Source organism: Schistocerca nitens, chromosome 4, assembly GCF_023898315.1.
Source record: "Schistocerca nitens isolate TAMUIC-IGC-003100 chromosome 4, iqSchNite1.1, whole genome shotgun sequence".
Classification (NCBI taxonomy): domain Eukaryota; kingdom Metazoa; phylum Arthropoda; class Insecta; order Orthoptera; family Acrididae; genus Schistocerca; species Schistocerca nitens.
The window spans coordinates 106,758,314-106,902,492 of record NC_064617.1 but is presented as its reverse complement, the minus strand read 5'-3'; the positions used below and the strand labels follow the sequence as shown (position 1 = coordinate 106,902,492).

The following is a 144,179-nucleotide window of genomic DNA, read 5'->3' as shown; positions in this document are numbered from 1 at the left end:
AGTCATACCCATCAAAACATTACTAAGCAACTCGAAAAACTCTGTTGCTACAACACAGATAATAAGTAGTATAGAAATTTTCATTTCAGCGGTTCCAGTGACGCAGTTGAAGGCAGAAGAACTCTTCTTTCAGCGCGCGCCACCACCTGGAGGACGGAATATTAAAATAAAATTTATGTTTACGTAGCAGTGAATGATATATTAATTTTTCACGAAGCATTTGTTACTGTAGGTACCACTGACTTGGTATGACACCTGACGAACCGACAGACGTCATCTGTGAAGCGATCTTTTACTTCGAAAAATAGATTAGACGCACATCTCTCAACACGAAAAGCATCTATCAGTAGTCAAGGCCACACAGACACTATACACACACGCACAAAACGCGAGGAATCGAACAGTTTTCCGTCTCTTATTATTTTGAATATTTATTGAGTAGTGAAAATGCCTGGTCTTGCCTACTGATGTAATGAATGTTGTGTCTAACCAATCTTAATTTCAGATGACATCATAAAATAAACATCGATAAAATTCCAGCAAAACCGATCAAGAGGACGTCAATATCTGCAATTCATGTAATCAAATGTGACACAATGTAATAACCCATAGCTATGTAATGATGATGTAAACATGTTTATGTGCAACTGAATTATGTTTATGCTAAGAAAATATGTGACGTGTATATATACGATTACTCATGTTTATTTTTCTTTCAATGATGTATAATGTAACTGTTACTATGTAAAAAATTGGAACAAAACGAGTGCCAAAAAGACATTGCATAGTGAACCACCGTTCACGGACATTAACGAACATTACTAACTCTGCAACCACGCAGAAACCTATGTGAAAGAAACGGTTAATGCCATTCATCATGCATCGTACCTTTGTAAACGCGATGAACGATTTCTTTAAAACTGAAAATGTGAAGTGCATAATTCGTGCATCGTCTAGTGACATTACTACAGTACCTAACTTCAAGATGTTAACTGGATTAAATGGACACAAAGTGCCTGTCCAGAAAACAACACGACGGGTGGAAGAATTTTGGTTGGAACTTCAGGGAATGAAATGTTCTCGAAAGGTGACGGACACTCTTACCTGGACTGTCCATGGATCGACGCCAGCTATGTGCCGTCTGAGGTTCTGCAACCAAGCTTCCACGGAATGTAAAAAACGAACTGCACGTGGACCAATTACTCGACGGGTCACGTCAGATCTGTAATAAACAATGCTTTTTGTCACAACGAACTGTAGCACAACGATTATAATGGAAATGGGAAATGGACACGCTTATGTATTAATCACGTTGTTATACAACGATGTTACTGTGATCAAAAAAACTTTACCACGACGACACTAACCTGTAAAAAATTATTGTGCAGCAGGTGAATATGAACTGAAATAACGTCACGATGTGTATAGGTCAACGCACCTGAAACACTGACATTTTTCTTTGAAGTATTTCAAAACAATACTATGTAACTAAGAAACATTCAACAATCTAAGTTGTATTGTGTTATAACAAATATTGTAAATTTAAAACTAAGTTACCTGTCATAGAATGTAGTCTTCATATGAAATCTTGCTTGAATATTTTCTTTGTGCAACGATTTAGAAACGCGCGCACACGAACAATATGAACTGCAATACTGTGCCGCGTGATCTAACTGTACAATATAACGGTAGTGCCGGAGTCACAGAGACACTTCTGCGCATGCGCGCACTCTATCTGCCAACATAAGAACTTTTACGGCGCACCCGCGTCATTCAAATTTTGTACATAATGTGTGTAATGTAAGTCATGTAAATAGTTGTAGATAACTTAGATTTTCTTGTGCCTTTAGGTGAATTGCTCGCCTGCAGGTGTGTCCTTTCGCCTCGCAATACAGGGGGCAATATAAAGGCACATTTGCATGCCGAGCGTGAGTTTCCTCGGAAACGCGAAATCTTAATTAAATAAAGCCTATGGCACAGAACTGCAGTGCTATGTCGCTGATAAAACAAAAAAGGAATTACGATACTCTTATGTTTGATTAAGAAGGTAGAGCTCTGGTAGAAGTGGTGCGAGAAGCACGTATTTTATTTTATTGTCTGGCACACCGCCATATTTTCATGCTATAGAAGAATACTGCGAGTTGCAACCACACTAGGCACTCGATTCTGAAAAGAATTTGTATTTGTAAAAGTAAGTAGGATTATGAACTGTAGGCAATTTCATTGAATATATCTGATTTAACTAACTATGTAACTTTTTTATGTTCAGTAGACAATCACCTCTGTACGACGTATTGGCATGGCTGGCAAATCATTGTAATATTGAGATTAGATTATGAGTCCGTACCTACCGCAGCAGTCTTTGGAAACGATTTAATTACGAAGTCCGATTATTTCAGTTTTATTACACGGTCAACTACGAGTAACATTGCCTTTACTAAATAGCCATTGTCAAGCGTCTGATTCCGAATAATTAAACGTCCACGCTCCAGATAAGGAAATATCAATTACAAACAATCACAATCATATACATCACAAATAGTGAATAATTGAAATATTTTATTTATTATATTTTATTTTATTTATTTTATATAATGTTTTTTTACATGATCAAGAACTTTTAACATCCAATAAAAGCAGAGGAATGACTATTACATGACTGACTAAGCTAAACACAAACATAAGTACACAGATCTGTGCCAGTGAGCAGAAGCTAGGTGTGGTGTAGTGTTTGCATATACAATTTGTGACTATTTGACAGAAAAGGACGTGGGTTCGATTGTGTACCATTCTTATATTTTTACTGACTCAGTTACAATTCTGTTAAGTTTTAGGTATACTGTTTACACTGCATCACTAGGTATATTTGTAATGTCTTGCCAAAGAACTTGATCTTCACACCAATCCCAGTATATCGCACACATTTAATTCCTAATAAATTACAATGAACCATGAAATTTTAGAGATATTTGATTGCTAATGTAATTCATCAGCAGTCATTGCCCAGGCCAAGTGTTTCAATTACTCTAAATAGTTTGTAAAAGTAAAGCTTACAAAATTTTTGAAAAGAAAGTCTTACATTTTGTGTAATGAACTGACTAAAAGCATGAAATAAAAAAAAAAAATATTGGGGAAACGTTTGGTGCTCCTCATTTTCTGTTCATCATTTCGAGCATCATTCAAAGGCATGTAGAACATTTCTCTGATCTACTTATTTCTTTTGCACACATCATTTCATAAAATATTTGACTGATTTCTTTCATGTTTTAATTTCAAGTTTTCTTCAAAAAGCATGATCTTACTGACTCCTCATTTGCCTTCCTAACGTACTTGATTCAAAGGAAGCCTTTTTGACATTTATATACAGCACAAATGTATCATTTTATGTGCAAAGTAGCTAAGTCTTGAACAGATGAAATTTTTGACACTTCATTTACAGCAGCTTTTTGTGAGATATTTCAATTTTTCCTCAGCTTATTTATTAAGTTTTCGTTAATTACCCTGATTACTTTTAAGCAGTTAAATATTTTCATGCCGAACTAGACCTCATGCTGGTCACTTTGTAACCCCATTTACCTGTTTCTCTCCCTTTGGCTATGAAAATTTGGACGAAACATCATGATGTAAAATATAGGGAGTCTTTATTTCGATATGCTCACGCATTTATAAAATCATCTTGAGTGTTAATCATATGATAAAATAGTCCTTTCTGCATTCTGTCATTTCCAAAATTTGCCTTTTCGATATAGATAATCGTAGATACTACGATTCTTACGACCACTTGATACTCAAAGCGCAGGAAGGGTTCGGACACGCTGCGAGGGACCCATCTCAAGAATGAAAGATATCATTCCGGTCTCAACTTTAAATACAATTTGGATATATTGGTTATATTTCATAGGCAATAATGTATGGCCTTAAATGAACTATACGGAAAGTCTACACAATGTGATTGTACCTCTGCAAATTCTAAAAATTTCGTGCAGCCATGTACTCAATTTCATGCAACAAAGTAACTATGATGAATAACAAAAATAAATTCAGACCTTTATCGTTGAAAGATATCAAGCTATAGGTTGTGGAAGAATCAAATTTTTTCACCAAATAGTTTTCCATTGGACTTAGTTAAACCGTTAGACAAGTGCATAACCTTGTATTTAATAATGGATTTTATGTTTTAACTTTACGTTTTAATAATTCTTGCTAAGTTGGGATACAGTGTGTGTTTTATGAAGGGAAATAATCTTCCAGTATACTCTGGTTAGTACAGAAATGTATGTGTGCAGGTCATAAACAACAAGCGCATATGTGGCTGGACAGCTGAGTACCGTACCACATCAGACCGATGGCTGCTGCTTGGCACTAGAAGTGGTGGGGGAGCCAGCACGTATTCGAACCTCAGGACGCAGGTGACAATGTGGCATTGCTGGCCTTAGTGGCTAAGCTTTTCCAATTGTAATTTCATTAATATTTCCTATCAGGAGGATGGAAAGGCAGTTGGTAAATGATCCTACGCTGCAGAAATCATTTGAGGATTTTTTTTTGTGCATTTAGCATCTATTTCACTTATAGAGGATGATGTTTGGTTTGTGGGGTGCTCAACTGCACGGTCATCACTGCCTTTACAATGTCCCAATCTTTACACAGTCCAATTTTAGCCACATTCACAAATGATGACGACGATGAAATGATGGGGACAACACAAACACCTAGTCCCTGGGCAGAGAAAATCCCCAGCCCGGCCTGGAATCGAACCCGAGACCCTGTGATCCGGAGGCAGCAATGCTACCCACTAGACCATGAGCTGCTGACTATTTCATTTATGCATTATGCAAACTGAGTTGGTTTCCTATACACCTCATGGAGGACTTTCGTCTCCCTGGACATGCATTAATTAAAGTTAAGCAGTGGTTTACTGTGGATTTGTAACAACTTATTCCCTTTAGGCTTTTTGTTCATAACCAAGTGTAACTGGTAGGCAATATGTATCTTATGTACCTCGTAGCTGCTGTGTCACAAACTTACTTGTACTTTCACATTTTCCTGTTACTGGCAGAAATTTGCCAAAACTGAAAAAGTGTTAACTAATTAGCTCACTTATCAATTAGTTCTCATGACTTGAATCCTATAATTTTCCTCTGCTCTAGCTGATGGTGCTTAAAACTAAGACTGATATTATAACATGGCACATCTAGAAACATAAAAGAACACAAGCAATCCTTGCAAATATTTTTTTTTTGTTTTGTTTTAGTGGAACAGCTTGCATCTATGTTGCACTTAGTTCTGTCCGGCTGGTACATTCTATAGATACAAACAAATAAGTAAATGATTCTTATCTTTCTTATCCTGTTGTGACATTCTTATCACTATGTCCTTCTCATTTAGTCCCTGGACCTCAGGGCATAGGGATGCTTCTTTCTTAATGCATAACAAGGACATGCTGGTAACACCCTATATCTTTCTTCTTTTATTGCTTTGTTGTGGTGACTCATTTATCTGTCGGTGTGACTTTAGGGGTAGAAGTAGGTGGTGCTGCTTGAGGTTGCACAGCTGGGCCATGATATGGCTTTAGCCTATCAAAGTGTACTATTGTAGTACAATCAGGTAACTGAATTTCACGGGAGAGGAAAGGGTCCCTCGTACCAAGGAGTGAACTACTTTGTTCTTCCCTTTTTTACCACAGGATTTTGGAGCAGTACTAAATCACTGGGTTTATATTGAGGGAGGGTAGTGCCTTTGTTGCTGTGTTCTAGCTGTTTTTGTGTGGCTTTGAAATTACTGTGTTTAACTTGGTTCCATATGGCTTTGAGATGGTGGGGTAGTGTTTTCACTTTGTCTATATTGATGACGGGGCAATTTGTGAATCTCAAAGTGTGAATTCATGGGTCTCCCATAGACTGCTTCATATGGGGAGTATCCCATTGCCTCATGGACATGACTATTGTACACAACGGTGACAAATTCTACATATCTGTCCCAATCTACCTGCATCTTCCCTACATAATACAGTAGTATCTGCACAATAATTTTGTCCACCTGCTCTAGACACCCATTGGCTTTAGGGTGAAGGGAATTAGTTTGCCAGTTTTTTGATTCGTAACACTTTGCAAATTTGTGCAAACAGTGCTGACATAAAATGTGAGTCTTGGTTGGTGAGTATGGCGTTGGGATTTCCGAGGACTCCTGAAAGGTAGTACCAAGTGATTGACAAAGGCGCAAGCAACAGTTTCAGTGGTCATACCTGCAAGTGGTATCAAAATTAAGTACCTTGTAAAATGATCAATAATAGACAGTATATGTTTATTATTCCTCGTGCTTTGTGGAAATGGGCCACAGATATCCAGGGCCATAATTTGAAATGGTTCCGATGCTTCAGGTAATGTTTGTAAAGGAACTTTAGTCCTTGGTGGAGGCACTCTTTGCGCACAAGGCAGACAATGTCAGTTTGTTGACCTCTCCGCCAGTAATTTGAGGCTGCTCTTGCCTTTGTGGCTTGTTGCCCATTTTGGCAGGCCTGTAAACTGTCATGACACTGTGCTATTATTTGTTGTTGCAGTTCTTTAGGTATTACTACTGTTTTACCCAACGGGGTCTTGTGATATAGTATACTGTCTTCTGTAATGAAATCAGAGCATAATACATACCGGCGGTATTCTACATCTCTTTCTTGTGATTCTTTCAATTCTTCTATGGAAACATCATCTGCTTAGGCCATTGGCATTGCTGTGCAGGCGGCCAGTCTTATGCCAAACTGTGTAATCATATTCTTACAATTTTAATGCACATCTAGTCAAGTGGTTACTTGGATCTTTTAAATTTAAAATCCATTCTAAAGCAGTGTGGTCCATGACCACAGTGAACTGGCATCCACACAAGTAATGTAATTTACTCCAAACATGAGACCTAGCAACTCCTTCTCGGTAGTACTGTAATTAATTTCAACTGAGTTCATTTGTCTGAGGCATAACTAATTGGTCTTTCCTCACCATCATATTCCTGACTTAAAACAGCTTTGACAGCATAATCTGGTGACAGAATAATCTGATGCATATGTCGAAAGAAGGAAAAATTTTTCAAAATCTGGATATATTAGTAAAGGTGGACTAGTCAAAATTTCTTTAATTTTCCTCATTACTACTTTGCATTCATCTGTCCATTCAAATACTGCATCTTTCTTTAGTAATTTTGTTAAAGGCTTTGCTATTGTAGCATAACCCTGCACAAAATGTCTATAATAGCTGGCTAAACCTAGGAAAGATTGTAATTCTTAAACATTTCTTGAGTTTAGAAAATTATCCACTGCTTCAGTTAGCCTTGGATCTGGCTGAACTCCATCTAAACTAATGATGTGACCCAGGTACTGAACCTGTTACTATGCAAAAGAACATTTTTCTAGTTTTAAACTCAAGTGTGCACTCTGCAGTCTGCACAATACCTTTATTAATATTTTAGTAAGCTCTTCCATAGTTTTTGCAAAAATTATGATGTCATTGAGATACACAAGATGCTTAGTAGGCTTTACACTCTCAGTAACAAGTTGGAAAATCTTTGAAAAGTGGCAGGCACATTTCTTAGATCAAAGGCATGCGTAAGAACTCACACAGTCTAGATGGGACCACAAAAGCAGTTTTAGGTCTATCTTGTGGTGGGTGCAATTGGAATCTGATGATATCCAGAATGCATGTTCAGGGTAGTAAAGTATTTGCAATTTCCTAACCTGTCTAAGGTCTTGTCAATACATGGCTGAGTGTAAGTATCCAGTGTGGTAGCCTTGTTTACCGTTCTCACATCGACACAGAGGTGATAGGTTCTCCCCCCCCCATTGATTGATTTTTTTGGCACGATTATAATTAGACTGTCCCAAGGACTTGCAGAGGGTTGAATTATCCCTGCAGTCAGTTGCTGTTGAATTGTATCTTCAACAACAGACTGATAGCCTTTCTTCAAATAACCATGCACATTCCTCTAAAATTGGATACAAAAGATTTTGCTCGGACTCCAGTAAATGTGCCAACTTCTCTTTCAACTGATTTCTTATCAGAAGTGCTACTGTGCAAACCTTCCTCATAGGCAACTGCTTACATCTTTTCTCTTGACTCTGTTTGTGGTTGGAAACTTCTATTTGCACAGCTTCTTCACCACTGGCTATATTGTGCCATGTGGGATTTCTATGCCCCTTTGACCAAACTTTTCAACACATGCAGGTATTTGAAACAGTTCCCTTTTACTTTGGGTCTTCTTAGACCTATCTTAACTTGGATTTGCAGCCTGTTGAGAAAGTAATTCCGGGCGAGCAGGTCGACCAAAAAGTCCAATCTCGGTGGTACCCTATCTTTGACCTCAGTCCAGAGGACGTTTCCTGTTCCACCACTAATTGTTACAGATGTGGTAGTTTTCAATGCCCATTTACACAGTTCAGTTGGAGCCTGTGAGGTAGGCCTCCCTTCACAGGTTCCTTGTGAATGAAATGCATACTCGCTGTCTGGACAGTGATGTGTATCACTGAACTATCAGTGCCCATCCTGTAATCTATCACAGCCTGGTAGCATGTTAGGAAATTGTTCCCCAGGTTGACATCAAAATCCCATCTGGGTTTCCTCACTACTTCCATATCAAATACATACTTTTTCCCTTCAATGTGCAGGTCTGTTGTACAGATGCCTGCAGGAATGATCATCTCATCTCCAAGTCCACTTATATTGTAGCATGGCAGTTTTAGCACACACTTGTCATTATTAGAAACAAAAAGAACACTAATCCGAGCTCCAGTATCTACAAGAATTTTGTCTGTCTTCCCTCTGAGCTTTGCCTCTAAAACTAAATTTGCGACCTCAGTGGGTTCTCCCATTTTTATTGGGTTCATGTATTTTATTGGGGGCGAGGGTGGATGGCAGAAACTGTCCCACGCTCATTTCCCCATAGAATAGTACTCCTGTTTGATTGATTACTTTTTTGTTGCCTACTAGCATGTTCCTCTTGGTGAAATTCTGTCACTAATTTTGAGAACAATGATCCTGTTCATGTCCAACAGTATGGCATATCTTACAACAGGAAGCCCAGCAGTGCTTAGCCATGTGGTTGGGCTTCCCACATCTCTGGCAATTCGTGCCATTAATGAACATGTCACACTTCGCTGGCATGCACATGGGTTGGTACAAATCTTCCCCCTTCCTCATGTAATTGAGCTAGTCTGACCACTTAATGCAGGAAGGTGGGGGAGGCTACCTTTACCTCACTCCCTGTGTGTGGGTTAATTTCATGTATGAATACATTGATTGCCCTTGCTTCAGCTTCTCCAATTAACACTTCATTATGTGTATTATTCCTTCCTGGGATGTATATGTGACAAGATACTGCCCTAAATGCTTCAAAGTCCTCCTTGCTTTTCTTTCTAAGCGTGGACAACCAATCATGGTAATAGCTAATCTCGTGCTTGTTGGAGTAGTGCTCTGCTAACCTTTTAGCCAAGAATTCAAAAAGTGTGTGCTTCCCGTAATGTGTTTACTGATTCAACGTAAGTTCGTGCATCACCTGAAAGCTTGAGCTTGGTGACATTTAACAAAGAATGGTCCGGCCATGTGTATGTACATCCCATGTTCCTGATGTTTTGCAAAAATGTTGTTACATTTTCGCCTGACTTTCCAGCAAAAGAAGGTACAAAAGTTATGACTGAAGGACGTTGGCTATATCTGGTACTAAACTTCCTGTTTCAGCTTTAGGGGCTCTTGAATGACCCACAGTTGCCACATTTTTGGCAGCTCTTGCTCAACATTCTCGAGTTATCACGTTAAACCATTCTGTAGCTCTATTTTTTCAAGTGACAGGGTACCTACCTACTGTTGCGATAAAGTAATGCGATCAGGCTTGTTTGTGGTTGCAGTTGCAGCATACAGAGCCGATTCCGTCCTCTCTGCTGGTTGGTGAGGACATAAATCAGGCATGGTTACAAAACTGGGACTGAGACTGAACAGATGTACAAAAAAAGAAGGTCTCACTCTATTCTAGGTGATGGAAAGATCCCTCAGCAGAAGTTCTCTGGAGATGTTAACTAGCAGAATTCATTGCAGCACCACTTACATCACATGGTGGCGAAGGCAGCAGCAGGGTACACGAAGGGACTTGTGGCGAGGGCATCTGCATCGGGGGCGGCAAAAGTGGCGGTGTCCAGGGTGGCAGAAGCAACTTTCCCATTACATTACACAGTGATGGTGCAGGATGCAGTGTGGCCTGCAGTGACCCTACTAATGCTGGCAGCTTGCCCCGGCGTGGAATGTGATGTAGTGGCGCATGGCCATTTAATGTGCTCGAATCATTAATTGGACTGTCATGGCTTAACACATTGTGGTGCATGCCCGAAGGCGCGTCTAGCGCAAACAGCTAAGCAGCCCGTGGCGGCAAACCAATAGGCATCGCTATGGTTGCCGACATGTAGGATTGGAATGAAAATATTGATTTGGATTGAATGGTAAGAAAGAACCCATTCTCGGACACAAGTTTGTACCATGCACAGTCATAGCTTTCTATGTAGTGGTGCTCATGTGAAAAATAACATACTTGATGTTTGCATCAGAAATTGAAAAAATGATGGAAACACTTTAATATTTTCATAAATGCATAATCTAAATTAGTTACCTCAATAATATCTGGGCTAGAAGAGACATAATTACCAAAAATAGTTGTACCAATTGTATCGGTGGATAACAATAGGGTAAGATTGTAACTAATAAAAACTTTAATAGCTGCAGGAAAGTACACAATTCTTCTATAAATAAAAGATGATTTCTATAGTAACAAATAACATTTTATATTCTCAAAATGATTTACATCAATTAACAATTATTATTCTTATTACAGACTTCTTAATATGGAACATAGGAAGAGTGTATCTTTCTAGGTCGGTGGTACTACACTCTTTTATCAGACAAATGAAAATTAACAGAATCTATATTGTCTTTTTTAATCATTGTCTACAATAATAAATCATGCTTATTTTCTTTGTCCTCTTTACTCAATGCAATTCACATGAAAAAATATCAATGTTTTTTTAAATATTACAGACGAATATTAAGTCTTTTTTTTTCTCCCAAGTATTTTGACAGGGAAAAAACATACCAGGCAACGGCACAGTTACTTTCTTTGACATCCAATATCAAATCTGTAGGAGTGTGTTATGCGTCACAAATAGGAAGATGGCATACTACCTGCTCAAACAAATCAAGATACTGCACCCAATGTGTATTTTGATTATAGATAGAAGTATGTATTAACCTTATGGGTTAAAGTGTGATATTTAAATTGTATGTATCTTGCAAAAATTGTCTTCACTTACAGCCATTGAAGTAAGACGCGTTCTCTGTGAGCACTGACTTGCATTTTTCTACTATGGAAATATAATCATTTGCAATTCTTTTGACTGTTACTGTAGCCATAGCAGACTAAGCAGCATATAGCTTTACAAACTTGGAAAAATGTCATACATTGTAACAATATATTGAATACCTCGATGGGATGTCGGGTGTGGGCCAACAATATCAAGAGCTATGATTTCAAGTGGTTTATTAGACAAAATAGAGTACATTTCGGTCTTACTAGTTTTCTTGATGGGATTTACTTTCTGACAAATGTCACAAGTGCATAGTAATCAATGTACTTTTCGTCGGATATAGGGAAAGTAGCAAAACAGGTTAAGTTTCTGTACACATTTTGAAGTACCATAATGTCCTTAGGCATGATGTGTATACCATATAATTTTATCTACTATCAGACACAATGCATATACACCAAATATTAGGATGTCTCCTGTGGAGCTACATCCCATTGTGTAAGATGTAATTGCTCCAAACTATCTGTGTTGTCCTATTTTAACCGTGTTCTCACCTTGTGCAAATGTGGACATGTTTCTTGTAATTCTTTCATGTTGCTTCACATGTCAGTGTAGTATTGTTTGTACTCTTTGTCTTTCAAGAGTAATGTGTGATAGTCTGTTACTTGTTTTAACATTTCTGCATTTTTGGTAAGACCTAGTGGCAGTTTAGCCAGTGGATCAGCTACAATGTTTTGTTGTCCTGCTATGTGAATTACTTAAAATGAATATTTTTATGAAAACAATGCCCAACATGCTAAGCATGGGTGTAATAGTTTACATGACATCAGAAAACTCAATGCTTGGTCATCAGTACATACCTTTACGTTTTTACCATAAATATAGTAATTGAACTTTTTGAATACCTACACAGTAGCTAGTGTTTCTAATTCTGCCGCTGAATAAAAAGGCTTGCATTCTGTGAGTGCTCTACTTGCAAAATTAATCACTTTTACTTCATACTTACCCTGGTCTCAATCAATTTGAAACAGACATGAGCCCAAATATGTGTTTGAAACACCTGTAGTGACACAAAAATCCTTGCTCATTACAGAATGATGTAAAATATCTGAATTAAGTAATTCTTCTTTAACTTTGAAATTATTGGTGCATTTCTGTACCCAAAGCCATAGAGGATTCTTTTTAAGTAAACTTAGAAACGCTGTTCCATATAATAATTGGTTTGGAACAAAATGTTGGGAAGAATGAGCAGAGTCTAAAGAATTCCTTTACCTACTTCTTGGTGTTTGGATATGGGAAATTCTTGATTGTGCTAATGTTATCAGGGTCTGGTCATATTCCTTGTATCCCAAAAATTGGATCTCCTCTCTTGCAAACTTAGATTTTTGTAAATTTGTCATTACTCCTGCTTGAAAAAAAACTTCTCTGTGTTTCTTCTAGAATGTGGAAGTGTATGGTATTTGACACGGAATTCTTGTAACTGCTCATCAAGGTTTTCAGGTCTTGTGCACACAGGTACAATTACTTAATTTCTACATCTACATAAAAAAAAACAAAATGATTGTATGGCATTTATTGACTGGGATATCTTTTTGGGGTTCAGCTGCCATATTGCAAGTCTTTTTAGTTGACACCACTTCAGTGACTTGGGTAACAATTGTAATAAAAATGATGATGGGCACACAACACCTAGTCCCCTGCTGGAAATCAAACCCGGGCCCCCTTGTGTGGTAGCCGGTAACGCTACCACTGCACTATGGAGGTGGACTCTAAATCTACATAGATACTCTGCAAGCCTCTGTATGGTGCATTGTGAAGTGTACCCTGTACCCCTACTTGTCGTTTCCTTTCCTGTTCCACTCACGAACAGAGCGAGGGAAAAATGACTATCTATATGACTCTATACGAGCCCTAATTTCTTGTTTCTTATCTCTGTGGTCCTTATTTGCAGTGTATGTTGGGGACAGTACACTCATTTAGCAGTCAGCTTGAAATGCTAGTTCTCTAAATTTTTTTAGTGTTTCTTGAACAGAATGTTGCCTTCCCTTCAGAGATTCCCATTTGAGTTCCTGAACACTTACATGTTGTTTGTACCTACCAGTAACAAATCTAGCAGCCCACCTCTGAATTGCTTCCATGTCATCCTTCAATCCAGTCTGGTACGGATCCTAAACACTTGAGCAGTACTCAAGAATAGGTTGCTCCAGTGTCCTATATGCTGTCTCCTTTACAGGTGAACCACTCTTTCCTAAAATCTCCCAATAAACCAAAGTCGACCATTCACCTTTCCTACCACAGTTCTCACTTGCTCGTTGCACCTCATATCACTTTGCAAAGTTATGCCCAGATATTTAAAAGACTTGACTGTGTCAAGCAAGGCATTAGTAACAATGTATCTGAACATTACAGGTTTGTTCTTCCCATTAACTTACATTTTTCCACATTTAGGGCTAGCTGCCATTCATCACACCAACTGGAAATTTTGTCTAACTCATCTTGCATCTTCCTACAGTCACTCAACCTCGACACCTTACCATATTGCTTGTGCATCCAAAACAAGACAAGTACTTCCATTAGGCTTGGTTATTGCTAACAGTGAACTACAGTATGGTGATATATACTGAAGGGCCAAAGAAACTGGTACACCTGCCTAATATTGTGTAGGGCCTCACGGGAGCACACAGAAGTGCCGCAACACAATGTGGCATGAACTCAACTAATGTCTGAAGTAGTGCTGGAGCGACTTGACACCACAAATCCTGCAGGGCTGTCCGTAAAACTGTAAGAGTGTAAGTGGAGGTCTCTTCTGAACAGCACATTGCAAGGCATTTCAGGTATGCTCAATAATGTTCACATCTGGGAAGTTTGGTGGCCAGCGGAAGTGTTTAAAGTCAGAAGAGTGTTACTGGAATCATTCTGTAGCAATTCTGTACATGTGGGGTGTCCCATTATCCTGCTGGAGCTGCCCAAGTCTATCAGAATGCACAATGGACATGAATGGATGCAGGTGATCAGACAGGATGCTTACCTGTGTGTCACCTGTCAGAGTCATATCTAGATGTATCAGGAGTCCCATATCACTCCAACTGCACACACCGCACACCATTACAGAGCCTCCACCAGCTTGAACAGCCTCTGCTGACATGCAGGGTCCATGGATTTATGAAGCTCTCTCCATACACGTTCATGTCCATCTGCTCGATGCAATTTGATATTAGACTTGTCTGACCAAGCAATATGTTTCCAGTCATCAACAGTCCAATGTCAGTGTTGATGGGACCAGGCAAAGCATAAAGCTTGGTGTCATGCAGTCATCAAGGGTACACGAGTGGGCCCTCTGGTCCGAAAGCCCATATTGATAATGTTTCATTGAATTGTTTGCACCCTGACACTTGTCAATTGTTGATGGACCATCACTTAAACCTGCAGCAATTTGTGGAAGGATTGCACTTCTGTCATGAGAATGATTCTCTTCAGTTGTCATTGGTCCCGTTCGTGCAAGATCTTTTTCCGGTCACTGCGATATTGGAGATTTGATGTTTTACTGGATTCCTGATATTCACAGTACACTTGTGAAGTGGTTGTATGGGAAAACCCCACTTCATCGCTAACTCAGAGATGCTGTGTCCCATTGCTCATGCACCGACTGTAACACCACGTTCAAACTCACTTAAATCTTGATAACTTGCCATTCTAGCAGCAGTAACCAATCTAACAGTTGTGCCAGACAGTTGTTGTCTTACACAGATGTTGCTGTCTGCAGTGCCATATTTTGCCTGTTTAGATATCTCTGTATTTGAATATGCATGCCTATACCAGTTTCTCTGCTGCTTCACTGTAGATAGTTCGATTATGTTAAAAGCAGTGATTCATGAACTCAAGCAGTCTGATATCATACATACCATTTGAGAAGATAACTGTTAATATTATTCAAGCAATCATTATTCCTTGTGGGGCTGTGGTCTGTACAATGTAAATTCAGTGATCTTAAGACAGTAAACAATGTTCTTGTGACATCAAAATATCCACGGGTGTACTGCCGGTCTACAGTGTCCAACAGGCACAATATTTCGGCGATCATACATGTCGCCATCATCAGGTGAACTGACGGACTGAGCTCCTGTGAACGTGCCGGCACGGAGATCCGTACACTATGGCTGCTCAGGGGGAACTGGGTTCGGTCGCGGCGGCGGCCGATTTAAATACCCTCCGCCCGCGGCGCGCTCACTCCGCCGTCCGCGCCCCGCGCCACGGTCGCGCGGTGGAACAGATTGCGACGGCGTCTGAGATGACGTCGGTGTGATGGCTCTGTCCGCCGTGGTCGTCACAACTATACATTTGCTCGATTTACTCTTGATTAACCCAATCGCTGGTTCCCAAGCCTTGCTAAGATTATAGCCACAGTCACGATTTATGAGGTCGTCATTGGTGCGAATTTCGATGGCCTCTCTAACAATGCTGTCCCAGTATCTTGACGTCTGTACCAGCATCCTCGTGCGTTCATACTCCATAGCGTGATTTTCCGACAAACAATGTTCAGCGACCGCCGACTTGCTCGGATACATCAGTCGAGTGTGCCTCTGGTGTTCACGGCATCGATCCTCGATGGTACGCATCGTCTGACCAATGTATGACTTGCCACATTGACACGGAATCTGGTACACGCCGGCCTTCCTCAAACCTAGGTCATCTTTGGCGCTCCCCACCAGTGCATGAGTTTTATTCGGAGGACAAAACACCGTTCCCACCCGGTGTTTCTTCAAAATGCGAGCGATCTTCCCCGAGAGTGCGCCTGTATATGGGATAAATGCAGTGCCTACCTCCTCCCTCGTGATTTCATCCATATCCACAGGTTGTGCTGTAGTGGTTGGGCGGAGAGCACGTTGAATCTGCCACTCTGAGTACCCATTTTTTCGAAATACAGTTCTCAGATGTTCCAATTCCTGGGGTAGACTCTCTGCATCAGAGATAGTGCGCGCCCTATGTACTAGAGTTTTGAGTACCCCATTCCTCTGTGAAGGGTGGTGGCAGCTGTCTGCGTGCAAATACAGATCAGTGTGCGTTGTCTTCCGATACACCCCATGACCTAGTGTGCCGTCATGCCTTCTCTTGACCAAGACGTCAAGGAAAGGTAGTTTACCCTCCGTTTCAGTCTCCATAGTGAATTTGATGTTGGGGTGTATGGAGTTTAGATGTGCAAGGAAGTCAAGGAGTTTATCCATACCATGTGGCCAGATGACGAAAGTGTTGTCCACGTAACGGAAAAAGCAAGTAGGTTTCCATTCAGATGACGACAGGGCTTCCTCCTCGAAGTTCTCCATGTACAAATTCGCTACCACCGGTGAGAGTGGGCTACCCATGGCGACTCCCTCCGTCCGTTCGTAGTATTCTCCATTAAAAAGAAAATACGTGGAAGTCAAGACATGCCTAAAAAGTTCAGTGGTCTTCTCGTCAAACTTCTGACTAATCAATTCTAGTGACTCTCGCAGGGGTACCCTCGTGAACAAGGAAACGACGTCAAAACTCACCATGATATCTGACTCACCCAACGTGAAGCTATCAAGGCGTTTAACAAAATCCACGGAGTTACGGATGTGATGAGGGCATTTACCCACGTAAGGACTTAATATTCCCGTCAGGTATTTGGCCAACAAATATGTAGGTGCCCTGATGTTGCTGACAATGGGGCGTAATGGTACCCCCTCTTTGTGAACCTTCGGGAGTCCATATAGTCTAGGCGGTACCGGACCTTGGGGTAACAATTTCTTAGCGTCACCCTCCGGTAAATCTGCGTCCTTGAGAAGTGACCTCGTCTTGTTGTCCACCTTCTTTGTAGGGTCAACGCTGATCTTCCGGTAGGAATCGTCATTTAGCAGGCTCTACATCTTATCAGTGTAGTCCTTATGGGAGACAACAACTGTAGCATTGCCTTTGTCAGCCGGTAAGACAACAATTTCAGAGCGCTCCCTCAGATCGCGAATGGCCGCCCTCTCTTTACTAGTGATATTTGACCTCATCGGCTTGGATTTCGCCAACGCACGACAAGTTTCACGACGTATTTCCTCAGATGATTCAGGCGGAAGTCGAGCTGCAACCTGTTCAACAGCACTAACAATTTCTGCGACCGGAGTGAACTTGGGGGTGGGAGCGAAGTTGAGACCTTTCTGCAAAACCGAGACCGCATCATCACTCAACACCATGCCACTCAAATTGATGACAGTCTTGCCCGGAACCTGCAGAGATGGTTTGTCAAGGAGACGTGAGAACTTAGCTGTTTGACGTCCCGTTGCCTTCTTATGGGCGGAATCAGCTGCAACCCAGGTGACACCATCAATCCAATCCCAGGAAAAAGAAGTGAAATTACTAGCCAGTTGCAAATGCAGTTTGAGTAATTCCTGTGAGATAAACTCAAGGCTCCGGCGGGTGAATTGCACTCTCTCATGTACCAATGCGAGGCTGGCTCGTTTCTTGATTCTCTTAGCTGCTGCAGAATCGATGTGATGCATAACCTTAGCAAAATTTGGAACAACGTTCTCGGAACGACATCTCTTTAGAAAGGCAAGAGTACTTAGCAAACGACATCTACGGTGGCGCAACTTTTCAAATTTCTTCATGCTGCGATACATCTCCTCCCCGTAAAGGTGTATGATGTGATTCTTGAGTTTCTCCCGGCGTATTTGATAATCAAAATATCCACGGGTGTACTGCCGGTCTACAGTGTCCAACGGGCACAATATTTCGGCGATCATACATGTCGCCATCATCAGGTGAACTGACGGACTGAGCTCCTGTGAACGTGCCGGCACGGAGATCCGTACACTATGGCTGCTCAGGGGGAACTGGGTTCGGTCGCGGCGGCGGCCGATTTAAATACCCTCCGCCCGCGGCGCGCTCACTCCGCCGTCCGCGCCCCGCGCCATGGTTGCATTTGTGTGTGTGTGTGTGTGTGTGTGTGTGTGTGTGTGTGTGTGTGTGTGTGTGTGTGTGCGCATGGTTGTGTGTGTTAGTTGTCTAATTCAGATTATTCAGATGAAGACCTTCCTGGCTCAAAACGTACTGGTTTGACTGTCTTTTTGTTGTGCATATCTGAGATTCAAGATCTCAACCATATGGCGAGTAGCTATCAATCCTTTTCATAATTCCACCCTGTATTTTCCAGTGTTTGAGTTCCTCAGTGTTTTTTATTTCTTCGCTGATATCTCCATGGATAATGACTTCTGTTTCAGTTTTTAGTATCTTTGTCATAAGTAGCTCAAATGCATCATCTGGAGATCTGTACAAGCTAACAGTCATGAAAGCAGAGGCTTTCAGTTTTATACAGCTAAATTCTCTGTCCAGTTCTGCACAGTAAAAATAACATCTATACTTTTATCTTAGAAAATATGACAGCATTTCTAGCAAATATTACAGAACCTCCATTCTTCTGTGCATTTATACACATGTTTTTTCCATCAGAATGATTTTGAGGAACAAAAAATTCTACCAGATCTTCTGACAGCCAGTGTTGTACATATTTTTGACCTGCTGTTTGTTGGAACAGCAATATGATCAGAAAGTTTTTTTAGCTCTAGTCTGTATTGACACATTTAGTTTGTATACTGACTCTCAGTTTTGGTACCAGATACCAACATAAGGCCATCCTCTGGCATGCAGTCATCAAGGCTGCTTACCCAAGTAGGTGTGTCACATACACACATCTCTAAATGAGTGAGCCAGCTTGATGGCTGCATGCCAGGGAATGGCCTGATGACAGTACTTGGTCCAAAACCAATAGTCAGCAGGTAAAATAAAAATTTGATTACAGACTACATCAAATAATTTTTTCTGTTTTTTCAGAAAATATACTAATTCTAATATCTTGTTCGTAAAGTAGTGAATGTTCATTTTCATTATAATAAGGATTTTATTTTTATTGTTTATTGTCTGTTAACTGACTTCTATTATAAACATATTTAAATTCTTGTTAATACTCTGATTACTGTTGTGATAGATAGTTAATTTTGTTCAAGTCTTTCTTTGATTACTTTGTTGAGACAATCAAGCATAAACTTCTTTCATAATTTGAGTGGACCCATATTTGACGTGCGGATTATGAGGCAGTTTACTTTCATCCAATACAGCAGAATTTATGTACTCAGAACAAATTTTCTTTATTTTAGTATTAGCTGTTCAAATTTATTTATTCAAAAATGGTTCAAATGGCTCGAAGCACTATGCGACTTAACATCTGGGGTCATCAGTCCCCATTTATTTATTGCCATGAATTATATATTAGAATATGTGTATGAAGCACTCTACCAACTACTGTATTTCTTAATTTGTTCTCTTCTATCAAATTCAGCTTCAGGTTTTGGAACTTCATTCAAGCACAAAGTAAATGATTTTCCGGCAGTAAATTATTTGTTTTATTTTCAGTTGAAAGTCAGCATCTACAATGTTTGTAGTTCCTACTCCTTGTTTTCTGACACTATTCACTGCAGTGTCTTTATTTATCTCTCAGAACATGCTAGATAGTTTTCTGCTGTGGTTGTCTTTTAGAAAAACACACTGCTCTTTCTACTTGATGGTCCCACACCTTTTTCAAAATGACCGCTCATACTCCTCTAATTAATTTTTGTAGGTTTCCAGTCTTTTGCACAATCATTATCACAGTCATCTGGATGCAAAATGTCATATATATTTTTGTTCATAGATGTACCTGCTTTTACAAATTTTGGTGTAATTTATGCTGCTTGTAGAAAAACTTGATACAAATAAATCCAGTAAGAATAAAGTGACCTTACTGTTAAGAAATACACTACAATCTCATTTTTAGCTGACATTTCATATCGCATAACTAATTTGTTTTAAAATTTGACATCACTGTTCCTGTACCACCAATAATGTACTGGTAGCCAAGTTGCTCTTATATATAGTGAGAAGCCTCCATCAGACAAATTTCTCAAATCTAGGTTATCTGTAATATGTGCCCAAGTTTTTATGTAGGACAGACAGGGAGGCCATTTAAGACCACTTTCATGAGCACCTGCTCAACAAAGATGGTGAAAATTCATATGTCAACTTTTGAAGAACATTTCAAAATCAAGAAGCATAGTCTTCCCCCTCCATTCTTGCTTAACATGCAAATTTTCCATATACTTGGCAAGGGCTGCAAAATGAACCTTTTAAATGAGTTTGAAGCATACAAATGCTCCTACCTAAATTAAAAAGAGTTGTTGAAGAATCAGCTTAAATTGAAAAAATAAGCACTGTTTTGACTGTGTAGCATCTCTTGTAAAATATTAATGTTGGCAATAGCTTTTGTGAAACTATGTGCCATGTTTTGCAAATGTATTATACACTCTAAGACAAAAAAGAACACACCATTAACGAATTATCTGAATGAGACAGAAATCAATAGATGTGATATGCTTCTATAGACAAAGAAATGGTTACAATTAGTAAAATTGGATGATTTATTCAAAAGAGCTTCACAAATTGAGCAAGTCAATAATATGTTGGTCCATCTCTGGCACTCATGCAACCAGTTATTTACTTGTCATTGATTGATATAGTTGTTGGATGTCTTCCTGAGGAATATCTACATCTACATCTATTCTCTGAAAACCACTATGGGAGAAGGTATGTCCCATTCTATCATTTATTAGGGTTTCTTCCTGAGTGCAGGAAGAACGATTGTTTGAATGCCTTTGTGCATGCAGTAATTATTCTAATCTTATCCTCACGATTACTATGTAAGCAACACGTAGAGGGGTTGTAGTATATTCCTGGAGTAATCATTTAAAGCCAGTTCTTGAAACTCTTTTAATAGACTTTCTTGGGATAGTTTATATCTATCTTCAAGAGTCTTCCAGTTCAGTTCGTTCATTATCTCTGTGACACTCTTCCACAGATTAAACAACCCTGTGATCAATTAATCAACCCTGTGACCATTTGAGCTATTCTTGTCTGTATATGTTCAATATCTACTGTTAGTCCTGTCTGGTATGCGTCCCACACACTTAAGAAATATTCTAAAACTGGTCACAAGACTGATCTGTAAGCAAGAATCTTTATGCAGCTTCTTTCAGACAGTACTTCATTACAGATAACAGCATCATCTGCAAAAAGCCTGATTTTACTATTAATATTGTCTGCAATGCAAGAGGATGTAGATGAAGATGAAATGGGAAATATGATACTGCGTGAAGAGTTTGACAGAGCACTGAAAGACCTGAGTTGAAACAAGGCCCCGGGAGTAGAAAAAATTCCATTAGAACTACTGACGGCCTTGGGAGAGCCAGTCCTGACAAAACTCTATTATCTGGTGAGCAAGATGTATGAGGCAGGCAAAATACCCTCAGACTCCAAGAAGAATATAATAATTCCAATCCCAAAGAAAGCTGGTGTTGACAGATGTGACAATTACCGAACAATCAGTTTAATAAGTCACAACTGCAAAATACTAAGGTGAATTCTTTACAGACGAATGGAAAAGCTAGTAGAAGCCGACCTTGGGGAAGATCAGTTTGGATTCCCTAGAAATATTGGAACACATGAGGCAATACTAACCCTACGACTTATCTTAGAAGCTAGATTAAGGAAAGGCAAGCCTACGTTTCTAGCATTTGTAGACTTAGAGAAAGCTTTTGACAATGTTGACTGGAATACTCTCTTTCAAATTCTGAAGGTGGCAGGGGTAAAATATAGGGAGCGAAAGGCATTTACAATTTGTATAGAAACCAAATGGCAGTTATAAGAGTTGAGGGGCGTGAAAGGGAAGCAGTGGTTGGGAAGGGACTGAGATAGGGTTGTAGCCTCTCCCCGATGTTATTCAATCTGTATATTGAGCAAGCAGTGAAGGAAACAAAAGAAACATTTGGAGTAGGTATTGAAATCCATGGAGAAGAAATAAAAACTTTGAGGTTCGCCGATGACATTGTAATTCTGTCAGAGACAGCAAAGGACTTGGAAGAGCAGTTGAATGGAATGGATAGTGTCTTGAAAGGAGGATATAAGATGAACATCAACAAAAGCAAAACAAGGATAATGGAATGTAGCCGATTTAAGTTGGGTGATGCTGAGAGAATTAGATTAGGAAATGAGACACTTAAAGTAGTAAAGGAGTTTTGCTATTTGGGAAGCAAAATAACTGACAATGGTCGAAGTAGAGAGGACATAAAATGTAGACTGTCAATGGGAAGGAAAGCGTTTCTGAAGAAGAGAAATTTGTTAACATCGAGTATAGATTTAAGTGTCAGGATGTCGTTTCTGAAAGTATTTGCGTGGAGTGTAGCCATGTATGGAAGTGAAACATGGATGATAAATAGTTTAGACTAGAAGAGAATATAAGCTTTTGAAATGTGGTGCTACAGAAGAATACTGAATATTAGATGGGTAGATCACATAACTAATGATGAGGTGTTCAATAGGACTGGGAAGAAGAGAAGTTTGTGGCACAACTTGACTAGAAGAAGGGATCGGTTGGTAGGACATGTTCTGAGACATCGAGGGATCACCAATTTAGTATTGGAAGGCAGCGTGGAGGGTAAAAATCATAGAGGGAGACCAAGAGATGAATACACCAAGCAGATTCAGAAGGATGTAGGTTGGAGTAGGTACTGGGAGATGAAGAAGTTTGCACAGGATAGAGTAGCATGGAGAGCTGTATCAAACCAGTCTCAGGACTGAAGACCACAACAACAACAACAACAACAACATTGACTGCAAGATCATTAATATGCAACATCAACAGGAAGGGTCCCAACACACTTCCCTGGAATACACGTGATGTTATTTCTATGTCTGATGATGATTCTCCATCCAAGATAACATGCTGCATCCTCCCTAACAAAAAGTCCTCAGCCCAGTCACAAATTTGCTTAGTATCCCATGTGATCATACTTTTAACAATAAGCATAGGTGTGGTACTGATTCAAATGCTTTTTGGAAATCAAGAAATACTGCACATACCTGACTGCCTTGATCCAAAGCTTTCAGTATGTCATATGAGTAAAGTGCGAGTTTGGTTTCACATGATCAATGTTTTTGAAATTCATGCTGGTTGGCATTGAAGAGGTCATTCTGTTCAAGATACCTCATTTTGTTTCAGCTCAGAATATGTTCTAAAATTCTACAACAAACCCAAGTCAAGGATATTGGATGGCAGTTTTGTGGATCACTTTTACTACCCTTCTTGTAGATGGGTGTGACTGTGCCTTTTTCCACGCCAATTTCTGTCCAACTGGCGAGTTAATCATCAAAATCCTGAGATGGTTGGAGGGCCCTACCCATAATGCTTTAGTATTAGACTACAATGACATTCTTTATATTTATTTGTTTTTATTTACTGGATCTGTAGGCAAAATACATTGTATGGATCAGGTACAGTTGGGCCTATATTATGTTCACTGATAAATATGGATTGTTTATGGAGCAATCAGCAAGTTATGATTTTTTACAATAATATTCTACATCTATTTCATGGAAAACTATGATTTTTGTTTACAACATCTGTGCTACTTGTACATATAATTGACATTTCTTTTTGATACAGTATTTGTATGGCAGTTTGTCTTACAGTTTAACTGTGGTGCACATAAAATCATTATGCTACAATAACAGATAAGTTTTGAGAGATTTTTTAAAAATGTTTTTATTGTTTATTTCTCTCAAGTTTAAAGGTAGTTTTTCTAGGGGTTTCAGTCCTGCATATTTTACATTTCATGGTGTTGTGTATGGATTCATGGAAGAAGTCCTATTTCCTTGTGTCATGGTTGTTTTCTGTCTTGTTATCTTAAGCGTCGGGAGCATATGTGAATCTTGTCCAATACATGAGCCTGTGTAGGTATGTGTTTGGTAGTGTTAGGATCTTAATAGCTTTAAATGCTGGCCTACATGATAATCTCCATTTAAGGTTGGCAATCATTATTATTCAGGGTGTATACATGGAGAAGAAAAAAACAATTCTTGGATTTTTCCCGATTAAAAAATACACTTTTTCCTGGGTGAAAATACACTTCCTCCATGTTAAGTGACAATATACTTTCCCATGGAAATGTAAAAAAATTTATCAGTCCTTGGAATGGTTAACATTTTGTACACTGGCATAGAACTTCCTGGCACTTTAGAAAACAAAACCCAGCAAAAAAGTCTGGGAAAGATCTTTGATGTGCAGCAACATATGTTACATATTTTTGTATTATGATTCACTACATATTTTTGTAATTATAAAAGTATAAATTCGATTTCCACCAAACACAGAATGTTAGTTTTCAAAGCATTGAAATCAAGATTGCAATGCCCTTTTGTAAGCCAATCATAGCTCACATCACATGATCTCGCCAGCTGATGACAGCATACATCAGAGCATAGGACACGTGATGTAGTCAACCAGTAGCAACATCATTGTTAAGTAGAACAAACACATGAATAAGAAAAGTTAATTGTTTAAATTAATATACATAGTGTAGCTACAAGAAAAGCTAAGCTTTCTCATATAGTGTAGATATTGAAGTTTAATAAACTACAAGAGAAGCTAAGCTTTCACATGTAATATCGATCTTTTTTGCATGTGTTACTCTTTAATATACATCATGCCAGTAAAATTTAAATCAATGACATAAATGTCTGGTCTTCTGGACTCGAAATCTTCTAACAAGGGAAACTCCCCATCGCATCACCCCCCGCTCCCCTCAGATTTAGTGGTAAGGTGGCCCAATAGACAACCCATCAAAAACTGAATACAGATCAAGCATGAAAACAGGAAGGAGGAGTACTTAATTCAGGAAAAAAGCAAAACAGAAAGAGTGAACGGTTCAAGCTTAACGAGTACAATATTAAGCGCAGATAAACAGGTGCACGTCATGGTAAAGTGGTCACGGTGTTGGACTGTGAAGTAGATGAGCTGTTTTCAAAACTCTCTCATGCCATTTGTTCTTATTTTATTTTTCACAACTTTATGAACTGTCCGCTCGGCCATTGAAATGTTTATTCTCTTTCTGTAGTTTTGGCAGGTGTCATACTATTCATGTGGTAAGAATACATAACTTTCGTAAGTAAATGTGATGAATAGTGAGAGCAGGTGAGATACCACACAGGTGTCTCACAGAAATGAAAACAACAAATAAATGGGTGTGAATTATGTTACAACAAAGAAATTCAAGAGTCAAAACTTCCAAACTGGAAAGCAACTACAGAAACATTAAAAACCTATGTTCTGATAGTGCACAGAGGAACTGTGTAGTTGTGAAACTGTTGCAGTCATTTGTTTCAGCTTATGTGATAAACTATTATGTTTTCATCATGTCTTTGGGAGTGATCACATTCACATTCATACGAACACCTAAACTGGGCAAGGAGGCATATCTCACCCACCAACTATGAGTACAAATTAGGTGTGTCAGTGTGTCACAAAGAGATTCCTATCATATGATACATGAACTGTCACTAATGCCATGTATGACACACCAGATATGCTTACCAGTGGAGGATTTGGTTGACTTGTCACCTTGTCATAAAAACTTTGTGGTCCCCATTCAAAAGCCAATACAGACACAAATTTGAATACAGTGAACAGTAGGAAAAATAAATAAATAAATCGGATTGCGAGAAGTTTGAACACGGCTCGCCTGTTTGATAGTCCATCACCGTGACCACTTAACCATGACATGTTTAAAGTCATCTATATTGCATTTCTTTTCCTTGGACTGTTCACCCTATTTTGCTTTTTTTCACAGTTCAGTACACCTTCTTCCTGTCTTCATGTTTCATCTGTATTCCAGTTTTGACAGGCTGTCAGCTGGGCCACATTACCACAAAATCAGAGGGGGTGCGATGGGGAGTAAGTGGCCGATCCCCAATGTGTTACATTTTAAATGAGAGTCAAACATTCTTGGGTAAAAGGAAATTTACTTTGAAAGTAACAGTTTTGAAACCACCATGTGCAATATTTTTCCAAGATCTGCAGAAATAGGTTGGTTTCAACAGTTGCCAGAGAGCAACCAAAAGCAGGCATTACAGTGTGTGCGCAGCTATGATGGCATAGGAAGCCTGTATGTTCATACATATAATGCAGTAAGAGATGTTACATTAAGTCATAAGAGAAACAGGACATCAGAGGATGCTCCAAGAGTACTGGAATTTCATAAACCATACTAAAATGTATAATTTGGCTTGAAGTGCACATTTGTATGTCCAGATTCACAATTAAGTTGGTCCCAACCTGATATTAAGCTTTTCAGTGTGGTTTTAGGGATGTAAATTTTCTTGGAGTACCAGTACTGTACTATCTCATGTTTGGTTCTTTATTATGGCATAATGCCACACCTGTCAGAAGATGAAATATGCACTTGAAATTCAGGGAACAGTTGGAACTAGGCTATACCATGGAATGAAATGCTTCATTTCAAATCAATTGACTGCCTCAGTGGAGAAGATTAATAAAAGCCAAATTTATTTAGCAAACTGACAAAAAGAAGTTCATTGTTCCACAAGGCAAGTATTGCTTGACTGCCAAAAATGTGAAAATAAAATAAAATCAGAAAACTGAAACTAATAACGTATTTCAGCCTTTCATAATTATGTGAATGTATTTTAATTCGCTTGATAGCACCCAGCTACAGAAATCCGTTTTGTTTTCATGTGACATGGGAGTTGTGAGCAAAGAGACAAAATCGCTAAACGTAAACATGGATCACACGGAGACTACCCCTCTCCCCACTACACCTTGGACTGCTCTGTGCACGCGTGAATCTGACAGCTTGGGTTAGCATCTGGTTTCAAGTAGCCAGAAGCGTGAAGCTCATATGTGACTGAATTGTGCATGCACATGAGACTGCTGGCAACTGCTCGAACAAACAAGTACAAACAGTCATGATGTCACACTCATCAGAAGTAGTTTGTTGTTACTATGTATTGCATAGCCTTCATCCTAAGGCCTTTAACACATTTTGGTGTTGGCAGATGCTAACGTGTGCGTGGTGTTATGTTGTTGTAAATGGCACAATTACAGAAATGTAACTGAAAACTAATGCAATGAAAAATTCCCAGAATTCTAAAAAATTCCTTGTTTTTTCTGGTTTCCTCTCAGATGAAAAAATTCCCTGGTTTTCCCGAATTTCTCTGTTGTCCTGTGGCACCTACACCCTGTTATTGTCCTTTTTTGTGGTATAAATGTTCTGTTAATGTTTGTTTTGGAGGTGCCTCCCCATAAAACTATACCATAACTTAATGTTGAAGGGATTAGTGCGTAGTATATTATTTTCATAATATTTGTGTCTTTTGGTAGCTGTGTTCGTATGATACATGCGAGTTTGAGCTGATTTTACCACTTATATATTCAATGTGTTTATCCCAATTTACATTTTCATCAGTTAATATTCCAAGGAATTTAGTGTATTTGATGATTCCTGCTAAGAACTCTGCCCTGTCTACATTCTTTATTGACGACATTTACGTACACAAAATTATGCTGGCTGATAACTTCATGCCAGATAATGACAAGGTTAGAGAAACATTAACAACTATTAACTGTCCAAGTATAGAGTCCTATCACTGACAATTACATGGACATTGGCAAGGAGGCAGTCTGACTCAAGAACTTTTGCATAGGGGGGAGAAAATGTAAGTGGCCGAGGCCACACTGGCAGTTGCCTGACACTTTTGCATTTTCGAGTTGGGATGCTGGCTGGGGGCAACAGGGTGTGCTTGCTTTGTCCAGCCGCTGCTGACATCAGATACAAATACTGTGGTGACAGATTGCACGGGTGTGCAACCACATTCCACCTGTCTTCCGTGGAGCTGGCCCCATAGGCATCAGCATGTGAAAAAGCAGGACCATGCAGGCTGGATTGATTGCTGGTGGAAGGTCAGCAGGGATGAGGAAGCCACCAAATCTGCCCAGGTGACCTGACAAAAATGGCAGCAGTAATGAAGGTGTCGCAACGGCACCTACACAGCAATGCCAGTGGCTTCCATTGGCTCATCAGTATCCAAAGTCATGTTGCCTCCGCAGGGATTGGCTGTCATTTGTCTCCAGCCCTGGCAGGGTGTACAGGCAGAAGTGGCCGAGGTTATGTTGCATTAGCTGTGGTCACACATCTGCACATGGGGGCTCTGTGGAGATGGAGGTAGCTACAACAGGAGAATGTTGCCCAGGGCTGTGATGCATGGCAGAGCAGGTGTAGCAATGTCCGGGGATGTTGGCCATGCAGAAACTCCGTTGGGATGCGGCCATTCAACGGGATGGTCCTGTAAGTGCTTAGGAACAGAGGCATCACTGTATTGACACACAACTTCACCAAGCACTTTTCCAATTGCATCTTAAATGTACACACCATACATTCTGCCTCACCATTCAGCTGGGTGTGAAATGGTGCAGGTGGGGGGTGGGTAATAAAGATCCAGATGCAGAAATTATGGAACAATGCCGTGGCAAACTGTGGGCCATTATTATCAGAGGTGATCATCTGTGGCAATCCTTGGATTGCAAAAATTTGCATTAGAGCCTGCACAGTAGTGTCTGCCAAGGTGGAGACCATGTGCATGACACATGGATAATTTGACAGTGTATCCAACACTATTAACCACATGGAATGGCAGAAAGGATCTGTAAAATAGATGTGGATGCAGTCACATGGCTTGGAGTGGGACTCAGAGTGAAAGTGGGCCTGGCTGCATGGGAAGCTATGAAAGACTGTATCCGCATGGCCATATTTACTGCAAGCAGCACAGATGTATACCTATGTGGACTGCAGCGCTAGCATGTACATGGAAGCAGGCATGACACAACAGGAAACCACGTCAGAAAACAGCAACATCCGATTGCCACATGGCTGAATTAGAGGAACAAATTGAAAGCATCAGGGAATGCTGCCAATGTTGTGGCAACAAGCACAACAGACCTCACTGTCCCCTGCAGAACAAACAACAATTTCATGAATCAGAGAAGTGGCATTGGAGTGTTGGCAGTGGGCACACACAAATTTACATTTCCTACTTAGCCCACAGAGGTTGGCTGCCCATGCTTCATAGGACTGGTGTCGTTTCTGTTGCTGCTGGTGAAGCTCCATACAGGAAACACCACATTTGTTTGCTTAAGATAATAAACATAACCAAATAATACATTTCAGAAAAATAACAATGCTGATGGGTTTTCAAGGGGGCAAGTTTTTGAATCAAGTGAAACATTTCAATCACAGTCCATGAAAAGAAAAAAAAGCTTTTTCTCACAATGGATCCTCTACCTGAAATGCTGCTACAGATGTCACACGTGTGTGTGTTCCAATATTCATCTGTTTATTGGAATGGTGGAAAAGCTTGGATGGGGGAGAGGGAGCAGTGAAGGGGAGGGACAGCAGATGGGTGTATAGGCTGCAGTGGCTTGGGGGCCATTGCTCCCAACGAATTTGTGAATGATTAACAAAAAAAGTGTAATTGCTGCTGTTGTTGTGCAAACTATTACTGTAGCAATTGAACCAACACCAGATCCATTTCACTCATGAATGACACACAATATGTGAACTACATCATCACCAAAACTACATTGTTTATTGACAGCCACTACATCCATGAAATCATGTCAGCTGATAACTGCCCACCAAATAATAACAAGGTTAGAGAAACATTAACACAACTATTAACAGTCCAAGTACATAGCCCTGTCACTGACAACTGAATGCACACTGGCATGGAGCTAGTCTGATGTGTGAACATTTGCATGTGGCAGAGAAAATGCAAGTGACCAAGACCCTGCTGGCAACAGCCTTAGGTGTTCACATTTGCTGGCCAGGGCACTGGCTGTGGGCGATGATGGTGCACTTGTTTTTCCCAATCGCCACTGGCATGAGATACAAATGCTGATGTGGCGGATTGCGCAAACACTCATCTATGTAATGTTGCTATGCAAATTTAATTCAGTAAATCTTTGGCCTTTATTTCTATAATTTCTTTGTTTTTACCCATAAACAGTAGAGTTGGGTTATCTGCTTAACTAACTGGATACCCTGGTTCTTTTGTTGTTGTTTTTCTATGTTCTGTTTCATTGGTTCTGTTAATTGTACACATCAGGTTTACTAGTCTTTCAAGCCCCCTCCCCCTCCTGCCCCGCCTTCATGCCATGTTAGTTTCCCTTATTTCTGATGATTTTTCATACATCTGTGAACATTCTAATGAATGTTAAAGGTCCAAATCTACTTAAATGTATGCCATCCTTTCCCAGGCAGTTTTTACATAGAAATTTGTTTGGGCCTATGTAGGTAACCCCAAGATGATCACATTGCTCTTTGATAGCAAAGTTTATTTTGAGATATATTTATCATTTGCTGACCTTCTTTTCACAGTTTTGCCTGGATCCCTCATAGACATTTCTTGCTGCATGAATCATGTTTATTCTTTCATTTCTCAATTCTTCTTCGCTGCTGCTTCTAAATGAATTTGTTTCAACAGGTACAAAAACACCTTTGTAATTCCATGTTGTTCAGGATGCCGGTATTTAGACATTTGTTTTGAATTTTCAATATTTTTAAAATGTTTGCCGAGATGTTGCATTATGATTCCATAGTTCTAAGTTTTATATGCTTTTATATATATGTCCCTCACTACTAGCACAACAATGTGACTATGTAGATAAATGTGATTCATATGCTGTAAATTATGAGTTTCTGTCAATCTGCATTTATAATTATCACTTACAATGTGTACATTTTTGGACTTCTCATGGCATTATGCTTCTGTGAAGATAATATTGACGTCTATTAGACCAATATGGTGCTAAGTATAAGTTTTTATGATATACTTCTTAAACTTCACAGAAAGGTAAGGCCAATCTCTAATGATTTATAATGTCCCACATTTTTTAGGCTTCTGAAGGTGATAGATTAATCTGCTGAGACCAGTAAATTGAAATAAAAAAATTGTGCAACTGATGAGTGAATTTTATTCTGAAATGTGTACTATAATTGTTGGGAAAATAACATTTATGAATAAAATCATAAATCACTGTGTCTGCAGTTTTTCTGAAATGTCATTTTTCCATCAATAAAATATCTTTTGTACTCTGTGACTGATGCTCTCTGAAATTGCTGTCACCACATTTTCAGATTTTTTCTTTAAAGCAAGTATGGATATATAGGGACATGTTCTATGATCACAAGTCAAACACAAGAATCCATCAAAATAAAAGTAAATGAATCACTAATGCAATTAAACATAATAATGTTCTCACTTTCAATTAAAAGACTTTCTTTTTAAAAATTGCTATTCATTAAATGTATTTTGTCACTAAGTGTTTATTTAGTAAAAAAAGAAAGAAAAACCATGAGATGAATATGAATTCAACAGTGATTAGATCACAGGCTTCCAGAAAATTTCACAAGAGGCATATCTTTTTCTAGTGAAGGATTCTCCAACAGCAGTTCAGAATTCTTGATTCTTGATATCTTACATGAGGTATACAAGGAAATCCCTCATGACAATAAGTTGTGCAACTTGTGCTGTTGACAGCCTCATTATCTAAACCTAAGGGGTGACCCCGACACAGTCCACAGGAATGACCCTGACACAGTCCACACCAAATGAATCATTTTTTTAAATGTGTGAGTACCTCTTATAAAGACTGAAACCATTGTAGCCAAAGGGACACACACAACACATATGCTCAAACAGATTGTCAGTTTAAGGTTTATAGGAACAAAAGTTGAGTTAATGTCAGTGTGAATCTAAAGCTCGTTCATTTCTTTTGAGACTGATGCTTCTGAATGTATGTAATATAATAATGTTAATCAATGAATTTGTTAATGGAGTTGTCGGGTACAGCTAAACTGGTGGCTGTCCGACTTTTGCTTGACGTGATTCGGAAGAATGAAGACCTTCAGTTGAGTAATAATAACTTTATTGCGGCGCGTATCTGACGACGCCCGGCATGCGTGGACAGTTCGGGGCTATAAAATTTTGCTTCCGATCTATACAGAGGATCCTCAATCCTCGGGAACTTCTGTAGTTAGGAGAGAAAATAGTATCCGTCCACACAAGTCAGGAGACAAGGAACTACTCACTAACTCTAAAAAACAAGGAATAATAATCATAAGAAACAGAACGTATATAAAAGTTATAAAACACAGCGCCTCTAGAGGCTGGGCGCGGAACTACACAGCGACGCTACATCACTGTACTGACACACGCGCACAGCACACACACACACACTGGCGAGCTTGAATTAGCGCGCGGCAGCGTCGCTACAGAGTTATATTTATCCCTATTTCTACTTATAGGTGTGAATATGGATTTAAACATAAAGTAGGAAATACAGTTTATTTACCAAAATGAAAACATGATGTGTCTTGTCTTTAAAGAGCTGTCTACTGATACATTGGAGGTTAAATCATAATTATATAAGAGAAGCAACAACTCACCTTTTTATTACTAGCATGTGTCTATATTGTAGCATAAATGGTAACTCATTATATGCCAGAAAAGAATGTTTCAAATGACAGTAACTATTGTTAATAAAAATAAAATGTCAAAATTACACAGAGGCAGAGCGACTGGGAAACACTTTTCTTCAAGAAGTGAAATTCTTAGTATTACCTACTTACAGTATAGCAACACCAACGTGTGAAGCTACTGCACCTTCAGAAAGGAAAGAGGGCTCTGTCAAGGAAAGTTAGAAAGAGTGAATGGTTAAGCTATTTAGAACTTGGTGTGATGACTCTCAAAAGCAAAAATTAAGGAGAAAGTGTGGGCTGTCAAAGTTAATACACTAATAAGTAATATGCCAGATTCAGTTATGAGATGACAGAAGGCTGAGATAGAGAAGTATAGGTGTATTAAAAGAGGAAAAGTGTGAAAAGAATGATGCAGTTAAGAAATAGGAAGAAATGGAGAGAGGAAACTAGGCAAAATTAAAAAGGGAGGTAGAAAGTTTTTTCCCAATTTTTTTGGTGGGGAGGAGGGGGGTGGGGAGGGTGGAAGTTCATTGTTAGAGAGCAAGTTTCCATTTCCAAAGTTCCTCCTTAGTCATTATGTCTTGTAATTTTAATGGTGTTCTCAACTGAAATTTGTCTTTTAAACTGAATAACAATGCCTCATTTTAGGACATTATATATTTCAAACAACGTACAAGCTTTTTTTAAAATGTCGTATTTTTTCTTAATACATATTTTTTGTTCCATAAACATAATTTTTTGGAACAGAAATTTTTCCACAGAAGTGCATTGATTTAGATGATTATTCATGTGTGATAATATTTTATGCACTAAACTGCATCTCCAGCATCAATGTCTACCAGTCTTGTGGTCCTGTATTGCAGCAACCAATTCCTGTTCTTTGCATATGTTGTGCTCATCCTAATAAACCAAGACCATATGGTGATGAACTGGCAGTTTTCATGAAGTATACCCCTTTGGTATTGCTGTAACAAAGTATGTTTCCAACTAGTAGTACAGCACTGAGATAGGGACTTACAAGTTAGTTAGTTATTTACTTGTTCTACAGATGATGTGGAACATGTCATCAGAACAAACATAGAATACATACACTGTTGATACATAAAGGAAGGTCCAAGATAAAATAACAACAATATGGAAAGGATAGATTGCTACTCTCCCCATAGATGAGGCACTGTGTCCCAGAGAGGCACAATGTATAAGTCTGCTAAAATATTAAAGATTTTGGACAAAATCTTACTTCTGCAGTAGAAAACACACATACTAGCTCTGACCTTATGACCTGATGACAGAGGCTTCACTGCTGTCATTATGAACTGAAGTGATATCAGGTGTTCCCCAGGGAAGCGTCCTGGGACCTCTGCTGTTCCTGATCTATATAAATGACCTGGGTGACAATCTGAGCAGTTCTCTTAGGTTGTTCGCAGATGATGCTCTAATTTACATCTAGTAAGGTCAACCGAAGACCAGTATCAGTTGCAAAGCGATTTAGAAAAGATTGCTGTATGGTGTGGCAGGTGGCAGTTGATGCTAAATAATGAAAAGTGTGAGGTGATCCACATGAGTTCCAAAAGAAATCCGTTGGAATTCGATTACTTGATAAATAGTACAATTCTCAAGGCTGTCAATTCAACTAAGTACCTGGGTGTTAAAATTGCAAACAACTTCAATTGGGGGAAGGTGAGCCAAAGGTTGCGTTTCATTGGCAGGACACTTAGAAGATGCAACAAGTCCACTAAAGAGACAGCTTACACTACACTTGTTCGTCCTCTGTTAGAATATTGCTGCGCGGTGTGGGATCCTTACCAGGTGGGATTGATGGAGGACATCGAAAGGGTGCAAAAAAGGGCACTTCATTTTGTATTATCACGTAATAGGGGAGAGAGTGTGGCAGATATGATACACGAGTTGGGATGGAAGTCATTAAAGCAAAGACGTTTTTCGTCGCGGCGAGATCTATTTACGAAATTTCAGTCACCAACTTTCTCTTCCAAATGCGAAAATATTTTGTTGAGCCCAACCTACATAGGTAGGAATGATCATCAAAATAAAATAAGAGAAATCAGAGCTCGAACAGAAAGGTTTAGATGTTTGTATTTCCTGCGCGCTGTTCGGGAGTGGACTGGTAGAGAGATAGTACGATTGTGGTTCGACGAACCCTCTGCCAAGCACTTAAATGTGAATTGCAGAGTAGTCATGTAGATGTAGATGTAGAATTACCTGGTGGAGGGCTCCTGTTACAGTGACTCCATTCCAGAAATCCAACATGATCTCCAGCCCCACCTCCAATCCTTAGGCCTAACCCAAAACTTCTCCTTGAGTCTGTTCTCTCCTCACTTCCACCACTCCCTGCAGTCCTACCTTCTACATGCTTCCTAAATTCCATAAGCCCAGTCACCCAAGATGCCCCACTGAGGCTGACTACTGTACTCCCACGGAGGGAACCTCTGCTCTCATGGATCAACAGCTTCAGCCTATTATCCATAATCTACCCTCTTATATAAAAGACACCAATCATTTGGTGACTCTTCACAGTTCCTGTTTCTTTACCACCTGGTGCCTTGCTCATGACTATTGATGTCACCTCCCCCTTCACTAACTTCTCCAGCATCCCTGGTCTAATGGCTATTGAATACTACATTTTCAAATGCCTGACTGACTCTAAACATACTATCTTATTCCTGATCACTATGACCAACTATATCCTCACCCACAATTACTTCTCCTTGCAGGCGTTATCTACAAACAAAACCGTGGGAAAGCAATGGATGGCCACATGGCACCATCCTATACCAACCTATTCATAAAGCATCTAGAGGAATTCTTCCTGTCTGCCCAGAATCCCAAACCAGTCACCTGGTTCGGATCCCTTGATGATATCTTCGTGATCGTATGAGGACAACCTATCTGCATTACTGCAGAACCACAACACCCACTCCAGCATTCACACCACTTGACCCTGTTCGATCCAAGAAGCCACATTCCTTGATGCAGACTTCAGCTTCAAGGGTGTCTACATAAGTACCTCCATCCACATAAAACCTACCAACCACACACAATACTTCCACTTTGATATAGCCTCACCACTTGTCATCATCTCATCTGTAATGATGAAAAGTCCACCAAATATGACATGGGTCTCATGGAGGTCTTCACAGACCAAAATTACTCTCCCAAGCTTGTCCAAAAACAGACCTTCTGTGTCTCTCCAGTCACATCTATCTTATCAATGCACTACAAGTCCTTTCCCCTTCTCTACCTCTCATCCCCCCCTCTCCCTCCCCTCAAAGCCTTCCGATACTGTAACTAACAGCCCTATCCTGTCCTTTCCCCGTATCTTCCAACAGGCAGCACTAGAATCTTCCTCCACCCCTATCCTGCTATCACTGCCACTTCCCATCTCATACCTCCTCCTTAGCCTCACTAAAGATCCTAACAGGTCGCTACTTCATCAGACATAGTCACAGTCAGCCTTCAGTGCCCGAAAGAAGGACTTTGTCTAAAAGCTTTGGTAGGACAGCAGTCTTTTTCATTGTGCCTGTCTGCGACTCAACACCACCTCTATATGGTGAGTAGTAGTCTACCCTTTCCAGGCACAAAGGGTGGTCAGAAAAAGTCTGCAAAGCCTGTATGTATGTTGCAGGTAGGTTGTGCAGAGAAATAATGTTTCAGAAAAAAAACAACAAAATGTTGCACTGTTACTGAGTTAATTATCATTGAAGTTAGCCAGTCAGGTAATTGCACATGCAAATTCAAGTGGCCAGCCAGAGATTGTGTCACCAAATGTGTTCTTCAAGAGAGCAATACGAAAACTGGATATGGGACAGTAGTAAGAATTCACAGGTTAAGCAGTCTCATGCAGTATCATCACTGCTTTGAGAACAACTAACACTAGCTTTATCTGGTGGGATACTTGACCTTTTTAGTGCAGTGGCCTGATTGGCTAACTTCAATGCCAACAAACTCAGAAAAGCACAATGTATCAAATTTTTTCTTAAATTATTTCTCAGGACAACCTAACCTGCAACACCCTTACAATGTTTTCAGACTGTTTCTAACCACCCTGTATTGTAAGATGGAAAAATATTTATGGGGCTACATGCTGACCATTTACTGTTTTTTTCTGTACAAGTTATTTATATTCATTATTTATATTCAAGAATTCCTCTAAGGTACAGGAGGAGGTGGTAAGACAAAGCAATTTTAATCAAGATTTTAAAAACATCTACTATCTGTCAGACATTTTATTTCTATGGGTAGATTGTCAAAGAATCTTATAGCTGCATATGTTCTTGCTTTCTGTGCCAAAGTTACACTCCTGGAAATTGAAATAAGAACACTGTGAATTAATTGTCCCAGGAAGGGAAAACTTTATTGACACATTCCTGGGGTCAGATACATCACATGATCACACTGACAGAACCACAGGCACATAGACACAGGCAACAGAGCCTGCACAATGTCGGCACTAGTACAGTGTATATCCACCTTTCGCAGCAATGCAGGCTGCTATTCTCCCATGGAGACGATCGTAGAGATGCTGGATGTAGTCCTGTGGAACGACTTGCCATGCCATTTCCACCTTGCGCCTCAGTTGGACCAGCGTTCGTGCTGGACGTGCAGACCGCGTGAGACGACGCTTCATCCAGTCCCAAACATGCTCAATGGGGGACAGATCCGGAGATCTTGCTGGCCAGGGTAGTTGACTTACACCTTCTAGAGCACGTTGGGTGGCACGGGATACATGCGGACGTGCATTGTCCTGTTGGAACAGCACGTTACCTTGCCGGTCTAGGAATGGTAGAACGATGGGTTCGATGACGGTTTGGATGTACCGTGCACTATTCAGTGTCCCCTCGACGATCACCAGTGGTGTACGGCCAGTGTAGGAGATCGCTCCCCACACCATGATGCCGGGTGTTGGCCCTGTGTGCCTCGGTCGTATGCAGTCCTGATTGTGGCGTTCACCTGCACGGCGCCAAACACGCATACGACCATCATTGGCACCAAGGCAGAAGCGACTCTCATTGCTGAAGACGACACGTCTCCATTCGTCCCTCCATTCACACCTGTCGCGACACTACTGGATGCGGGCTGCACGATGTTTGGGCGTGAGCTGAAGACGGCCTAACGGTGTGCGGGACCATAGCCCAGCTTCATGGAGACGGTTGCGAATGGTCCTCGCCGATACCCCAGGAGCAACAGTGTCCCTAATTTGCTGGGAAGTGGCGGTGCGGTCCCCTACGGCACTGCGTAAGATCCTACGGTCTTGGCGTGCATCCGTGCGTCGCTGCGGTCCGGTCCCAGGTCGACGGGCACGTGCACCTTCCGCCGACCACTGGCGACAACATCGATGTACTGTGGAGACCTCACGCCCCACGTGTTGAGCAATTCGGCGGTACGTCCACCCGGCCTCCTGCATGCCCACTATACGCCCTCGCTCAAAGTCCGTCAACTGCACATACGGTTCACGTCCACGCTGTCGCGGGATGCTACCAGTGTTAAAGACTGCGATGGAGCTCCGTATGCCACGGCAAACTGGCTGATACTAATGGCGGCGGTGCACAAATGCTGCGCAGCTAGCGCCATTCGACGGCCAACACCGCAGTTCCTGGTGTGTCCGCTGTGCCGTGCGTGTGATCATTGCTTGTACAGCCCTCTCGCAGTGTCCGGAGCAAGTATGGTGGGTCTGACACACCGGTGTCAATGTGTTCTTTTTTCCATTTCCAGGAGTGTAGATATATTAAAGGGCAATAGAGATCATTTTTCTGTTGTACTGTTGCACATGTGAATATCTCTTAGTCTCAAACTCAGATCAGTTGTTCATAAGAAGTGTCATAATTTAACAAATGTACTATGAAGCTCAGGTTTATATTGTGAACTGCTCAAAGAGATACCTGCAAGATGTATTTGTGTGAATCCCACACATAGTTCTAATCACTTTTGTTTTTGCAAAAAATACTTTTTGTGTAAGTGAGGAGTACCCCAGACTATTATCCCATAAGATATCAGTGAATGAAAATACACAAAATACATTAGCTTATTTACTTCTGTATCCACAAAGTTGGTAGTTATTCTAAAATAAAAGTAACCAAATCTAAACATGTTAGTGGGTCTACCACATAGTTTTTCCAGTTTAAGTTTTCATCAATGTCCACACCTAAGAAGTCAGAACTTTCTAGACTATTTACCATTACTATTGGTATGCTAGGTTAATAGGAAAGGGAATGTCTCTGAGAGTACAGAACTGGAGAAACTATGATTTTTCAAAGTTTAAAGCCAGCCTGTTTGTGCAGAATCAATCAGTATCTTTCAGAAAAAAATATTTACTACATGCAAACCATTCAACACTGATCACATCATCTTAAGTTACCAGTCAAGTGGCAGCATCATCATGAATCAATGTTTCAATGAGTTGACTAATTCTCATCTTCAAGCAAAGAGTGCGGTTTCAGTCGGACATAATCTTTCATAACTACTGTTCTGCAGCCTCCAGTGCCAATAAAGCATTGAGTGGGCCACCTGTGTGCCACCAGAAGATGGTGTCCAGCCCTGTGCTGGTGAGGGGGGATTCCAGCCAACACACGGAAAATTATAGAGGAGATCTTTATCTAGCAGTAGATGTCAAATAACTGAAGATGACAATGAGAGAAGAGCAGAGTATACATTAGTATGAGGAAGCATACAAAAACAGATGGGCATCCATCTTCCCCAAAGAGAAAACCTTGAGTGCACATGTAGATACAAATGATAAAAATAATCTTGTTCTCTCTCTCTCTGTGTGTGTGCGTGCGTGCGTGCGTGCGTGTGTGTGTGTGTGTGTGTGTGTCAGTGTGGGGGCATGTGTGTGCATATGCACAAAAGTGATATTTTACCTGGGGTCAACATGTGCTCCCATGGCAGCCCATGGTCGTCCATAGCAGCTGTTATATGTGTCCCAGTCATCGCATTGGTACCCGAGAAAGGCTGAAGGAGATGTTATAGATTCAGCAAAATATTGTGTAGATCTCATATGTGAACAGTCTCCTGTAAGAAAATGGATAATTCAGTAACAATGCATACCAAACACCTAACACTGTAGAAATAATCTAAAGCATGTATCATCATTTTTCTCATTGTTTAATACATGAATAGAACAGGAGAGGGAGCGATTAATTCTGCTTCACAATATTTCGCACCATGCACTGCACAATGAATTTCCTGAAAAGGGAGAGGGGGTTGCATTAATAACCATAATTTTCTTTCTGAGGTGACAAGGAAGAATATGGAATAAAAGAGAAAGGACACACATGAATAAATAAAAATAGTTTACTCAGAAACAAAAATCTCACAAAAGCATTATGCACTGGGCAAATATTATTGTTATGCCGTGGGTTGTGTGATGTAGACTGTTGTAGCTGGTTTTATCTTCTCATGTGCATTGTGCCTGATCTGTTAGGTCAGCACTATGGTAATTACAGAAGTTTCTCCAGGGATCTCAAGATACACTTGTTTTTCTTCATATTCAGGAGATGGAATCAGCTCCAACTTGAAAAAGCCCTGTTGTATTTGTTCTGTCCACTTATGTACTGAATGATACAATAGTTCAAGCATTTTGAATGTTACAGCATCCCACAGATCTGAATAAAATGTTTCAAGAACAACTGATCAGAAAGTAGTTGGCAAATATATACAGATAATTGTTCTGTAGTTTTTTACTGCTCTGCTGTAATGGTTGTAAATTTGAATCACTTACTGAATGCAATTCTAAAGATAGATTAGGCCTATAATTACATTTTCCAAAATCTGTATTTACTTTTTTTCCTAATGTTAATCTTTTCCATTTTCTTATAACCATTCTTGCGCTGTTTGCAAAACCTAGTAAAATCTTGGAATTTTTTTCTTTCCACAAAGTCTGACACATTTTATTAACAAGTATTAATATTAATGACATACCTATACAAGACTTTCCTATTTTTAAGACAAAGAGAGAAAACAGTCATTACATTTCACAAGATCTTTAAAATCTTTTCCCAGATTACATTTTGTTACTAACAATGGAAACTTCAGGTAGGAACATCAACAATATGAGGAAAAGGATATATTGCTACTGACCATAAAGATGGCATGTTGAATTGCAGATAGGCACAATGAAAAGACTGTTACACATTTAGCATTGGCCAAAAGCTAAATGTGTGACAGCCTTTTCATTGTGCCTGTCTGTAGCTGAATGAATTATGTTTTTGGTGAGTAGCAATCTATCCTTTTCCTTATACCATTGTACTTAGTTACAGTCAATATTGCACAAAATTATCATTGTGCAATATACACATTTAGTCAAGGTTACATAATTGGTTGCATCTTAGCAAGGCGAAAGTTATCTGTTATTGCACACAGAGAAGAAGTAGTTATGATTTTTTTTTTTTAGTAAATAAAGCTATACTAAACATTATGTTCAGAACTGACATTTCGCCTGACCGCACAACAGGTTGTGGATTGTTATATTCATACTTCCTGCCTGTTTCCTTTCCCTCCTTTCTCCATTTGAAATTAAAATTGTTTCAGATGCCCTGTGTGACCATCAGCCCTCTTTAAAATAGCTCACTTAAATCAGAAGGCAGCCTACTCATTTAACTATAATGTTATATCTAAAAACAAAGATGATGTGACTTACCAAACGAAAGTGCTGGCACGTCGATAGACACACAAACAAACACAAACATACACACAAAATTCAAGCTTTCGCAACAAACTGTTGCCTCATCAGGAAAGAGGGAAGGAGAGGGAAAGACGAAAGGATGTGGGTTTTGAGGGAGAGGGTAAGGAGTCATTCCAATCCCGGGAGCGGAAAGACTTACCTTAGGGGGAAAAAAGGACGGGTATACACTCGCACACACACACATATCCATCCACACATATACAGACACAAGCAGACTGCTTGTAGATTTTGTAGGTTCCCCAAACTGCACAATTATGAATGATAAAAGTAGATACTGCTATGTATTATGTAACCTGTGAGTGTTCTTGGTGGAGCACTGCAATAGGCCAGAAAAGGGAGTAGGACAGGTATTCTTTTCAGCAAAGCAGAAAGCTTATTGAAATGGATTGCTCTTCAGCGTAAGTCACAAATGAGGAATTTCAACAAAGCCAGTCTTGGTGGGAGAAGAGGGGAGGGGAGGGGGGGAGACAATGAGGGATGGAGAAAGGTAACAGGCAAAGAGTAAAAAGGGGTGATTAGCAGAACACTCTATTTACTAAACTGAAAACGTATGTGACCTATTACCTAAGATAAGCAAGGAAAATCTTCATCCAGCAGGCAACAATAGATAGTATAAATATTTGAGACACATTTTGTTGGAAACAAGATTTTTCTATTACTTGCATCTCAGAGTAGACTATATAATGTGCTGTAGTAGAGCACTCTTATTATTTTATTTTCTCTTTGGTTTTCTGTATTGTTAATGTGCCTTGCTGTGCTGGTACTGCGAACGGCTGAAAGCAAGGGCAAACTACAGCCGTAATTTTTCCCGAGGGCATGCAGCTTTACTGTATGGTTAAATAATGATGGCATCTTCTTGGGTAAAATATTCCGGAGGTAAAATAGTCCCCCATTCGGATCTCCGTGCGGGGACTACTCAAGAGGACGTTGTTATCAGGAGAGAGTCGAGGGACATGAAAGGGAAGCAGCAGTTGGGAAGGGAGTGAGACAGTACTGTAGCCTCTCCCTGATGTTTTTCAATCTGTATATTGAGCAAGCAGTAAAGGAAAATTCGGAGTAGGTATTAAAATCTATGGAGAAGAAATAAAAACTTTGAGGTTCACTGATGACGTTGTAATTCTGTCAGAGACAGCAAAGGACTTGGAAGAGCAGTTGAACAGAATGGACAGTGTCTTGAAAGGAGGATATAAGATGAACATCAACAAAAGCAAAATGAGGATAATGGAATGTAGTCGAATTAAGTCGGGTGATGCTGAGGGAATTAGATTAGGAAATGAGACACTTAAAGTAGTAAAGGAGTTTTGCTATTTGGGGAGCAAAATAACTGATGATGGTTGAAGTAGAGAGGATATAAAATGTAGACTGGCAATGGCAAGGAAAGCGTTTCTGAAGAAGAGAAATTTGTTAACATCGAGTACAGATTTAAGTATCAGGAAGTCGTTTCTGAGAGTATTTGTATGGAGTGTAGCCATGTATGGAAGTGAAACATGGACGATAAATAGTTTGGACAAGAAGAGAATAGAAGCTTTTGAAATGTGGTGCTACAGAAGAATGCTGAAGATTAGATGGGTAGATCACATAACTAATGAGGATGTATTGAATAGAATTGGGGAGAAGAGGAGTTTGTGGCACAATTGACAATAAGAAGGGACTGGTTGGTAGGACTTGTTCTGAGGCATTAAGGGATCACAAATTTAGCATTGGAGGGCAGTGTGGAGGGTAAAAATTGTAGAGGAAGACAAGGCATGAATACACTGAACAGATTCAGAAGGATGTAGGTTGCAGTAAGTACTGGGAGATGAAGTAGCTTGCACAGGATAGAGTAGCATGGAGAGCTGCATCAAACCAGTCTCAGGACTGAAGACCACAACAACAATGTGTCTGTTGAAAGTGTAACTTTGAAAATGTCAGTGCTTGTTCATGTTGTTCTCCTATGTGAATAAATATTGAAGACAAATTATCTTTGCCGTTTAACAATCAACTTACAACCAGAAAACTGTTCATCATGTTATGGGCAAAGATACAAAAAGTTAAAAGTGTCCTCATTCTGCAAGAATGTGTTTCCCAGTTTAAAAGACTGAAACAAAAATATGTTGGAAATGTGAAAGTTTTTTACCTGGAAGAATTTCAGAAACCAGAAATTTTATATGGAAGCTTTGCTGGGTGAATTAGATTTGTTTCATCTCATCACAGTTCAGTACATGGAACAAGGGAAATTTCTGGAAATTAATATGGTCAGGTAGTGGGTTAAAAAAGAATAACAATGTAACAACAACTGTTTTTTACTATGCTTAACAACATATTAATTTGTAAACTACTATGAGGATGCATTAAAAAGGCTCAAGAGTAGCTCTATTTATAAGATTTACATACCTAGGTTTGATTTAATTTGATTGTTCAGGGAGAAAAAACCATTGCTCCCACCAAAACTGAGTTTATTGTGTTGTTTTACTCACTGTGATTCTAGAAAGCCAACCAGTTCCCTTAAAGAGTTGTAGGGGACCCTTCACTGGCTACTTATTAGACATGATGACATAATTTCTTCAGGACTTAAAAAGCCAAATTCTGTGACTTTTGACATCAAATGCTTTTCACTGGAAGATTAGATGTCGTGTGGTTTCATCCCCCTTACCACATAGTCTACACTTAGCAGCTTCTTTCTCTATACCCATTATGTGTAGATGTTGCTTGACTTTCACAGTGACAATTATTAGTCCTGCAAATAATGTAATCTGCCTCCTGTTCAAGTCTAAGATTACAGAATGTCTCTTGAAACACAGCTTTTGTATGATTAGAGAAGGAGTGGTACCTCCCATAGTATGTGAAAACATTTTCAATGGAGACACTTGGTATGCATTTATTGAGCCATGGAGGCATGCACCTGATAGCAAAAGAGCACAGAAGAAGAATTCTTGCAGTTTACTGCCTGAAGCAAGGGATGGTCTGCAAGCAGCACTGGATAGAAAGTTCAAAAATGTTTATTGACATGGAGGGTGCCACCTCAGTATGTACCATTTCTGTGCTGTCATCATGATGTACTCTGGCTAATCAGATGCTGTCCTCTGGATAAGTGAGAGCCTCACCTGTTTTATGACATTCAGACTTAGCCCCTGGTGGCAAGGATGGAGGCATTCTTCAAAAGCTTAGGATTGCTCCTGAATTTGATGCATCAATTATGCTGAAAACTTTTTATGCATTTGTAGACTGATTACATTTTCCTAGTGCCTTATTAGTGAACCAAAGTCTTCACTATAGATAACTGCATAATCTGCAAAAGGTATGAGAAAAACTGTTAATATTGTCTGCCTTATAATTAATTTACAACTTGAATAGCAAGAGTCCCAATACATTTTCCTGACCTATACCTGAATTTACTTCTACCTCTGTTGATGACTTTCCATTCAAAATATCTTGCTGTATCCTCCCTGCCAAGAAATCTACAGTGCAGTCACAAATTTTGTTTGATGACGAACGTCGTGTGAGAAAAAAGTGGGTTTCACACAACCAATGTTTTCAGGGTGTGGATGTATGGATCATTTCTGATACCCTTCTAGTAAATGGTTTTGACTTGTGCATCCTAATTACTGAGCACAGCTTCTTCTTCTTCTTCTTCAATTTTTTTTTTTTTTTTAAATGGGAGCTAATTCAGCAACAAATTCTGTATACAATCTAACAGGGATTTTATATCTCTATTAATATTTTCAATAGTGTAAGAATTAAGCTGTAACAGCACCCCTGTATCTTATTTTGTAAAGGAGCATTTGGAAACTGAGTTCAGTATTTCTATTTTTGCTTTGCTACTCTCAATTAATGTTCCTCTCTTATCTACAAATATCTGGACACTAACTTTGGCACCATTGGCAGTCTTTACACATGACCAGAAGTTGTCTGGTTTTTGTAAGAGATCTTTTGACAAGATTCTGCTATAATAGCCATTGTAGGCCTCATACATTACCTTTTAGACAGCCAAAAGTATTTCATTCACAATGTTTATAATTATACCTCTACACATGTTTTTACACTTGTTATGCAGTAGTTGCTGTTTCTTTATTTTCTTTATAAGTTGCCTTGAATGACAGCAGTAGGCAGCAATCTGAAGTCTGTATTTACAAGTCACAAACTGTATACAACAAGTCGTATATTAGGAATCAGCATTATCGATCACCAATATAAACGTCTTGACCACATCAATTTCCAACATCGTCACCACCCTGGTTAACCTCCATGGGATGATCAGCTGAACTGAGCATGCTATCTGCTGTCCTGCTGATGTGCACAGTATTATTTTCCTTATTTTATTGTCTCTTCCTGTACACAACTTTTTATTTTCCCTTTCCTCCAGACATGTCCTGTGCATTTGTCCTCTTGAACCAAAGCCAGATCATCAGGTCAGAAGTCAATACATCTTGCACATGTGCCTCTGACTTGCACAAAAGCTCATAAACTCTATGAGATATTCCATGGTCCATCTTTCCTCAGAGGCATCTGCTAGTTACTGCTGTAGCTAAATTATTTGGTCAAACACTGTGTGACTGCAGTTTCTGGTCCAGTGGGAACATTTAACTGTCCTTTGGATGTCATTAACAGAGATCGTGCATCATCTCTTGGAGAGGTAGCCCTTGAGTTCACTGCAGCTTCAGTATTGACCAAGGTGGTAGGAGCTGTTCTGCAGTTACTCTTGATTGTCTCAGCCTTTCTGTAAGCATCACTTGATGATGTCCACCATCTTCTTCCACCATCTTCTCTGGAAAGATGCCCATGTTACAATAAACTTCCATGTGATTTTGTTTTTGGTGAGGAATGATAGGTCTCTGAGGTGGTCAGTGTGTTGCATAGCTCCAAAAATTCTTTGTTGTCAGCATGAAAAGTCTTTGCATTGGCAGTGTAGGATGTGTGTGGCAATCCACCTCTATTAGTTATGCTCTGTAAAGCCATAAAAAAGTGTCAATATTCATGTTGGAGCAAAGTTCTAAATGTAAGTGAAGAGTGTTAAATAGGCCTTTTCCATGGTCATGCCTATACTCATGTAGAGAGGACCTGAAAAGTCTATGCCAGTGACAGTAAAAGGCTTCAACAATGTATTTGTTCTGTAAGTGGGGATCTTGGCTCTTTCCTCCGAACATGCACAGATTAGATTTGATTGCAAAGAAGTCCCCATGTTTGATGATCTGTTGGGATATCACGCCCAGGAGAATGTCTCTAGTGATTAGGATATATATATATATATATATATATATATATATATATATATATATATATATATATATATATATATATATATATATATGAATTTCTGTTACCCTGTTACAGATGAAAGTCTTCTGTCAATCAGAATCACAGTGTATCCAGCCTAGGGTGACTGTAATGTCTATCCACAACAATACCGTAAGCGAATCATTGCGTTGCTGTGTAAAACACTGTGGATGTACTGAGCTGCAACATATGCTCATCCTGGAGTATCACAAAATATGGAAATCTGAAAATTGTGATTTTTTCTAGTTGATATCCATCCATCACAGGATACAAATGCAAGACAATGAAGGTAAAGTGGACACCCAAGTATTCCATCATGTTGCCAGATAGTTGGGTAGCAGTTCATTTCAGTCAGTTCCCCTACACCATGTTTTGCCATGGTTGACACAGGAGAGAGCAGTCCTCTCTGCCTCAAAACGCCCAACAATACTGACTGAGTGCCACCTCATACTCTCAACAGGCACCACCAGATGTGGACATCGAGGGCATGTGGCCGGCCGGATTGGCCGTGCGGTTCTAGGTGCTACAGTATGGAGCCGAGCGACCGCTACGGTCGCAGGTTCGAATCCTGCCTCGGGCATGGATGTGTGTGATGTCCTTAGGTTAGTTAGGTTTAATTAGTTCTAAGTTCTAGGCGACTGATGACCTTAGAAGTTAAGTCGCATAGTGCTCAGAGCCATTTGAACCATTTTTTGAGGGCATGTGGTCAGCACACCACTCTCCCGGCCATTGTCGCTTCTTGTGATCGGAGCTGCTATTTCTCACTTAAGTGGCTCCTCAATAGATAACAGTGCTAGTGGATCATAAAATTTAGCATTAATTTTCTGTGACACCAATCATGTTAATGTAGAAGCTAGTCATTGTCATGTTGCAGTATATGCCTGAAACTTGAGTATCTCTATTAACATCTCACCCTTTGGTTCTCCACATGTCTGGCAACTGATTTGAAGTAGTGGTCCATTTTGTTAATCGGAAGTTCAATAATTTTAAGAAAACTGTTAGTTCATAATACATAGCAATAGCTTCATTGTTGTTTTTTGAACCAAATGTGAAGTTGTCCATTAAAACATTGAGAGTTAGTACCTGTGTGGCAATGGAAAATGCAGTCTCATGTCTCGAAACATGTTCTTGTAGCATTGTCAAAGGTGAGAATGAACTGCTGTCAGGTCAAATGGAAGTCTAGTGAAATACTAAGATGTGTAAGATGTTAGTTTGTTGATGGTATGGTAGTTTCCATGACTATCTCGAAAAACATTATGCCACAGAAATCTTGTCAGATCCCTGACATCTTAATGCAAGACATGTTGCAGAAATGCTTACAGAAATTGCTAATTGTAGCCATAGGATATAAACAGAACTGTAACTAAACAGCAAGTATTTCTGGCAGAAGATTTTGCCCCATCTCTTTAAAGTGATGTTGGAGTGGTGCATTGATCTAGTGAGAAGATGCATCGAAAATGATCCTCCACTTTATTTTACCAAGTTTCCTTCTTAACTGCCTTGTGTTACTTGGGTCTTCAGGAGGTGCAAGTCCTACCTGATACTTCGTAATGTAAAAAAAGGTAAGGTTCTGCTTTCTGGCCCTAGTAGGGCCAATTGGGTCCAAGCAACCACTGTGCCATCCTCTGTCGGTGGTGTCATCAGATGAAAGTATGGAGGAGTATGTAGTAGGCACACCTCTCTCCTGGCTGTTGTCTGGTTTCTTGATCTTAGAAGCACTACCATACAGTTGAGTAGCTTCTCAGTTGACTTCTCAAGGCTGAGCAGTACCAGGATCAAACCTGAATCCCCCAGATGGCATTCAGCTGTGCTGACCTCTCAGCTATTGGGGCAGCTGTTTTATAATGTAGTTAAACATAAAATAGTGTTAAATGTCCTTTAAGGAATCATTGCTAAGAAGTATTTTAAGCAAACTAAATAAATCTACTTTCTGCATTCAGTTTGTTCATAGAACACAGAATAATATTTTGTTTCTTAGACAAACAAACAGCTCTATGATGGACACCCACAAGATAAGATGCCTGAAATTCTTGAGGGAGGACAGAATCTTTATTGGTCTTTACTGTATCACAATATGTAGTTACGCAAGTTGTTTGTAGATCCATGAATGCTCTCAAATGGTCATCTGTTAACTATAGATGTGGATCAATGACAATCTTCCAGTAATAATCACTAACAATTAAAAGCTCAATGGTCACATCTTCTTCAGTATCTGTCTCTGGATCAGCTAACTGCAGTGTGTGGACATGTGCCATAGTCTTAATATCTTGTGTAGCTCTGGGCTGAGACATGAAGCAGTGGTCACTTTCATATGTACAGATTTAAGTCATAAAATTAGTCCACACTCCTCTAATTTCTAAACTGACAAGGTTATGCTATTGCTAGGATCTAGTCTGAATTTGAATGTGCAAATACTAAGCTTTCATTGGTCCAAGGCAGGCAGTTTCAAGTCTTGTGTTATGGCTTTGCTAAGAAGGATGCTTGGTTTCCATTGGCCAGAACACATTGAGTACATTTACTTGTCCTTTCTGTCCTATGTTGTGTGCCCAAGATATTTGCAAGAATGTGAAGTTTGGTGTAATTGTGTTTATTTTACTGACAGATGTGACATTGCTCTGTGCTGCTGAGATCTTACTCAATCAATAAGTTAAGTGATTCCGGATTCAAAAAGCATGCAGGTTAAATAAATTCCAAATAATCCAGAAGAACTTGTACAATTCTATTTTTATCATCATAGTGTCCTTTGAGGATTCTCTTAGTTTCTTCTTACATGTCATAGATCACAGTGATATCATTAGCTAAATACTTTGGCTAGAAACCACACAAAAATATGTGTTTATGAACAGTGGATATTGTGGGATCCTGATCAATGTACTGCTGAAACTGTTCCCAAAAATGAGCCCAGATCACAACATCTCAAGAAAATATCTCACGTTTTGTAGTGGACAGTCTGATATGATGGTTGTGGCAGGTTATTCATCACTGATGGTTTTTTGGGTCATGGAATTCATCAGCTTCCCTTCTATTCCCCATGGTGTGCTTAAGATATTGCACTTGGCTGGGTATATATATTCATCAGATTTGGACACATCAGGGCTGTAATCAGTGTCGTTGAGAAGGTTGTATATTTTGTTATCAATGTATGTAAGTGTACACAATAGTTCCTGTAATCGATCCTTAGAAAATTCACAATATTCAGTAGGGGTTGTCTCATTAAAGTTGTGTACTTAATTCAAAATACATTTCTGTGCCAGACATCGTGAGATGATTGCAATTGTCTTAGCAGGCCTAGGTAAAAGGTGGATTGATAAACAACTAACAGATGGCAGCATTACCCATTAACAATCTATGGGCATTGTGCAAGATCTGAAAATCTGTTAAAAGTAGCAACTGAGCAACTACAATACACTGCAAAATGTGTAGCACAGTAATTCAGTTAAACTTAGCTTTGTATGCAGACAGTCATCATTGGAAGGGTCTGTTACCTGGCATGACAAATAACTGCAGTGAGCCCTCATATTGTTGTCACATGAAATGCGTTCAAAAATCATCTACATCTATCTACATCTACACCTTGCAAACCACTGTGGGGTGCATGGCAGAAGGTACATTCCATTGTACTAGTTATTAGAGTTTCTTCCTGTTCCATTCACTTATGGAGGGTGGGAAGAATGATAGTTTGAATGGCTCTGTACATGCAGATTATTACTCTAATCCCATGATCTCTGTGTGAGCAATATGTAGGGGGTTGTAGTATCACCCTAGAGTAATCATTTAAAGCTGGTCCTTGAAATTTTGTAAATAGAGTTTCTCAGGATAGTTTATGTCTGTCTTCAAGAGTGTGCAGGTCCAGTTCCATCAGTATCTCTGTGACACTATCCCATGGACTAAACAAACCTGTGGCCATTCATGCTACCCTTCTCTGTATATGTTCAAGATTCCCTGTTAGTCCTATCTGGTATTAATCCCACACATTTGACAGTATTCTAGGATGGGTTGCATGAGTGACTTTTAAACAATGTCTTCTACCAAGAAATGAAAGTCTACTTGCTTTACCTATGACTGAACCTATGTGATCATTCCATTTCATATCCCTGCAAAGTGTTGTTGTTGTAGTCTTCACTCCTGAGACTGGTTTGATGCAGCTCTCCATGCTACTCTATCCTGTGCAAGCTTCTTCATCTCCCAGTACTTACTGCAACCTACATCGTTTCTGAATCTGCTTAGTGTATTTATCTCTTGGTCTCCCTCTACGATTTTTACCCTCCACACTGCTCTCCAATGCTAAATTTGTGATCCCTTGATGCCTCAGAACAAGTCCTACCAACCGGTCCCTTATTCTTGTCAAGTTGTGCCACAAACTCCTCTTCTCTCCAATTCTATTCACTACCTCCTCATTAGTTATGTGATCTACCCATCTAATCTTCAGCATTCTTCTGTAGCACCACATTTCAAGAGCTTCTATTCTCTTCTTGTCCAAACTATTTATCGTCCATGTTTCACTTCCATACATGGTTACACTCAATACAAATACTTTCAGAAATGACTTCCTGACACTTAAATCTCTACTCGATGTTAACAAATTTCTCTACTTCAGAAACGCTTTCCTTGCCATTGCCAGTCTACATTTTATATCTTCTCTACTTTGACCATCATCAGTTATTTTGCTCCCCAAATAGCAAAACTCCTTTACTACTTTAAGTGTCTCATTTCCTAATCTAATTCCCTCAGCATCACCCGACTTAATTCGACTACATTCCATTATCCCCATTTTGCTTTTGTTGATGTTCATCTTATACCTTCCTTTCAAGACACTGTCCATTCTGTTCAACTGCTCTTCCAAGTCCTTTGCTGTCTCTGACAGAATTACAATGTCATCGGCGAACCTCAAAGTTTTTATTTCTTCTCTATGGATTTTAATACCTACTCCAAATTTTTCTTTTGTTTCCTTTACTGCTTGCTCAATATACAGATTGAATAACATTGGGGAGAGGCTACAACTCTGTCTCACTCCCTTCCCAACCACTGCTTCCCTTTCATGACCCTCGACTCTTATAACTGCTATCTGGTTTCTCTACAAATTGTAAATAGCCTTTCGCTCCCTGTATTTTAACCCAGCCACCTTTAGAATTTGAAAGAAAATATTCCAGTCAACATTGTCAAAAGCTTTCTCTAAGTCTACAAATTCTAGAAATGTAGGTTTGCCTTTCATTAATCTATTTTCTAAGATAAGTCGTAGGGTCAGTATCGCCTCATGTGTCCCAACATTTCTATGGAATCCAAACTGATCTTCCCCGAGGTCTGCTTCTACCAGTTTTTCCATTCATCTGTAAAGAATTTGCGTTAGTATTTTACAGCTGTGACTTATTAAACTGATAGTTTGGTAATTTTCACATCTGTCAACACCTGCTTTCTTTGGGATTGGAATTATTATATTCTTCTTGAAGTCTGAGGGTATTTCGCCTGTCTCATACATCTTGCTCACCAGATGGTAGAGTTTTGTCAGGAATGGCTCTCCCAAGGCCGTAGGTAGTTCCAATGGAATGTTGTCTACTCCCGGGGCCTTGTTTCGACTCAGGTCTTTCAGTGCTCTGTCAAACTCTTCATGCACTATTGTATCTCCCATTTCATCTTCATCTACATCCTCTTCCATTTCCATATTATTGTCCTCAAGTACATCACCGTTGTATAGACCCTCTATGTACTTCTTCCACCTTTGTGCTTTCCCTTCTTTGCTTAGAACTGGGTTTCCATCTGAGCTCTTGATATTCATACCAGTGGCTCTCTTTTCTCCAACGGTCTCTTTAATTTTAATGTAGGCAGTATCTATCTTACCCCTAGTGAGATGAGCCTCTACATCCTTAAATTTGTGCTCTAGCCATCCCTGCTTAGCCATTTTGCACTTCCTGTCGATCTCATTTTTTAGACGTTTGTATTCCTTTTTTCCTGCTTCATTTACTGTGTTTTTATATTTTCTCCTTTCATCAATTAAATTCAATATTTCTTCTGTTAACCAAGGATTTCTACTAGCCCTCGTCTTTTTACCTACTTGATCCTCTGCTGCCTTCACTACTTCATCCCTCAGAGCTATCCATTCTTCTTCTACTGTATTTCTTTCCCCCATTCCTGTCAATTGTTCCCTTATGCTCTTCATGAAACTCTGTACAACCTCTGGTTTAGCCAGTTTATCCAGGTCCGATCTCCTTAAATTCCCACCTTTTTGCAGTTTCTTCAGTTTTAATCTACAGTTCATAACCAATAGATTGTGGTCAGAGTCCACATCTGCCCCTGGAAATGTCTTACAATTTAAAACCTGGTTCCTAAATCTCTGTCTTACCATTATATAATCTATTTGATACCTTCTAGTATTTCTAGGATTCTTCCATGTATACAACCTTCTTTTATGATTCTTGAACCAAGTGTTAACTATGATTAAGTTATGCTCTGTGCAAAATTCTACAAGATGGCTTCCTATTTCGTTTCTCACCCTCAATCCATATTCACCCGCTATGTTTCCTTCTCTCCCTTTTCCTACTCTCGAATTCCAGTCACCCATGACTATTAAATTTTCATCTCCCTTGACTACCTGAATAATTTCTTTTATCTCATCATACATTTCATCAATTTCTTCATCATCTGCAGAGCTAGTTGGCATATAAACTTGTACTACTGTAGTAGGCATGGGCTTCATGTCCATCTTGGCCACAATAATGTGTTCACTATGCTGTTTGTAGTAGCTTACCCGCTCTCCTATTTTTTTATTCGGTATTAAACCTACTCCTGCATTACCCCTATTTGATTTTGTATTTATAATCCTGTGTTCACCTGACCAAAAGTCTTGTTCCTCCTGCCACCAAACTTCACTAATTCCCACTATATCTAACTTCAGCCTATCCATTTCCCTTTTTAAATTTTCTAACTTACCTGCCCGATTAAGGGCTCTGACATTCCACGCTCCAATCTGTAGAATGCCAATTTTCTTTCTCCTGATGAAGACGTCTTCTTGGGTAGTCCCCACCCAGAGATCCAAATGGGGGACTACTTTACCTCCAGAATATTTTACGCAAGAGGACGCCATCATCATTTAACCATACAGTAAAGCTGCATGCCCTCGGGAAAAATTACGACTGTAGTTTCCCCTTGCTTTCAGTCGTTTGCAGTACCAGCACAGCAAGGCTGTTTTGGTTAGTGTTACAAGGCCAGATCAGTCAATCATCCAGTCTTTTGCCCCTGCAACCACTGAAAAGGCTGCTGCCCCTCTTCAGGAACCACACGTTTGTCTGGCCTCTTAACAGATACCCCTCTGTTGTGGTTGCACCTACGGTATGGCCATCTGTATCGCTGAGGCATACAAGCCTCCCCACCAACGGCAAGGTCCATGGTTCCTTGGGGGGTATAAAGTGTTACACACAGGTGTTTGTATGAGTTTGCTGATTCCAACAGTGACTCATTGATATTATAGTCATAAATACTATGTGTTATTGTTTTGTGAAGTGCAAAATTTTACATTTGTGAGCATTTACAGCAAGTTTCCAGTTTCTGCACCATGCTGGATATTTATGCAGCTCCTCTTGGATAGTACTTCATTATAGATAACTGCATCATCTGCAAAAAACCTAATTTTAGTATTAATGATGTCTGAAAGGTCATTAATATACACCATGAACAACAAGTGCCCCAACATACTTCCTTGGGGCACACCTGAAGTTACTTTTACATCTGACAATGACTCTCCATGCAAGATAAAATGCTGTGTCCTCCCTACCAAAAATTCCTCAAGCCAATCACAACTTTCACTTGATATCTTACATAATCATACTTTTGATAATAAGCATAGGTGCTAACTGAGCCAAATGCCCTTTGTAAATCAAGAAACACTGCATCTATGTGACTGCCTTGATCCAAAGCTTGCAGAATGTCATGTGGAAAAAGTGCGAGTTGGGTTCCACATGATTGATGTTTTCTAAATCCATGCTGGTTGGCAATGAGGATGTCATTCTGTTCAAGATACCTCATTATGTTTGAGCTCAGAATATGTTCTAACATTCTACAACAAATCCATGTTAAGGATATTGGACGGTTGTTTTATGGATCACTTCCACTATCCTTCTTGTACACAGACATGACCTGCACCCTTTTCCAAGAAATGGGCATGGTTTTTTGTTTGAGGGATCTATGAAAGATCTTAGTTAAAAGAGGAGCTAACTCAGCTTCAAATTCAGTTTAGAATCTGACAGGGATTTCATTGGGGCCTGGAGCTTCATTCAGTTTTAAAGATTTCAGGTGCTTCTCAACACCACTGACATAAATACTTATTTCACTCATCTTTTCAGTGGTACAATGATTAAATTGTTACAATTCTCCTGGTTTTCCTTGGTAAACGAAATTTTGAAATTGGTGTTAACCCTTTCAGATTTAGCTTTGTTACCCTCAATTTCAGTTCCTGTCCCATTAGCTAGGGACTGGACACTAACTTTGGCGCCACTTACAGCCTTTACATACAACCTGAATTTCTTTGGATTTTGTGAAATGTCATTTGACAATATTCTGTTACAGCAGTCATTGAAGGGATCACGTATTGCTCTCTTGACAACCAAATGCATTTCATTCAGCACCTCTCTGTCTATAGCCCTATGCTTTGTTTTACACCTATTATGTGATAATCTCTTTTTTTTTCAGAACTTTCTTTACAGTGAGTGTATAATTTGAAGGTTCCCTCCAATTATGAACTGTTCTACTGGGTACATATCTACCCAGTGAGTGGTCAACTATTTTTTTAAACTTGAGTCAAAGTTCCTCTACATGCTCCTGACCTGTGGTGAAAGTTTCAAATTTCTCGCTGGGATATGACACTACTGATTTTTTATCTAGTTTACTGAACATATATATCTTTCTGCTTGCTTTAGTTGTCCTTTGTACTTTGCTGATCATTGTTACCACAACCATGTCATGGTCACTGATACCAGTTTCAATGTTGCATCCTCAAAGAGGTCAGGTCTATTTGTTGCCATTAGATACAATATATTTTCATTATGAGTGGGGTTCCTAACTATCTGTTCTAGATAGTTTTCAGAGACAGCATTTTGCAAAGTTTCAAAGGATGTCTTATCAGGCACACCACTAACAAAAATGTAAATTTCCTAATTAATTTTTGGATGATTAAAGTCACCACCAATGATTATTGCATGATTGCGGAACTTACATACAAGTGAACTGAGGTTTTCTCTAAAGTTTTAGGTTACATCAGGAGATGAGTCTGGTGGGTGATAGAAGGATCCAGTTATCATTTTATGGCCACCCCTGATACTGAGTCTTGCCCAAACAGTCTCACATGCAGCTTCAATTTCTATCTCACCGGATTTGAGTTTCTTGTCTGCAGCAACAAATACACCACCTCCATTCCCCATTTGCCTATTCATTTGACTTATGCTAAATTTTTGCCCAAAAATCTCACTGCTATCAATTTCAGGTTTCAAACAGCTTTCTGTACCTAATATTATATGAGCTTCACTCCTTCTCATGAGCACTTCAAGCTCTGGTGCCTCATTGTGAATGCTTCAGCAGTTTACCATTAGGATTTTAATACTCTCACCTGTGGGAGGCATTTCTTTCAGCCTTACACTGATACTTCTGGGTTTCCTACAGCTGTCATTATCTGGATTAGATGGAGAGTTGCCTAATCTAAAAAAAAAACCTTGTGTGCATCCCACACACAGTCAGCTACCTATTTACAGGGACCCTACAGTTCTCAACTTTATGGCACAACTCTAGGAAGTTGCAGCCTAGCTTGTCACTGATCCTTCGAAGTGTCTAGGTTAGTCCTTCCGCTAGACTCAGAACCAAAGGGCAACAATGAGTTCTGGGGGTGATGCTGCAAAATTGTGGGCTTTGTTGAAACTCTGTGCCCAAGGTTGGTCTTCTCAACCTTCTCTGCCATTTGCTAGAATGACCCAAGAATGACTTCAGAACCCAGAGAACAGGTGTCATTTGTTCCAATGTGCACCACAGTCTGCAACTGGTTGCACTCTGTTCCCTCAATAGCTCCCAGAATAGCCTCTTCAACATGTTGAATGAGGCCCCCAGGCGTAGACACTGAGTGCATTTTGTGTCCTTTCCTGTCCCTTGCTGCCATTTCCCTAAGGGGTACCATTATTCGCCACACGCTTGAACTGCCAGTCATTAATAGATACCTATCCTTTTGCGTTTTCCACCTCCTGACACTGGACAAAACGGTTTCCCTAAGTAGGTGTAGTGAGTCCCACTGGCTCAGTTTCAGTTTCAGTGAAAGACAGGACCTCAAACTTGTCAGTTAGGGGGATCGATACAACACCCTGCATCCTCCAAGATCCCTGTCCAACCTGTGCAGGATGCCTAGATTTGCCACTGACATGCCACTCACAGTCAAGTGGATGGGTAATGACAGATCCTGTACTTTCTGCAGAGGAGACAGGATCCACAGGAGACGATAGTACTCGAGGTACTGGTACCTCTGATACAGGTATCACAGGTACATGACTCTTGGAAGCTCTTCCAACAAACTGATTCACAGCAACTGACAGTAGTCAGGGCGATTTCTAGCTGCTTACAAACATCAACCAACTCATCCCGTGTTTGAGGACAGCATTCACAGTGGGGCTTCACTTTGGTTATTGTAATATATTACAAGGCAGTGAACAAATAACTTTAAATTAAACCTGCTGATTATCTTTTAATCTGTTGAGCTAAAAAGTTGCTAATTTCATATAAAAATTGAAGCAGATACACACTATAAGATTTTTGTTAAGGCAACACAAAAACCTGCAGTAAAACTTACTAGTTTCCTAAAACATTCTGATTTTAATTATAGTTGCTAGCAAACTCAAAAACAGAGTTAATTTATGATAAATGCAGATAATATATAGGGCTACTCCACTTTAAGGGAAACACAATGTAACACAATATGTTACGTAGAAAATCTGCTGCAGTAACTAAATCACAAATGGCGAATTGTTATAACTTGCTCGTAGATTATGCAAAGGCCAATGGTGACGTCCTAAAATTCTCAAAAATGCTCATTTATTTACATTGATATACAATTAAATTCAGGGGTGATGTATACTTTGGGTGAACTGTGAACCACAAACACTGATTTGTTATGAATTAAATTACGTATCCAAAACACTCGTACTGCTAACTTACGAAAATATAGTTTTGCAAGTGTCTGAAAATTCTGAAATTAACCTATTTCTCACATAATTGTATAATGAAATTAGAGCAAGATTGTTTTTGGACAAGGGTAGGCCTACTGTCCTCAAAAATTTTATAACTACACTATTTAGTTTAACACTGCAATTGATGATAAGAGTACTAGTTTATCGTGGCACTAGCATATGTTTGAAATTTCACAGTATATCACAATACAACTGGGTATTGATACAATCAATGAAAGATTATGCAGAAGAAGTGATTCAAACAGTAAAATATGTGAATGTGGAACTCCAAATTGACACATGATCTTGTACAAGCAGTCTCACACAAGGGAAAATTCCTGTGTCAGCTTTTATACATAAATAAATGTGAATATTGCACGGATTTTTCACTTATCTGATTCTGTGCACACTGGCACACTTTGAGTATGACGAGAAGGTGATTCCTATAGTGAAGCACTGGCTCTGTCACCAGGACAAGGATTGGTACTGATAGGGCACATACACCCTTGTTTTGCACTGGAGGAAGGTCATAGAATGGGATGGAGATTACATGGAAAAATAGGGTATGCAGGTAAAACACTGTTCTTTTGTGTGTGTAATTCTCATTATATTCAGTAAAGAATTGCTGAAGAAAAAAAAGTGGTGCATTACTTTCTGGGCAACCCTTGTACATAGCTGTTACATGCTTGGACAAGCAATCTTTCAAACTTGAGAAACAGATTTCTTTTTCTTATTATGTTATTATTTTTATCAACCATCAAGACATATGAGTACTAAAAAACAAAGTATGAATAATAACACCTTCAGTCACAATTTGTTTGTGTTCACAAAATCACACAATGTCTTTCAGACTGTATAGATCCACTGTTAGATGCAAATCGTTTTAATCTGTTATCTTGAGTGAGGCAATGTGAAATGTATGTCTCCATTGTGAAAAAGTTTTATGTTAAATTTTGTAATTTGTGAATCAAATTATGGAAAATATGATGAGAAACAGTGGAGAACTTGGCAAAAAATCCAAAATGTTTATTTTTAACATATTAATGTCAGCGGACTTTAGTTTTTCCCATTCTGTAATCACACATCATGTCATTCAAGGTACATACATGTTTATACTTTTCAAAACACTTCATGGATGCTCTTTATACTGACATGACTGCAGATGATCTTCATTATGTAGTGTCAGAGATCAGGGTTTTAAATAAATTGACAGATGCAAGGAAATAAATTGAAAATAAGGCTTTAAAATTGCTAAAATAACTATGGCTAGTGAAATCATCACTTCATTTAACATGGACTCAGGCTTTTTGATTTTATAGCGATATATTTCCAGTTTTCCTAAGAGAGATACAGTCTTACCATGGACTTTACTGTGTAGTGCCACCAAATTGTTTTCTAACCTGTTGATAATGTGTTTAGTTTCCAGCATATGTTGTGCAATGACTGATTTTTCAAAGTGGTTAAGACTGGAAGCATTCAAGTTTTCTGGGTGACAAGTTTTGAAATTTCTAGCTGCTTTTCCTACATAGTAGGAAGGACAAATGGGGTGTGCACTTTATATACTCCACTGCTGCATTGAAATGGTTCTCCTCTAACAAACTTCTTTATAATCCAGATAAGACCCATCATCTTCTGTTAGCACTATATTATGACTTCGAAAAAAGGTCAGCTAAATTTTTAGGACTTCATGATGACTCCAAGTTGACCTTGGGAGAACACATCAGACATATTTATAAAAGAATATCAAGGGTAACATATCTAACATAAAAATGAGACATGTATCTACTTCTGAATATCTGAGACTGACATAGTTTGGTATGTTCCAATCCCACATTTCTTATGGGCTGCTGGCACTGGGGGACTCTTCACTGATATACTGGGAAATAAATCCACACAAGAAATGTGTAGGGCTAGCCCAAGAGATCAGTATTGACTTCTGGTTAGAAAACATTAAAAGCTCAAGACTGTAAACTTGTACAAATATGTCTGATCACTATACATTAAACTGAATGTAAAAGAATTTTACAAAAGAGGAGATATTCATTGGCACAACATTAGAGCCAAAATGAAAATTGATATTCCATGATATAGACTGGTGAAAGCACCCACTCACCCAGGAGTCAGCTCCCTAAAAATCTTTAATAAATTACCACCCTCAGTATGGTCCATGTCCCACAAACTATTTAAAAAATTATATTGCTGCTGAGTTTAAATGCCATTTTATAATATAATAGACTTTTTTGAAGTACAGAATGTGAACATGACTAAATATCTGCAATTATGTACATTTGTGTTTTAGTACACTGGTATGTCTGTAATTACGTATAAGAGATGAAGTGTCCTATTCCAGTATGTATATGTTAAAGATGAATAGACATTGACTGATTCATTTTACATGCTCCTTTCCAGTCATAAATGTTTTTAATTTGTCTTTGAGATATGACATAACTATCTCTTATCTCGCATACACAACAAGTAATTTAGGAGTAAAAGTAACAACTCGTATAATAGTAGATGTGTTGAGTTGTCAACAGACACATACACAAGACTGAAAACTTTGCTAACTTTTGGATGAACCATTTTTTCAGCTAAAGTAAACACACACACACACACACACACACACACACACACACACACACACACACACACACCAGAAGTGTGACTACAATGTCCTGACTGAACACACTAACACTTTGCCAGGACTGTAGTTCTGCAGCTTGACTGGGATGAGGGACTGTTTCCCATGGATCATGTGAGGGGAGAAAGGAGTTGGGGAGAAGTGGGGAGGTTTGGGGAAGGGTGGTTGATGACTGGGACATGTGTGAGGGAGGCAGCAAGTAGATGAAATGCAGGAGGTAGAGCCAGCAGGTGCATTGGATAGGAATGCAACAGGGCCTATATATATCACTTTTCCCCTTCCCAACTCTGATTCACACTTTCTTCCATCATTAATTATTCCAGTTTTACCACAAATATTTTCTTCGTAGTGTTTAGCAAACACTCACGGACATAATTTACAATCTTTCCCTCCTCCCTAGCAACATTTAATCCCAAATGGACTCCTGATCCATCTATCTCCATCAGTTCAAAAACATATACCACTCCCTAGCTATAACTGAGTTCTATTCCTTAAATTCTGCCGCAATGTTATTCCATTTTTTTGGGTACCCCCTCATACTACAAAATTGAAGTACATGAGACAGTACGATTGTTATGGAAGTCTAAATTACATACAGGCTCTCTGTGAATTTCTGGTGGTATATGGATGAGACACAATGTTGCATGCACTCGTAGTGGAATAATGCCAACAGTTTGACCAAGGCTGCACAGATATGGGTAATGCTGATCAGAAAGGAAAGCCACTGACATCAACCACAGATGACAATCTCCCGGCAGATTTTCAGATGATGAGGACATTCACACAGCAGTTCTCAAATGGCTCTATCATAGAGGAATTGAATGATTGGTAGAAGGTTCTGACCATTGTTTCCAGAAACTTGGTGACTTTGTTAAAAACATTGTCATGCATCTGTGTCACCTGACTCTCAATCATCCCCATTCCAGTACCACATGGGTCACTACTTGCCACTGTTGCACTACCTCCCTATACATCAACATCCCCCGAACACACGGCCTTTCACTATCGAACACTACCTTCCCAACATCCATCCAATTCCAAAACCTATTCCTTGTACATCTAAGTAATTGCGTCCTCTCAAAACTACTTCTTCTTCAAGATGAAGATAAACAAACAAATGTATGGCATAGATATGAACACCCACATGACACGCTCTTGTGCCAACCTGTTTATAGGCCAAATAGAAAAAACCTTCCTAGTTTTCCGAAACCCCAAATCCCCTGGTGTGGTTCAGGTTCATTGAAGATACTTACAGGGTCTGCAGCTAGAGCTGAGATGCTCTTAATATCCACTAATATTTTGGTTATTACAATAACGAACTATACTACACTTATTGCTAGTTGTCACAAAACTATCTTTTCTTCAGTTTACAGCAATTTTATGGCTATTTGACTTTGTTTTAGTTACTGTATTTAGTCAGATTCAATATTCTGACAGCTTCATGTTCAAAGAAAAAGATATTGACAGCAGAAAAGCTAGCTCTAAGTAGACAACTGGCTTTTACCGCTGCACTGAGGGTTGCACACACCGTAGCGAAAACTCTTTGATCCTGATAATAGGCCAGGCCACAGTGTTCTTCACTTTCACTTTCTGCAGCCTTCCCCCCCTCTTCCACACATTCAGTCATAGCACATTCATTGCAAAGTAAAGATACCACTACTCCAGATCAAATGGTTCAAATGGCTCTGAGCACTATGGGACTCAACATCTTAGGTCATAAGTCCCCTAGAACTTAGAACTACTTAAACCTAACTAACCTAAGGACATCACACACACCCATGCCCGAGGCAGGATTCGAACCTGCGACTGTAGCAGTCCCGCGGTTCCGGACTGCAGCGCCGGAACCGCTAGACCACCGCGGCCGGCTACTCCAGATCAACATGAGGTCTGAACATAATACACTGGCGAACAATGCTGGAACACTACTCTTTACTTCATGGAAGAAGCCAAGACCACTTATCAGTGATGAAATGACAAATAACAGTTCTTAATAATTTTACTGTTGAAATACTACTGAAATAAATTAGCATTTAAGGCTCCAGGAACTAGTCACAACAGCAACATTAGACAATTAAGTCTGTTTGCAATTACTATGGTCATAATTCTAGGTAGACAGAAAGTTCATTTACTTGTGATGTCTTCACAACATTGATTTTGGTATGATGACATCAGGTGTCTTCCTATCTATTCTGATATCATTCCTCACATAATGTTTCGGAAGAATGTTTATAATGGACAGAATCAGTAGTATACAATGTATAAGGGGATAAAAATTCAGTGGTTCAAATATGTCTTATGATTCATGTATTCCCAGCAAATAAGATAATTTACGTAAAAGCCATTCTGAACGATCACTAAAGCATTAATGTTAGTTGGTAAAAAGTTCTTTAGCAAGGCTTTGAATCTACAGGAGTCATTCCACAACATGGTGGCTGTCCCACCTTTATAAGGCATAACAGATGGCAGCCACCTCTACTTCTGACCCAAGAACTCATGCAGCTTAAACATTAGAAGCAGACATAGCCTGTAATTCTGAAAAGAGTCTCCAAAATGGCAGTGGAAGCATTATGTCCAATGGTACTGTCATACCGAGTCGGGGTAATATCCTTTGCTGAGATGTGTCGTAGACCCTTGATGGCTGCACCAGGTGTCTCGAGGCTCATTCATACACCTTAGAGCTTCCACTTCCATAACCTTCTCCCTGCTTCTGTCTCACAAGGGGTGCACTATTCTGTCTTTCACCACTCTTACCCCCACCAAGAAATGCTCTCATTCATTGTCTTTCAATCTACTTATTTACATTAATGTTTTAGATCCTTCTGAGGTTCAGAATATTTTAAAAATCTTGGTATTAATCTTTTTAGTCTACAGTAAAACATTATGCTTTTAGTTAATAATAAATGAAACAGTATAAGAATCTACAGAATAACTTAAAAGGTTTCTGTTTGGATTTGCCCCTCAGGTTTTCCACCAAAGACAGGCTTCATTGGTAATGTTAGTGATGGTGGCATCTTCATGTCTTTGTTTGCTGCATAAAAGACTCAAAGGCATTCACCTTTGTACCCTTCAACACATATCTGGAAGCTCTGAGGAAACAATGTTATTCCAGTATGTAGCAGAACAATACTCTATCCTCATACCTCCACAGTTGGCTCTGAGCACTATGGGACTTAACATTGGAGGACATCAGTCCCCTACCTCCACAGTCTCAACACCTTATCTCCCATGAACTTCATCTGGTCTTCCCCTGACCGAAGTGCCACTATCTGGGACACTGACCTGCACCTCTCTGATTGCTCTGTCCATACCATTATCCATATCAAGACCACTAACCATCAACATTTAGACTGCTGTCATCCCTTCCACACCAAACAAGCACTACCATACAGTCTGGCCACCTGTGGATGGCACATCTGCAGTGCCCAGAATTCCTCTGGCTAGCATGCTGAAGGTCTCATTATGACCTTAACAGGCAAGCACCAAGCACTATCAACCAAACCTAGTCTGCAGACAGGTTTCTCATGCTACATTCTCACACATCCCTAAGCCTCTCATCACTCCCAAGAACCAGCTGCAGAGGAGAACCTCCTAATCATACAATAAAATCCTGAATTTGAACAACTGAACCATATCCTTTGCCAGTGCTTCGCTAATTTATCATTGTGCCCAGAAGTGAGGGATGTCCAATGTATCATCATTCTCACCCCTCCTGAGGAAATAGTCAACTGCCTAGCCAATTTTTCAATACTGTGGTCCATCCTTATGCCACACTCCCTCCCAACTCCATGCTGCATGGGTAATACAACGTGGAAGACCCAGATGCACGACATGTTTAATGTGCCAACCCAGCCCATCCTACACCAGTCTCACTGCAGACTTATGTTGTCCCATCAGAGGCAGGGCCACCTATGAAAGCAGTCACATCTCTGCATAAATTTCTGAATGGTATTTCATGTGAGCATGAGCACCAACACACTGTCCACTGAGTGAATACCCACTGTCACATTGCGGTAAAGAACAGACCTGACCACCCAATACAGATCATGTTGTTGAGTGCAACATGCTAGATTTCAGTGGGTGCTTTGCAGCTTATGGCACTTGAGCCCTTACTCCAAACACTTGCTTCTCTCGGCTACATAGGCAGGAGTTGTCCTTGCAACACATCTTTTTCTCCAGTTATCTTCCTGGCATCAACCTCTGCTCCCACTATATCCTACTCCCACCTCCAACTTGACCCAGGACAGTAGTTTTACTTACCCTGCACCAACACCCTGTGTGTAGGTAGTTACAAGGTTTATCTGCATAGACAAATGAGATGTATTCATTCATGCAGGCACCAATTGAATGCACCAAAGGTACAATAATTCTTGTTATGCTGTATTAATGTAAACTGAGAGGGCGGTGGAAGAATTAAAAATGACATACCTTCAGATTTTTACAACATCTTTCTTGTTTTAATTTTTGTAATATAACTCTTCTGTTCTTGTCTGCCATGGTGTGTGGACATATGTTTGCTCTGTATGTGTCTAACAATTAAAAAGTGGATTACTAGTGGAAGAAAAGTATTTTATTTCTACAAGCTTCAAGTACACCCATTCCCCTCTATGCACACCATGAACCATTGCAGCAAATCTTTGGATGCACAGGAATAATCCTCAAGAAGACAATTGCCACTCATCATCAGCATTTTCATGCTACAAGAGAGAAGAGGTAGTTTTCATTAATAGGAAGAGAACTTTCAAGACTAATCATTTCAAATTACTGCTACAGAAGGTTTAAAACAATACCTACTATCGTGTCCTGCATGATGTTTGTATAAAAGAAAAAAACCTTACCAGTTGAAAGGTGCTACCGAGTACTATACTATCATCATACCTTTATCTCTCACCAAATTAATTGTATTTTTATACACCAGCATTCTCTCCCAATCCAACCTTCCCTGCCACTGTACACTATTCAAATTCACCAGTACTGGTACCCATTCCTATATGTTGCACATGCCAACTTTCCCTGTTGTTTTACTGTACCAGACACTGGTTACCCCCCCCCCCCCTCCCCCACCCCACTCACCTGCCCACCATCCCAGTCATCAACCAGTCTTCCCCAACCTCTGTCCCTCCCTCCTCTTTCTCCTCACATATACACACCTGACAAAACCCATCACCCCATTCAAGTCATGGAACTGCCTGTTGAAGACTCAATGCCTCAACTGTTTGGAGAGTTTCTACCTTTACTCTTAAATAACTTAAATTCTACCATGACATTCCACTGTGATACTTATTCTACATGTTATCATTTCTAATTATTTAGTTGCCCTTTGTATTTGATTTGTAAAGATTATTGCTTCAACTGTCTCATGGTCACTGACATCAGTTTCAGTGTGGATGACCTCAGTTGTTACAATCAGATCTAATACATATCCATCAAATGTATGCTTCTAAACAATGTGTTCCCTGCAGTTTTCAGAGAAAGAGTTTAGTATTATTTTGCAAGATATCTTGCCAGGTTGACCACTCATAAAACTGCAGTCATACAACTGATTGCTGGATAATTAAAATCTCCTTGACTGATGACAGTATGATAGAAAAACCTTCACACTAATGTACTGGGGTTTTCTATAAAGTTCACGGTTAAATCTGATGTGAGTCTTGTAGCCAGTAGAAGGTTTCAACTATAAATATGTACCCATTCTTGATACTGAGCCCTGCCCAAACAATCTCACAAGTAGCTTGAATTTCTGACTTGTATCTCAGATGATTTGAATTTCTTGTATACAAATTCATAACGTAGAAAGACTCAATCCAAAATAGAAATATACTTTTCTTTCAAGAATTCAGTGCAAAACCATACATACAAATAGAAATCATGTGTATGTTCTACTAATTCATAAATTATTGGTACAAATTCGTCAATAATAAATGAATTAGCGTTTCACTAATGAGACTTTAGTTAATGGTGGATCAGTTACCAACATTTTTTTACAACTGAGGAGACCTATTTCTTATCACAGCTTGCACAGTGGCAAAACTAAGGTGTCCCATACTATCTGTTTTACCATTTAAATTATCTTACCTGAATTTAATGTACGCAGTCTGCTTTCATAACTTCTGCTACTAACTAATACACAATGTGTGTATGTATTAAACCGGGAACCTAGAAATGAAGGAGAGGCTTCGTCCCAATGGGATGTTTGAGTGAACAATGTGCAGCTGTGAAGTTTTGTTTTCTACAACCCCACAACAGGCCACAGCAGTCCACCCACCCCACTGCCGCCCCACACCGAACCCAGCGTTATTGTGCAGTTCAGCCCCCAGTGGACTCTCCAGGAACATCTCATACTAGATGAGTGTAACCACAAATGTTTGCATGGTAGAGTAATTATGGTTTATGCATACATGGAAATGTTGTTTGCACAGCAATCACAGACACACTGTAACTGAGGTGGGATAAGGGAAACCAGTCCGTATTCGCCGAGGTAGATGGAAAACTGCCTTAAAAACCATTCACAGGCTGGCTGGCACACTAGACCTCGACACTAATCCACTGGGTGGATTTGTGCCAGGGACAGGCACGCCTTCCCGCTCAGGAAGCAGCACATTGGACCACGCGGCTAGTTGGGCAGGCTATAAACAATGTACTAACCTTTCTTTCTGCTTCAGTGTATTGAACCCTGATAAACCAGTCAATTGTAGATACAAATCCAAGGGTAACATTTATCAACAGGAAAATCACAATTCTGTCTGATAGAGGGTTTTATGTTTCTAGCATATTAAAAACTATTTTTTTTTCAAAGTGTATGATGTGATAAAATCTGTTTGTCTGTTATATATTACACTCCTATCTGTCTAATCAGTCTCATACACCACTCACAGAAATATTACACATACTTTTTGCCTCTGAATATTGTGGAATGGTAATAGTCAGTGGCAGCTGAATCTAGCAAACATAATAATTGCAAATTTTGATAATGACAGATTCCAGGATGGCAAAAAGAAGGGGAACATAGGAAAGAAGAGGGATGAGTTCTCTCCTTTTCTCTGTCCCTCCCCACTTTCTTTCTTCCATTCTCAATGTTTTAGGAAACACAACCAATAATATAAGTTGAAAGTAAAATGTTGTGCCCAAAAAACTCACCAAGCCAGTCACCACCACATCCTGCTTGCTTTGAACCTCCATTTGGAAAGAAGTCTGCATCTCCCAGGACAAATTCGTATCCTAGAACAGCAGTGTTTGTATGGATGATCTGGACAAACTCTGCATCGCCTTTGTCCAGCATACTGTCATTGCCTGGCTTGAGGTCATCATCATATCCAGGCCCTGCTGGGTCTAGTCCTGATGAAGGTTTCAATTTGGTTGCACATTAGTATTCTGAAGTGTTAGCCTGTGATTTAACTCTGACTTCTACTTTTTAAAAACCTTAACATACAGCTGAGCAGTGCGAATTTAACGTTTGCTGCAAGAAGAAAGAATACGTGCATATATCATTATCCATATTGTTACAATGCTATGTGAACAGCTGATTCTGTTACGACACTTCCAGCATATATCACAGTATAAGACACAGCAAATATTAATTCATATTTTATAAACTACTAATATTGTTATAAGTATTATTAAAGGGCTATGTGAGCAGCTTATACAGGTATGCCTTCTCTGGTGAATTCCTCTGTGTGTAAGGTGGCAAAGTAGAATTCATATTTTATAAGCCACTGATATGGAAATAAATTGTAAAACATTTTAGATTAAATAGATGTTTATAAGTCTATAATTATAAAAACTGAAAAAGAGTACAATAACAAACGAAAGAGCACTCAGAGCTGAAGGCCGGGTGTAGATAACATTCCATTAGAACTACTGATAGCCTTGGCAGAGCCAGCCATGATAAAACTCTTCCATATGGTGACCAAGATATATCATACAGGCAAAATACCCTCAGAATTCAAGAAGAATATAATAATTCCAATCCCAAAGAAAGCAGGTGTTGACAGGTGTGAAAATTACCAAACTATCAGTTTTATAAGTCACGGTTGCAAAATATTGACATTAATTCTATACAGATGAATGGAAAAACTGGTAGAAGCCAACCTCGGGGAAGATCTGTTTGGATTTTCTAGACAATACTGACCCTACAACTTATTTTAGAAGATAGATTAAGGAAAGGCAAATATATGTTTTTAGCATTTGTAGAAACAGAGAAAGCTTTTGACAATGTTGACTGGAATACTCTGTTTCAAATTCTGAAGGTGGCAGGGGTAAAATACAGGAAACGAAAGGCTATTTACAATTTGTACAGAAAACAGATCACTGTTATAAAAGTTGAGGGGCACAAAAGAGAAGCATTCGGTGAGAAGGGATTGAGACAGGTTTGTAGACTATCCCCAATGTTGTTCAATCTGTGTATTGAGCAAGCAGCAAAGGAAACAAAAGAAAAATTTAGAGTAGGAATTAAAATCCATGGAGAAGTAATAAAAACTTTGTTTCCAACGACATTGTAATTCTGTCAGAGATAGCAAAGGACCTGGAAGAGCAGCTGAACAGAATGGACAGTGCCTTGAAAGAAGGATATAAGATGAACATCAACAGAAGAAAAATGAGGGTCATGGAATGTAGCCAAATTAAATCAGGAGATGCTGAGGGAATTAGATTAGGAAATGAGACACTTAAAGTAGTAGATGAGTTTTGCTATTTGAGAAACAAAATAAATGATGAATATCAAAGTATGGAGGATATAAAATGTAGACTGGCTGTGGCAAGGAGAGCATTACTAAAGAAGAGAAATCTGTTAACATCAAGTATTGATTTAAGTGTTAGGAAGTCTTTTCTGGAAGTATTTGTATGGAGTGTGGCCATGTATGGAAGTGAAACATGGATGATAAATAGTTTAGACAAGAAGAGAATAGAAGCTTTCGATATGTGGTGCTATGGAAGAATGCTGAAGATTAGATGGGTCACATGACTAATGAGGAGGCACTGAATAGAATTAGGGAGAAGAGTAATTTGTGGCACAACTTGACTAGAAGAAGGGATCAACGGACTGATTGGTAGGACACATTCTGAGGCATTAAGTGATCACCAATTTAGTATTGGAGGGAAGCGTGGAGAGTAAAAATCGTAGAGGGAGACCAAGAGATGAATACTCTAAGCAGACTCAGGAGGATGTAGGTTGCAATAGTTATTCAGAGATGAAGAGGCCTGCACTGGATAGAGTAGCATGGAGAGCTGCATCAGTCCAGTCCCTCAAATGAAGACCAGAACAACAACAACTACTTTAATCCTAAATGGTACAATTTGTCAGCCCAAGAGAAAGCTTTCAAAGTAGGCTACTAAAATGAAAAACTAATAAGGTTAAAATGGTACACATACATGATGTATTTAGCAAATGAAAAATTACAATGAAAAAATGCTTTCAAATACTGTAATATAATGCAACCAAACACTGAAGAGGAAAGTTCTGTATCTCTCTGGAATGTGGAACATGCAGGCGTATGGTTCAGTAACTGAAAAATTGGCTCTGACAAATGAGCTCTGACTATTAAACAATTCTGCCTAATTGTGAAATCTTATGAATGTCACTGATGAAACTCTGTATGATTAATTATTTTTAAAGCAAAAAGCACTCATCATACTAATTTCAAACATTGAACATTAGCCCAACATAGGCTACAGTTTGTAAGCATCACAATGCTGGGAAGTAAACAATAGATGCAAATTAAATTTATTAGAAACAATATAGACTACAAAATTTTGTTATTAGGAACTGATTTTAGGTAAATTAAACTGTCTTCAGATGCTGAAACATTACGGCAGATTAAAACTATGAGCTGGACAGGGACACAAACCAAGGACCTTTGTCATTAGTGGTCAAATGCTCTACCAAGTGAGTCATACAATGTGTGACCTATGACCTGCCCTTACACCTATACCTCCCACAGTACCTCTTCTCCTGTGTTTCAAACTTCACTGAAGTTCTTTTACACGTCTTGCAGGGTTAGCACTCCTGGAAGAAAAGATATTACAGACAATTGACTTAATCAGAGCCTACAGGATTCTTCCCAGAATGAATTTCCACTCTACAATAGAGTGTGTGCTGATTCAAAACTTCCCAATAGATTAAAACTGATATGTGATTGGAGGCTTTCCCAGCACATGTGTTGTTTCTAGGGCTCTCGAGTGTCCTGCCAGATGCAACCATTGACGTCCCACAATACTTCGGTGAATAACGTTTCTGCTATTACCCAAGATTCACTTCCATATAGTAATTTTGGTACTGACACAACTTTATAAAATTTTAGATATGTTTCTGTTCTTAAATTATGTTGGAGGGCTCTTCAGATAGTGCCATTTAAGCAGTTAAATTTCTGTTTTGTCTTTTTGATCTAGGTCTCCCTTGTATGGCAGCATGGTTCCTAGAAATTTGAATGTATCTACTTGCTCTATAATCCTGTTACCTATATATACCTGGTGATCAAAAAGTCAGTATAAATTTGCAAAACTAAATAAATCACGGAATAATGTAGATAGAGAGGTACAAATTGACACATGCTTGGAATGACATGGGGTTTGATTAGAACCAAAAAAATACAAAAATTCAAAAAATGTCTGACAAATGGCACTTCATCTAATCAGAATAGCAATAATTAGCATAACAAAGTAAGACAAAGCAAAGATGATGTTCTTTACAGGAAATGCTCAATATGTTCACTATCATTCCTCAACAATAGATGTAGTCGAGGAATAATGTTGTGAACAGCACTGTAAAGCATGTCCGGAGTTATGGTGAGGCATTGGCATTGGATGTTGTCTTTCAGCATCCCTAGAGATGTCGGTCGATCATGATACACTTGCGACTTCATGTAGCCCCAAAGCCAATAATCGCATGGACTGAGGTCTGGGGACCTGGGAGGCCAAGCATGACGAAAGTGGTGGCTGAGCACATGATCATCACCAAACGACATGCCCAAGAGATCTTTCACATGTCTAGCAATATGGGGTGGAGCGCCATCCTGCATAAAAATTGTACCTTCCAGCAGGTGTTTATCAGCCAGGCTGGGGATGATGCGATTCTGTAACATATCGGCGTACCTCTCACCCATCATGGTAGCAGTTACAAAACCAAAATCACGCATTTCCTCCAAGAAAAAAGGCCTGATAACGGTAGCTGTGGTAAATCCAACCCACACCGTGACTTTCTTGTCGTGCAATGGAGATTCCACGACATTTTTAGGTTTTTCGGTAGCCCAAATTCTTCAGTTATGGGCATTGACAGACCCTCAGAGCGTGAAATGAGCTTTGTCAGTCCACAACATGTCACTCAACCAATTGTCATCTTCCGCCATATTTTGAAATGCCCACACCACAAATGCCCTCCACTTCACTAAATCGCCATGTAACAGTTCATGATGCTGATGGATTTTGTACGCGACTGCATGAGTGCTGACTTTCCCATGCATGACGAACCCGCTACAGTCTCCATTTCTTCTGGAACTGTCTCAGCGGAGTGCCCGGTCGGCCACTATGGGGTCAAACGTCTAAACAACCCATGACTTCGAACTTTGAAATCATTCTTGCCACAGCTGCATTTGTCAATGGACCATTACCCATTCGAATCCCCTTCCTATGGCAATAGGATTGTAATGCTGAACTAGCACATTCCCCATTCTGAAAATACAGCTTCACTAAAATTTCAGCGTCATGATCGGCCTCACCTTAATGCAGCTGTTAGGCGCGTTAATGTGGGGCTGAGGAGGGCACTGATGGCGGAGGGCATGGATCACATCTCAGTGGTGCCAGTTGGGTCTATCAGTAGATGGGGTTCCACTAGGCATGGCCTGCACCTCAATAGGTATGGGAAGGGGAGGCTGGCTAAGCTTATAGGTGACAGTGTAGTGGGTGATGGTGGTGGTAGTGGTATCACTCATGGAAAAATTCCTGTAGTAGTTGGTGTTAGAGCTGCACTTTTTTTAGACTGAAGTCAGCTGATAGGTATACCTGCTTAAAGGAAGTGCCTCTAACTAAGGGCTCACCTCCAGAGGATGTAATGCTTCCAAGTAGAGAAGGAATTAGCATATTTCATCAAAATATAAGAGGTATTAGAGATAAGGTTAGTGAACTGCTAATAGATGTTAACTCTGAAATTATTGGTATATCAGAGCACCACTTAAATAATTTGATAATTCAGAGGCTTCCTTTACCAGGCTACAGATTAGCTGGCTGTTTCTCGAGGAGTTCCTTACGGGGTGGGGGAGTGGCTCTGTACGTAAAAAACAGTATTTCATTTGAGTCCATAGACATATCATGACACTGCACTGAACAGATATTTGAAAGTTGTGCAGCATTAGTTGAATTTAGTGAAACTAAACTTCTAATTGCTGTTGTTTATAGGTCCCCTAACTCCGACTTCAGAGCATTTTTGCTTAAGCTAGAGAGGGTTCTTGATTCACTTTGTAGGAAATACCAGAAAGTAGTTATATGTGGTGACTTCAATATTAATTTTGTACATGATTGCATAAGAAAAAGGATGTTGGCAGATCTCCTAAATTCATATGATCTGATGCAAAACATGTTTTTTCCAATTAGGGTCCGGGGGATCAGTAGCACAGTCATAGACAATATTTTTATTCATTCTTCATTACTAGATGGGCATTCTGTTAGTAAAAGGGTGAATGGCCTTTCAGACCATGATGCACAAATTTTAACGCTAAAAGGTTTTTGTACTCAAACCAATGTCGTATTTGATTACAAACTATGTAGGAAAGTTAATCCAACAGCAATAGAGAGTTTTTCAAAACTTGCCAAGGAACAAGAGTGGCAAGATGTTTATAGTGCCAATAATATAGATGATAAATACAATGCTTTCCATAACACATTTCTCATGCACTTTGAGAGTTGCTTTGCATTAGAACATTGTAAACGGGGTACTAGCAGTAATGGATAGCCCAATTGGCTGACTAGTGGGATAAGGATATCATGTAGAACAAAGCAGGAATTATATCAGAATGTTAGAAGTAGTCACAATCAAGCTACAGTAGCCCATTACAAACAGTATTGTAAGGTGCTTAAAAATGTTATTAGCAAGGCAAAAAGTATGTGGTATGCAAAAAGAATAGCTAATTCACAGGATAAAATTAAAGCCATATGGTCAGTTGTGAAGGAAGTGTCTGGTCAGCAGCACAAGGTTGATGATATAAAGTCAGTTCGCAGTAATAATATTTCTGTTACTGATAAATCAGATATATGTACAGTATTTAACAACCATTTTCTGAACATTGTTGGTGAATTAAATAAAAATTTAGTTTCTACAGGAAATCATATAAATTTCTTAGCAAATGCCTTTCCGAGATTGACGCCTGAAATACTCCTCTGTGATACAGACAAGAGGGAGATTGAGTCAATAATTAAATCACTGAAGTCTAAGGACTCTCATGGTTATGATGGAGTGTCTAGAAGAATATTAAAGTACTGTGCTGCACATGTTAGCCCTGTATTTAGCCATATTTGTAATTTTTCCTTTATGAATGGTCAGTTTCCTGAGTGATTAAAGTACTCAGTAGTAAAGCCGCTTTATAAAAAGGGAGAAAGGGATAATGTAGATAATTTTAGACCTATTTCTATGCCATCAGCGTTTGAAAAAGTTATCGAAAAGGCTGTATATGTAAGGTTAATTGATCATTTTATATCACACGATATGCTATCAAATGTACATTTCGGCTTTAGAAGTCATTTGACAACTGAAAATGCTATATTCTCTTTTCTCTGTGAGGTACTGGATGGGCTAAACAAAAAGTTTCGAACGCTTGGGGTATTTTTTGATTTAACAAAGGCATTTGACTGTGTTGATCTCACAATATTGCTCCAGAAGTTGGACCTTTACGGAATAAGGGGAGTAACTCACAATTGGTTCACCTCTTACTTTAGCAACAGGCAGCAAAAGGTCATTATTCACAATGTTGATAACGGCTGTGATATGTGATCTGAGTGGGGTACTGTCAAGTGGGGGGGGGGGGGGGGGGGTGCCCCAGGGATCAGTGTTGGGGCCGCTCCTGTTCCTTATTTATATAAATGATATGCCCTCTAGTATTATGGGTAACTCTAAAATATTTCTGTTTGCTGATGACACTAGCTTGGCAGTAAAGGATGTTGTGTGCAACATTGACTCAGTTTCAAGTAGTGCAGTACATGACCTCAGTTCATGGCTTGCAGAAAATAAACTAACGTTAAATCACAGTAAGACTCAGTTTTTACAGTTTCTAATACACAATTCAACAAAACCTGACGTTTTAATCTCACAGAACGGGCATATGATTAGTGAAACTGAACAGTTCAAATTCCTAGGTGTTCAGATAGATAGTAAGCTGTCGTGCGAAGCCCACATTCAGGATCTTGTTCAAAGACTTAATACTGCCATTTTCACTATTTGAATGGTATCGAAAGTGAGTGATACTTCGACATGTAAATTAGTCTACTTTGCTTATTTTCATTCACTTATGTCGTATGGTATTATGTTTTGGGGTAACTCTTCCCATTCTAGAAGGATATTTTTGGCTCAGAAATGGGCGGTTCGGGCAATAAGTGGTGTGAGTTCACAAACCTCTTGTCGACCTCTGTTCACGAGTCTGGGTATTTTGACATTGGACTCTCAATATGTATATTCCTTATTGTCGTTTCTTGTTACCAATATTAGTTTATTTCCAACAATAAGCAGCTTTCACTCAGTTAATACTCGGCAGAAATCAAACCTCCATTTGGATCGGACTTCCTTAACTCTTGTGCAAAAAGGTGTGCAGTATCCTGGTGCATCCATTTTCAATAAGCTGCCACTCGAATTCAAAAATCTTAGCAGTAATCCACGTGCTTTCAAATTGAAACTAAAGAGTTTCCTCATGGGTCACTCCTTCTATTCTGTCGAGGATTTCCTTGAAAAATTAAGCTGATTCTCATTGTATAGCTGATAGCATTTGCTTAAACTTATGGACTGATTTTCTTGCAGATTCATGAACATTTATTTTCATCTGTTATTACTTTTATGTTGTAAGTTCATGTACTGACACGTTCCATGACCTTGGAGATTTGCTCCTCAATTTGGTCCTACGGAACTTGACGTGTAAATAAAAAAAATAAATAAAATAAAAGTGCCTTTTCAGGTAACGTCAACATGCTGCAACTGCTGGCACATCTGATTCTCTCTCTCATCACAGCTCCTTTTATACACAATTGTCATGTGCAGTCACTGACGTTTTGCTGTCCAGCCCCATCTGTTGGACATATTGTGAACTGTGTTTTTTTTTTTTTTTTGTTCTAATAAAACCCCATGTCATTCCAAGCATGTGTGTCAATTTTTACCTCTCTATCTACATTATTCCCTGGTTTATTAAGTTTTCAAATTTATACTGACTTTTTGATCATCCGGTATATACAGGGTGAGTCACCTAGCGTTACTGCTGGATATATTTCGTAAACCACATCAAATACTGATGAATCATTTCCACAGACCGAACATGAGGAGAGGGGCTAGTGTAATAGGTTAATACAAACCATAAAAAAATGCACGGAAGTATGTTTTTTAACACAAACCTACTTTTTTTAAATGGAACCCTGTTAGTTTTGTTAGTACATCTGAACATATAAACAAATACGTAATCAGTGCCGTTTGTTGCATTGAAAAATGTTAATTACATCCGGAGATATTGTAACCTAAAGTTGACGCTTGAGTACCACTCCTCCGCTGTTCGATCGTGTGTATCAAAGAGCACCGAATTACGTAGGGATCCAAAGGGAATGGTGATGGACCTTAGGTACAGAAGAGACTGGAACAGCACATTACATCCACATGCTAACACCTTTTTATTGGTCTTTTTCACTGACGCACATGTACATTACCATGAGGGGTGAGGTAAATGTACACACGTGGTTTCCGTTTTCAATTGCGAAGTGGAATAGATTGTGTCCCACTGGAAACGCGTCAACGTATGTGGTATCAGCATGATGGTGCACCTGCACATTCTGCAATTAACACTAGGCTGACCCTTGACAGGATGTTCGACGGGCGTTTCATAGGACTTGGAGGACGCATAAATTGGCCAGCCCATTCTCCTGATCTTACACCTCTGTACTTCTTTCTGTGGGGTACGTTAAAGGAGAATGTGTACCGTGATGTGCCTACAACCCCAGAGGATATGAAACAACTTATTGTGGCAGCCTGTGGTGAGATTACACCAGATATACTGCGGCGTGTACGACATTCATTACGCCAGATATTGCAATTGTGTGCAGCAAATGATGGCCACCACATTGAACATCTATTGGCCTGACATGTCGGGACCACTCTATTCCACTCTGTAATTGAAAACGGAAACCATGTGTGTACGTGTACCTCACCCCTCATGGTAATGTACATGTACGTCAGTGAAAAAGACCAATAAAAAGGTGTTAGAATGTGGACGTAATGTGCTGTTCCAGTCTCTTCTGTACCTAAGGTCCATCACCGTTCCCTTTCGATCGCTACGTAATTCGGTGCTCTCCGATACACACGATCGAACAGCGGAGGAGTGGTACTCAAGTGTCAACTTTAGGTTACAATATCGCCAGATGTAATTAACATTTCACAATGCAACAAATGGCACTGATTACGTATTTGATTATATGTTCAGATGTGCTAACAAAACTAACGGGGCTCCGTTTAAAAAAACGTAGGTTTATGTTAAAAAACATATTTCCGTGCAATTTTTTATGGTTTGTATTAACCTATTACACTAGCCCCTCTCCTCACATTCGGTCTGTGGAATCGATTCGTCAGTATTTGTTGTGGTTTACGAAATTTATCCAGCGGTAATGTTAGGTGACTCACCCTGTATACCGGGTGATGAATATACAGACACAGCAGACATTTCTGCCTGTGTCTGTATATGTGCGGATGGATATGTGTGTGTGTGTGTGTGTGTGTGTGTGTGTGTGTGTGCGTGGTGTATACCTGTCCTTTTTTCCCCCTAAGGTAAGTCTTTCCACTCCCGGGATTGGAATGACTCCTTAACCTCTCTCTTAAAACCCACATCCTTTCGTCTTTCCCTCCCCTTCCCTCTTTTCTGATGAAGCAACCTTGGGTTGCGAAAGCTTGAAATTTGTGTGTGTGTTTTTTATTGTGTCCTATCAACATACCAACGCTTTCGTTTGGTAAGTTACATCATCTTTGTTTTTTGATATATTTTTCCCACGTGGAATGTTTCCCTCAAAATAAGATAACAAGGCAATGAAATGAAATTCCTCAAGTACATAGCAGGCTACAACAAGCTAGACTACAAAAGAAATATGGATATCCAGAAGGAATTAAATATTATTGATATAAACCGTAAGGTTGACAAATACCGACAGAAATGGATATCCCATCTGTTACGAATGGACAAATCAAGATTACCACTACATTTTTGATGATGTGCTCCACAAGGTAAATGATGCATTGGAAGACCGGCAAAATGATGGAAGGACCAGGTGTAGCTGCAATGGGCTGAGGGAAAACCTACTGCATGACAGAAGAAGAAGAAGACCTTTCCACCATCATCATGTGGTTCTGATGGAATGGTTGGTCTGCTCATTGTTGTAGTATATGAGCAGCCCATGGTGTGGCTATGGGGAGCCCTCTCTCACCAGTGGTAGCCAATTTATTTCTGGAGAGTTTTGAAGAGGAGGCACTACAAGCAGCCGAATGGAAAACTCTGTATTTTTCCCGATATGTGGATGACATGTTTGTCATCTGGCCCCATAGACCTGATCATCTACAGATGTCCATCTATGACAACATACGGTTCACCATGGAAATTGAGAAGGAAGGGAAATTACTCTTTCTTGATGTACTTGTAGAGTGGAGATCAAATGGCACACTGGGTCATAGTGTGCACTACAAGTCTCCACATAAGGACTCATATTTATAAGCCTCAAGTTGCCACCATCCTGCACAACTCTATACGATGCTCAACACACTGGTTCACAGGGCATACTCAATATCAGACAAACAAATCTACACAAAGAACTTAAACACCTAGAAAATGTGTTCTGCAGGAATGGGTACAGCAATTGACAGATGTGACAGCCCTCAGACTACAGAAACACAATAGAAACCCAGGTGAAGAACAGTGTAAAGATGAGGAACCAAGCCTTGCCTTTCTACCATATGCAGGCAATATGAGGTCAAAAATTGGGAGACTGCTAAAACAACACAAAATTGAGACACTCTTTTGACCACCGTCCAAGATACATGCCTTACTGGGGACAGTGAAAGACAGATTTGGCCTCAAGAAAGTGGGCGTATATAATATTCCATGTGGTTGCAGCAAATCCTACATCAGTCAGACAATCTGAACAGTTGAAGACTGCTGCAAAGAACACCAATGACACATGCACCTAGGTCAGCCCAACAAATTGTTCATGGCACAACACTGCTTGGAAACTGGACCCAACGCGAAATATGAAGAGACTAAGATTCTGGCCCGTACTAGCTTCTAATGGGACAGCATCTTCAAGGAGGCCATTGAAATTTGTGTAACAGACAATCTCATGAATAGAGACAAGGGTTTTCAATTCAGCAAGGCATGGAAGCTCTTACTTAGGCTCATCAAGCAGTCATGCCTCAAGCGGACACAAGATCCTTCCATGATGGCTGCTGGGGACACTGCATGGGATTCTGCATCTTCCATCACCAGGCGTGATGCCAGGGATGGCATGGACCTGGGTCGGTGCCCGCAATTGAAGCATCGGCATTCGCAATCAGAATATCGGTGGCCGCAATTGGACCATCAGGCAGGGAATCAAAGCCCGACTAACAGACATAAATAACACTGACAGTGAGCAGACCAACCATTCAATCAGACCCACCTGATGATGGTGGAAAGGTTATTCACCAAAATATCATGGGACTTCAATGATTGCATCCACCTGGACTCCTGAGAGCCCTGAAAACAGATTAAAACTGTGTGCTGCAATGGAACTAAACATGGAAGATTCATCTTTTGGTCATCTTGGTTTGTGCTGGCTGTGATCTGGATAGCTCAGTTGGTAGAGCACATGCCCAAGAAAGGTAAAGGTCCCAGTTTTGAGTCCTGGTTTGGGACAGAATTTTAATCTGCCAGAAAGTTTCAAATCTTCACACACTCCATTACTGAGCGAAAACTCGCTCTGTCTTCAGGTGGATCTATCCCATTAAAAGTACAGTAAGGATCATGTGAACAAACATAAAATGATCTGAAAAAAATTTAAAAACTTATAATTTATGAAATATCCTGATAAGCATGTTCTTCAATGCAGCACCTGCATGAAAACACAATATTAGTAGCACTTATCATGAACTTCAGGATAACTGCTGCTCCAGCATATGGCATTAGTATAAATATATATTGTACACCAGAAGACCACACCCACTATGGCTGTAACATAGAAGTAATTCAGGCTTTTAGACTTCTAAATTATGCCAACACTGACCACAGAGTATGTTGTATTCTAGTGTATGCCATATTCACATCGTGTGCTGGAGCAGCAATCATCAAGGATCTCTTGAGCTCCTGACAAGTGCTAAAACTATGAGATGGATTAATTCATGTGCTGCACAGATGAACATGAGTGCAGTGTGTACATTTTATGAAGGATCACAACTGTTTTAAATATCGACAGTACGATTTTCTTGCCAGTACCAGAGGTTGAAAATACTGCTACAGTTGTAAGGTTCTTTTATGTAGGAGATGACTGGTTTTGGGATCCTATAAACCCATCTTTGGGTGTCATAACTTGGTGCTGTGACTCCAAGTGCTGCAGTGGATGAATAAAAGACGCAGTGTGCTACCAGCGAGTGCTACCGTGGCACTCGGAGCCACAGCACCAAGTTATGACACCTGAAGATGGGTGTCCTTAAAAGATGGGTGTCTTAAAAGAACCTTACAACTGTAGCAGCATTTTCAACCTCTGGTTTAATGCTTGGTTGCGGATGTTCCTCCTACAGGACTGTTTCTTGCCAGTGTTGGGTTTTCATCTTTGTCCTTTCTGTGGCACTTGCACTGTAAAACTAAGATATTTTGTTTGTTTTGAGGTGGTCCAATTTGATAATTTGAGGTTTTAAATGCAGCTCTTCAGTGGTATTCTCATGCAGAATGAATTTGGCAGTGTCTTATGTGAAGAAAAACGCATACAGAAAATGTGTTCACATATTTACACATAAATTCCCTGACTCAACAGTCCCTACAAAGCCTTGCATTTAAAAATTATTGGAAAAGTGATGTAGAATAGGTTCAGTTTATGATAAAAGGAGAGTGGAGCATATTTGTTTTAATGAAGAAAAATTTGTGAATTTTATGACATGTTTCAAAAATTCGACTGAAAAACTACTTTCTAGGTCATTAAATAACCAATCAAAGTAAAACAACTACACTCATTAATTTTAGACCATATAAAAGTGCAACAGCTGAAGGAAGCAGAATCATCAAGAAAATGAATTTCTGTGATTGTTTTCTCAAAATTGTATGGATCCAAAAATAGTGTTTATAACTGAAGAGGCATGGTTCCAACTTTCTGGTAAGTCTGTTCAATAAATGTGTAATGGCAGAGTGATGAGAACCTGGATGTCATAAAGGAAGTGACATTACATGGTCTCAAAGGGAAGTGGTGGTTGGGGCAGTGGGAGGTGGGTGGGAGAGTGGGTGTTGTTGTTGTGCAGGATGGGCTTGACAAATATTACTGTGCTTTTGCAAATCTATAACTTCTGCTATGTATCTCTGTCTGAACAGGTCTCAGAAGGCCCTATGTTCCCAATCGACTGCATGTCATTCTGCATGTGGAACTGGTGAGGAATGTGGTCAACACACTGCTTTCCTGGCCATTGTCAATTTTCGTTACCGGAGATGCCAATTCTAAGTTAAGTAGCTCCATTGAAGTGCTAGCCAAGCCCAACAGTGTTGATCTTCTATGACCTGATAGGAACTGAAGTTACCACTGTGACAAGGCCATTGGTTTCTGATGTGCAGATAACAAAATTCATACTTTTTATTAACCAGTTAATAGATGCAGGACAGTACTACATATTATATTGCTGTACATTCCATGAACAGGCCTACTATGTATAAAATTTATATGTTCTGATTGGTGAAATTTAATGAAACATAAGTCCCATGTGCTGTAGCCAACAACAATAGCAATGTCAATGGCTGTGGGGGAGTGTGCTATCATTAACTATTTGGAAGCTGCTGAACAGAGGGCCTATACTGAAAGTTGCACTGTTGTCAACAGGTGTGACCTCCACACACCACATTATATTATGTGCTGTGAAGCTGTGGCTTCTTGGGCACTCACATATTGTGTTTTATGAACTTCACCATGGAGAAACCCACATAGAGGTGTGTAATGAGTCAAGTTATACATTAACAGATAGAAACCACAGCTGGAAAACTATATTAACAACAACTTATACCCTGGCAGCCAGAGACAGTGGTCATGTATGTGAGAGTTATATTTGCTTGGAAATGGGTATGTGTGTTTTTTCTACTTCAGAAGAAGGCTTTTTCGGCCAAAATCTTACTTATTTAACATTCTTTTTGTTGTAACTGTCTACAACTCAAAATTTTCACCATATGATGAGTAACAATCTATAATTTTCATAATATTATTATGAAAAGAATAGATGCTATACGCCATATAACGGAGATGCTAAGTCGCAGATAGGCACATCAAAAGGACTGTCACACAATAAGCTTTCTGCCAACATGGCCTTTGTAAAAAAAAGAAAACAGACACACACACACACACACACACACACACACACACACAGTCTCTGGCAGCTGAAGCCATAATACTGTCATTATTCCATCCAGAATTTTCCATTGTTTCAGTGTGAAATTATTTTTAAAGTCAAACCTTTGAAACTTGGTATTTGGTTTCTTGGATGTAAATGAAAAAAATATATGTTTCATTGTTTTCAGAAATTCAACCCCTCTGAGGATGAAATAGGGCCAGACAGATTCACTGATTCATCATTGCTCAGCCCAAACCACTAGGGATAGAGGCTTCAAATTTGGAGAGGGTGTTGATTTTACTGAAAGCATCATTTAAGAAGGGACTATTCAAAATTTCTCTCTGAAGGGTGTGAAACAGAGAATGAAAATATTTATGAAAGTATTTCAGTAAGACAGTATTTTTAAAGCTATATCTATGAAAATTTGGTTACTCTGTAAGAAATAAAAGCAATATGCATTTGTTACCCCAGGGGACTGAAATGGAGGCTCAAAATATTTTGTTGTATTAAAAAAAATTTGAAGCTAAACCTGTGAAAATTTGTATTTCCCTTTTCAGTTAGATATAAAGAAATATGTGTTAGAGGATGAAAGTTTCTATAAAGATATCAACAAATAACATAAAAACCATTACAAACAAAAACCTTGGACTCCAGCTATCAGAAGCAGTCTTTGGTCAGAAGTACATTCAGAAAAGACCATGCTTCTATGGCCTTAATTAGCATGAAAAGTTTAGAAGGTGCTGCAATTTGTGAATGACACAAAAATTCAGTTAAAGAAAAACAAAAAAAATCTGTGCAGAGCATACAGTCCATGTGAGCAAAGCAGCAGGTGCTAAGGCAGTTCAGTATAGTGGAAAAAATATAATATCTAAATTTGCATGTGTTTTGGGAGAATACAATCTACAAAATTTATCACACAGCCAGGTATCACAGAGTGTAGCTGAAACACTGAAACTCTGTAACCACTGGTTTTCCTACTGTCTGAGGAACACAATGATCCAGTGTATTTTAAAAAGCAAAGGCATGATCTAATTAATCTGCTATTTTATAATATGAACATATGTTTACTTTATAATAATCTATTGTTTAAATTTAACATTTACAATTACATTACCAGTATAATCTAATCTGTGTTTGTACCTCACTCTAGGTGTGTAACATCTTTTTCAGTGTTGTTCACTAGCATTGTACCCTCTTTGAGCATGATAGTTAAAAGTCTGTTGATGGCCATGTAAGCCAAAAACTGGTAAATGAACTAATTTAATACTGTAGAACATTCAGTGGTTCTGTGGTTCTGACTGATCAACACCTGTTGGACTGAGTTATGTGTGACTTCTGGCAGAAAAAAAACATATATCAGGTGGCCCCAGTGTCCCAGAGAATGGTTACCATTTGGATGATATAAGTTTTCATAAATGATCACGTAAATCAAATACAAGATGTTCACTTATGGTTTTGTATAAATAAAAGCTTTTTCCCTAGAAATCAACATACTAGTGTTCATCTGAATAGTTTCTGTTTCCCATAAGTCATCTACTACATGAAGCAGACAACATTCCCAAATTATTATTGAAATCCTTGGCTGAACCAATTACAACTAAACTTTAAACTTGGTAATCAGAATATGTGAGACAGACCAAGCAGCCTAAGACTTCAAGGAGACTGAAATTGTACTAGCACAAAAGAAGGCACACAGTGAAAGATGTGAGTTTACCCAAGCTATCAGTACAGTAAAAAATCCAGGATGGAATGTAACAACATTATGAAAAGGATAGTTGCTACAGAGATGCTGAGTTGCAGCTAGGCACAACAAAAAGACTGTCACAAAATAAACTTTCAGCCAACAACGCCTTTGCCAAAATAGATGTCTATTTTTGACAAATGTCTTGTTGGCTCTTATTTTGTGCCTGTCTTTTTGTTGTGCCTACCTGTGATTCAGCATCTCCAGTATATGGTGAGTAACAACTATCCTTTTCATAATTTTAATCAATACAATAAGTCATAACTGCAAAATGTTACTGCAAATTATCTACAGAGTAATGAAAATATTGGTAGTAGATGACCTGAGGGAATATCAATTTTGGTTATGAAGACTGTAGGAATGCATAGGCAATAATGACTTTATGACTTATTATAGAAAACAGGTTGAAGAAAGAAAAACCACATTCTACATCTAGCTATTGTGTGAAATGTAAGGCAGAGGGTATTTCCCATTATAGCACTTATCAGATTTTCTTCATGTTCCATTCATACATGGAGTGCAGGAAGAATGGTTGTTTAAATGTTCCTGTACGTGCTATAATTAATCTAATCTTGTCCTCACAATCCCTATGTGAGCAATACATAGGAGGTTGTAATATATTCTCATTCATTGTTTAAAGCTGTTCTTGAAACTCTGTAAGTAGGCTTTCTCAGGATAGTTTACTTCAATCATCAAGTGCCCACCAGTTCAGTTTCTTCAGCATCTCTGTGACACTCTCCCATGGATCAAACAAACGTATGACCATTCGTGCTGTCCTTCACTGTATACATTCAATATCCCCTGTTAGTCTTATTTGGTATGGGTCCCACACACTTGAGAAATATTGAAAAATGTGTTGCACAAGTGCTATGTAAACCATCTCCTTTGTAGACTGACTTGCATAAACTGAAGCCTACCACCTGCCTTACCTATGACTAAGCCTGTTTAATCATTCCATTTCATATCACTACAAAATATTACAGCAAGATATTTGTATCAGTTGGCTGAGTCCTAGTGTAGCTCATTGATATTATAGACATAGGATACTGCATTTGTTTTTTCCATTTTGTGAAGTGCACAGTTTTATATTTCCGAGCATTTAAAGCAAGTTGCCAGTCATTTTGCACCACCTTGAAATTTTATCAAGACCTGACTGAATATTTATGCAGCTTCTTTTTGACAGCACTTCATTATAGATAATTGCATCATCTTCAATAAGTCTGATGTTTCTGTTAATATTGTCCACAAGGTCATTAATATACAACTTGAATGGCAAGGGATCCAACTCACTTCCTGGTTTGGTACTAGAAGTAAGAGTCTGGGGTAAAAGTTATGGTGGAGGACCAAGCTATGTGTAGAGGAGCAGGCTTTAATGGATGTAGGCTGCCTTATTGAAGGAGAAATGAGGAGACTACACAGGACAGACTTGTATGGAAAGTCACATGAAACCTGTCTTTTCACTGAAGACAACAACAAATGAACAACAACTCGCTCATTTTCAGATTATATTACTGCCACGAAAATTATGACATTTGACTTCATGCACATAAAAATGTAATAAGTCTTAAAATACTGTCATAGCAGTTACATTGTCATGTGAGACTCACAATGATTTACTGTTGCAAGTTCAGTGTCATCAACATGAATTAACACTTCAAAATGTAAGGATGATTACTAAGCACACAACAAAAGACAGAGGGAGCTGAACTGTCACCCCAGCAGATATTGCTCCTATTTGAACACACGTAGAATATCCTTAGCACTACATACATCGCATGAATAATGAACTCCCAGGACGTTGCAAAAAAGTAAAATGTTAAACAATGCAGGGAGAGGGAATCAAATCTGCGACCCACATGCCATCAGCCAACATTTTAACTGTTACACCGTGATGGACAAACACAGCACATTACAATATGATCTGAATATTGTTGTTGTGACAACCAAGTTGATTGTGAACCAGTAGGGTGAATAAACATTTCTCAAAGGTCAAAATTATATAGTAGACTTCTCCTTAGTGCCATAATGTTGTACTTTACAAAAACAGTATTTGTATACTGCTAATCTTGTTGGACAGGACATTGTGGGTATATGACTGAACATTTTTTTCATATGTATTGAAGATTTCCATGCTTCAGTGTTAAAATCATCACAAAGCTGCTTGTGTCTGTATATGTGTGGATGGATATGTGTGTGTGTGCGAGTGTATACCTGTCCTTTTTTCCCCCTAAGGTAAGTCTTTCCACTCCCGGGATTGGAATGACTCCTTACCCTCTCCCCTAAAACCCACATCCTTTCATCTTTCCCTCTCCTTCCCTCTTTCCTGATGAGGCAACAGTTTGTTGCGAAAGCTTGAATTTTGTGTGTGTGTTTGTGTTTGTTTGTGTGTCTATCGACCTGCCAGCGCTTTCGTTCGGTAAGTCACATCATCTTTGTTTTTAGATACAAATGTTTTCATTGATTTGTTTTGAAATCTGTCTCAGTTATTTACAAGGTTCCAGTATACAAATATAGAAGTGTGGGACAACTGGAAACTTCTGAAAGAGGGGCCCGCAAGAATCTATTTGTTGAGCAAGTTGAAATGTTGTAACAGTTCATTTGTAAGACAACAGATAACTGAGCTAAGTGGCATATTACGCTGGATTATGTTTCCATACAAAAAATACTTTGGAATTTGGCAAAATAAGTAATTCTGATGGTAGATAGGCTTGAAGCAGCTTATGTTTAAAAAATGTGTGTGAAATCTTATGGGACTGGTAAGGTCATCAGTCCCTAAGCTTACACACTACTTAACCTAAATTATCCTAAGGACGAACACACACACCCATGCCTGAGGGAGGACTCGAAGCTCCGCCGCAGCTTATGTCTCCAGTGTCTATGTCATGGAAGTGAGTACCATATTTCTGTGATGTGTACTCTTTACAGCACACATTCTGTAATTTAAACATAATTAGGATTGTAACGAATGAGTATTTGAAACTGCTACAATGAGTAAGTTAGTACACATTGTCTGACTGAAATGTTATTTTACTTTTTAATAACTTCGTTCATCTGGGTCCTATAAATATTATCTGAACCAGCTTAGTTACTAATTTTGTGCTTTATATCTGTTTTTAGCTCAATAAAATTTTGAAATAACACTGTAGAGCTGTGACCTGAAATTTATCAAGGGTTATAAGAAAGCACAACAATAGTTTGTTATGACTGCACACACCACAATTTACACAAACCTAATTTTTGGCGTTACTTTATGTGAAAAAGATGATACACTTTTGGCACAGTGATCTCCTTTCAGATATTAACAGTATTAAATACTGCACCTGTGAGAAACGCCACTTTCTTCTCCTCTGATAATGAACCTCCAATCACACCAACAACATGGGCACCCAGACTATGACCAACCAAGTGAACTCTTGACAGGTCCAGCCCATGTGTCTCCACTAAACAATCCAGAACTCTTGCCACATACTGACCAACAATGACTAGTTCTGCTGTTACTTGAGTGTATATTAAATTGTTTGCAATTGGTGACCAGTCTACAGAAATGACATTGTAATCACCTGCTGTCATATATGCTGTAAAAGAACAAACAAGATTTTTAAGTGGCTCAACTTGGCATTAGTTTATACGATAGAGCAACTATCTTCTCATTAAATTTGTTCATTCATTCATACATCCATTTACTCGTTAATAATGCTCCATAGATCCAATCAAGACCAAGAATTGTAAAGGATATGGAATGAGTGAAGATACATATTAACAAAACAGAAACAGCTCTTAGAAATTGGAATTGTACACTGTACTGACAATGGGCTATCACTATACTGCTCCACACCATTGAATACATTGGTATTTTTCAAAGAAAACCTCTGTAACAACTGAAGCCTGTTTACAATACACAACTACTTAATGTATACCTTTACATGTATGTCACTATCAGGAATTTAATACCTTTGCATTTAGATAGTAATATAATTTTTGGAATGTGTGGTTAGTAAGATATTTTTAAATTTCATTCTGAATTTTTAGACATTCCCATTTTAACACTAGAGCTTGTTTTGCATCAGGATACATAACTCCACTCTGAACACTTGACAAGGAGGCAAAGCATACATGAAAATTATTTCACTGTCTTGTATTATGACAGCACAACTCCCCATTCAATTGCAGGACATTACAGCACAGATGATAATAACAGCATTTGTTGACACTGGATGTAACATTTTGGCTGTGTGATCTCTATAACCACTGACCAAGGATGACAGTTTAAATCAGTTCTATCTAATGAACTATGCAACCTCTGCTGCATACAGTGTTGCCACACAATGGTCTACCATCCACAAAGCAACGGCCTCATATAATGATGGCATTGTGCACTAAAAGCTACCACTGTGGTCGCTGAATGGAAGCATTACTTTGGATGCTGTTACATGTATGCATTGCTCACAAAGACGATCTCAGCAGTTCCATCACAGAAGTACCCTGCGGTGAATCACTCACTCTACTTGCAGACTCTGTGCGACAAGTGCTGCCAATGAAGACCTCAGAACTAACATCCCTCATCAAAACAGTCAAACTACACATTGCACAGCTCAGGGTACCACCTCTACAGTTGCACAGTTCTCCCAGAATTTTCAGCAATAAGGCACTAGCAGATTGTAACTATGTCATGCTCTATGATGACATTATCTGCCCTGCACTACAGTTGCCATACACTGGCCCTCACAGAGTCATTAGACAAGGCACTAACACTTTCAACATAGATTTACAAACCCCTCCAACCAACACAGTTCCTCTGTTCCTTTCACAGTCCAATCACACATTATCCATCTGAACATAGACAATACCTTCAAGTTCCATCTAGACATGCAGCTCCTGCTGTCAGACGACAGACTAATCAATGATTTCCTCTTGGTTGAGGGGAGGCATGAGGAACATTGAGTTGAGAATGAACTTGTCACTCAACATTTATCTCATTGGGACAAAGTCTGAAGCAATGTGGACACAGCCGCCATCACATAATGACTCTTGCCTGAGGGTTTCCTTACTGTCAAAGCACCCAAGACATAATGACAGCCTGTGGATTGTGACATCACCACCCCCACTGATTTGCCAACCCCACATTCTATCCCCTGCAAAGTCAATAGCCATCATTAATCACTCTTGTTATGGCTGACCTCCACATCAAATCAATGAATAGCGTCTACACATCTCTGTGTGGGATTCATGTCGTCACATCCTTCCCCCATGTTGAATGAGAAATGATCCAACCACTCCCTGCTTTGCAGATGGCCTTGGTGCAGCTGATCATGTGCACATATGTGAATATGATCCCAACAGTGGTGTTCCCTGGTTGTATCCTGCCCCCAATGTTCCTCACTCCAGGAAGGGTGTGAGGGGAGGGAGGAGGAGGGCTCTGTGAAGGCTCCACAGTGACAGTGGCTGCCACAGAGAGGAAACTCTCTGACTAATGAGTGACTTGGTGTGGAATGTCTAAGGAACTATGATTAATTGTGTTTTGTGCCTGCCATGAACTTTGACATTTATTCATCCTGTGTCAATTACAGAACAAAGTGCACATTATACATAACTGTTTCATTACAACTGTTACTTTTACCCATCCCAGGATAAAATTTGTGCAGTCATTCATTAATATATTCATCATGTTCTGCACATCTTAATGAGAAGGAGAACCTTCACAGACATGCTGTTACCCTAGGCATAAATTAATGACAGACAAGCAATTCATAGACACTTAAATCTCTGTATGATATTAAAGAGAAACTACCACTATCCTGCTTAGTGGTATTCATGCTTATGGCAGCTAAATTTAATCAAGTAAATCCAAAGAAGGCTTCTACTTTCCACACAGTTGGTTTCTCCTTAGTTATATTAAGTCACTCCTTCTGGTAGCTTAATATTTACTTGTTTACAAGGACATTTTTCAAAGAAAATACTTTACCACATTTTTTAATATTGCTTCATGTCTACAGTGTATTACTACTTGTAATGCAAATTTCCAATGATCAGTGCCACTTGCCATCTTGCTAACACAACATTTAAAACCATAACACTGTATAGTCTTGTAATTTGTATAAAGTGTGGCTACTGATGTATGTTTAAAATTTTTTTTTGAACTGGATGAGATTCCCCATTTATTTCTTTGGTATTATTTTGCATGCTATTTTGTCATTCTCTCTGCTTACAAAATTGTAATGTCCCCAATGAATTACTGATGATTACAGTTTTCTCCAGTGACAACAGTGTGATTCAGCAATATGTACTAGTGAGGTTTTGTTCTTAAGTGTTCATCTAGGTCCTGGGTTGAGTCTGATGGCTGATCAAAGGAACCAGTTATAAGTTTGTGACCACATTTGATACTGAGTCTTGCCCAAATAATCTTGCATGTGACTTCAGTTTCTGTCTCAGTAGGTTTGAGTTTCCTTTCTACTGTAATATATACTTAATTTATCTCAAAAATCTCACAGTTGTCTATTTCAGGTTATAGCTAGCTTTCTGTATCCAATCTTTATTCACTGCTGAAGAGGTCACTAAAATAACTGTTGACTTTGTTGTTCAGAAGTGATTTATTGACCCATTTTTTGCTCTGTTCATGATCAGTAATATGTGAAGGAAAAATGGAAGACATAACCACAAATATAGTTAACAGCAAATCACTAAAAGTAGTTTGGTAGTTCCATTCCTTGTAGTAATGACTTTCCATTCTTACTTGGCAGATATTCTAATGATGGGCAGAACTTGAGATGCATCAATAAATCACTTTTAAACAACAAAGTGAATAGTTATTTTAGCAACCTATTCAGGAGTGGATAAGGATTCAAGTTGGCATAATGGTCGCATGCTTCCAGCACAACTTCATATTGCATCCTATGTTTCTGTATCTAGTATCATATGAGCTCCAGTACTTCAACTCTAAGACTTTGTTGCAAATGTTTTGGCAGCTGATCATTAGGATTGTTACACCTGTGGGGACCATTTCTCTGGAACTAGCCCAAGTACTTCTGCAAGTCCCCTCACGAAGAAGAGCCTTCAGTGTTATGGAATGAGTCAAGTTATACATTAACAATCACTGCTAGCTACTTCTGTAATATATACCCAACCTCATCAACATAGTAACTGCTTCTAGATTTTTTTTTTATATATGTATAGTAGGAGACCGAATGAGGTGGCGCATTGGTTAGCGCACTGGACTCGCATTCGGGAGGACGACAGTTCAATCCCATCTCCGGCCATCCTGATTTAGGTTTTCCGTGATTTCCCTAAATCCTTTCAGGCAAATGCTGGGATGGTTCCTTTGAAAGGGCACGGCCAATTTCCTTCCCTGCCCTTCCCTAACCCGAGCTTGCGCTCCGTCTCTAATGACCTCGTTGTCGACGGGACGTTAAACACTAATCTCCTCCTCCTCCTCCTATAGTAGGAGAAAAACAGCTAGTTCAAAAGAAGCAACTACTCCTCCTGTAGTACTCAGCTGCTTTTATTATCTAATTCTTCATACAAAGCCTATATTTGTCTTTACACAGACTACAGCCAGATGTCTTTGTACTGGCAGAATCAGAATTTATCTAAGACCAATATTAGAGTTATGACAAATTTATATTCCTGAGTGCAAATTATGATTTTTGTATCCTTCCAGTGAGCCAGGTAGGATGTTTATGAACAATTTGCCTCAATTTTATTCTATCTTGAGATACTTCTTGTCTAGATAATATTTCCTAGTTTTCTCCTCTAGTCTGATACAGCCATCTTTTTCACTGTTGTCTGCTGGTCTTTTCCCCTGCACATTTCTATTCAAGTATTGTTTTCACAGGAAGCTATCCTTCACCCTCTTCACATGTCCAAACCATGTGAGCTGTACAGGGCTCAGTCTCACAGCCACTAACAGATCCATTTTCATCTCGCCCCTGATGTCTTCATTCCTAGTTTTATCTCTTCTAGTCTTCTGAAAGGCTGATCTCAGAAACTTCTGAATAGCTGTATGTCATATTTTAAACATGGTCTGTTTGGCTCACATAGAAACTCCCTTGTACCACAACAAATTTAGATCCTTTGTTACTCTGTTCTGTATTTCTAGTTTGGTAGTTCCATTCCTTGATATTGTATTTCCCAGATAACTGAAAGCTTCCAAAAATTCAATTTTCTATCCATGTAGCATCAGGCTGCCCTGGGTAGATATCCTGCTCATAACCATTGCTACAGTTTTACTCTTGCTCACTGTCAGCTGGTACTCTTTAAACTTGGGAGTTCCATTACTCCAATCTTCCCAGTACCCCTAATTCTGTTTCTCCCCAAATAGCTACATCATCAAGTCGTGAGATCACTATTTCCTATCTCCTTGATTTCCTTTATAATCACATTCATAAGTGCAACAGAAAGTAATGGGGAAAGTGCACTGCACTACTGCACATCTCTCTCTCTCTCTCTCTCTCTCTCTCTCTCTCTCTCTCTCTCTCTCTCTCTCTCTCTCTCTGCCCTGAATCAGTCTGATCTGCCATTACCCATTACCCACTTGTACATAACTTTTGCATCTTTCATATAGCATTTACACCTTCCCTACTGGGGAGTTTTAAACTATTAGTTTTTCTCTTGCAACTTGGATTACTGTCATATACTTTTTACAAATCCAGAAATACTATTATGAGATTTTCATTCTTTTCCCAATACATTTCCATTAACTGCCCAAGTGCAAATATGATGTCTGTTGTTCCTCTGCTGCCTCTGAACCCATGTTGTTTCCCTTCAAACTGTTTTTCTAACAATGATTTTAAACTTTCCTCAATAATCTTTTCCTGTATCTCCAGTATAATTATAACCCCCTTCTTACAGTCATATGGTACTTTATTTTCTTTCAAAATGGTTCCCAGTGTTTGATGTAGCCATTGCATTCCTTGGATGCCTTTTGAATTGATCATGTCTGCTGTCAATTGATCTGGCCTGGCCAACTTGCATCCTTTAATCTGCTTCAAGGCATTCTCAGTCTCTGCCCAGGTAATATGTGGTTTTTCACTTCAGATTCTGGTAAATTCTTTATTTCCTGTTTTCCCTCTATTATGTCCTTATCGTTCAGTAATGTGTTGCAGTATTTTTTCATCTCATCTTCAACCCCTTCTGCATACCAAAATATATTCCCATTTTCCTCTTTCTATCACTTTCATGCCTTCACTAGCTGATCTTTTGCATTTCACCAATCTCAATTCTTTTGTTTCCATTGCTGCCCTCCTCTAGCCTTTGGGTGAATATTTCTCAACTTCTCACCTTTTCTTTCTTCATAAACTTTGTAACTGTATGTTTCCTTTCCCTGTATGCCTGTTCCAGTTTGGACAATCTTTGAGCATCTATTGGTTTGAGTCCATGGATTTGTTTTTGTTTCTCCACATATTTCACTTTCTCTGCTATGTTCTATTTTTAATAACTTTTTTAGCCTATCATTCCACCAGTTGGTTTCATTTTGTTTTACTTTACCACTTGTTTTACCACAGACTTGAGTGCAAGTACACTGATAATTGTTGAGGAAATTAGCAGCAGTAATAATTTGTTGTTAGTGCAATTTACACAAGTAGCCAGCATGAAAATGTTTGCTCAGATCGCAAGGAATGCATAATGCGCTGTCAGTCAAACTTAATTTGCATATTCAGAGGTGGGTATAACAAGTGCATTTCTTATAGGTGACTTTAATACAGTAGCATGCGTGGAACAGCTGGATTTGCACCTTGAAATCTTACAAAGGATGATACAGTCTGAGGAAAACAGCGACAGTCAACAGGGTAAGTGACATGCACCAAGTGCTGCAACTTGGTGATAAAGTGTGTGCTCTGAGAAAAGCCATTTACAGAGCTCATCTGACTGATCAACAGCGGCACATCACATAGAATGTACCTTTAAAACCAGATGGATTGTAGCCAACAAATGCAGATCCTTGTGCTTATGTGGACATTGGAGGAAACTGTCTAGTCTTTCAACTTATTTCTGAGTATGACATTACAATTGTTTCAGCAGACCCAAAAAGGACAAAGTGAATCAAGGACAAGTCCCCTTCCACACTTTATGTCAAGGGGCTTTGGGGCATGAGGTATTACTGGGCATTGAGGACAGTCAGCCAAATTAAATATTCATTTTATGTCGATGTGTAAATGAATGCCACTAAGGAGTCCATTGGCAACTGAAAGCAAGTTGGTTTATGCGTAACAACAATCCCAACAATGTTTGCAGTCAAGTGTTATCCGAACTCTGAGAAACTTCAAAGGAATGATTAATAATAAGTTGACCTATATCAAGGACAAGGAGAAAATCTCCAGTTTTGCACATGCTGAATGGGGAATCCCAAAACTGCCAGAGATCACATACAGGTTATGATTTCACCTTTCCAGAACAGTGACCTCAAGGTGTTGATGCAAGCAGAGACCCACCACTCCTTCAGGTACAGAAGCTGAGTACCTGAGCCTTATTGAAGGAATGAAGAAAGCAGTTTACCTGTCAACATTAACGAAAGAACTAGGATAGAGGGAGCTATCAAACATCTGCTTCTTTAGTGACAAACAGTCTGCTGGAAAATCAACATATCACTGATTTTTTCAAAGACAAAACATTTCATTTTATATGTCAAGCTTTCCAAGAGCGTCCACTGCAACTGGAATACCAAATGACAGAGTGAATGATCATAGATATATTGACAAAACCTCTTCCTGCACCCCAGTGTCAGAAGTGGGTTGATGAACTTTGATTTTGAATGTAAAATCCTGAACCTAAGATTTTGTTCTTTAATTATATTATTGCTGTAAAAATTGAGAGCATCTTGCTTTCTTTGATATTCACAGAAGTTCCTATGTTCGAGTAGTCCTGTCTTTCATTGACAATGTGAGTATTGACTCAATTCAGTTCAACCTAGTTCACAGTAAATACACTGCCTGACAAAAAATAGTGAAGCATCCAGAGGACGTGGTCAGACACCAGAATGCATTATTATTATTCTTGTTTAGTGTAGTTAACAGGCTGGTTAGGGTATAAAAAAGGCGTGGTAAGTGTCAAACATTGAGTGATCTCTGTAAAGGACAAGGGGATGGCTTTGTACACATAGGAGAGAGCATTGTTAGCACTTAACAGAATTTGGAAGAGGCCTCACTGTGGATCTCCAATTGGCTGGCTGGTCAAGTTGTGCAACTTCCAAACTTGTGTGGCATTCAGATGAGACAGTGGCCTAGTGTTGGACTACATGGAAACGTGAGGGCAGGCATATTTATCATCAAGGTTTTGGTCAACCAGAAGGGAAGATTGCAACATTGTGCAGCAAGCACTCAGGAACCCCATCACATATGTGCCTGCCATCTGAGAGTACATAATGGTGGAATCCCTGTAACACCCTGTGTAATTCTGCATCATTTGTTGGTGACTAGCAAAAGCCAGACAACTAGCCCAAGCGTAGGCTGCAGTTAACACTGCAACACAAATGGCTTCCTTTGGAATAGAGCTGTGACCAGGAAGCATGAACTTCTAGTGAATGTTGTTGTGATGAATCACAGAACAGCACTACCATGAATTACTATCACTGACAAGTATGGTGGCAACTTGGGGAAAGGTCTCATTCTTGCAATGTTTGGAGTTCACACCAGTATCACTCCTGGTATCATCAGTTATGATTTCAGATTATGGGTGATAGTGACTCAGAGAACTCTGATGAGGCAGCAATACATCACCATATAACTGAAGTGTTCATTACACCTATTTTTGTTATGTATTGGAGAATATGATGCTCACATTAAATTACAACATGATGCAATGGCATACAAATTTTAATTTAGTGTTAAATGTAATTTTGGCTACATAATTAAAATGTCACTACAATCCTTTTTCTAAATGGAAATAACACATGTGATTAACATAATATTTATTTTCAGAAAATATAATTATATTTTATATTTCCATTTTGATTTGAAATTATAATTAAATGATAATTAAATTGACACCCTAGCTGCAAACAGGCATTGATATACATCATTGGGGACATGTTGAAAATGTGTGCCCTGACCGGGACTCAAGTGTGACGGGCAAACATCTGTTAGGCACACTACAAATGTAGTGGTGTGGACATGTTGGGAATGTGCGTTTCACGGGGAGCATGCAAGGGATAAGTCCCTGCAGGTGCACTATCCTCTGTGCCCTCGGTGGCTCAGATGGATAGAGTATCTGCTATGTAAGCACGAGATCCTGGGTTCGAGTCCCGGTTGGGGCACACATTTTCAACATGTCCCCAATGATGTGTATCAATGCTTGTTTGCAGCTAGGGTGTCAATTTAATTATCATTTCATTCTAGAGAAGCTGCACGGTCATCAACGGTATCTGTTCTTTCAGAGCAATATATAGTTGAAATTATAATTATATTTGAAATTATTGTTGTTATTCCTATTTTTATAATTTATTATAAAAGAAGTATTTAATTGCTTATGAAATTTTCTGGATGTAAAATATCAATATATTACAAGATTGCTGAAGTGTGACTTCTTGTATCTTTGTTCTTCTTGAAGTCAATAGTTGTTATTATGGAGTTATGGAGAAGTTGTTATGAGGCTGTCTGTTCTAATGAGTTGAGACCAATTTGTAGCGCTATATTGAAATATGACATGAAGAAAATAAAAGGGATGATGAAGAAATGTAATCATTCAGTGTCTAAATGTCAAACATAAACAAACCTTACCATACCACCAGAAAAAGTATTGCTTTCAGCAAACCATGTTTTCAACAAGCCATATTATCAATGTGGAGCTACAAGAACTAAATAAGTAAATTGGTTTATTAATTATTTCGAACATTCTTCACACTTGAAATGCCCACACAGATATCGTGTTATCATATCTGAAAAAAATGCACATGAGCAATTCACAAATTTTTTTGAACTAATACAGAGGAGGTTTGTAGTAACAGATGTGCTCATGTTTCAGCTCTAATGTGGCAGTGTCAGAGAGCCATATTTCAACAGGACAATGCTCACCCACATGTGGCAAATGTGTTTATGCATGCTCTGCCTGATGTTCAGTTGCTCTTGTGGCCAGCAAGATCCCCAGATCTGTTTCTGATTAAACATGTGCGGGACTAACTCAGAAGTCAACTCCATCTTGTTTGCACATATCCAGTATATCAAGAACCAGTTACAACACTTGTGGGCTGATTTGATGCAGAAGAGGATACAATGGCTATATGCATCCTTTGAAAACAAATCAGTTCATGCCTGCAGGCCAGATGGCATGCAATGTGATATGGATAATTGGGCTGTACAGACAACTGGACTCATAGTGTCAAGTTTTTTGTACATTTGGCTAAAGTTTGTAATCACTGAAATAATGTTCCACACTCCTTCAATCCTCAAAAGTCATACCTCAGACACACAGCTGAAGGCCATCCTAGAAAATAGCCTCACGGGTAGTGAGGTCTCCTGTTCAAGGTAGAAACAAATATAGGCTTGTACACAAGTTAGCCAAAGAGAAATTGCATTGGCATTGTAAATGTTATAATGAATTTTGTTTGCATTTGAGGTGGTTTTTATTACCACGTTTGTATTATCTTTTGGACATATCAGAATGGCGTACAATCTCCATTTCGCTGTTGGATTCAGAAGAACAGACTATGAAAGCCTTACCAATAGTCACCAACAAACCCAAGATTATGAACATAACACTGGTAATTCTTCGCCGCAACATGGGATTTTTTGTTTTCCCCTCCTCATCTGGGTGTTTCCCATTTTTGTCTGGTGGTGTATATATGTGGAGAGTGCAACAAGGTTTTTGACAAATACTAGTGCACGAAGAACACACAATTTAATTACATCGTAACTATTTTTAACTTTTGTATCAATCAAAATGTTGAAGTAAGATCTTTTACTATACATAATAATACATTCAGGAAATGTAAACATAGCCAAGATGGTCTCTCATGATAGTTACCATCATCATTTTGATTGTTAACTTATTTCCATGAAAGCTGTTCTCTCTAACATGAGCATGTACATATATTTGAAATCGTTTTCTTAAAGATTTTCTCATGCTATTAGTTAACAGATAATTCATATATCTAAAAACAAAGATGATGTGACTTACCAAACGAAAGCGCTGGCAGGTCGACAAAAAAAAAAAAAAAAAATTCAAGCTTTCACAGCAAACTGTTGCCTCATCAGGAAAGAGGGAAGGAGAGGGAAAGACGAAAGGATGTGGGTTTTAAGGGAGAGGGTAAGGAGTCATTCCAATCCCGGGAGCGGAAAGACTTACCTTAGGGGGAAAAAAGGACGGTTATACACTCGCACACACACACATATCCATCGACACATATACAGACACAAGCAGACATATTTAAAGTCAAAGAATTTGGGGAAGTCACATCATCTTTGTTTTTAGATATATTAACAGATAATTCCATTTACAAAAATTGTAGCTGACTCTGTATTTATGTCAGGTAAAGAATACCCATGAGGAAACATGCTTTACCTTAGTTATGTAGTCCTCTTTCTTCCTGCAAATAATAACAGAGTCATAAAAAAACAACTTTGGATTATTTATGCATAACAGCTAGTTATGACCATCATGCCATTCAGCTTGGGTTCACTTCTTGCGTACTTTCGCAAAAAGTTTCAGTGTCAGCAATAAAAACGTTATATCACTGTACCCATCTCTTCAAAAGCTTTTGAATGCATCCAAATTAAAACATCTGTACGAAAAGGGAGACACCTTACAACTAAATAACAATGGACATAAATCATTACTTATGTATGTGGTGCCTGATCCTTTGGACATGCCCGAGAGAACAGTCATAATTTTGATCCAGCAGCCACTATTAATTAAGACACAAAGAAATTACAGACGTTGACTATGAGTAGGCATTGATTTAAATCAATGGGAAAATTTTAAAATTTATGCCAATCCAGGATTCGAAGACAGGTCTCCTGCTTACTAGGCAGATGCAATGACGATTGCATCATCCTGACAGAGGAGTCATCACAACTATCCTAGCACACCTCATGTCAGACTAAAATTCTCAACTTATTCACATATTAGTAATGTAGTCCCCCTTTCCCAATATTCTCATTACTTACAGCATTTTGCTGATTCCCAGAAGCTTAATTTTACTCTATATACCAAAACATTAGAAAAAGACATACTGTCCATGGATATTATGTGACTAACTGATTACATGTTCTTTTATTTTTTATATTTTGTGTGACATGGCCATGTGAGAATTTCACATTGACACCTTTTAATAATTGGTTTTAACCAGCTAGTGGTCATTGTCAGACTAAAGGCACATATGCTGTATTGTGTTGTCAATAATACCTCGCAATACATTATCTATGACCACGTACAATGCATTGGTTGATGGCCTTCACTTAATGACTGAGAGCAGGAGTGTTTGTGTTGAGTTGTCAGTGCTAACAGACAAGCAACACTGCATGAAATAACTGCATAAATCAATGCGGGACATATGAAAAACATATCCATTATGAATGTGCAGTGAAATTTGATGTTAATGAGCTATGGCAGTAGATGATTGAGTGCCTTTCCTAACAGCATGACATCACCTTCAGTGCCTCTCCTGGGCTCATGACCATATCGGTTGGACTCTAGACAATTGGAAAACCATGGACAGGTCTGATGAGTCCCAATTTTGGTTTGTAAGAGCTCATGGTAGAATCTGAGTGTGTTGGAGACCCCATGAAGCCATGGACCCAAGTTGTCAACAAGTCACAATGCAAACTGGTGGTGGTCCCATAACAGTGTGGGGTGTGTTTACATTGAATGGATTGGATCTTTTGGCCCAACTGAACTGATCATAGACTGGAAATGCTTATGTGTGGCTCCTTGGAGACCATTTGCAGCCATTTATGGACTTCATATTCCCAAACAATGTTGGAATCTTTATGAATGGCCAATGTACCATGTCACTAGACCACAATTGTTTGCCATTGGTTTGAAGACCATTCTGGACAGTTCAAGCTAATGATTTGGCCACCAAGATTGCCTGACATGAATCCCACTGAACATTTATGGGACATAATTGAGAGGTCAGTTCATGCACAACATCCTGCACTAGCAACACATTCACAATTATGGACAGCTATAGAGGCAGCAAGACAGTATTTCTGCTGAGGAATTCAGATAACTTGTTGAGTCCATGCCATGTCAAGTTACTGCTCTATGCTAGGCGAAAGGAGGTTCAACATGATATTAGGAGTTATCCCATGATTTCTGTCACCTCAGTGGACAATGGAAACCGCTTGCAACATGTGCTTTCAGTCTGGCGATGACTGCTGGTTGGTTATTGAAAGATAACATTGAGAAATGCGCATCTGACTGTCATAAAAAAGGCAAAAGATTCATGAAAATATGGAGATATGTCACAATAACTTTTATTGCACTTGGTATTCTTTATCACAGCAAATTGTGCATGTATTTAATGACATCCATATGATGTTGTGTTGTATCTGAGTGAATAAATGCTATGAAATGAAGGGTAGTATAAATATTGAAATCCAACTGTGATGTTAAACTTGTCATAGACATATAAAAAAAGCAAGTTATTCCTTTTATGTTAAGCCTCAAGTAAATGTTATTATTGGAGCTCTTTACCATTCTTGATGTGATCCAGATCACTACTTTCACTCATCCAACCATGGGAAAGCACCACAGTAGGCCATACGGTGTTAAAGCCTCCAATATTTTCACAGTCCATCTCACTTCCTTCATCATTCCTAGAAAGAAATGTATTAGTAAGACAAATTAATTTTTCTCATTGTATCATGCAAAAGTTCCAGCAGCTATGAATGTTTCTAATTTGGACATAGTCTTATGTCATAGGCACCTGAACAGCATTAGAAAACATTGGAAAAAGAATACGTAGAATTTAGTTGGTAATTTTTTAGAATGCTATGCGAAGTTGTGAGAATACTGTGAGCTTAGAAGTGCAGTGTTCTGTCTGACACATCATACAATCTCATGGTCTCATTCACAGGATTTGCAATAAAAGATTCTTGTAAACTTTCATGGCAAACAAAATCACATACCATGTAAACTGACTTTCATGTTACACTGTTTTGATGATAACAACACCTCATGAAGTACTTTCCCTATCCAGTTATTTTTGTGGAAACTACAACCAATCATGTATATCAATTTTTAAAGACAATTTGCCCCATTAGCCATGTTTTGAGCCACTGCAGACTCATCATTAGATTGTGAGCATTTACAAGAACTTTATATTGTGCGCTATGAGTGGCTAGTCTCCCAGAAGTTATAATTATGGCACTCTAAAAAGGACCATTATTTACTAGTATGGGAAACATACTATCTATTGCACATGAATTATCAAATAGCATACAAATCGTGTATTTGTACACTGTATGTTAAATCATGTGGAAACCATGTAATTATAGACTGTGTGCTAAATCATTTACATCTATACATGGATTGCAATAATGTAGTGACTGACAGCTACTTGTTTACAGGACAGCTACCAGAACAACAACTGATCAGAGAATGAGCTTGCTTGATCATGCCTTCTGTGCTGTTCACAAATGTAATGTCACTCTGCTATTTCAGGTGTCAGTTGTCATAGTTGCAGATGGCACTTATAGCTAGTAAAGTAACAATCATGATCCATATTCACTGTTTGCATTATTTCTCAATTAGGTGTATTTATTTTATGTGGTACAATGTCCTTAACTAGTGGAGACAGTGCATAGGAAAATGATAAGACTATTCCTGCCCCACTAACCAAACCATTTACTACATGTCAGCATGCAGTTTAGAATTATGCATAACAGAAAGGCTCAGCTATTTCTGCTACAGCAATATGGTGTGCACAGGCAAATTTGAACTGACAATATTGCCCTTCCCCATGCTTGGCTGTCAGTCACTTAAGTTATTTTGATCAAGGTATAAGTGTTGTATTTTTATCCTGGTATATAATGAATAATTTTTTAAGTATCATATTCCTGTAAAAGCACACCATCAGATGATGACCTTCCAGTGGCTCAAAAACTGGATGATGTGGCAATAACAAGTTTAAAAAAATTATAAACTGACTGGTTTTAGTTTCCACACAGATTATATGATTAACAGCATTCACAAATTTGTCACCTAGAATGTATCATTATAAAAATAGGTTTTCTGTTTTTATTTGTGGTTTGTAAAGTTTTATAGAATTATATAAGAACTGCTACAAACTGACATAATGAAAATGGAGACTGCAATGCATAAACAAATACCTAATGATTTTGAAGATGATTATCAGTATTGGGAATATCAAAATTTAAGGCTGTACATACAAACTGATATTAAAGACAAACATTGATAAAACAGAATAAATTATTGTAACAATAGAAAAAAAATTGGTATGTACATATGTAAAAAATATCATTAAAGCTCACTTGAGCTAGTGTTTAGAAAAGACTGCAAGAGTTTTAAGAGTAACATTTGCAAGCACAAAGACTAGATGGTTGTTTTCATTCTACAACAAAAAACTTTAGTTGTAGTGAACCTCTCTATTTTTACAAAAACTGTAGTCTTTCAGCTGCATAAAATCTTGAGTGTTAATAACTGCTCCTTATTCCATATATAGAGTATCGTTATTTAATACAATGTGATTTGAATTTATTCATGACTATCTTCCTATAACAAGCGTCTATTTTCACTTATATTCTAGATAGGTCCTACTATCCTATAAGATTAATGCACTGATAACCTTATAACATTAATAACTGAGTTAATTGATAGTAAGCATTGATGATAAGGAATGTTTTCACTTTTTTCAAATACAATAGTCCATGGCATCATGATAAAATTACTTGAAGATCAAAAGTTAGCATACAGTTTTTACATCAAGAGCTGAAAAGACAAGCCCATACTAAGTGAAGAAAAAAAGGCTGAAAGATGAAACATGCAGTAACCAATGAAAATTTGGATAATACTGATACAGGCATGGACGTTGCTAGTGACACTTCTCTCCTTTTCTGCTAAAGGGTAATAACAATCATAATACTTTTGGACATTTACGTAAAAATACAAGAAGCTAGTTGACTAATAAAACTCAGACAAATACAAGTTACTGAAAAATATGAAGATATTTCTACAGATGTACTATGTGTAACAGAACGTCACTTGGAAATTGTAGAAATTGATCAGATACACACAGATAGTTAGTATCACATTGCTGCAGGCACAGTATGAGGAATGGAGTAGTGGCTACTTAAACATAACATGCAATAAAGCCCCAGGCCACAGACCCCAATGAGTACCGAATTAAAAAGCTCTTTGAGTGCTTTACTTCAGTAACAATCTTGAAAACATAGAAGAAAGTCCTCTAACTTATTTAAAATTTTACTAAGAAATTAGAGAAGATGATAATAAAATTTAATACATAGAACTGGGAAGTGACTTTACGTGCAGATTTCAACATAGATTTCATCTCAGATAATTCTGATCAAGGGAACCTGAAGCTTCTGATGTCCAGCTTCAGTTTGATCCCCCCACAGTAACACTCTCAACAAGAATAGAATGAGTGCAACAAACAAAACAGATGTGAGCCCCATATTAAATGATTTATCTGAGCATGTAGATCAAATGGCAGCAATAATACATCCCGATCAATCAGTTTCCATTAAAAAAGGAAAAGGAAAAGTTCATAGAATTGTAAAAGCTGACTCAAGTACAATGTTCAGAGCGAATTTACAGGATGAAAACTGCAAAGATATTTATGAAGGAAACATGGTAAATGAGGAATTTAGTTCTTTCCCATTAGGCTCTAAATGAATAAATTTTGTTGGAAAATGACCTTAAACTTTAAGATGACAGTAGCAGTGAGACAGATGATATTTAATTCAAATCATTGGCTACTAAATTCAATGAGTTCTTCTTAATAGTAGCTGGAAACTTGGGAACAAAAATTAATCCATCAAAGCAGATCCAAGAAACTTACTTAGACGAGCAATGCATACCCCGCCACCAGATATCAGCTGTATCAATTCATCTGTTAGAAAGATCACACAAATTAGTAGGTGATGAAAAATACTAAAATAGACTTGATAGTGATACCCTTAAATTATATTTGTGACCAGTCATATGACAAGGTGTAAGACTATTTCTTGAAATTTTGAAGTATGCAGTCATAACACCAGTATACAAACATGAGATAAGCAAGTGACCTGTAACTATACTTACACTGATCTCTATCTTTCCTATGTTCTCAAACATTTTAGAGAAGTTAGCTTAATGAAGAATACTGAAACATCTTTCTGAGCTCAGTTTTGATTCCATAACAGTGTCTATAATGAGAAGGATATATACGATCTTGCTAGGGAAACTAACAGGGTTTATTATTAAAGGTTGTCCTCCTTGCAAGTATGGAGTCTTATTGTAACAATAAAAAACAGAAGGTTACATAAACAAATGATACAATGGGAATAAAATTAAATTTACAGTGGGAAAATATTAAATATGTTGTTCTGCAAACTTCAGTGCTTGGCCTGCTCCTGTTCTTGGTTTATATACATGATTTAGTTGGGACAATTGGGGAATCTTCAAAAACTGTAATGTTTGCTGATGACACAAATATATTAATAAAGGGCCAAAGTACAGGAGAATACTGGAACAGGGTAACAACTAATTCACATCCAACAGCTTATTAAGCTTCAACAGGCAGCAAACATCTCCATACATAATCACTAAATGAGAGATAATGTGTGTTTGTACCTGGATAGAAGGCCAAAGTTGAGGACCAGACAACTAAGTCAATAAAGTCAAGGTACATAATAAACTGCCAAAAGAGATAAAAAATACGAAGGAAATTTGTAACTTCAAAACATTTCTTAAAGTATATTTCCAAAAAACTGGTTTTTACTCACATTTTGCCATATTTTTTGTATGACCTTGTTTTGGATTGTAAGCCCATTTTCTAGTGCAAAACTGATACCTAAGATAGGAAACAAGGGAAGACAAACAATGTCAACTTCTTAATCTATCACTTCTCAACTTGAATGATAACAGAAGTTAACCCTGTTGACCATTTTGACACAGTTACATTGATATTGTACAACCTTATACATTTGGTTGAACAGCATTTACCACAACTATGAATAAGTGTACACTGGAGTAGAATAGGCTATGTGCTCTGAAATGAGTGTTTGTGTAATTACCTATCTATGAAGCCACTAGTTTCTTCTCAATTTGCACATTAAAAATTAATATGGATAAATAATCAGTTTGATCAATAACAAAGCAGCCAAAGAAGATAAATGATGTACGTAAGCAGCTCAATACATGTCGAGGTTGTTAATTGTTCCATGCAATCTAAAAACCAAGATGTGCTAATAGAGGAGGCTTGTAATTCATTTCTCTTGTTTGAATCCATTGCTTCAACCTCACCTTTTGTAATTAAGTGATGAATATCATATATATACTATATCATGAATTTCTTGCGCATATTCTGTTTCTTACATTATTCTCATCTTAGGTTCCTCTGCTATAAATAATGCATATATGTATGTGGAGCCTGTGCAGGATATGGTGGTCAATGTGCAGAGACCAATTTTTGTCCAAAGCACTGAGCAAATTCATTCTTTTGTTTGGAAGAGGAGGCCGACACTGTAGACTACCTTTTGGCTGGTCAGTGATGACAGAATCAAGGCACATGCCCTGGAATCTTTCTCAAATGATTTCAAAAAATCTATTCATTAAAAAAACAAATGTTTGCTTTACATGTCAGGTTCATTATGATATGCCCATCATTTTCTTAATGGTCATGGTTATTATGATATTCATGTGGAAGTAAGAAACTGTGTAAAATTCAAAAAAGTTTGCAATGAAAAATAGGGGTCACTATGATTTTGCATTTGGTGTATATTGCGTAATATGTTGCTGTATATGAAATTTAGCTAACACATTGAATTTTTCTTTAGACTTGGGTGGAGGTCTCTATCTGTTTGGAGTTTTGAGAAAACTGGTCTGATGTAGCACACTCTTTTGTGATCGCACCACACCACCAATAAAGCCAGAGTGCACAACATTCCTCGTATTTCATAAATGGTTTGAGATATCGAAATGAGATTTTCGCAAGTGACAGCATGCAAAGAGGAGAGAATTTTCCATGTGGCTATTATGCAAAACTTCATTATCTACCTTGTTAACTACAAACTTTTTTGATAAAAGAATATAATATTTAAGGGTCATCGATAGCTGGTGAAGTGAGAAATGCTATGGATTTAAGTAAAGGCATTATATATTTATTTGTTACTGAGGATGCTCTTTTGCATAGAGAGTGACCTTACTTTTCCTCACTTAGTAAACTGCTGTTTCAGAATTCTCTCACAATTGCATCTGCAAAACATGTAAGTTAGGTGAGACTGCGTAAACATCACTGCATTTTGGCAAAAGAAGCAAATTTTATAATGGCAACAAGAGAAATGTGTAGCTTTTACTCAAAATTTGCCACTCATGACACTTCTCTGAAAGTTAAAAATGGTTAACAAGCCAGGTGAAAATAAATTGCTACATTTTTGGTGAAATTCCTTTAGATACTAACAAAAGCAAGGGAGACAGATATTTTTGGTCACCGAGCATGTGTGGATGTGGAGGGGGCCCACTTAATATTTGCAAAGAATGCAAGTGTAGGCTTCAGTTTAGAATGGCACATCCCCTCCAGCCCTCAGCATTACCCCCTACAGTGCCTGCCAGCAGCCCCCACCACTACTGTTCTCCCCATGCATACCCTGCTATCTGCACATCTACCGGCCACAGTATTTTGCATGGATTCTACAACAGTGACTTTCTTACAAAGAAATTTGTCTACAGATGAATGAATAAATAAATAGAAGTAAATAAAACATTAATCTTATAAAACTTATATTATCAAACAACGGAAAATTTAGGATGTTACGTAACAGTAGTATGGAAAGGAAAGTTGCTACTTTCCATATGGCAGAGCTACTGGGTTGCAGATAGGCACAACAAAAACGATTGTCATAATATAATCTTTTGGCCATTATACTGTGACAGTATTTCTGTTGCGCCGATCTGCTACTCAGCATCTCCGCTACCATACAGTCGGGTGAATCGAAACAGCAGGCTGAACAGAAACAAATCTTCATATGCACAACTACTTTAAATACTGTAAGGTTGTACTACACATTAATTTTAACTATTATTGTTTTTGGGTTGGCATCACTTCAAACTAACAAGGAAATTATGTTTAGTTGGGTTGGCAGTATTGTAGGTTAATGTTTGTCCTTGTCGATAGTTTTAAATTTGTTTTCCTACCTACTATGAACTTCTTTGGTAAGTAAACATGTATTATACATACGACAGTTAATGGCATTGTAAGTACTAGGTATAACATCTACATAAAACAGTAAGGGCTGGTTTTTGTTTCACTTTCAATGAAACCAGGTCTGTGAATTTTCAAATTTTTTAGGTTATGTTTATAAACTTTGTGGGATGAATAGAAACATATGAAGTCTGGTGTTTCTATTCACCCCACAATAACAAAATCTATTAGTATGACATATTAATACTATTTAATTTTCTAGTTATGTCAGCTGGCCATTGTGGCCGAGCGGTTCTAGGCGCTTCATTCCAGAATCATGCTGCTGCTACAGTCACAGGTTCGAATCCTGCCTCAGGAATGGATGTGTGTGATGTCCTTAGGTTAGTTAGGTTTAAGTAGTTCTAAGTCTAGGGGACTGATGACCTCAGATGTTAAGTCCCATAGTGCTTAGAGCCATTTGAACCATTTGGATCTAGTTATGTTACATGCACAACTAACATATCTTCCTTGTTTCACAGTTGCTGTTCAAATATGCAACAGAAATACGAACCCATCATAGGAGGTGGTTACAAAAAACACAGACCTAGTCATATAAACAATGCCCTCTCTGACAGCAAATAGGGGTTTAGCTTGTGTAAAGCAGCTGAAAAACACAGGATTCATTTTAGCATACTATACAGACACCTAAAAACAGGCACCAACCATTAAACCTCAGGGCAGACAAAGTGCCTTGTCTTTTGAAGAAGAGAAGCTGCTTGTAGAGAGATTGAAAATAAGCAGCGAGTGGGGCTATCCCATTGACTTTACAACCTTAAGACTTCTAGTAAAGGATGCTTTGGACAGAAGGGGGAAGGAAGTGACAAGGTTTACGAATAATCATCCTGGTCATGATTTTGTGGAATCATTTATGAGGCGACACTTTACCAGTGCGAATGTGCCAAAACATAAAACACTCCAGAAACTATCAACAGTTACTTTGATGAACTGTCAAAGGAATTGGAGACTGTGCTGCCTTCTAATATTATAAATTATCATGAGACAATCCTGACAGATGATCCAGGAAAATGAAAGGTAGTCACACAGAGGGGAACTAAATAACCTGAAAGGGTCATGAACTCCTCAAAGGCATCAATCTCTGTAACTTTTTCAGCTGCTGCAGGTGGCATTATACTACCCCCTTATATTGTGTATAAGGATTTGCATTTATATTGAAGCTGGGCGAAAGGTGGGCCAAATATGCAAGATACAACCAGACGAAATCTGCCTTATTCGATTCATTCTGCTTCGATGATTGGATCTTTACAGTTGCTGTTCCATACCTGAAAAAGCTGGAAGGTAACAAATTTCTCATTGGAGACAATATTCTTCACATCTGTCCATCAAATCAGTTAAGCTGTGTCAGGACAATGACATAAGATTTATATTCCTACCAGCAAATTCAACACACCTGACACAACCACTGGATGTGGCATTTTTTTGGGCTCTTAAAACTACTTGGCGACAAATATTGGAAGAATGGAAGAAAGGCCCAGGAAGAAATGAGGTGACAGTTCCTAAGGATAAATTTCCTCTGCTTTTGAAAAAGTTGTGTGACTCCTTGAAGGAAAAAAATGTTATTGCAGGTTTTAGGAAATGTGGGATTGTGCCTCTAGACGACAATAAAGTGTTGTCAATGCTCCCAGGTACTGGTACCAGTACACCAGTAAATAAAAACCAGGATAAGAACAATCTTGAAGAATCCACTAATGCTGTTGACAACAGTTTTAAAGAACTGTTTCAGAGTCTTAGACAAGACCAGACTCCTCAACAAATGAGAAAAATGACAAAAGTTAATGTCCAACTTGGCAGAAGTGTTAGCATTGATGACTTTGAAGACATGGATGGGGAGGATGTGACCACCAATTCTTCGCTTTACTGTGATCCAAGCCCTTGTACATCTAAACACGCCAAGACAATGAAAAAAAAATACCAAGAAAAACAGAAAATGTTTTGATTCATCATCAGAGGATGAAGATGTATACTCAGTGCAGGACAGTGATGAAGACTTGATTTTGTCCTCTTAGAATCCTTCAGATCTAGATGAAAATACTGGTATCTCCATAAGCCAAAGTGACTATTTGGTGGTCATAGTATATGGTAAAACATCATCTTTTTGATGTTATGTTTGCAAAGTTAATTACCTTATTGACAATGGTTTTGTTGGAACATTTTTAAAAAGAGTTCCTCAAACCAAAAAGTTCACAATGACTGAAGAAGAATCTTTTGTCACAAGAAATGATGTCATCCTAAAATTGTCATCACCGGTTCTCAGTTCAAGTGCTCATTTCAAAGACATGCTATGTTTTGAGGATAATCTGTCTGATTTAACAATTTATTAATAATACAGTACCATGCTCATGGTAAACAGCTGTGTTCTGTTTGTTCACCTTAAGTTTGAATAGATTAGCCATGAGACATGAACATATTTGCATATTTTACTTGCATTTAATATTAATAAACCATTATCTTTTGAAATAAATGTTTATCTCTTTATTTTATAATAGAAAAAATATATTTCATAGCTTTTAGCAACCTCTCTTTGCTTTAAAAAAATGATAGTCTTATAACACTGTTTCTATTCACCCCTATCTGCAGGGTGATTAGAAACACCATGTTTAAATTTTTTTAATTTATTGAAAGAAAATAATTTGATAATAATATCATGATAAGAGCAATACAGACCTGAGTTTTGGGTAGTATTTTTTTGTTTAAACATGATGAACAATAGGTAAATTTTTCAACCAAAGTTCAAATTTGTTGCTATTCACCCCATTTTATGGTATATGTGAGTAGTAGCATTCCTTTTCATAATATTGTTACAAAACTCATATTATTCTACTTCCAATAAAAATGTATAACACACACGTACTAGCCATAGACTAGACTAGACTAGACAGATCAATGGGCATACACAGGATTATGAGAGGCCATCTATACTGCTAATATACTGATGCAGCCTCAGTATGTAAATAAGTGAACCAAAAAGCTCCATTTTGCCTGCTATTCTCTTAGAAACCCCTCTCTTTGTGTTGACATTAAGACATGATTGCTTGTGTATTTTGCATACTTGCACTCAAAACTGTTCTACAGCATTCTACTGAAGCATGCAATAATTTTGCGAAAGGTTCATAGAAGAATATCTTCCAGAGACACCTAGGGATTTTTACACATACCAATGGTATTTCTTGTTAATAAAAATAGAGAATTTAAGATGGACTCTCCAATTCACTACTACAGTAGCATAAGTAAGAATAATCTTCATATAGCCTGAGAAGCTGATAGAAGGTGGCCTTAAGTGAAGATCAGTTCAGGTTTGGGAGAAATGTAGGTGATTTTTCTTAGACCATAGGATAAGGAAAGTCAAACCTACATTTACGAGGCCTGTCTAAAAAGTACCCTACCTTTGGCCAGAAAAAACATTTCAAATACCTGACGGGGTTGGGACTCTAATCCTCTTCAAAGTAGGCCTCTTGTGCTTGCACACACTTAGGCCACCGATCCTTCCACTGCTAGAAACACCTCTGAAAGTCTTCTTTTGGAATAGTGTTCAGTTTCATCATCATGATCTCCGCAAGGAGCCATGTCTGGAGAGTAGGGAGGTTGGCCAACAGCTGTAATTCCATGTTTGAACAAGAAATTTTGGATCAAGTGGCATGAATGTGTGGGGGCATTGTTGTGATGCAATTGCTAGTTTTTTGCCATCCACATGGCTGGTCTTTGTGCTGAACTGTGTCACACAGTCGCCAGAGAACATCTTGATAGTACTCCTTTGTCCAGGCCGCAGCACTTATTCAGCTTCTACAACATTATCCTTTGTCACTGTTTGTCTTTCCAGTGTGTATTTCTGATGCACCATTCCATGGACATCAAAGAAGACAGTCAGCATCACCTTGATTTTGTTTCACACCTGCCCCACTTTCTTCAGCCTTGGAGACTGTCTTTTTATTTCTGGGTCATAACCACACACCCATGACTCATCTCCATTTATCACAGTGTTCAGAAACCGAGGATCAGTGTTGCTGATGTCCAGAGGGTCCTGTGAGACATCAAAATGGAGGTCTTTTTGTTCCAGCAACAACAACTTGGGCACAAATTTTGCAGCCACTCAGAGCATGTTCAAATCATCATGCAAAATTGCATGTGCAGAATCTTTACTCACTCCAACTTCTTGGGAAATCTCCTGCATGGTCAAACAACAATCTGCCATCACCAAATTTTGCACCCTCTCAACAACAGCTGCACTCCAAGCAGTATGGGGCCTGCCAGAATGCTAGTCAATCTCCACTGATGTGTGGCCATTTTTGACTTGGTTGAACCACTCCTTAATTTGTGTTACACCCATCACATCTTCTCCAAACACCTGCCAAATCTTGCGAATTGTTTTGCTTTGAGAATTACCAAGCATTTGACAAAATTTGATGCAGTATCTTTGCTTAACACATTCAGTCTTCTTGAGAGAATCAATAATGCGACAAACACGTTGTGTAGCACCTCACTCAGCGATCAACAGGCAGTGACTGACGCATTGGAAGTTGCTATGCACATAAAGGTCTCTTCCTTTATTGTGTACAATGGCGCCATGCTATCGTCTCTATTTTGTGCGGGAAAATCAAAGGCCGGATACTTTTAGGCAGACCTCATATAGCATTTGTAGATTTAGAGAAATCATTTGACAATGTTGACTGGAATACAGCCTTTGAAACTCTAGAGGTAGCAGGGATAAATTGCAGGGAGTGAAAGGTTATTTAGAACTTGTACAGAAATCTGATGCTGTTACAAAAAGACACGAAAGGAAAGCAGAGGTTGAGAAAGGAGTGAGACAAAGTTGTAGCCCATCCCCAATGTTATACAATCCCTATATTCAGCACTGTGTGAAGGACACCAAGGAGAAATGTGGGAAGGTATTAAAATTTCTGGAAGAAGAAATAAAAATGTCGAGGTTTCTTTGTAACAATATGCTTCTCTCAGAGACAGCAGAGGACTTTCAAGAACTGTTGAACAGAATGTCAATTTATTTTGAAAAGATGTTATAAGATGAACAATAACAAAAGCAAAACAAGGGTAAAAAGTTGTACCTTATACACCATCTGAGGATGATCTTCAACAATTAGACCATGTCTAGTTAAAGTAAACAGATGTGCCACCATGCTTTTTATGGTGTACTGTGATTTTTATAATGTATCTATCATCTTTGAGTGCTACATTTATGGACATGGTCATGTGCACAAGGTGCTTTTTGATTGTAAATGTTTTATTTGTGACAAACCTTTGCATTATGCACTGTATTTTATGCACTAATATGACAGCTTGGTGTGAGGTTTCAACTCAAAATGAAAATGTTTTATAACAAAAATTTTTGAAGAACTGAAGGCAACAGCAAAGTCTGTAGGAACGGTTTTGTAAATAAAGAAATATTTATGTGATCTTTGCTTTAGAAAGTTTTTACCAAGAAAAACAAATCGTTCCTTCTGATTACTAAACACGAGAAAATTGATGTAAACAAAGATAATGAAATATAGTTACATTAAATCTGGGAATGCTGAAGGAATGAGATAAGGAAAAGAGACATTAAAGTAGTAAATGAGATTTGCTATTTTGACAACAAAATAACTAATGATGGCCAAAGTAGAGAGGATATAAAATGCAAACTGGCCATAGTGCATTTCTGAAGAAGAGGAATTTGTTAACAGTTAACAAAAATGTATTTACTAGGAAGTCTTCTCTGAAGGTGTTTGTTTGGAGTGTAGCCTTCTACAGAGGTGAAATCTGGATGGAAGCAGTTCAGACAAGAAGAGAATAGAAGTTTATAAAATGTGGTGCTACAAAGGACTGCTGAAGAAGATTAGATAGTGTAACTAATGAGGAGGTAAAAATAAATTTATGGCACAACTTGATCAAAAGAAGGGATTGTTTGATTGGTCATATCCTAGGGCATTAAGGAATGTTCAATTTCGTAACGGAAGGAAGTGTTAGTTATGAAAACTATAAATGGAACTCAAGGGGAGAATAGGACAGTAAGCAGGTTCAAATGGACTTAGGCTGTAGTAGTTATTAAAGATAAACAGGTAATATGTAGAGGTGCATGAAACTGAAGCCTGAAACAATAACAAAATGCTCTCTACAGTTTCATACTTAGGTGGAAATGTCTAAAACAGTTTCCGGTAGGCATCAGGCAGGAACTGAAAAATCCTCAAATAGTGAAAAACGAAGTTTGAGAATACCTCATTAGCCATCCCTTCAACTATTTGTTGGAATATTTGGGTCTGTAATGTAAATTATGTGTAACTCTAATACAGTAGAGTGTCAATTATCGAAACTAAGTGGGGGATACGGGTGTTTGGAAATCAGTTTTTTCTCATAATCATACTGTATACTTTTATTTATCAGTTTACCAGTAAAAATTATGTATATTTATAATAACATGGATCTCTATTATTATTAAAAAGGCAAATGCAATAGGAACATTTAGTACAACCTACTAATCAAAAAGTATGTAGTACATATGCATTTTGCATGTACAGCACAAATATATAGAATCAATGCTTAAAACGTCCTTAATTTTGCTCTGTCTAAGGGAGCCTACCCACTTACAAGCAGCTAAATGACACACTTTTTCAGGACATATACCTGATGCCGACCACTTCAAACTGTCACAAGGCAGTATCTATATCTAAACATGTAAGTGCTTCAGAAGCAGCCAGCATTTTTCCTCTTCATTTTCTGGACCACTAGTTGATGAGATGCTAGCAGTGTCAGCTTTATCAATGAAACGATTTACAGTTTCACTATCCTGCACGATTTGGTGCCCTGGCTCTGAATCATTGACACTCATCAATTCTTGAATGTCTTCTTCACCACATTCATGACAATTGAGTTCTTTAGCATATTGAGCATGTCAGACATATCATTCTGTTCATCATTTTCTCTTAGACTTTGACTACTTTCCACTATGTTGCAAATGTTATTCCAGGCTTTTTCCAAATTCTGTTCCTTTACACTATCCCATGCTGCTCCTATCATGTAACATGCATATTTCAAATCAACATTTTTTTATGATTTCTTAACAGACATTTTCCTTCCTCCTCTTCTCTTTCTAACAATAACTTAAGTAACATATTTTCTCGGTAATGCCATTTGACAGTCTCGACAACCCCTTGATCCATTGGGGGTGGGGGGTAAGGGGCAGGGCGCATGAGAAAGGTAAATATGGTTAAGGAGTTGTTTGCTCTACTGTATCTGCATTAGATAGATCTTGAATTTGTCAAATTATAGCCAGCTAACAGTGACCAGTTTGGAGTTTGATAAGGGGATTATGTCAGGTGGACGAAACACCACTTTTATGGACTCATTCCTTTTGTTTATGATATCACATGGTGGATGAGTTGGTGCATTGTCAAGAAGCAGGAGTAGTAATGTTTTCTCCCCTTTACCATTCTTTAACTGAGGAGGTGCTACGGAGGGTACTAAAACTTCCATAAATCATTCTGTGAAAATTGTACTATGCACCCAGACTCTCTTTTCTGAGATGTAAACAATAGGCATCACATACATATTAACATGTTGGCAAAGCTTTCCAATTAAGCCCAATTTCATCAGCATTGTAAATGTTTTTGAATGCACAATCTTCTTCCCTCAATACCACCAGTAGTTTTATCTGGAAAGAATCAGCAGCTAGATTTTCTTCTTGTATTTGAGTCACAAATGTCAAGTCTTGACTGAAAGTGTTTTAACCACCTGGTGCTTTTTTAAAACTTCAACAGCCCTCCAAGATTTTCATTAAATTGAATTGCCTTTTCACATAGAAGAGGACCAAATACATGTTCTCCTTGTGATCTTTTTTGTGTAAACCACTTGTATTCAGCATCATCTAGATCCATGTTCATGATACACTTCAAAGTTTTATGGCTCGCCAGTCCATCAGTAGAATCAAACTTAGATGTAAAATCTGTGACTTTTTTTTTTAAACATATATAAAAATTGATGCTTTGTTGCTTTGCCAATCTCATATCATTAGAGAACTTACTTGCTGATTCAATTCCCTCTAACCTTTTATTATCTCATATTTATCTCTCACACAAAGGACAACACATTAATGTTTAGGTATTTTATATCACAAGTGTGACACAAGTGATCATAAAGAAGTGCAAATGGTTACCACTGTCAGCAACTTGGCATTGGTCATTGGTGTGGAAGGGTGAGCGATGGTGAGATGGTGGTGGTGGTGGTGGTGGTGGCGGGGAAAGGGGTCGGGTGCGTAAGAAAGGTAAGTATGGTTAAGTGGTTGTTTGGTTGAGCAATGTTTGTATAATCAATGCTCTACAGTATCTGTGTTACATAGATTTTGAATTTGTCATATTATAGCCAGTTGAGAGTGACCAGTTTGGAGTACGATAAATACTTTATCTGGAGCATTACATGTAACCATCAGCTGAGCTGTGTAGGAGAAGGAGTAGTGGATCTTCTCACAGTAGCTGTTTTTATCCTAACATATATACGTAAAATAATAAAGAAGTAATTACTAACATTATTAGTGTGAGTAGATTAGCACTAGTTGTAATTCATTCTTAGCACTCATTATAAAAGTAGCAGTGGTTGCTTCTGCATTGTCTACGAATACCTTGATTTGTTCCACATTCCTGGAGGCTCTTATGTGTGATGAGATTTGCAGAACACAGTGTATGAATGAACAACTTGATAAAAGAAAGGATCATATGATACGACATGTCCTGAGACATCAAGGAATTGTCATGTTGGCTATGCATGGAAGTGCTTGTCTAAAGAGACTTGGACAAGACAGACTAGAATGGAAACCAGTATTAGGGCTACTTGGGGTGAAGGCCTCAATACAGCATACTAGAGTATGCAATAAAAGAGCAGCAGGTGAGTAGTATAGTAGGAACAGCAGTGACCTTTTTTCTTTTCCTTTTCTTTTCTTTTTTTTCAATGTGGCTGTTTTTCTTATCATACACATATATAAAGTAATCTAGAAGTAGTTACTATCAAAGTGCATGGATATGACATACAAACTTTAATATTTGCAACTGTCATTCTAATTCTGTTTGGAGATGCAAAAACATGGAAGATCAGTTGAACAGAATGAATAAAGAGTTGAAACAAGTTTATGTAATATATGAACATCAGTACAAGCAAAATAAAGGTGACAGTGTGTAGTTCAGTGAAGTTACGTGTTGTTTGGGGAATCTGATTAGAAAATGATACGCTAAAAGTAGTAGTTTTGCTATTTGGGCAGCAAAATAACTGATGACAGCTGAAGCAAAAATAATTTACAATGTCAACTGGTGATAGAAGAACTTGTATGTTATATTGAATACACATTTAAGTAATAGGATTTCTTTTTCAAACACATTTATTATAGAGTGTAGCAGTATATGAGGAGAAATCTGAGTGATGAACAGCACAGACAAGAAGAGAACAGAAACTATGGAATATTCAATTTTGTAATGGAGGAAAGTATAGAGTGTATTAACTGTAGAGAGAATGTTTAAACACAACAAGCAGATTGATATAGATATAGGTTACAATAGTCATGCTGAGTTAAGCACCTTACATAGGGTAGACTTGCATGCAGAGTTTCATCAAATCAGTCTATGTGGTTTTTACAACTGTAATAGCACAGTTTCTTGACACTTGTGCTCTTTGGTTTAGAATGCACTACCTGGTGAGCTTTACCTGTAAGTATCTTTTGCTGTTATGTATCTTTTATGGTGGCTGGAGCATTATCAAATGTGCATGCAGAAGCAGCAGCAGTTCTGGGTCAGCTGACTTAACATCTGGGGAAAGAGTCATGGAAAACTGACTTACAAAAGTTAACGTGGGAAGTATTTAAACAGTTACATCAATGAGTATAATTTTTTATATATAATGATTAATGAGGAGATGTGTGAAAGCTGTATACTCCCCGCACTGGATGTTCTTGGTTGAAGCGTTCTATGCATATTTCTTCTTAGACAGATACGTCAAAACCTTCTTTGCTGTTTTATCGTTGTGAATTTTTCATGTCTTCCCTACTTTTCATTCAAATTTTGCTCCATTAGATACTTGAACATATTCCCATGTCTCAGAGTAAATTCCTTGTCATATTATGTTTGGTTGCTATGGCAACACACAACAGCTTCTTTTCTCGTTTTTGACTGAAAATTCCTGCTTTTTTGGTCGTTTCACACAGGTTGCCACATTCTAATGTTTTGATAACTTACAGTGTGAGTGTGGCTCTGGGTTATACTGATTTATTTCCCCAAACCACATTCCACTTCTTTACGAGATAACTTACTTGGGGTTTGCAGCCACTTTTCTTTGCTGGATAGCCGGCTGCTGGAAATTCTCTTGACTTCTTCTCTGTCAAATAATGCTAGGTACAGGAACTTTCAAGCCTCTTTCTACTAGTAAAATAAGTAGCCATACAAACTTTACGTTTCATCAATCAATGATGTATTTGACTTTCAAGCACAATTAAAATTCTCACTTCCAACATAATTTGTAACTTCAGTAAGTCTCTCATACAGTCGTATGTTAGAGAAACTCATTCTGGAAATTGATTTACATTCAGAAGAAAGTCTGCTTAGACACCACGACTTTCAGAAAAGGAGATTGAAAAAACGTCTTGCCCCTAACAATGCTGAGGCAAGAGTCTATATGAGTACTTTTTCAACTGTTCTTGTTTCACATAACATTAGTCAGTGACACAATAAGCACAAAGCTGCATATAGATTCCATGGTTCTTCCATTCACACTCACTAACCCATCTATGGATTGCCCGACAGGTACTTGTCGGTGCCTTTTGACCCTGCGTCTACTTTCTTCCCATGACTGATTTTAAATCTGCACACACAAACATGAGACATGCAGTAGTTAGGATTTTACCATCCCACACTTGTATCTAGAATATCATGTGTTTGAGATGGTAGAAGGCTGAGGGGTTCTAGAATTTACACAAATTTTCGAATCACTACAGACTGTGTCCTAATATTCATGATTCCTTAAACTCAACAGTCTGTCCATAATCATAGTAATGTTCTGCAAGTCGTGCTCTGTCATATTGCCCAACTGAGTGAAGCACTCATGCTCTGCAATGCTGTTGCTAACAGGCCTTCCAGTTTCCCCAATGTAGGCGGCACTGTACACACATTTTATTTCATATATGCATCTTTAGGAGACCCTATTAAACCCTGGGTCCTATGGTCACTTCAAAGGACCAGTTTGATCCGTCACTGATGTCTCTGACATAAAGTAAGTGCAACGACAGAAGCTGTTCATTTAACTCCCCTAGCGCCCCCCCCCCCCCCCCCCATTTTTTTTTTTAAAGGTAGCTCTTCATATAATTTTACTGTCATATCTGTTGACCTGACAGGTGTTGCATAGCACCTTCTCTTCTTGTTTGATACCAATTTTATCAATGATACAGTGGGCTCAAGCAGTGTGTGTAGGATGGAACACTTCTGAGCCAGATGGTGATGGGATTTGACATGTAGGTATTGGTTGTCCCAGTTTGCAATTGGGATTTCTGTAGATATCCATAACCAGGAATAGGATTTAATCATTACTTTTTTGTTATAGGGTGAACTGGATGTTGTTATGTGGGCTGTTGATGTGGTAAAGTAACTTATGCAGCTCTGCTTCTCCATATGTCCAGATGACAAATGTGTTGTCCGTATATCACATCAAACAGCACAGGTAGAATTGTGTAGAGCCTAATGCAATTTGTTTAAATGCTTGCACCGAGTGAGGTGGTGCAGTGGCTAGCACACTGGACTCCCATTCAGGAGGATGATGGTTCAATCCTGTGTCCAGCCATCCTGATTTAGGTTTTCTGTGTTTTCCCTAAATCACTCTAGGCAAATGCCGGGACGGTTCCTTTGAAAGGGCAATGCCAACTTCCTTCCCCATCCTTCCCTAATCCGATAAGACCGATGACCTTGCTGTCTGGTCTCCACCCCCAAACAACTCAACTCAAATGCTTGCATGAAGATGTCCACTGCTATTGAGTGAGGGGAGGATCTCATTGCTGCTTTGTCCAACTACTACATCAATGCAATTGGATGATTTCAGAGTTGAAAAATTAGCACACTGCTACATCTATAAGCCTTGTATGGAAGATGATGTACAGGGATGGATTGACAGTGTGCTTTTTGCCAGGCAAACCAGCTGGCAACACTCCAGTCTTCATGACCAGACCAGACACAACCATGAGACTGAGTTCACACTTATTTTCCAGGCTCTTTCTTGGGGTTTGCATGGTTACTCATCATTGATTCCTTCTCCCACTTCCTCTGTGTCATCCACCTACAGCTGACAACAATAGTGGCCACAAAGGAAACCTCAGAACAGATTTTTACAATAGAGGAACAATTACATATGCTCCTGTCCAACAATTGTCCTCAGTTCACAACTATTAATTTCAGTAGGTTTTGTACCTTCAATGGAACTTACCCTTCCCGCCTCCTTTCCATTTCATCCACCCTGAAATGGGCTGGCAGAACAGATCGACCATGAATTCAAAATTCAAATGTTAAAAGCCTTAGGGTTTGTTAAATCACCTTCTGTGCTAAATGCCTTCCTAGTTTCTTACAGATCAATGACCATCAATGATCAAATCCCATTGGAGTTCCTATATGAGTGCCCTCAAAGAATGCTTTTGGATCTATTGTGTAGTGTCCCTACTAGTGGTGGATGGAGAAAAATCTCAAGGAGGGGGCGCTAAATATATCTTGAGCTACCTTTACTTTTATCGTAGTAAAAAATAATCACGTCACATGCAAAGTTGAAGAAAGTTTTATTTATACTGATTATACAGATATACAAGACAACGCCATCTTATGACATAAAAAAGTTACAATTGTGGTTCTCTTCTTTAAATGATGAATTATATGTGCCTATTCTTCCTGGCAAATTGGTTAATTACATCATCAGTAGGACAATCAATGTCAGGGTGAGTGTTCAACAGAGCTAAGCCATTAAGTCAACCCTCCTTCATTGTCAACCTCATCCACATTACTATTACCAGAGATATATGCATCAGTACGAGTTAGGTTACGGGACACTATTCTTACATTATTGGTAAAAATATTGTTACGAGCCTTGTATCAATATTTTTACTGAGAATTAGCTAAATTACTGTTATTAATACTTTACACTCAACTGATCACTCTCTCTCTTGACTAATCTTCACACTTACACTTGTTACAGCTAGGACTTTTTACTTATTCATTCTTCAGTCTTAATATTTCTGCTTCTGAATGTAAACTAGCTTCCTATTTGGCGAATAGTCCATATTTATAATGCTATGTATTGAAGCTTCTCTGTACAAGGAAACAATAGGATATTTGTATCTTTTCTTGAACAAATGCCAGACAGAGTAACGTATCGAGATCACTAGAATGGCCGCAACTTTTCTTGTAGGTATGCGTTAGCTATCTATATGCCAGACAGAAGTGTATAAAATGTGATGACGTGGACACGCGTGCTACATAGCAAGGTGCAACTACTCGATAACTCAATTCAGTTGAGTTGACTGATGAAAGATACGAACGAATAGCATGCAGGCTGACTGGCGGGGGCGGCACAAGTGGCAATGTGGACGCACCCTGCAAGGGGAGGCTGTGTGCCCCGTGTGCCCCCCATATCTATCTGCCACTGGTCCCTACCTAATTTTAGTATAACTTGGAATAATCTGTAAGGAGCTTCAGGTAGCACTGTGTCAAGCTACCACTGGGCAGTACCGTATTTACTCGAATCTAAGCCACACTTTTTTTCCAGTTTTTGTAATCCAAAAAACCGCCTGCAGCTTAGAATCGAGTGCAAAGTAGGCGGAAGTTCTAAAAATTGTTGGTAGGTGCCACCACAACTACTTATGCTGTTGAATATATGCAGGGCTACACAGGCATGCTTTGCAGGCACATAGATAAATACTGCCACCAAAACCTCTGTGTCAGTAAATAAATTTAAAAAAATGGTGGAAGACGAGCTTTTTTCTCCGCCTCGAGTTTCGACCACTGCATTTTCATACATTATCCAATGAAGTAAAGACAAATTCCGTATTGTTCGTCTTCAAATGTAGTAGCATTTCAATGTACTATGAAAATCCGACTGGCAAGACTGTTCAGGATGTTTGTCGATATGGCCAACTCTACACTCTGAATTTTTTCCTACCTGTGAGAAGAGATGGTTGCTAATAGTAACTTTTATGACTTGTGAATCACATGCAGTATTCTCTTTACCATAAGAATAATACGAATACAAACATTTTGTCATGTATCCTTTCATGTTTGCTGCTATCTCATTTAAATCCTGTCTGCCTAATAAACTACGAAACTAGAGTGAGACAACTGCAAACGCTGAAGAATATACATATCATGTCATGTTTATATTTGTATTATTCTTATGCCTAATAGTGATACAGTCAGAAATGAAGCACGGCAACTGACTAGATTTTTAAATCTAAGATGTGTCTAAGTTCCGTGCAGAATGTAATGTACTAAAGAGGCGTATGCAAAGATTTTTAAACGGAGAAAAATTTTTGCTAAACTCTCATTCAGAACATCTTCTATCATACGCAGTCTATTATTTGGTTCTTGTTGATCATTATCAAAGAAAGCAGCAGTGTAAGTAACAGCAAATAGCAGTCTCTTGCCATCGTTTCGCCAATGAGATGATTCCTCTCTCTTTTTTTTAATTGTAAGTGGCGGTAGCGTGCACAAAAGCAGGTCATGCCGCGAGCGGCGACAGGTCGTAAACTCTCATTATCAGAATGCGACAAGCAATGCATGACACAGTACAGTAATGCATTTTCAGCTTAGAGTGACGTAAACACCTATAACAAAGAGAACAGCACTTATCAGATCAAAGAAAAATAAGCAATCAATTCAAACCAGATGAAGCAGGTGAAAAAGGAAGGGTACCCGTATAAATATGGATGGAGCACCTGATGCATAGCAATGGCTACCTGATAAAGCTTAACTGCTAAGCTTACGACTCGAACTAAACAACTGTAGCTGTATCATCATCCATCCGACCTAAATTGTGTCTCATATTACAATGGACCAACTTTCTTTCGATTTGGAGGTGCGGCCAAAAACTTCTCTCTCCCCTTGAATTTCGAGTCTCAAATTTCATGTGCGGCTTAGATTCGAGAATTTTTTTTTTTTCCCCCTTTATTTCGAGTCTCATTTTTCAGGTGCGGCTTAGATTCAGGTGCGGCTTAGATTCGAATGCGGCTTAGATTCAAGTAAATACGGTAAGCATATTGTGGTATCATATGGGTCATAGCCACATACATGAAGAAGGATTGTGAAACAGGCTACCAGCTCTCAGCAGAAAATTGCACAATACAGTGGTAATAGCCGGAACAGGCAGGATGGTGTCAACACACCAAGGGAATACTCTTGCTATGAGCTAGGTGGCTGGCTGCAGGGTTTTAATATAACAAGAGGACACCAGAGCCATATAAATAGTAGCGGATTTTGAGGCAGAGGTAGTTGGAGTCTAGCAGCACGGAGATGACACGAGGGCCACGCCAGACGATGAGATGATGGCTTGGCCAGCTGCAGCCATGGGATCAAGATTGGGCAAGGCCAACTACTTCCTGTGCTGAATCTCCTTGCAGAACTTAGTGCCACAGTGTTGCTGATTGTGTTGTTCATGCCTAAGGCTGCCTCCACCTTCATGGCGGATGTTGTTGGGCCTGAGCCACCTAAGTTCAGGCATCCACCACTGTAGAATGCTATCACAGCACAACAAAGTGTTGCTGATGTTAAGGCCATGGCCCACTTTCAGGGCATTGGCCATCACTCTGCCCAGTGTCAGCACTGATGCTGTTACATCTCATCTGGGCAGAAGTCACCATTTGCAAGCCTTCACCGGTTTGGTACATTGGAGTGGGATGAGTCTGTCTCACATTATTATCAATGTGATATGTATTTGAAGCTAATAAAGCATTGTTTCTCAGTCATCAGTGTATCTGCTGGGGCCCACTGGCCCATGACCAGACCAGTAACCCTAGTGAGTGTTGCTGGCATTCATCATTAATCACTTGTTCCTGCCCTGGAACATGAAGAAGACACTGTCTCACCATTCTGTATGAGTGTCACAGTGTCTACACACACATTTGAGTGAAATCTGGGGTCGATCAGAGGATTTATTGTGGAACAGCACGTGATGCTGGTACTTACGACACATGTGATGCTGCACCAGCACCTCAACCAACTGCAGTTGTAGCGTCCTGGTCAGTGGCTGATCTCACTGGGAGGTCCATTATTACCACTGTCACAACCACTCTTCAATCCAATGTTACAGAGGATGGCCACCTGGTTCATCCTTTCTGCAAGCTGAGGGGCACAAACACTGGTGTTGATCTGGTGTCACCTGTGGTTGTATTACTGGATCTGCCACATTCCATATGGATACCTCCACTCCTGGAGATTTCCAGGCCTACACAGGATGCTCTGGATCCATCACTGTCATTACTGAAGATCCCAGACATCTCTCAGGAGTCTTCCATCATGATATCAGCCAGCTCTCGGCTGCTTCTGCCGCATCATCTTCACCCACAAATCCACATTCTGGTTCAAGAGGGGAGCGGTTTAGCAGCACTGCCAGACATGTAAATGAAAGATACAGACATATCCATGTATGTAACACTACATACATCCAATAAGGGCACCTCTGGTAGGGAAGTCACTGATACTGCAGGGCAGTCATGTGAAATTCTGCAGTGAATATAAATAAGGGCACAAGGCTATGCTAGATGCTATTATCTAACTCTGCCTCTACAAAGTAACCCATGACTCATGCTGCTGTTTACCTGGACTGGACTGGACTTTAGTTTGCATGGTGACTTCTGTGTTTGCCGAGTTACTGAATAACTAGAGTGATGCACCTGTTACCTGTGCTCCCATAAGCAGTCAAAAGATTTCTGTATAGTGCTTCTGTTTGATGAGCATGTCGTTTCCACCATAATAAGACTTGTTAGGAAGTGGTCATTCTTGGATTTATATTACCTTCAGTCAGTAACAGTTATTGTTTGGTTTTGTGGAATAACAGACAATTTTATCTGTTGTTACAGAACACTAATTTTGTATTCAGTAAATGTTTGTTTGCCCTAAAGAGAGTATTACAAAGCTTGCTGTGTTGGTACTGCAAACAACTGAAAGCAAGGGGAAACTAAATTCATTATATCTCCTGAGGACATGTAGCTCTTCTGTATGGCTTTAAGATGATAACATCCTCATGGATAAAATTTTCTGGAGTAATATATCTCCCCCCCCATTTTCCTCTCCTGATGGCAACTACTCAAGAGGAAGCTATCATCAGCAGAAACAACATCGGTGTTCTGTGGGTTGGAGTATGGAATGTTAGATACCTTAACTGCATACGAAGGTTAGAGAATTTAATAGAGAGATGGATAGGTCAAAGAGAGATGTAGTTTGTATTAGTGAAGTGTTGGGGCAGGAGGAACAGGACTTGTATCAGATCAGTGAATGTGAAAAGTGGATAATAAACTGTTCGGACAAGAAAAGAGTTGAAATTTTTTAAAAATGTGGTGCTACGGAAGATTGCTGAAGATTAGACTGGATTAACTAACGAAGAAGTACTGAATCAAACTGTGAAAATTTCTATGGTCAGTCTGCTTCTAAATAAGCTTTATAAATAGTGTCATTCTGCTTGTCCATAAACTTACAACATGTTTTATATGTTCTGTACAGTGTTAGAGTCTCATTCTTATTGTGAGCCAGATCATAAGAGTACCATTTCTCCTCATGTGTTTATGATTAGAGGTAGTTTTCATGAATTGAGCAGAAGAGTACTACAAAATATATCAAATACAAAGTCTCAGATCGCACATTTTAAGCTTACAAGGCGGGTATTCACAGCCAGTTTTTACTTCAGTGAGATTTCCGAGCAGAAAGGCTGTGTCTGATACATAAAACTATTCCCTGAAATTTTGTCGAAGACTGTGGGAGATACCTTTGGAGGTAAAACATCATCTGCATCATGGGCCAGGGGGGCTCTGAATTTATAGAGTTGAATAGAGGGCATTACCATTCATCATTAAAAGTAATCAATTTTCATTCTGTTGGTGCATAGTTGCCCAAAATTACATGGAATTTTATATACCTCCTCTGTCACTGGTGGATACTCTCCATTTTTTGTCACTCAAAAGCTTTATTTTATATTCTTGGTGTGTCTAAAGATCAACCCCACACTTGGCCAACACTTTCTCAATGCGACCCATAACCTTCTTAATAAAAGGAAGAAAAACTTTCCAATTGGTGGCTGTTGTTCCTTATTAGACCTGGCTTTCTCTCTTCTTAGAGGGACTGCTCGATCCACCACATTATTGAAGTAACCATTTTGATTGAAAGTCCAGTCATAAGGGAGATATTATGGGTAGCATTGAAAACTACAGGCCAGTTTCACTGCCATCTTCATTCTCAAAAATAACTCAAGCAATCATGAAACAGAGACTAATAACTTACTTGAACAAATACAATGTGAAACTGCCTGGCAGATTAAAACTGTGTGCCGGACCGAGACTCGAACTCGGGACCTTTGCCTTTCGCGGGCAAGTGCTCTACCAACTGAGCTACCCAAGCACAACTCACGCCCCGTCCTCACATCTTTACTTCTGCCAGTATCACATCTCCTACCTTCCAAACTTTACAGAAGCTCTCCTGTGAAACTTGCAGAACTAGCACTCCTGAAAGAAAGGATATTGCGTAGACATGGCTTAGCCACAGCCTTGGGGATGTTTCCAGAATGAGTTTCATATCAGCGCACACTCTGCTGCAGAGTGAAAATCTCATTCTGAAATACAATGTGTTTAACAAAGCACAGTATGGTTCCAGAAGTGGGAGAGGTACAATATCGGCTATTGCAGAGTTCGCAAGAGTGGTACGTGAAGCTCTGGATGGGGATGATTGTATTACATACAATTTCTTGACTTATCCACTGCTTTTGACACTGTTGACCAAAAGGTGGAGATTATTTGCACATCTGCTGATGATACATTTTTAGTAAAACAAATGTCAGGCAAGAAACACATAAATATAGGTGTTTCTCAAGGTAATGTATTGGGTCCAGTTCTGTTCTTAATATGTATAAATGACTTTCCAGACAGTGTAAGACATAGAGAAGAAGTTCTCCTCACCAATGACTACAACATCATAGTCACTGATAAAACATCAGAATTCCATTTAGACAAAGCAAATGAAACCTCAAGTATGTTTACAATTGGGCAGTATGCAATTAATTAGTGTTGAAGATAAAAAACAAACAGTATGTACTTCAGGATTGTAGAAATTACAGGGAAGTCATACTGATACCACACTGTCCCCAAGTATGCGAAAAGATGCTAGAGAGCAGAATCGAGAAAAAATTGGGATAGAAACAGTATGGCTTCAGTCTCAGAGACCAACTGTTGATCTCATAATTGCACTGAGCCAGCTCCAGGAGCACCACTATTAATTTGGGGAAGACCTTGTGAAGTCTTTCTTGGTACAGAAAAGGCATTAGATAGCATGTGTAGAAGGAAGAGCTGGAAAGCAAAAGAAAGGAAGAGAGTGGAAAAAGAGACAACACGCACAGTGGAGGAGATGTACTTTGGGAATCTGAGTTGTGTGAAAGTGGGAAATGAAGGGATAGATTGGTTTCAGCAAGCAAGTGATGTGAATCAGGATACTGCACTATCACCTCTTCTCTTCATTGTAGTCTTAGTTGAGATAATAACTAAGGTCGCAGAAAAAACTGGAGAAGACAAAATGAAAGAATGGTGTTCACAGAAGACTTGATCATCTGGGGAAACAGGTAGGGAGATTCAGGAAAAGCTGGATGCCTGGGAAGAAATTATGAGAGGGCACAGGATGAAATTTAGTGTCAACAAATGTGAAATCCTGGTTACAATCAAAAAGAAAGATAGACCAATTAATGAATAAGGACTGGAGGTTAACAACTGAAGAAGGTGGAAACTGTCAAGTACTTGTGAAGCATGTCAGAGGAAAATGGAAGAAATGAGAAAGAGATCCGTGAAAGTGGCAGACAGGCAGAAGCATTCCTGCAAAGTGTTAGGAGCCTGCTTTGGAACAAAGATGTCCTTCAAAAAAACCAAAGAAGTAACATACAGAAATTGCTTCAGCCCAATAATAACCTATGTGTCTGAAACATGAGTAATGAAGAAAAAGAGATGTAAGCAGATTACAGATATGTGAAACAAAATTTGTCAGAAGTAGGACAAGAGTAACAGGGAGAGACATAGTGTGAGAAATGAAAGAGCAAGAGAAATAGTGAAAGAGGAACTCTTGCACAGCAGGTTAGAAACATTAAGTCTAAGATGGTAGGGGCACATAAAGAGAATGGAAAACAAGAGGATTTGTAAGAAGATACATGACATGGAGATAATGGAGATACAAAGGACATGAAATGGAGATGCGTAAGAAATTACCAAGAGGCACACAGATCCTGCCTGGGGCTGGAAACTGTTCAGTATGATGTAGTTCAGCATAAAAAGAGGAGGTAACTCTGTCGCTTTAAGTATAGATGATAAATCTATAGACTGTGGACTGTGTTTTATACAGCAAGTAGCCAGAAACAATCCATGACCTCAGCCTGTGCAGCAATAAAGAATGAAACTATGTTTTATTTGCAAGTTACCTTAAATGAACTGCTTGTAAATCAATGAACATTATACAATAAGGACTTACTCAATGAAGCATTGCAACTGTTAAGACACTGACCTCATATTTGGGAGAACGGAGTTTCCCTGTCTGGCCATCCTAATTTGGGTATTCTGTAGTTTTCCTGAACTGCTACACCAAATACCAGGATGGTTCTTAATCAAGGCCATGGCTGATTACCTGTCCTGTCCCCACAGGCTACCTGTCCTATCCCCATAAAGCATGTTATGTATGCTATGTCTTATATATACTGAGATGACAAAGGTCCTGGAATAGCAATATGCACTTATACAGCTGGTTGTAGTATTGCATTCACAAGGTATAAGAGGGCAGGGCATTGGTGGAGCTGTTGCTCATACTCAGGTGATTCATATGGAAATGTTTCTGAGATGTTTATGGTCACACAATGTAATTAACAGATTTTGAACATGGAACAGTAGTTGGAGGTAGATGGACATTCTGTTTCAGAAATCATTAAGGAATATAATATTCTGAGGTACCAAGAATGTGCCGAGAATATGAAATTTCAGGCATTACTTCTCACCACAGACAATGAAGTAGCCAATGGCCTTCATTTAACAATTCAGAGCAGCAACATTTGCTTAGAGTTGTCAGTACTAACAGACAAGCAACACTGCATAAAATAACCACAGAAGTCAATGTGAGATGTATGACAAACATATATATTAGGATAGTGCAGCAAAATTTGCCATTAATGGGTTATGGTAGCAGATAACCGATTTGAGTGCCTTTGGTAACAGCTTGACACCACCTGGAGCATCTCTTCTGAGCTTGTCATGCTAGATGACTGAAAAGATGTGGCCTGGTCAGATGAGACCCAATTTTAGTTGGTAAGACTTCATAGTATGGTTTGAGTGTGGCACAGACCCCACAAAACCATGGACCCAGGTTGTCACAACAGTGCAATGTGGTGATCACTCCATAATGGAATTGAACATTGACTGGAAATTGTTATGTTTGGCTACTTGGAGACCATTTACAGCCATTCATGGGACTTAATGTTCCCAAACATGTCACTGCCCCACAATTGTTCATGATTGGCTGGAGGAACATTCTGGCCACTTCAAGCAAATGACTTGGCCACTCATATCGCCCAACATGAATCCCATCAAATATTTAAGGACGTAATTGAGAGTTCAGTTTGTACACAATTCAGGCACTGGCAACACTTTTGCACTTGTGGGTACTATAGCAGCAGCATGGGGACTTCTAACAATTTTTGGGTTCAAGCCAGATAAAAGGAGGTTGAACACACTATTAGGAGGTAGTCCATGACTTTTGTTGTCTCAGTATATTTTGGCCTATTGATCACCACTGTATTAGATTGACAAATCCTATGTCATTGTGAGATTATCCTTGGATGAATAAAGAAGTAAATAAATAAATATATGATTTAGCTTATCTTACAAATAATCCGGTTTGCAAATTTTATTAGCCTGATCCATCAAGATTATAATGACATTTCTTTTTTGTCTTGGATGATGGTTGGATCCTAATAGAGGTATTTTTTAGTTATTTGGTCCTGTTGGTTACATATTATACAACCAGTATAAAAGTAGTATAGAACAAGTCAACAGATACAATTACAGTAGTACATGAACATTTATACATCACATTGCACAGACATCTGTTTATTTAACAAGAACAATTACTTGCATGCAGTATTAAAGCCTGCATTATGCCAAAAACAGTTTAAGTGACTGTTTAAAATAGTATAATAAGTGATAGTGCATATTTTTATGCTACTGACATATATGCAGGTAAATTTGCTTCCTGGTCATGGTTTGGATTGAATACAAATTTTAACTGCATTCTTTAAGGAGACGTTTAAGTGACTGCTCAAGAGGGTAGGATACATGGGAGTTCACATTTTCTCGTAAGTTTGTTCGATGAGGAATAAATTTAGTTTCCTTTTGAAAAACTGTACATATTTATTTCCTTTTTTATATTGATAGGGAGACTATTGAAGACCTTTATACCCAACTCAGCAGTACTGCCAAGGTGAAGAAATTTGCATAGCATAGTGTGGGGAGCTGCATCGACCTATTCTTCAGACTGAGAACAACAACATGAACTGCTAATTACTGATTTGAATCAGATACAGAAAGTGAATTTCCTGGTATTTTTGATCATGTTGCCAATGTTTATTGTCTTTCTTTGGTTATCACTGTTCACTGACTGTCTTGCTTTCTAAAATAAATCAGCAACTAGATACACTTTAGCAACTGGCTACTTTTTGAATCTAGTCTTTTGGAGATGTTATCACATTTTCATCGATATTGTATTTGATGTTATTGGTTCCAGTTATCTTTTTGTCCTTCAATGTCTAATCTTTCTTCCATTTTGTATGATGTTTTCTGTAATACAATGACCTTCAAATTTTTTAGTAAGTGGCCTATCTCTAAGTGTTTATTTCAGTTTAACCTTTTCATTTACAAAAATTGGGAATCTGAGACCACCCATAGTATTGTATGGTTCATGAACAAGCTCTCTTTCAGAAACTACCAAACCATTTGTGGGCTACAATAATTGGTAGACATTTGTAAGGTAAATGTGCATTATTGTTAGAGTCATGAAGTAAAATGAGGTATGGCTGCAAGAAGTGCCACTTACCTTGTATAGAGATAAAGTGTAACATTAGACACAATACTAGGTACATCAATTTCTGTGGCCTTATGTAGCATATTCACAAGATGAATTCCATGTCCTCCATCATCTGGCATCAAATACCATGCCTTGTTCCCTGTTGGATATTGTTACATGTGGTGTTATTTCGTACTTATGAAGACTTACACAGATCAATAAAGTAATGAAACAGTATCAAATTTAGTTTACTGTCATGGTATTCCATGCATGAGTGAAAGTGTAGACCAGTGCTCAACTTTCAACTAGTACCACAATGCAACCAAGAAAAAGTTTACTGTGACATTTAACAATTCCTGTGATATTTAACATGATAGTTCTCAGTTCATAATGCCCACTTTAAAGCAAAATATTTTCTTAATTTGTTAGGGAAATTTATACAGGGTGCTTCAAAATTACACTATCAAACTTAGATGGAATGTAGAAGGCACTTGAGGAACAAAATGAGGATAGGAACCCATGTCTGGAAATGTGACCCAATGATGTTACAGGGAGCTGAAGCTATAGGCACCAGCACCTGTATATGTATGTACATACAGAGTGACTCTGCAATGATGTTACAAACTTTTAGGAATGATAGAGAAGTTAAAGTGTATGAAATTGAGGGAAGGGACCTTGACGTGGGAATGAACGAGTCAAAAGTTATAAGTGAAAATCATTCTGATACCTCAGACAGTTGAATACATTCAACTGTACAGTTGTTGCTAAGTTTGTAGAGTAGGCAAATTTCAGAGGTCTTAGTACGGGTCAAAATAAGAAAAACCTCTCCAGTAAACATGGGCTATAAAATCCATACCTGAGGAGTTACAAGCACTTGTTCATTTTCACATCTGTGAAACACGTCTCCCCTACTGAACAACTGCTCATAGATCCTAAAGTATGCATGCATTTTAGAGCCCATATTTACTGGACCTGTTTTTCTTGTTTTGGTTCATGCTACCACATCTGAACGTTGCCTGCCTTACAATCTTAGCAACAGCAAGACTGGCACAAGTATTCCACTATCCGGGATATGAGTACAATTTTCGATTATAACTTTTGACTTGTTTGTTTCCAGACCAGAGTCCCTCAAACTCATACATTTATCCTTCTCTATCAGCCTGAAAGTTTGTGACATCATCAAGGAATCACCTATATATACATACATGCAGATATACATGTGATGACATCTATAACTTTGACACTCTGTAGCATCATTGAATGACATTTCCAAATGTGGGTTCCTACCCTCATTTTGTTCTTCAAGACACCTTCTACATATCCTCAGAGTTTGTTGGTGTAATTTTGGAACTCTCTGTACATGTAAATCCTAAGTGCACCAACCATGAAAAAAAGCTTGCACCATGACATTCTGTTGCTATATTTGTAAAATGGGAAGGTCTTACTCTCTTGGGTGATTTTAGTTAATCTACTGATGTAAGAGACTCAAACTAAATAAATGTATCAGTCTCTAGTTATGTTCCATTGTTTTTATGGGCAAAAAAGAAGTTACACAAGAAGTGTAGGGTGCATAAGTCATTGTTTAACCTCAAACTTTCTCACTGTTCTGAGCTGATACATTGTTGTGATGTCAAACAAAATAAAATTTCTTTGACTTTGAAAACACTAGCTAAAATGCAACAGACAAAAATTTGAAGCAAGCAGAATCTCTGTATCAATACACCTAAAATATGAGGGTCATCCAGAATGTAAAGAGCAGTTGTGTACCACACCCAATGCCAATCTCCATTGCTGCAGACACAAGCATGTCTGTTAGATCTTTTCCCCATTTTTTGTGAGCCAAGTTTCGTTGCTGAGCATTTAGTCTCTTTGTTCTGTAACCTTTTCAAACAGCAATGCCCACAGAAAATCCTGCCAAATGCAAAGTGTATAGTGCCACTTGTTTTATGAATGCACCAAATGTTTGGTCTATGGAAAGTTATAGGCAAATAAATGTTGTTTATGGTGATAGTGAAATGAGTGACTTTTCTGTGACATGGAATATTGTTGGGGAAGGTATTCATGGCACTACACAGCCTGGTGCATTGGCTCAAGCACAGCAAGAACTCCAGCATCTTATGTGGGAAATTTTTGTACACCCCCCTTACAGCCCTGGCTTGGCACCAACTAATTTTCACTTTTTCCTGAAACTAAAGGAGTTTTTGTTGGTAAACAGTTTAAATGATGAAGACCTCTAATAATCAGTGATATCCTGTGGCTCAGGTATTTGGTGGCAGAAGAGTATGACATACGAATTTAAAAAAAACTGGTCCTGTGTTACAATAAGTGCCTTGACAGTTATGCTGACTACATTGAAAAATAAAGTAAGGTGATCTAACTTTGTAAATAAGATTTTGTGTTGAGATCTTGCTTTTTTTATTTATGTATTCCAAAATATTCTCTACTTTCTGGATGACCCATGTATGACATCAACATTATTAACTACAAAAACCATTATAAATCTTAGCTTTATAAACATCTTAGAGGCTGTGGACCAAGCACACTGGGGGGATTTTATTGAAGATTTTTAAAGATATTATTTCATACAAGATATTGGCTTTCTCCTGACTGTTTCTCAAGATGACATTTCTTGTCTGCCCCTAGTGCAATGAATGGTCTACCTGGTGCCAAAGCAAACCCTTTAAAAGTAGAATTTAATATCTGTGTGAAACTTCAGCTTGATAAAGAGGCAATGACATAGTTGCCTAATACGACCTTTGCGCATCAGTCTTATTATATAACTATATGACAAGGAGTTCACATATCAGTATGCTATCAAAATGTGTGAGTGGAAAAACAGAAAGTACAGATACATGTAGACATGCACAATATGAGCCTTCTAAGTTAATTGGAAGTCAGTGTTGAAGCTCAACTGTTTTGATGATTTTTTGCTGCTGATATCTCTTTGCTAGATCATAAAATGAGATTCTGTATTTAATGTGAGTTACACCAGAGCTAATTACATTAAAAACAATCTATAGTTAGTTCTAATGCTTCTATGTTGTATTTTTATTTTTTTGAGATGTGAACTAAAAAATTATGACTTAAGTCATACTTGTCACATCTTCAAAATAGTTAGCATACATCAATGAGCATACCTAATCTAAAACTCTTACGAAGGAGACAAAATACAATATAGTTCTATCTGAGAAAAAAGAAGGCTCTAGTAGACTGGATTGAAGTAAGAATGGATAATCATCAAATGTAACAGCCAAAGTTACCTACCATCTGCACACACACGATATATCAATAAGGAAAGTTAGTGAAAACAATCAGTGAAATGGAACTAGACAGGCAGAGTGATACAGAAGAATCTGAGGATGAATAGGTACTTAAATGGAAGTGATTAGTGAAGCTATAACTCTCTATAGATAGAGAGATGCTCAATGAGAGATGCTCAAGAGAGCAATGTGTGGTGCCTTCAGTGACTACCATAGCAGAATATTTTCAAGTGATCTTTCACAGTACCAAAAGAAATTCTGGTCATATGTAAAGGAGACAGGAAATGAAGTTGAGAGTAGCAAAGAAAAAGCTGAAATGCTTAACTCCATTCTCAAATGTTCCTTTACAGAGGAAAACCCTGAAGGACTCTGCCAATTTAATACTTGTACCACTGCAAAGAATTTAATCCTCATGCCACTGCAAAGATGAACAAAATAGCTATTATGGTCAGTAGTGTTGAGAAACAGCTGAAATCATTAAAATTGAACAAAGATCCAGGCTCTGATAGAATCCCTGTCAGATTCTATACTGAATTTGTGACTGCGTTAGCCCCTCTTCTGACTATAATCTGACATAGATCCCTTGAACAAAGAACCATACCCAGTTATTGGAAAAAGGTACAGGTCACATTCATACACAAGAAGGGTAGTAGAAGTGATCCACAAAACTACCATCCAATATCCTTGGCATCAATTTGTTGTAGAATCATAGAACATATTCTGACCTCAAACATAATGAATTATCTTGGACAGAATGATCTCCTCAATGCTAACCAGCATGGATTTCGAAAACATCAGCAATGTGAAACCCAACTTGCACTTTTCTCACATGACATACTGAAAGCTTTGGATCAAGGCAACAAGGTAGATGTACTATTTCTTTATTTCCAAAAAGCACTTGACTCAGTACTGTACCTACCTACACTTATTGTCAAAAGTATGGTCATATGGGATATCAAGTGAAATTTCTGACAGGATTGAGGACTTTTTGGTAGGGAAGGCACAGCATGTTATCTTGGATGGAGAGTTGTTGTCAGATGTAGAAGTAACTTCATGTGTGCTCCAGAGAAATGTGTTGGGACCCTTGCTGTTCATATTGCATATTAATGACTGTGCATACATTATTAATATTAAAATCACCTGAAAGAAGCACCATAAATATTCAGTCAGATTTTGATATGATTTTAACGTAGTGCAGAGATTGGCAACTTGCTCTAAAATTTCAGAAATGTAAAATTTTGCTTTTCACAAAACAAAAAAAAAAAAGTTGTATCCTGTGACTACAATATCTATGAGTCACTGCTGGAATCAGCCAACTGATATAAATACCTGGATGTAACACTTTGTGGGGATATGAAATGGAATGATCACATAGGTTCAGCTGTGGGTAAAGCAGGTGGTAGACTTCCGTTTATTGGTAGAATACTGGGGAAGTGCAATCAATCTACAAAGGAGATTGCTTACAAATTACTCATGTGACAGGTACTAGAATATTTGTCAAGTGTGTGGGACAGGAGTAACAGGGGATATTGAACATATACAGAGAAGGGCAACACCAATGGTCACAGGTTTGTTTAATCCATGTGAGAGTGTCACAGAGATGCTGGAGGAATTGAAGATAGGCATAAACTATCCCAAGAAATCATAATGTGTAGGCTATTATGGCTGTCATCTTCATTAATTAAAACTTTCAGGCTAAGAGTCTGTGGTCGAACAATAGAAATTCTTCCTCCTGATGTTTCGTTGCCAAATGCTGATCATCTTCCAAGGTGAGCCAATGACTAACTGCTAGGCCATAGTGGTCCTGTTTATATAGAGCACATAGAGAGCACCATCATTCATCATATGCTGTTGAGTGTGAAACTATCTCTGACTAATATCATTACTCTCGATCAAAGCTAATCAATTGTGACCTCGTTGGTACAAAGTCGACTGCCATATCGAATCTAACTTTAAGCCTTCTTCTTTCCTGTTAAAATTATTGTGGTGTTTATAAATCTGTATGGCTTCTCTGTACATGCATGTGTAATAATGCAATCTCTTAGCTAGCAAGCTTGTCTCACTAAATTTTATTTCATGATCACCATCTTCAAAAACATGTCCCACTACAGCCTATTTGTCAATGTGACCCAGGTGACAATTCCTTTTATGTTCAATTAAGCAGGTACAAACACTTCTCTTCTTCTTCTCTCTCCCCCCCCCCCCCTCCAATATAAACCTCCCCACAACTCACAGAATTTTATGTACCTCAGGAATTGCAAAAGGGTGTCGTGCATCTTTCACCAATCTTAAACATTCACTCATCTTCTTGGTTGGTCTGAAGATTGTTTCAACTTAAAACTTGGCCAGTACTTTCCCATTACTGTCTGTAATATTGTGGATAAATGGAAGAAAAACTTTCCCAGCTGACGGTTGTTTTTGTTGCATGTTTTGGGAGACTTTTCTTCTGGGATGGAGTAGTCAATCCATCTCATTATCAGTGTATCCATTTTTCTTAAAAGCTGTTCACAAACAATTTAGTTTCTTTTGCAAGTAAACTGGCTCACAGATTCTACTGGCCCTGTCCACCAATGTTTTAATGACACATCTCTTTTGCCTGGGATGATGGTTCGAATCCTTATGGAGGTAATGGTCACTATCTGTATCTTTCCTATATACCTTATGACCCAAAGTCCTATCTGTCTGTTTGGTTACTGAAACATCCAAAAAATTAAGCTGTCCATTACTCTCTGTCTATACAGTAAATTGCATCTTTGGATTAATACTGTTTAACTGCATCAAGAAACCATTCAATTCCTCTTCACCATAATTCCGTATCACAAAAGTGTCATCCACATGCCAATACCTCTTCAAAGGACTTTTAATGGCTGATTGCAGTGCCTGGTGTTCAAAACATTCCATAAAAATGTTATCAACATTCTATGAACAAATTGAAGGAGTGGCAATAGGGAGTCCAGCCATTGCTAACATTTTTATGTAATTTTGTGAACACCAGGCACTGCAATCAGCCAATAGAAGTCCTTTGAAGAGGTATCAGTATGTGGACGACACATCTGTGATATTGAATCACAGTGAAGAGGAATTGAATGGTTTCTTGGTACATTTAAATAGTATTAATCCAAATATGCAATTTACTATAGAGTCATGGATAGTCAATGTCTAAAAAAGCTACTGTGTCAGTGGGAATCATATCAGATATGTAAGAAAGAGCTTCATTAATCACAACCACACTGAACAGGGATCCACATCAAAACTGACAAGGATATCACTTGGGCTGACTGTACTCTCCTTCAATTTTTTGATAAAGTGTATACAGTTTTTAATATGATGATCAGTTTTTCCAATATATACCTGAACAAGGAGGCCAGATGTCTAGCCAGCTCTAGAGTGGAGTATCCAATAACACTCACTATCAGTCTTAGTGGAACATTAGACTTATGAACCTTAGGTAGACCATACAGTCTAGGAGGGTAAGCTTCTGTTTTGCAAAGATATTTTTCATCCTCTGTAGGGATGGAAGACTCAGCATCTCTGCTATACGGTGAGTAGAAACTTTCCTTCTCATAATATTGTTACATTCCATTCTGGTTTTTCCATTGTTTGATTGTAGGAATGGAAGACTTTTTTTATTAATCAATTGATAGCTGTTAACACTTTCATTGTAGGATCCTTTTTCAACTTTTTATAAGTGGTGGGATTGAAGAAGTGACTGATCTTCCTGTGGTAGTTTCACTCTTCAACACAGCTGTAGCATTACACTTATCAGCAGTAAGTATGATAATATTCTTTTCTTTGATTAATAAAAAAGTCTTCCATCCCTAAAGAGGATAAAAAATATCTTTGGAAATGGATGCTTACCCTCCTTGATTATACGGTCCACCTAAGGTTCACAAGCCTAATGTTCCACTGAGCCCGATATGAGTGCTATTGGATCCCCTACTCAAGAGTTGGCCAGATATCTTGCCTCGTTACAATAACATATTGGAAAACCTGATTATCATATAAAAAACTTTATGCACTTTATCAAAAAATTGAAGGAGATCACTGTCAACCGAAGTGATACCTTGTCAGTTTTGATGTGGTATCCCTGTTCGCCCTGGTTCCAATTAACAAACCTCTTTCTTATATAACTGATACGTTTCCCACTGATATAGTAGCTTTTTTTGACTCTGCCTATCGACGACTTATTTCCAGTGTTATAATGAGTTCTGTGAACAAATTGAAGGAATGCCAATGGGGAGTCATCTAAGTCCAACTGTTGACAAAGTTTTTATAGAATTTTTTGAACACCAGGCACTGCAATCAGCCAATAAAAATCCTTTGAAAAGGTATCGGTATGTGGTGGAACGTTCGTGATATGCAGTCTTGGTAAAGGGGAACTGAATGATTTCTGGGTGCATTTAAATAGTATTAATCAAAAGATACGATTCGGTATGGACACAGATAGTAATGGACACCTTAATGTTTTGGATTTTTCAGTAATTAAACAGGCAGGTGGGACTTAAGGTCATAAGGTATATAGGAAAGATACACAAGCCAATCATTACCTCCATAATAATTTGAACCATCATCCCAGGCAGGAGAGAGGTGTCATTAAAACATAGGTTAACAGAGAAAATAAAATCTGTGAGTCAGTTTATTTACAAGAGGAATTAAATCATTTGTGAACAGCTTTTAAGAAAAATGGATACACTGATAATGAGATAGATCATTCACTCCATCACAGATGAAAAGTCTTCCAAAACATGCAACAACAACAATCATCAACTAGGAAAGTTTTTCTTCCATTTATCCACAATATTACATAAAGTACTGGGAAAGTTCTGGCCAAGTTTCAGGTTGAAACAATCTGTGAATGTTTAAGATTGGCGAAAGATGAACATCACCCTTTTGCAAAACCTGGGATGTATAAAATTCCATGTTGTTGTGGGAAGGTTTATATTGGAACAATGGAAATGTGTGTTAATACCTGCCTAACCAAACACAAAAGGGACTGTCATCTGGGACTCACCGACAAATCGGCTGTAGCCGAGCATGTTTTTGAAGATTGTGATCATGAAATAAAATTTAGTGAGACAAGCTAGCTAGCTAAGACATTGCATTATTATTATGCGCATATGTACAGAGAAGCTATAGAGATTTATAAACACCACAATAATTTTTCAGAAAAGAAGAATGACTAAAGCTAGATAAGACATGATGATTGACTTTGTACCAATGGTGTGACAATTGATTACTTTTGATCAAGGGTAATGATCTCAGTCAGAGATAGTTTCACTGTTGACAGCACGTGACAAGTGGTGGCACCTTCTATGAGCTCTATATAAATGTGACCTTCATTGCCTAGCAGCCAGTCATTGGCTCACCTTGGAATATGGTTCTCACATTTGGCAATGAAACTTGAGGAGGAAGAATTTCTACTTTTCAACCATGGCCTCTTAGCCCAGAAGTTTTAATTAATATCCTGAGAAAGTCTAAAAGTTTGAAGAACCAGCTTTACATGATGAGTCAAGGAATATACTACAATCTCCTGTGTATCACTCTCACAGGAATTGTGAAAAGAAGATTAAAATAATTATTGCATGCACAGAGGCATTCAGACAATAATTCTCCCCACACGCCATATGTGAATGGAATGGGAAGAAACACCAATAATTGGTACAATGGGATGTACCCTCTGCCATGCATCTCACAGTGGTTTGCAGAGTATAGACGTGAATGTGGATGTAGACTAGTTCAGCTGTTTTTCACCTTAGTATCGAAATTTAATGCAATGAATCACGAAGTAGTAGAAGATAGCAAATCAAATAACTAACTTACTTTGTTTTTTGTGTATCTGAAATACTGGGAACTGAGGGGTGATTATATTTTGTGCCGCCATTTCCGCGGATGTTGTTGTTGCCTACATCACTGCTACTGTATTACCATTGTGCTGGGCAGCTTTGCTAGTAGTTGCAATGTCATCTTCCACCCCTCACTCCCCACCCCTGCACACCCAACACTGCCCTGCTATACCATTTATAGCTAAATCTGCTGCCACTGCTCATGAAATGTTGCATCATGTTTGCTGGAACACTGTACCAACATTGTATGTTACCAGCAACCAAAAAAATTAAGTCAAGACTATTTGTATTATTTATAAGTTGCTGCTAATAAGCTAGTCAACATGGAAATTAAGGAAGATCTTGACTTAGCTTTGGTAATATTGTGAGTAATGGAATAGTTTTAATGATTCACAAATACCTTTGAGTCAATGACTGTATGAAACACCTGTAGAATCAGTTGATGTAGCAATTGATTGTACCGTATGGAAAGAATGGCAGTACAAATGGCGAAAGGTTTGCTTGAGCCTTGGGAGAGAATTGTAGAGATGCTGAAAAACTTGAACTGGCAGATGCCTAAGAATAAGGTGTAGCTATGCTACAGAAGTGTAGTTACAAACTTTCAAGAACCAGAGTAAAGTGAGGAATCTAGCAATATACCAGAACACCTTATGTATCATTCCCATAAGGATCATGTCAAAACTAGGCAAATTACAGCATGCACAGAAGCATTTAAGCAATCATTCTTCCCACACTCTATTCACAAATGGACAGGAAGAACCACTAATAATATGGTACAATGAGAAGTAGGCTGTGCCACACACTTTACAGTGGTCACTTTACAGTTGTTTGGAGAGTGTTAATGTATATGCAGATATGACATGGTCTTTACTGCCCAAAGCAACTTCTTGTTGGAAGATAAATAAACTTTCTGTATGATGATACCACAGATAGAGTGAGGAATTGGTTTTCATTGACCTATTTAAATGTCAGATGAAAACAATGCACCCTAATTCATGCTGCAATGAAATTTTGTGAATGAGGAAATATAGGAGGGCTGTTCCCTCATAGTACTCTACACTACAAGTTTGGATAGTAAATAATGGGCAACAATTATGCTTGATTTAAGTGAAGATGCAATGATGGTGAAGTCAGCCTTCTTAAACACCAGGAACTGTAAATACAAGAATATTTAATACTTTAAGTCAGAAGATATATATTAAAGCAAGCAACTTTTCCATTTCATATAATCAATCTATGGAACTTCTAGTTTGAAGCTGTGTTCTATTTGGAAAGATAATTATGTTCTTGATACTGTAAACATCTTTATGATGCCAGCAGTGTAAGACCCTAGAAACTGTTGTCCAACAAATAGGATTTACACCAATATGGTTTGTGCATAATATCATACTAAGTAATTTGGTGAACTTCGAACATTGAACAGAGTCTCTAGATATTGAAAGTCAAACATACTGTACCCAAAACCTGGAAATCAATAATTAAATTTAGAATCATATGTGATTGATAATTTTCTGAAGCAACAGAAAAAGTATTACACCTACTAACTTCATGAGAAAAAGTAGCAGGCAGAGTTGGCAAGTTAACTAATTCTCCGAAAAGCAAAATCGGCATCCTATATAGTTTGAAGATTCAGCTTGTAAAATTTTACCCAAGGAATATAATTTTAAATAACAGTTTAAAAGATATCCAAATTTTAAAAGTTTTAATTTCTTTGTGCAGTATTCTGTAGCTATGGTCCTTCCAAGTAACTTATTGAAATGCAGCTAATAGAAAACAACAAAATGTTAGCTAAATATTGTTTGGATTTTTTAGCAGTAAAAATGTATGTTTAAAAAAGGTGTAAAATAATTTTTTTTTCCTTCCCTAAAAGAGGTTGATGAACCATTAGTATTTAATTTAACATTTGGGAGCTACAAAATATAACATTCATTAGTAGGAGGAAAAATTCTTATTCTTTTAAATGTACAAAAATAGATGCTAATTTGGCAAATCATATATGCTAAGTTTTCACATTCCAAGTAATTGTAGAGTGTTACTGCATATAACTAACTTCAGCACCACACAGTTATTAATAATTACTGGTGCCATAAAGTCTGGATATTTCTAAGATCAATAAACACTTACTTTTTGCTGAAGCAAATGTGACACAGGTGAACAACAAAATATGGAGAAACAGCATGATGAATTCTTTGAATTCCAAGCAGTAAATGTACTCTTACAAGAAAAAAGCTATCTGCAATAACTGATTATCTATTGAGGTTGGCTACTTGTTACCTTGGAATTTGAGCACTGATCTTTATCAAGGCATTATCAGCTACTGGAAAAATGAAAAGCAATGTGCACTGATAATGTGCTATCAAAATACTTTCACAATATCAATGGGTATGACTAAAAAATGAATAACTGACATGTTCTAGCATTGGTCATACGCTCATATATGTGCACTACATATATATCTCATGCATAAGATTAAACAGCTAAAGAGAGAAAGAAATGGAAAACCTGAAAAAAAAAACGATGATTAATTTGTAACTTTGTAGGAAAGAGTTCTACAACATTCTACTAAGTTTCCTTTTTTTTTTTTTTTTTTTTTCGTATTGTGTACATATATACACTACTGGCCATTAAAATTGCTACACTAAGAAGAAATGCAGATGATAAATGGGTATTCATTGGACAAATATATTATACTAGAACTGACATTTCTTACATTTTCACGCAATTTGGGTGCACAGATCCTGAGAAATCAGTACCCAGAACAACCACCTCTGGCCGTAGTAACGGCCTTGAAAGGCACTACTGGTTCTCCAGTTGTATATGAAGTAATTGGATTTTTGTATAGGCCTCTTAAAGTGTTCTCTTTCTTTCATTAAGCTCCACAGTTTTTCTCTGTTAATTTTATCTTTCTAGATCAATGAAAGCTAAATGGGTCTCTTGATTAAATTCTGCGTGTTTTTCAACGATCTGTTTCATAACAAATACCACAGCTGTTGTCAGTCTTCCTCTAGGGAAACACAAATCCTGCACCCACTGCCAGTCCTTCTCTATAGAAATCCATCTGTTCTTCTCTTAATAGCACACTGATATTAGTTTCCATCTACTGTTCAGGATCTTAGCATAAGCCTTGCATGCTGCATGCTTATTTCTGACTCCTTTTTTAAACAGTGACGTAACTATTGCTTGTGCCATCCTCTTGGTGTGAAAATTATTTTGTGTTACATATTGAATATATTTAGTAGTCTTTAATGAAAAGAAAGTCCACCATAACTTAGGAGTTCTTTGCTTATGCTGTTTGTGCGTGTAGCTTTCCTGTTTCTCAAGGCCGTCATAGTCTCTGCCACTGCTTCTGTGCATAAATTATCCACATCTAACGAGTCTATATATTTCATATCCCCATTTTCTGTCTCCCTATCTGCACACTAAAGGGTTTTGTAGTGTTTGACCCTTTGCCATTATTCTAAATTATTTATTTGTGTTGTTTCTCTGTCTTCCCTGTTAACCATTTTCACTGTCTTACAGGTTAGTGCTTGCTTTTTGTGGATACCCCATCTTCAATTATACTTATAAAACATTCCCAAGATTATTGGTGAGCACCTTCTACCACTGTCTGTGAATCTGACGATTTTATTTTGTTGGGTCATTAAGATAATAAAGATGGGCTTTATGTTTGAGCTTTATGGTCACTTCAAGACTTGGTGTCCAGACTTTGATGCCTCCTTTCTATCATATATTTTTCTTCTTATCCAGTGTTTCGTCAGCAGCATTCATTATCATTTTTCTTATAGTGTTCCATTCCTGCTTTGTATCTTCTGCTGCTTTTGTCTGCTGCAGGTACCTGTTTAGCCATTACTGATACAGATCTCTGATACTGTCTTCATTAAACAAAAACACTTTATTTTACATGTCGTTTGGATAAATTCCTACAGCTGTTCCATTTTGTGAGCTTTTTTTTTTTTTTGGAATTTTACAAAAAAATAATCTGATCCCATGTTACACGCTACAAAAACAATGTTTTATCTAAATATTCCCTCTAGTTTGTTGCTGATTATTACATAATTCATGATAGACTATATTCCCTCTCTGGACATATGAATTTGTGAATGCCTTTTTCCCGAAAGAATGTATTTCTCTTAAAAACACCAAAATCTCTTGAGGAACTTCTGTTGTAACTTGGACAAACAATGCAACCCAGAATGATAGTACAACTTTATTAGACTGTGACATGTGCGTCAATCACCATAACATACACTGAACACAATAAGATAAGGCAAATGTATGCAAGGAGTAATGACATGATAAATGAGAATGCACCTTCTGCCAGGATAGTGGCCACACCTTCAGCAAGGTCCAGACAGGCATGTGGGGTTTGGGGTTTGTTAGTTATTGGGAGCTCCAATGTTAGGCGAGTCATGGA

At 38.6% G+C, this 144,179-nt stretch overlaps 1 protein-coding gene across 1 annotated transcript; it reads right to left on the bottom strand.

Annotated features, from left to right (window-relative positions):
* Positions 1-33,407: 33,407 nt before the first annotated feature.
* LOC126253229 (phospholipase A1-like) lies at positions 33,408-142,045 on the bottom strand. The gene is made up of 7 exons (XM_049954417.1): positions 141,890-142,045; positions 130,693-130,822; positions 100,648-100,769; positions 87,345-87,599; positions 67,658-67,855; positions 39,621-39,771; positions 33,408-33,710 (listed from the first exon to the last, which is right to left on the bottom strand). Exons 1-7 carry the CDS (start codon positions 141,942-141,944, stop codon positions 33,641-33,643), a joined length of 981 nt encoding a protein of 326 aa, XP_049810374.1. The 5' UTR covers positions 141,945-142,045; the 3' UTR covers positions 33,408-33,640.
* Positions 142,046-144,179: the final 2,134 nt, after the last annotated feature.

Excerpts from the sequence above, each read along its gene's own strand:
- LOC126253229 (XM_049954417.1), bottom strand. The coding sequence starts at position 141,944 with ATGCTGTTTCTCCATATTTTGTTGTTCACCTGTGTCACATTTGCTTCA. Across the intron at positions 39,772-67,657 it reads ATGTGGTGGTGACTGGCTTG|GAGACTGTTCACATATGAGA; the intron begins GTGAGTTTTTTG and ends ATTTTCTTACAG. Across the intron at positions 33,711-39,620 it reads GGAGCACATGTTGACCCCAG|CAATACCAAAGGGGTATACT; the intron begins GTAAAATATCAC and ends ACTTTGTTACAG.